This window comes from Mauremys reevesii, linkage group 8, assembly GCF_016161935.1.
Source record: "Mauremys reevesii isolate NIE-2019 linkage group 8, ASM1616193v1, whole genome shotgun sequence".
In the NCBI taxonomy this organism is placed as follows: domain Eukaryota; kingdom Metazoa; phylum Chordata; order Testudines; family Geoemydidae; genus Mauremys; species Mauremys reevesii.
In genome coordinates, this window is record NC_052630.1 from 35,185,218 (window position 1) to 35,304,481 (window position 119,264).

The following is a 119,264-nucleotide window of genomic DNA, read 5'->3' on the forward strand; positions in this document are numbered from 1 at the left end:
GTCCTTTAGGGAACCTGTAAGCGAGTTCCCTTTACCACTGAGATCAAATCATTTTTCTTATAAGTCATCTGAGTGATTTGAGTTCATGGAACTATTTTCATTTAATTAGGACTTCAAAACAGCAGGGGGATCTTTAATTTAAAAGAAAGTTCAGCAAACTTTTTTCAAAGAGGGTGCCTCATGTCAGATGCTTAGACAGCTATCGTGGCCCCTAAGTTTGAAAATTGGCCTCTGCCAATACATTTCTTCCACAGAAGATGAATGGCCAGATAGTGCTCCAATTCCATTCAATAAAACTTTAACACAACTCTTCAGGAGACTGCTGCCTTCAGTGCAGAACATTAAAGGCCTAATTTCACTCATGTTCTTTCCAGACACAGGACTCAGTACTGCCAATACAGCAAATGCGGTTCTACGTTATTATGACAAATTAACCAGCAAGAAAAGAAATGTAAACAACTTTATGCATAGAAATCCAGCTCAGTTCAGTTGCATAAATAACCATTGCATGTGTCGCCATAAGCATTAATGATGGAAAGAATGATTGGAAAAGGCAGCCTAGGCAATTTGAGATATCATTACTCCAGTATAGTTACAAAGACTTATGAGTGTAATGCATATAAATATATGGATCCTAGCTTATTGTGGCAGAGCTCTGACCTTGCTCCCATGGGTCCTGCGCTTCTAGGCGGTTTATGCTAGCCTCAGTGGCTCACTGTGACCCTCCACGTAGCCCTTCTCTCTCTAGGGCCAGGGTTACAGTCTACTGAGACCTTTTCATCATAGGCCTGCAAGGAGGTTGGTGAGAGAACTCCCACAGTCTCTGTTCAGCCTCCTGTCCTGACAGGGGCCTGACTTCCCCTTCCAGGAGATGTTCCTGTAGTGGTGGGTTGGGGGGAACCCGGGCCCGCCCTCTACTCCGGGTTCCGGCCCAGGGACCCTAATGGTAGCAGTTGTCGGCAGACAACCTTTCACTGCCAGAGTTGCTACATTTCCCTAGGCCACTTCCCCACAGCTCTCCTGCTTCTCCCTTCTTCACTCTTACCTTAGGGCTCCTTTAACGATGGTTTGAGGGTGTCTTCAGTAACCAGCCCTTCAGCCGCACTTCCTCTCCTCTGGCTCCCTGGCTCTCTCCTGTCTGACTGGAGTGAGCCCTTTTTATAGTATCAGCAGGGCCTTAATTAGAGTCAGGTGGTCACATTAACTGAATGGCCTCACCTGACTCTTTGCAGGTTAATGAGAGTCAGGTGTTCTCATTAGCCGGGAGAAGCCCCTGCTCTGGTCAGTCAGGGAACAGAAAACTGTTAATCCAGTGGCCAGTATATCTGCCTTCTGCTATTCCACTGTACCCAACTGGCCTGGGTCTATCACATTATATATAAAGCAAACTCTTTCCATGCTATTTAATATCTTAGTACTGAACTCTTCTCTGTGGGCAGGCCACTCCAACACACAAGATCAAGTTCAATCAGATTCAGGTTCTGACCTTATCTGAAATCTCAGGGCTTGCCTACATGGCACAGTAGTGCACAGCAGTGGGATGCGAATTCTAATGCACATCAATGATTCGCCCACTAAGTGGCCTGGGTAGACCCTGCTGGTGCACACTAAAAGTGCATGCTAACAAGGTACTGTTTGGAATGGGAATGTGCACTAGGGAACTTTTAGTGTGTGCCAACAGTGTCTATGCAGGTCAGTTAGTGCGCGACAAGTTGGTGCACATTAGAATTCACACCCCACTGATGCACACTGTTGCACCATGTAGACAAATCCAAAGCTGAGTGTTGGCTGAGTCAGGTCCAGGACGTGTCTATGGGCCCGAGTGTTAGAGAGTCTCTTTCTAATCTCTTGAAAACTCTTTCCTGTTGCTGAGGGATGAAAATCTTTTGACTTTGACTATGATGGTCTCGTTTCCTCTCTGATGAAAAGCATCACCTCGCTTTGTTTCCCTCTTGGGCACTGGCCTTGACTGGTTGCAGGCTGCCTCCCCAGGAGACAGTGCCCGCCTTCCTTCTCTGCACTTGGGTTGCAGACACTTACATTCAGGGTGGCTTCCCCTACGTACAAAAGATAGTCACTGCCTGTTCGTTGTGTCACTCAGCCTTAGTGGTATGGATCTTGGGAGCCAACAGTGCAATTTCTGATTGCACTATCTCTTACCATTCACACGGGTTCGCTCTGCGGGGAGCTCAAAGGCTGTCAACAACAAAGGTAAAAGGTCTAGAAGGTAGACATGGATAGGCTAAAAGGAATGAATGAATAAAAGAATGGATAAAATAAGACAATATGGGGGAAACTGGCACTGCTTTGTAGACAGAGGGCTCCAGCACAACCAACGGGACCATCTGTCCTGAGAACTAAAATTCTCTCTCACCCCCACACAAGTGTGCTGACTTTCTGGGAGGGTGCAGTAAGGAGGCAAGGGCCCAGAGCTTCTCATTAGTCAGTACAAACAGAACACAGAGTAACAAATGGGTTTCAGCTGCAGGAGGGGAAATCTAAGTTAGCTATCATGGTAATTGTTCAAACAATTTAGCAAAGGAAGAGGCTGCCAAGGCAGGCTGTGGAATCTCCGTTACTGGTGGTGATTAGAGATATGAGATCAGGTGGATGGCCTCTCCAAGGTTCCTCCTATTTTGCAGGAAGGAAGGGATCACTCTGGTCAGGAACTCATTTCCGTGTGATGGAACTTGCCCTGCAGGGCAGAGTGAGAGGTGACACAAAGTAGTTTGACAAGAGTGAAATTCAGCAAAACTCACAAATCTGGTGATATTGTTGGTGTTTTTCTTAAAGCCTGAGCACCTGGAGTCAGGTGAGACTCTCGGCTTTGTTTAAAAATTAAAGTTTCGAGCCCTTGAGGAGACAAGCTTGAAAATGTGAGCCCTGACAGCTCAAAGCTAGAGGATCACTTAAAAGAGCCCAAGAGTTATTTATTAAATCTCATGACTTTGGAGTGGCCTTATGATATTTGAATGCTTGGGGTTGGCAATGCCAGGTTTGTCCTCGCTTGCTGTCCTTCACTGGCTCCCCTTCTCCAGCGCATCAGGCACATACTTCCTGTCCTCACCTTTCCGGCCTCACACCAGAGAGCCCTCCCGTAACTATCCAGTCTAACTGCATATCACAATGCCAGCCCCGCCTTCTGCCTCCCAACAATGCCAGCTTTGATCACCTGCTTGTCTGCTTCCCCTGTAAGCACTGTCACACTTCCTCCTGTGCTATGGAGAACTCCCCATTAGAGCCCAGAAAACTGTCACTGGGTGTGTGTTTGAATCCCTTCGTAAAACCTACATCTGCCAGGATGCTTAACGAATCACTGGCATTGGGTAGGCTGGCAGCTCATATCACTGATCACACACATCTGTCTCTGCTAGAACCTTGATCCCTTCCCACTCCCACCTGCCTGTCTAGTCACCGGTCACCTCTTGTCTGTATCTTATTACACTGTGAGCTCTCTGGGGCAGGGAGTGGCATTGAGACGTTGGTATGTGAAATGCCCAGTGCTTTGCAGCTCTGATCCCTGGCTGGGATCCTTAGGTGTTAGGGCAATTCTAGTGATAATAATGAAGCCCTACAAAGCATTGGTCATCCACCTATCTGCCAAGTAATGCTGTGCAGGGAATCAGTCCCACGCTCACGGAGAACGATAAAGGGTCAGTGAGTGAGTTAGAGGGTGGGGCCCCTCAGCATGTCACCGCACAGCGTCACCTCTTCGAATTTGCTATGCTGAAGAAGGCAGTGGCCATGCAATAGTAAAATCAGCTGTGGTGAAAAATGCAGCTTTGCAGTCTGAGCCCAGTAGAGCAATCAGCTGCAGCAGGATGTGCGTTCATCCCGCGTCCAGCTGAGATCTTCCAAGACACCTCAAACCTGCCTGATATTCTGAAATTGCTGAGCACCCACCCACCCTCTGGCACTGGTAAGGGGTCCCAAGCTGGGCACCTGCCACAACCCTGGGTTTCCTGCCCCCTAGACTCAGGTAACTGCTGCCATTGCGGAATTTCCCTCTTGCTCCAAGGACCCAGTGAGCAGAGGCTCACAGCTCAGCATGGCAGATGCTCTTCAAAGGCCACTACAGGAAACCCAGTCCCCACAGTCATGATGGGTCCCCCCACTTTTGCAGACCTTGTGGTGCCACTGCCCCAGCTCCCCTTATGCCTCTCAGCAGGCCTCTAGTGCCGTGTTCCAGCACTTCTCTTAGGACTCCACAGCTGTGTAGAATAGTACCGAAGCCTTGGCCAGGGTCTGCGCCTCAGACCTATTGCCCTGAATTGCAGATTGCATCAGCCACCCAAGCAGGGCCACCAGGGAGTGGCTTACTACTGCCAGGGGCCTTGTCTCAGGTATTTAAAGTGAAGTCATCAGCCCCTTCCCCCCAGCCTCCAGGGAGCCCCCTCTCCTCTTCCAGCATTAGTTGGGAGCCACATGGCCACTTTCAAACACACCCTTTCTAGCAGGAGCCCAGTGTTAGGTTTTGTCAGTAGAAACTGACTTCAGAGAGGGTGTCAGCACTGGAAATCATGTGGCTGTTGGGTCACAAAACTGCTGCTGAAAGGGCCACCCTCTCTTCCCTGCCCCCTGCTCAGGGCCGCCCAGAGGATTCAGGGGTCTGGGGTCTTCGGCAGCAGGGGGCCGCCGAATTGCCACTGAAGACCCGGCACTTCACCGGCGGGTCCCGGGGCAGAAGGACCCCCCGCCGTGGGTCTTCGGGGCACTTCGGCAGCAGGTCGCAGAATGGAAGGACCCCCCCGCAGCCGAATTGCCGCCGAAGACCCAGAGCGGAAGAAGCTCCGGGGGCCCAGGCCCGCAAGAGTTTTCCGGGGGCCCCGGAGTGAGTGAAGGACCCCGCTCCAGGGCCCCCAAAAACGCTCGTGGGGCCCCTGTGGGCCCTGGGGCTGGGGCAAATTGCCCCACTTACCCCCCCTAGGCAGCCCTGCCCCTGCTGCCCCAGGACCACGCTCTCCCTCCTCCTTTTGATCCTCCCCTGCTTAGGAAGATGAATCTGCTGACCTACCACCTCTCCCGTTGTAGCCTTGTTTTGACCCATGTTTTCCCTCAGAAGGAGCCTTGGTTTCCCTTTGAAGCACCACAGCAATGGGACACCACCACCTCCAGTCCCAGCCTGTGTGAAGGGTCCAAGGCAGCTGGGCAGCTTTGCCTGGAAGATTTAAACCAGGAAACTGATTGGGAGCTGGGTTAGGGCCCTGATTCGCTTTCTTCAGATGAAGCACTTAGGAGAGTGGGAGGGGAATGCATCCCATGGACGGAGGGAAAGAAGGGGTGGAGTGATGAGAGAACAGAGGAAAAAGAGGGGAAGTGAGAGGGACTGACAGAGAAGGCTAGGGTGAAACAACAGCCTTTGGCTTTCTTTACAGCCAAACCCTTTGATACTTAAAATCAGACATGCTGGTTTATGTTACGCAGGGTAAAATGGAAGTAATGGGGAAGGGAGTAAAAACATTTGCCCCTATTTCCTTGAAAAAATAAAAGAAAGATGACCTACAAAGGGTTTTCAAAACATTGGGTTTATGTCCTTATTTTTGCTGTTTTATAACGGAGAAAGAGGCCTGGGAGGAGTCTTTTTAAGAGTGTATGTGACCCTGTTCACTGTAGAAGTTGTGGGTATAGCACATCTGGTCATCCCTGGTTTTGCAGCAGGACATCTCAGAGGGCCTTAGGATATTTATTGTGGCCTCTCCCTCCTTCAAGGGAAAGGTGAAGGTGTTGGATCTTTAATGAAGACATCCATTCTGCACAAAATTAATTAGTCGTTCATGTTAAATCGTGGGCCAAACAACTCCAAGGGTGGGATGCTGTAGTGAGCTGCTCAGGGGTGCAGTCCAGAACTCACAATCTGGGGAGAGGGTGCAAAGGTGCCATTAAGTCAACTTCATGCATTGAAGGCTAAGGAAGCCAGGTCCCTCTGTCCCCACTGGGCTTGCTCAACCTGGAGACAGGGTATAAAGGGAAGCAGCCCAGTTTAGTTGGATCAGACCACCAAGGAGGCAGGATGCATATTGTGAGCTCCACGGAGCTGTGGGAGCCCCAATTCACAGAGGCCAGGCATGCCAAACCCCAGGCAGACACTGGACGGATAGCAGAGACCTGGGAGGGGACTGAATTGCCGCAGACCTCACCAGCAGACGACCCCGTGGACTGCTGTAGTAGGAGACTGGGTAGGAAGTGGCCTAGGGGAAATAGACACTAGTCTGGTCTTAGGACAGAGGAATCTGTTGGTGTGTTTCGGGTGGATCCCCACTGACCCAGTGGCAGAACACTCCGCCACTGTTAGGGCCCTGGGCTAGGTAGGCCTGGGTCCCCCTATCCCGTGCTGCCAGCCCTCACCGGGGTGGCAGCTTCCCCACCTTAGGCCTAGAGATTGCAGTTGTCTACCATTCATCAGAGTCAGAATGCTAAACTATTGAGCACACCAAACTGTGTGTTTGCTGCTCTGACCTGCTTGAGGGCCTGAGTCCCTGAGTGGTGGCCCAATCTGCCCTAACTGCTAGGCCATGCTGCCCTGAGAGCAAGGACAGCCCCAAAATACTCTTGACTACTGCCCTGGGAGCAAGGGTAACCCAAAGGACTCTGATCGCTAGGTCACACTCTCCCGTTTTGTGGGTTAGACTGTCAGAGAAAACAGTGGGGCATGAGCTCCCTGCTGACCTTGACGGGGTGCATATACCCTGTGATACCTCCCTTAATTTAAGACAATTATTTCTTGACCAATTCTCCATCTCTGATCAATGCCAATGCAAGGGAGAGGGTGTTTTCCCTCTATCTCTCTGAGCTCCCCATGCTGTGGACAGCTGAGCCCATCGACAATTGGGGATGCAATTCTATCAGACTTCCAAGCCACAGTCCTCTTCGCAGTGTCTTCTCTAACCAGCAGCATACCCTTGGCAGGGCGGTTCTCCAACATCCTGCTCCTGATCACAGCTGCAGATGCTGCCAGGCAATGCAAAAAATTAGCAGGCCCTTGCACTGCAGCAGCTTTGCACTGGACTGCTAGTGCAGCATGGCCCTAAATCTGGCATAGCCAGCAGTGGAGGGTCACCCTAATGGAGGGGGACCGTCCCATGGCATGAAACTGGCACCCTGGCTCCACAGCTTCCCCTCCCTGCAGCTGGTGCAGGGGATGTGGCTGGGGCATGTAAAATCCTTGGGGCAGCCGGTGTAGGAAGCAATCACTTGAGGCCAGAGAGCAGGCAGCTAACCAAAACCTCCATTTTATTTACAGATATACAGAGAGCTCCCTCAGCCGGTTGAAACCGGTTGAGCTAACCCATAATAATCTAACTCAGTTGCCATAGCAACAAAAATCATGACAACCAAATACACAACATATTCCTCCCCCCCTAATAAGAACATCCCCTAAATAAAACACACACTAGACTAGAGAAGGAGGGTAGACTGCCTCCATTCCCAGCTAAACCCTGGGGATTATTTTGCCCCATAACCGTGGGTTCGCCCTAGCTAAAGATCCAGCCGATGAGGAGGCCTTCTGTCTCTAGGTGGATTACGGCGAACTTCTGGTGTTATTGCACCCGAAAGCACTAGGGGCTCAGGGTCCGCAGCACGAACAGGTGAGGAGGTGGTATCAGCTCGTGCTGGGCAAAGGGGTAACTCATCCGCCGGCAGAAATGGAGGAGAACAGTCAGAAACAGGTGACTCGTGATTCGATCCCTCACCAGAAGAGGTGAAGTCAGACCCCTCAACTGCAGATGGGTCCTGAGGACTGGCATGACCTGGCAACAGCTGATCTACATGTCGCCGCCAGGTAAGATTCTCTGCAGTCCGGACTGTGTAGGAAACAGGTCCTGTTTGAGTGATGACTGTGGCCGGAACCCATTTAGCTCTGGAAGTATAATTCCGAGCCAAAACTGGCTGTCCCGGGCTAAAGGTTCGGTCTTTTGCTCTGGGTGCCCGTCTGATGACTTGATATTGCTGCTGATGTTGCACAATTTGTCGGGGTTCAGAAGGTTTCAGCAGATCAAAGCAAGTGCGCAGCTGTCGTCCCATCATTAGAAAGGCCGGAGATGCGTGGGTCGTAGCATGAGGTGTGTTTCTGTAGGAAAGTAAAAAGGTATCCAGACGCTTTTGAATGGAGTGTTGTCCCTTGCTGATTTCAAAGCGTTTTCATTGTCTGCACAAATCTTTCAGCTAATCCGTTGGTGGACGGATGATATGGTGCTGACGTGATGTGGTGTATCCCATTTGCCTTCATAAAATTTTGAAACTCCTGAGAAACGAACTGCGGTCCGTTGTCGCTCACAAGTTGTTCTGGCAGACCAAAACGACTAAAGAGTCCTCGTAGTTTTGGATAGTACTCTCTGCAGAAGTGGACTGCATTATAGAGACTTCTGGCCATTTAGAATGGGCATCTATTGCCACCAAGAACATGCTTCCTTCAAGGGGGCCAGCAAAGTCAACGTGAATACGTTGCCATGGGTTTTCAGGCCAGTCCCATGGGTGTAGGGGTGCCCACTGGGGTGCATTCCTCACACCCTGACATGACATACAAGCTTTTGCCTTCTCTTCAATAGCGCTGTCCAGTCCAGGCCACCAAAAATAGCTTTGTGCAATTTCCTTCATGCGCACTATTCCACAGTGACCGGAATGTAACTGTTCTAACATCTGTGATCTCAGTGGTGGTGGAATAATGACACGTCTCCCCCACAACAAACAACCAGATTGGACCGATAACTCCGTCCGCTTGGACATGTAGGGAACAAGGTCGGATGAGACCGGAGAGGTTTGTCGAGATTTTCCATGCATCACCAGGTCCATAAGGTGGGACAATACTGGGTCAACGCGAGTTGCCTTCTTTATCTGAGTAGCAGTGATGGGTGTATTCTCTACCTGTTCAAAGTAGAAGATTTCCTTTTGGGCACTATCTTGGTGTTTGACCGGCAAAGGCAACCTTGAGAGGCCATCTGCATTGCCGTGCAGAGTGGATTTCCGATATTTGATTTCATATGTGTGTGCTGAAAGTAACAATGCCCAACGTTGCATACGACTAGCAGCTAATGGGGGAATGCCTGTGTAGGGTCCAAAAATTGATGTCAGAGGTCGATGGTCAGTGAGAAGAGTAAATTTTCGCCCAAACAGGTACTGATGAAACTTCCGAATTCCAAAAACAATTCCTAATGCCTCACGTTCGATTTGGGCATAGTTAGTTTCTGCTTTGCTTAGAGTGCGTGAAGCAAAAGCAATAGGTCTCTCTTCTCCTGAAGGCATAATATGTGACACGACTGCTCCCACTCCATAAGGGGAGGCATCGCAGGCCAATTGCAGTGGTAAGGATGGATCAAAGTGCGTTAGAACTTCAGAATTTAGCAATGCATCCTTAGCTTTGTTAAACGCAACATCACAGGCTTCAGTCCACTTCCAGGCCTTGTTCTGCCCAAGGAGCTCATGAAGTGGTTTTAGCAGTGTGGCTAACTGTGAGATGAACTTTCCATAATAGTTCAGGAGTCCTAGAAACGAGCGCAGCTGGCTTACATTTCGAGGTGGGGGAGCCTCCACAATAGCTTTAACTTTTGCAGGGGCCTTATGAAGACCTGCAGAATCAATGATGTGTCCCAAATATTCAACAGAGGGCTTGAAGAATTCACACTTGTCTTTGCGAACTCGTAGGCCATACTCTTCCAGTCTTTGTAGGGTAGCCTCTAAATTCTTTAAGTGATCCTCTTCATTTCTTCCAGTGACCAGGATATCATCCAGATAGCACTGAACTCCTGACAAGCCACACAAGATCTGGTCCATAGCCCTCTGGAACAGGGCGGGAGCAGATGTTATTCCGAAGGGTAGGCGACAGTATCGATAAAGCCCCTTATGAGTCACAATAGTCAACAGCTCTTGGGACTTTTCATCAACGTGCATCTGTAAATATGCTTGACTCAGATCAATCTTACTGAACTTTTGTCCCCCAGCCAGGCCTGCGAAGAGGTCATCGATGCGGGGAAGCGGGTATTGCTCTGCACACAACACTGGGTTGACAGTGACTTTAAAATCACCGCAAATCCGGAGAGAGCCATCTTTCTTCACGATTGGAACGATAGGAGTGGCCCATGAGCTATGGGTAACTGGTATTAGGACTCCATTGGTGACCAGGCGCTCCAGGTCTGCTTCAACTTTTGGCCTGATGGCATATGGCACAGTTCGGGCTTTCAGATATTTTGGTGGACTGTCAGGTTTAATGTTCAATGTCACAGTGATTCCCTTCATACTTCCCAAATCATCTCCAAAAACAGCAGCATGTTTCCTTAGAATAGGGGTTAGACTGGTTTCTTCTTTAGTCATCCGGTGCACTTCTGCCCAGTTCAGTTGAATCTTCCCAAGCCAAGACCTACCCATTAAGGCTGGGTAGTCACCTCTCACCACAAACAGTGGCAATTTAGCTGCCTGTCCATTGAGCTCCACCTTAACATCAATAGTGCCCAACATGGGCACAGCTTCAGCTGTATACGTCTTCAGAACAGTGTTTGTTGCCTTAAGCGGAAGATGCTGTAGCTTTTCCTTATACACAGTCTCAGGAACCAGCGAGACAGCTGCACCGGTGTCTAGTTCCATGCGTATAGGTTTGCCCTCCAATAAAGGGGTTACCCAGTATTCATGTGAGCCCGCTGCCAAAGACAAAACATGCAGTGGCACTTCCTCTTGTGAGGAGGTGTCACCTTGATCATCCTGGGTCTGCTCTAGGGTATGCAAGGTTCCTCTTTTTGTCGGCCAGACCACAGGCCTCTTTTTCTTTTGTTTACAGGCATACTCAATGTGTCCCTTTTTGCCACAGTGTCGACACACCAGGTCCTTACACCAGCATTCTGATGCCTGGTGACCCAGCTTACCACAGCGGTAACATTCTTGACTCTGCACCGTTTTGTGGGTCAGTTCTTGTGACACTTTTGCACCCTAGGGGATGCACCGATGTATTGTGCCTCCCTTGTAGCCAGTTCCATGGAGACAGCAATATCAACAGCCTTCTGTAATGTAAGCTGAGCCTCTGTCAGTAGGCGCTTCCGTATAGCTTCACTGCAGAGGCCACACACTAACCTGTCACGCAGGGCATCATTTAACATCTCTTTAAATTCACAGTGTTCTGCTAGCTTTTTAAAATGGCTACAAATTGTACAACTGTTTCATCTTCCTTTTGGTCTCTTTGTGGAACCTATATCTTTCAGCAATTACCAGTGGTTTTGGGAGAAATGAGACCCCAGGATTTCCACAATGTCACTGTAAGATTTAGTCTCAGGCTTAACAGGGTGCAGTAAGCTGCGTAGCAGAGAGTAGGTTTTAGCCCCTACAACAGTTAAGAATATTGGCACCTTCTTCGCTTCTGTAATGTCATTTGCAATACCAAAAAGCTCAAAATGCTCAGTATACACATGCCACTGCTCTGTATTCTCATCAAAAGGCTCCAGGGGCCTGGTCAGAGTAGCCATGATTTTTAGTTTCACTTTCACAGTCAGTGCAAACAAGCAGCTTTTTTTGTTTGTTTGTTCTTTACCTTGACTTCTACTTCCTTCTGTTACTGGAGCAGCACCAGGATCCCACCCTCGTCGCCAGTGTAAAATCCTTGGGGCAGCCGGTGTAGGAAGCAATCACTTGAGGCCAGAGAGCAGGCAGCTAACCAAAACCTCCATTTTATTTACAGATATACAGAGAGCTCCCTCAGCCGGTTGAAACCGGTTGAGCTAACCCATAATAATCTAACTCAGTTGCCATAGCAACAAAAATCATGACAACCAAATACACAACAGGGCAAGGGGTAATGACCAGTGCTTCAGTGTGCCCTGGTGATCCAAGGCTGCCTAAAAGGCCCCTTGATGCCCTTGGTAGCCATTGGAGAAGGACAGAGGTGATTCAGGCCAGGCAGCAGCCACCTTTAAACAAGCTCAAGGAGTCCGACTGTCATAATGAACTAGGCCAGGGTCCATCTTTGGAAGCCACAAGCAGGGGAAGAAAAGGTTGGGAGGACCACAGCTCTGCAAGCTTTGGCCCAGCTGAAAGAGGCAACATAACTGTGGGCAGAATTCCCTCTGCAGCCAGAGCCAGTCTTACTGGTGTGGGGCATGAGCAGAGGAGAGCCTAGCAAGGGGGGCCAGGGCCAGCCGCTAGAAACAAACGCTTTCTCTGGAACTGTACCAAGCGTCCCTGCAACACGGTGAACATGGGCCCCACGCTGCCGTTCTCACTGAGGTGCATCTCGGCGTGCAATCACTCGAATGTGCTCTTGGCTGCTCCGGGTCTCTGGGCTCAAAGGCAGGGCAGGATCCAGGGACAGAAATGAAGAGCAGAGGCTGTACACCATCCCCACTCTGTTTGCCTCTCTGTCCAAAACACGGTGCTGTCTGTGGTGGGGCTGGAGGGCAGGTGTATGGCTGCTCCCCCTGGGATAGGGGGCAGTCGATGGGTATTACAGCATGAGCTCAATCCCTTCATCCTGATGGTCAGAGGTGCCAAGCTCCCACCACTCTAAGCAGTGCCCATGGGTGCACTGGGTGCTCAGCACCTCAGACCATCGAGCCCCTTGGCTTTGCCCTGGGAGGGAGCTCTTGAGCATAGCTCAGGGATCAGCCAGTCAGACCATGCTGTATCCCACTCCCTGTTCCCCTCAGAGTGCTCCCTGCCTGCCATTCCCAACCTTTCCCCTCAGGGCCCGCCCTGATTCTGCGGCAGTAGTGGGTATGAAAAGCCCCTTCCATGGAGCCAGAATGGAAGCAGCAGCCTTGGCAATGAGCTGAGACATGCCAGCCCAGCCCCCTCAATTTAATAGTGAAGGAATGAAATCAGGCACCAATTTAGGCCTTGATGACTTCTCAGCTTGGATTCACCCAGGCATTAAAGAGCCGTAAGGAAACCTTCAGACTCATGCAGATAAGAATGAATTCCTCTGGAGTGCCAGACAAACAGCCCAGCTTGTCCCCGCTGCACATGGCCCCTGGCCCCTTACAGCCTGCAACTTGCAGAGCTTTCTCCACTTCACTGGAGCAGGCAGCTCTCATACTACCAGGGGTGGCTCTAGACATTTTGCCACCCCAAGCAGGGCGGCATGCCGCGGGAGGCGCTCTGCCGGTCGCCGGTCCCGCGGCTCCGGTGGACCTCCCGCAGGCATGCCTGCGGAGGGTCTGCTGGTCCCGCGGCTCCACCGAAGCCGCGACCCTCCGCAGGCAAAATACCAGACCCTACTAGTTCCCCAGTGATCACTGTTTTGTATTCAAGATGAGTGGCCTGGATTCTGCTCTGAATTATACTCCTTAGACATCAGTGGGAGGCCAGCGAGGCTGAGCCTATGTGCTGGGGGAGGGGGGCTAAGGGCCTGATCCAACACCCACTGAAGTCGATAGGAGTCCTTCCACTGACTCCAGCAGGCATTGAGCCATGCCCTGAGAGGTGCCGAAAGAAGGAAAGAAGCCCTTATGTACTACATTGGCTCTAGCAGTCATACAAGAAGCTCTTACCTTTGATGGAGGTCTAGATTAGAGCCCTGCAAATCCGTGAATATCCACAGACCATTTTTGCGGATCACAGATTGGATGTGGATACAAATTTTGTATCTGCACAGCTCTCTGTGTTTGTGGGCCTCACCCACATGATATATATACTACCTGTGTGGCCCTGAGGATGTCACATGGGCCGCAGCTGTGTGCTGATTGGGCCGTGGGTTGAGAACCACTGCTCCAGAGATTCAGGATAGGCAAGGAGAACCATGCCATGGCCATGCAGTATCTGACCTAGCTATCAACCAGTCCAGTCCCCCAACGAATGAACTGAACACGTGTGCCCAAAACAGCATGAGCCCTGGCTGAGTCTGTGAGGGCATGGTCCTAGGTGACCTAAAAGGCCTTCTCCATCTCCAGTAGCTATGATACCAATACACCTTCCCATCTCATCTCTGCTGTCTGCAGGGGGCCCCTCTCCCTCTCCAGCTGAGGCTGGTCACCCCCCTCAACTCCTGCAGGTTGGCAGGGAGGCTGGGTGATTGCTTGACCATGCCCCGAGCAAACTCTTGGGGGTCTGCCTGGAGTAGCTGCTGCCTCCCTAGTCCTTACAAGATCTGCTTGGGGTCAGGCTGATCCCCAGACACCATCCTGGCAGTTGGGAAGTGCCCCCTCCCACTGCTTGCCAGGGCTCTCCAGACGGCAAGGATAGAGACACGTCATCACCCACACATGGTAGCTAGGCAGCCACAAGCTAGGGATTATGGGGCACCCAGCCAGCAAGCAGTTGCTAGGGAACTCCAGGATTCCTTAGCGATCGCCTCAGGGATTCTGAGGCACCTGTGCCCTGCACTCAGTAGGGGACTGGCTGGCCTGGGAATGGTCCCCCACGGTTGAAGCAGCCAGGGGTATGGATTCATCCACCTGCCCCAGAAGACACTGGGAGTTCAAGAAGCAGCAGTCATGCCAGCAGGAGGCAGAGAACCACCTGAGGCCCCAGGAAAGGTTGTAAAGGGCCTACATAACCCCCAGGTAGAGCAGGAGGTCGCTCAGGCCCCTGCCAAAGACTTCCAGCAGCAGGTGGGAGGCTGCTGCGGTCTGGGGGAGGAAAGCACTGGAAGGGGGATGCTACTTTGTATTGCTGGCTGCTTGGGCATTCTTGCACAAGCTGTCTGGGAACTTGGGCTGGTGTCTCCAAACGCAGACAAACCTGCCCTGGCCCTGAATTTGAATGGGGCCTGGGCTGTTTGCAAACATTTTGCATGGCCCTATGTATCCCTTTCCTGCAATGGGACATGGTGGCACCCACCCTTCACACCGGCTTTTCCTCTGCCACATCTTGCTGCAAACACAGCACTAACATGCTGTCAGTGCAGTCCAGGGCTCCCTGCTTCCTTAGTTCATGTATTTATAAAAGGCCATCTAGTGCCGTGGGAGCTTTATCCATGATCACTAACAGAGCTGGTCAGTAGGTCAGGAGACCACTCTGCCATCCCCATCCTGAGCTCCCAGCACACACACAATCCCCCTCCCAAGTCCCCTTCCTAACCTACCTTCCTTTCCCCCCAAAAGAAAAGCCTGGGGAAACAGGTGGGTTTGCAGGCTGGCCACAGGCTGTGGGACTACGAAGGAAGTGATCTCCCGCATCAGGAGTATTGGACTGATCACACTCTGCTGCCAGCCTCTTCCCATTTATACCTAGAGGGGGCTGTTCACTCAAGCATTGAGCTGACCTAGCCTGCCAGGGTGCCACACAGAGAGTGAGGCACCTTTCAAGTCACTGGGACTCAAATCATGCTGGGTACGAAAGGCCAAAACCAACCCTTTCCCCTTCCTCTAGAAATCCTGGGGTCAGCAGGCCTGATGTGCTCCTAGGGAGGTGCGTTGCTTCCTAGGTGGGTGTTGCATTCTGGGCTAGCCGGGTTTTCTGACCACTTTGATGGTGCGTCTGGGTGGGGAGCACATTACGACCATCCTGCCACTGTGACATAGGCCGGGAGGTCTACATCTGAAAGAAAGGCTGTAATCTCCATAGCAAGCATGGCTGATAAGATGCACATGAGACAATCACAGCCACGCTCCAGCAGGACTGCCAGGTAAAGGGCGATGGCACAATCGCTGCCATCTCCTTTTCCTTCCCATTCTACAAGCTTTATCCCAATCTAGTCTCCTTTGAGTCTCAGGGAGCTCATGCTCACCTGAGCCCCAGACTCAGTTCGACACCACCTGAAACCCTTCATCACATAAAAGCTTCAGGGCCGGTGCAACCACTAGGTGAACTAGGCGGCCGCCTAGTGGTTGAGGGCGCCTAAAAGCCCGGTCAGGCGAGGAGGTGGAGTGGAGGTGAGCTGGGGTGGGGGGGCGCAGGGAGGGCCACCCGCAGTAACGGGGGCGCGCACAGGGGAACCGCTCCCCGCCCCAGATCATCTCCACTCTGCCTCCTCCGCTGAGCACACAGCCACCGCTCTAATTCTCCTCCAATTGGCACCATAAGCCTAGGAGGGGAGGAGAATTAGAGCGGCGCTGGCATGCTCAGTGGAGGAGGCGGAGCGGAGGTGAGCTGGGGCGGGCTCCCTGGGCAGGGTTAGCTGCCACGGAGGGGGGTGGGAGGGCGATGTTAGCTGCTGTGGAGGGGGCGGTGTTAGCTTCCATGGGGGAGGGCTCCCCAGGCGGGGTTAGCTGCAAGGGGTGGGTAGCTGCTGCGGGCATGGTGCCCCGGGTGGGGAGGTGGTGCGCTGGGTTAGCTGCCACAGGGGGGCTCCTCTGGTGGGAGGGGTGGGTGGGCAAGGTTAGCTGCCACGGAGGGGCGGTGGGTGGGGTTAGCTAGGTGGGGGGGTGGCGCAAGGTGGAAGTTTCGCCTAGGGCGCTAAACTTCCTTGCACCAGCCCTGACCAGCTGGGTTAGAAGAGAAGAAGATATAAAGCTGAGAGCTGCCCCCTCATGTGTTCTCATTAACCCGTGTAAAGGCCCCATCAGGAGGGGTGACAAAGTGAATCATAGAATCATAGACTTTACGGTCAGAAGGGACCATTATGATCATCGAGTCTGACCTCCTGCACAACGCAGGCCACAGAATCTCACCCACCCACTCCTGTATCAAACCTGTGTCTGAGCCACTGAAGTCCTCAAATCATGGTTTAAAGACTTCAAAGTGCAGAGAACCTTCCAGCAAGTGACCCGTGCCCCACGCTGCAGAGAAAGGCAAAAAAACCCCCAGAGCTTCTGCCAATCTGCCCTGGAAGAAAATTCCTTTCCGACCCCAAATATGGTGATCAGCTAAACCCTGAGCATGTGGGCAAGACTCACCAGCCAGACACCCAGGAAAGAATTCTCTGTAGTAACTCAGATCCCACCCCATCTAACATACTATCACAGGCCATTGGGCATATTTACCGCTAGTAGTCAAAGACAAATTAATTGCCAAAATTAGGCTATCCCATTATACCATCCCCTCCATAAACTTACCAAGCTTAGTCTTGAAGCCAGATATGTCTTTTGCCCCCACTACTCCCCTTGGAAGGCTGTTCCAGAACTTCACTCCTCTGATGGTTAGAAACCTTCGTCTAATTTCAAGTCTAAACTTCCTGATAGCCAATTTATTTCCATTTGTTCTTGTGTCCACATTGGTACTGAGCTTAAATAATTCCTCTCCCTCCCTGGTATTTATTCCTCTGATATATTTATAGAGAGCAATCATATCTCCCCTCAGCCTTCTTTTGGTTAGGCTAAACAAGCCAAGCTCTTTGAGTCTCCTTTTATATGACAGGTTTTCCATTCCTTGGATCATCCTAATAGCCCTTCTCTGAACCTGTTCCAGTTTGAATTCATCCTTCTTAAACATGGGAGACCATAACTGCACACAGTATTCCAGATGAGGTCTCACCAGTGCCTTGTATAATGGTACTAACACCTCCTTATCTCTACTGGAAATACCTCGCCTGATGCATCCCAAGACCGTATTAGCTTTTTTCACGGCCATATCACATTGGCGGCTCATAGTCATCCTGTGATCAACCAATACTCCAAGGTCCTTCTCCTCCTCTGTTACTTCCAACTGATGCCTCCCCAGCTTATAACAATAGTTCTAGTTATTAATCCCTAAATGCATGACCTTGCACTTTTCACTATTAAATTTCATCCTATTACTATTACTCCTGTTTACAAGGTCATCCAGATCTTCCTGTATGATATCCCGATCCTTCTCTGTATTGGCAATACCTCCCAGCTTTGTGTCATCCGCAAACTTTATTAGCACATTCCCACTTTTTGTGCCAAGGTCAGTAATAAAAAAAGATTAAATAAGATTGATCCCTAAACTGATCCCTGAGGAACTCCACTAGTAACCTCCCTCCAGCCTGACAATTCACCTTTCAGTAAGACCCCTTGTAGTCTCCCCTTTAACCAGTTCCTTATCCACCTTTCAATTTTCATATTGATCCCCATCTTTTCCAATTTAGCTAATAATTCCCCATGTGGAATCCCTAGGCACCCCACAGGACAGTGCCCTTGGGGTCCAAGAACAAATGCCCAGGACCACCCTTTGGATGCTTTCAGAAAAAAGGGATAGAACCAGTCCAAAGAAGCCCCTGCTCACGCCCCCTGCTCAGCCAGGGTCCACAGACCAGTCAACCTTTGATAGCATCCCCCACATGGTCAACCTCTGCTAGGAGACGTATCAAAATCACCTTGTGGTCAATGGCATGAAAGGCAGGTGATAGTGATAGATCTAAAAGAATGAATGTGGACCTCCAAACTTCATCCATCTCCAGGGGTGGGACCATCCACACACCCACCAGCTCAGCCTCAGTGGCATACTAGGTCTGAAGAGCCCCAAAGAATCTCAGGATTGCTGGTTGTTCAGCCACCACGTTCTCCATAACGTCCCACAAAGATGGGAGATTCCAGATGAGGTGATAGCTGGAGAAATTGCTTATGGTTAAGGTTACATTTGTCACAGAGGTCACAGAAGTCATGGAATCTGAGACCTCCGTGACATTTTGTGCTTCAGTCCTAGGGGCCGAGGGACTGGAGCTGGCAGCCAGCAGGGCCTCGACAGGGTTCCTGCGACAGGGGACTCTGTTCCATTGACAGCCTTGCTGGGGGTGGAGGTGGGAGAGGCTCGGGCAAGTAGCTGGGGGTGTCCTGTTTTCATTTTGGGAAATATGGTCACCCTGCAGCTCTCAGCTGCCATGGGCAGAGGGGGGCACCCCTTGTAGCTTCCAGCTGCCGCAGGAAGAGGGAGAACCCCACAGCTCCCAGCCACCACAGTGGCAGTGGAAACTATGGAGCTGCAGCAGCAAAAGTCACAGACAGGTCACGGCTTCTGTGAATTATTTTTTTCGATCTGTCCGTTACTTTCACTAAAAATAACAATGACAAAATCTTAGCCTTACTCATGGCACGTGATGGCTTTTGAAGCAGGACTCTAACCATTGTTTCCTTTTGGGAAACCGACACTCTAGGTGACATAACTCTGCTGGCGTCATAGGGACATAGACCTAAAGCACTGGCAGCAAATGGCACATCCTACAGCACCACCAGAACTCCTGCAAACCTCTGGGGCTTCAACGCAAGCAGAGAGGACTCTGCGTGTGGCCCCCCAGGAGCCACTTCCACTGAGGCAGAACTCTCAGTCAAGCTTTTTTGTACAGTCCTTGGTTTGAAAGCCCCTCCCAATGAAAAGTTCTTGGTTTTGTCATTTGGTGCAAACAGCTCCAATTAACCAGATGACCCAGAACACGTCCCCTGTCAGGCCCGTCACAGAGGCAGAGGCAAAGAAGCCTTCACTGCTTCCTGCATGGCCGCAGCATAAGATTTCAAAACCGGATCATGCTTCAGTCAGTCAGATTTGGTGTTGGAATGGCGCTTTGTCCATAAACAGGCTTCAGGATGAAACACTTGATGAGGGTTGGATTTGAGTTCACAGTGTTTGTTCATGGGCAGTTGTATGACACATCGGGGCATAATCAGTCCCAGGTTGATAGTAGTGTGTTAGTGGCAAAACATCAGTCTCAGTGCCCTCGCAGCTTTCAAGCAGGGATGAGTGGTATGGCCTCGTAGTACGGACACCAGCTGCCTACCAGCATCGCAGCATTTCCTCGGATGCTGAAATGACTACAGTCCGTTTTAAGCGTGCATTGAAAAGTCGTCACCAGCATGACTACAAGGCTGGAAATCTGTGGATTCGTGGTAAGGGATGGATGATGAAGGTAAAAGTATCTATTTACTGAGTATGGGCTGTTCTCTGCAGCTAAATTAACACCACTAAACAATGGCACTGCATTAACAAGGCCCCAGTATTGAGAGCCAGCTGACAGTGCTGTTGGGAGCGTAATGGATTTGAACTTGACCAGTGCCGTGCTGACCTGGCATCCCTTTCCTTCCCCATTCAAAGGGCAATAAGGACTTTTACAGTACACGGGACTCCTGCTGTAATAGCCCTGTGCATGCATTCCTTTGAGACCCCATGGGCCCAGTCACCAAGTCCCTTTGTTCACATGGTCAGTCAGCGCAGAAAGGCTCTGGATCTCATGGAGAAACTCCTGCCCAATGCTGCCCTCTCCTGTTCGTCTTCAGCAGAACCAGGAACCAGCAGAGAAAAGCAGAGAGCTCTATTTGTGCTGTGAAAGGAGATCTCCTGCCAGAGGTGCTGGAACTAGGGGTACTAGGGAGGTGCTGCCGCAACCCCTGGCTTGAAGTGGTTTCCATCATACACAGGGTTTACAGTTTGGTTCAATGGCTCGCAGCACCCCCACTGTACAAATTGTTCCAGCCCCCCTGTCATCCCCATACCCTCTCTCCATGACACCGGTGGGTGTCCATGACACCGGTGGGTACGTATTGGGTATATATATTTTTTAAAAACCGTCTAAAATTGCTGTCCTTGGGCTTTATTTGCTCATTAGCTCAGTTGGCAATAGTATGATGCTGATGGGAAAATGTTAGCCCAGGTTCCTTATTATCCGGCTCCACCTGTAGCTCATTAACATGTTCCCTGCTGGGGAGCAGCACTCATTTATCACAGCTTATTTATTTAAGGCTCGACAACATACACTGGCGCTAAATCACCTTCTTCTTGAGAAGAAGGGAAATATTAACCCTGGAGCAAACAGTACAATTCTATGCAGGAAGGAGCAGAGTGCAGGGCTGGCTGGGCATGGTCAGAGAGATTGGCACAGTAGGGGTGTGGGCACAGAACCAACCCTGAGAAGTTTGAGGTTGGGGGCATTCAGATCTGAATCCCTACATTTCACCCTGACGTCTGAATTTGGGGCTGTGTTCTTGTGAGAGTCCGTCCCAGCCTTGTAGAATAACATCCTAGCGTTTTCCACTGTGGGCGGGGGTGTGTGTCTGTGCTATATAGGGTACGTCTATACTATGGGATTATTCCGAATTTACATAAACTGGTTTAGCAAAACAGATTTTATAAAATCGATTGCGCGCGGCCACACTAAGCACATTAAATCGGTCCGAGGCTAGCGTCGATTTCTGGAGCGTTGCACTGTGGGTAGCTATTCCGTAGCTATCCCATAGTTCCCGCAGCCTCCCCCGCCCCTTGGAATTTCCGGGTTGAGATCCCAGTGCCTGATGGGGCAAAAATCATTGTCGCAGGTGGTTCTGGGTAAATGTCGTCAGTCACTCCTTCCTCTGGGAAAGCAACGGCAGACAAGCATTTTGCGCCTTTTTTCCCTGGATTGCCCTGGCAGATGCCATAGCATGGCAATCATGGAGCCTGTTTTGCCTTTTGTGACTGTCACCGTATGTGTACTAGATGCCGCTGACAGAGGCGATTCAGCAGAGCTACACAGCAGCATGCTTTTGCTTTTGCATGACAGCAGAGATGGTTACCAGCCATACTGTACCATCTACCATGCCATAAATTGGTAATAAGATGATCATGGTTACCAGTCCTTTTGCACTGCACCATTTGCTGCTGTCATAAGTGCCCCTGGCTGAGATCAGCCAGGGGTGCAAAAGCCAAAATTGGGAATGACTCCCTGAGTCAATTCCTCCTTTTTGGTATCTAAAAATAGAATCAGTCCTGCCTAGAATATGGGCAAGTGTACTAGAGAACCACTGTATCATAGAACCAGAGAGCACAGCTGCTCTGTGTCAGATGTTGCAGAAATTATGAGCTGTATGCTATTCACAGGGGGTGCTCCTGCAACAACCCCACCTGTTGATTCCGTTCTTCCCCCAGCCTTCCTGGGCTACCGTAGCATTGTCCCCCCACTTGTGTGATGAAGTAATAAAGAATGCAGGAATAAGACACAGTGACTTGTTAGTGAGAAATGAGTGGAAGGCAGCCTCCAGCTGCTATGATAGTCCAGACAGGACATTAAGCAGTGTGGAGGAGAGGAGCCCAGCATCCCGCTGCTAGTCCAGGGGCAATTGAATCTTTTCTTTACACATGAAGGGTGGGGGCTGATGGAGCTCAGCCCCCTGTTGCTATGATGAAGACGGTTACCAGCCATATTGCACCATCTACCAGGAAAAATTAGGAGCAGACGCCCTTGATCGACCTCACTGATGCTAGTCAGCATGGTTACCAGTCCTTTTGCACTGCCCCATGTACCAATAGGCTGATGATGACGATGGATATCAGCCATATTGTACCATCAGCCACCCATGGTGGGGGGGGAGCAAGGATGTTGGTGTTGAGTGCTGCAGCATCGCGTCTATCTGCAGCATTCAGTAAAGATAGGGTGACATGTAAAAGAGTCAAGAGAGGATTGTTTTCCCTTTCACTTCTGGGGGTGGGTGGGGGGGGTGTGTAAATTGCCGAGCTATGCCCTGAACCACCGCGGACACTGTGTTTGACCCTAGAAGCATTTGGAGCTCAGCCAAGAATGCAAATGCTTTTCGGAGACTGCAGGCACTGTGGGATTGCTTGAGTCCTCCAGTCCCCGCTCCAGTCCCCCCTCCATGAGCGTCCATTTGATTCTTTGGCTTTCCGTTACGCTTGTCACGCAGCAGTGCGCTGAGTCCCTGCTATGGTGTCTGTCTGGAGATTTTTTAAAAATGATTTTGAATTTCATCTTCTGTAACGGAGCGCTGATAGAACAGATTTGCCTGCCCTTACAGCAATCACATCCGCATGGTCCATGCTGGAGCTCTTTCTTTATTTTGATTTTTAACTGCATCGCCACCCGTGCTGATCGGAGCTCCACGCTGGGCAAACAGGAAATATTCAAAAGTTCGCGGGGCTTTTCCTGTCTACCTGGCCACTGCATCCGAGTTCAGATTGCTTTCCAGAGCGGTCAGTGGTACACTGTGGGATACCACCCGGAGGCCAATACCGTCGATCTGCGGCCACACTAACCCTAATCCGATATGGTAATTCCGATACTAGCGCTACTCCTCTCGTTAGGGAGGAGAACAGAAATTGATTTAAAGAGCCCTTTATATCGATATAAAGGGCCTCTCAGTGTGGACGGGTGTGGCGTTAAATCGTTTTTACGCTCCTAAAACCGGTTTAAACGCTTAGTGTAGACCAGGCCATACATTCTGGTTTGCTTGCTCCTGTATGTGGGAATACCTTTCCCAAAGTCAGCAACCAAGTTATCCCACAAGGCTGCTGGGCCATCTTGCAATATTGGCTATTTCTGCACAAGAAGATGTTTATAGATGGTATACGTTCATTGTCCAAAACAGAGCTGGCAGTCAGGACTCCTGGAAAGTGCTGTGATCTCTCTTTCAGGTTTGGCTCATAATGAGTTTGCAAAATCTGTGTCAGAACCACATTCTCTTGGGTCTCACGCCCTGAGGTTTGAAAAGGGTATGGTTCAAACAAACCTGGTTTTCCCTGTAGTAGAAAACTCATTCCAAATCCCTAGCATCTCCTAGCAGGGGTTGACCATAGGGGGGATGCTATCAAATGTTGACTGGTCTGTGGACCCTGGCTGAGCAGGGGGCTTGAGCAGGGATTGTATCTTCCTAGATGTCTGCCTTGAGGTGTTACCAGAAATGTAATAACGATAGCTGGACTTGCACCCATTCATACAAGTTTTCTGGGTCACCAGAGTCAGCAGTATCTTTGGCTCTGAGGCATCCACAGTACTCCCATCTCAGGAAGGCATGTTCCCTCTAGAAAGCTGGGCTGCAATCATTAGGATGTGAGCCAGATCTGGTATGATAATGAGACAGCGCCGAGAAACACAGTAGGGAAAGAAAAAAATGCATCGATCACCCCCTGGCTTTTCCACCTGGATCACGGTGCTAAAAGGCAGCCCCGCTCCAGCACACGTAAGTGTGAATGGCTTTTGCTGGAAGATGAGCTGGGAATCTCATGAGATTCCCAGGGTATTTCAGACAGGCCGGCAATACTGCAGGAGCAATATTTCAGCACTTTTATTTCTGCTCACTCTGTGCAAAAACTGGCACTTTCCCCGCTCAGGGGCTTCCAACACAGCACTTTGCCCATTTGAGTTCCGCTGCACCTCTTGGGTTTTGTGTTGAGTTTTGTACTTGAATGAACCCAAAGATTCAAAGCCAAACTTAGTCAGAATTGCCAGGTTTCCCCGACACTATTAGTGTTTGCCATGATTTTGAGACAAAGGCATAAACTAGCCCAAGTTGGCTTGAAAATGAGACCATGATCACGTGAAGGCAGAGACAGGTCTGACCCACAGCGTTCTGATCTAGAGCTAGAGTTCGGTGCTCTTCAGAGCTGCGGTTTGAGGATTTTGGGTGTGCTGTTATCATGGAGACAGAGTCAGTAGGGAAGTTTAAATCTGAGCTTCACCAGAGTCCCGGGAGCCAGGGGTACAGGTTAGCTTCAGTCCATTATGGAGCTGGGACCAGTCAGAAATTCTGATGCAAATTTCCCTGGTTCGGATCTGTGGGTTTGGCTCGGCCCATTATAAAGATTGGGGTCAGCTGTGCAGCTGGACCTAGCATTCCCAAGTTCTGGATTGTGGAGCTCAGAGTACTGGCTCTGAGCCCATAACTGCTCAAAATCTCACTCTCTCAAAGAGTCATTCAGGCCAGAGAGTGAGCACAAGCATGAGAATGGCTCTATAGCCTGGTGGGTAGAGCACTCGCCTAGCAGGTGAGCGATCCAGGCCCCCTGCTCCAATGACTCTTCAGGTATTTGTCCACAGTGCAATGGCTTCAGCAGGAGAGACGGAGGCAGCCCCACCTCAGAATATCCTATAGCCCAGTGGTTAGTGTACTCACCACAGAAGTGGCAGATCCTTTTGCAGGGGGGGATTTGAACTTGGGATCTCCCACATCCCAGGTGAGTACCCTAACCCTGGGCTAAAAGCTAGGAGGGAGGTCCTTCTGCCTCCCTCTCCCCAACCCTTGCTCTTTTGTGTGAGCTTGCCTGAGGGGCCTGATCTGGTGCTGGCCTCTGAAGACACTTACCGGATAGGGCCCTGCATGCGCCTTAAGCAGCTGAGTGCCTGTCTTCCCCGGTTAGTGAATTGCTCTGGGGCTGAAGTGAAGGCAGGTGCCCAGGCACCTAGAGAGAGTCAGTAATGCATGTGCCCAGTGGCAGAAACACAGCCAGCAAGGGAATGTCTACTGCAAAAATGCAGGAACTGAGGGAGTTTAGGTACCTGCAGAGGGAGATTTGTGCATCACGGTGGTCCCAGAACAGGGACTTAGGCACCTCACTCCTTCTGTGCCCTCAAACCTGCCTGCAGTCACACAGGGGGTCTGGGACAGAGCAGGGAGCTGCACCTGGCTCCTAGGCTAGTCCTCACGCCACTGTGCCATCCTTCTTCTAGTCATGTACACCTTGAACCTGCAAGAGTAACATTTCTCACGTCTGCCCTTGTGTTCCAGGTTTGCAGCTGGAGAAGCCAAGCAAAGTTGCACGGAGGATGACAAGGAAGAGTTGCAATTGAAAGACATCAGGGATGGATTCAGCTCTACCTTTGAAAAAATTGTGGAGTCCGACCTTATGAAGGGCACGTACTACAGCAGCCTGGACTCCCTGGACGTGCTCTCCCTCACGGATGAGACAGACAGCTGTGTCAGTTTTGAGGCTCCGCTCACTCCGCTGATTCAGCAAAGGGTCAAGGAAAGTCCTGAACTGTTAGAACAGAAACTGGTTGCCCAGCAGAAAGGAGCCCTGCAACACATGGCGGCAGAGAAGCAAGAGCAGGCAGCCGCGAAGCCAGCAGAGGAGGATTTGGGGAGCCCTCTGAGGCACTCGATTACCAGCAGCAGGTCGGAGAATGTGCTCAGCCGGTTATCCTTGAAAAATATCCCTAATGGATTCCACATTGATGGAGCTGAGGAAGACGCCTTGAAGCTTATTAACTCCATCAGGTAAGGCAGACTGTGAATTCTGAGGCCGGGAGTGTCATTTTGTTCTGTGTTTGTACAGCACCTAGCACAGTGGGAGGCCCATAAACCTAACTGGAGCTCCTGGATACTACAGATTATTATTAGTAAGCCAGCATTCTCCTTTGTGCTTCCCTGAGTACATGCCACAATTAACAATCAGTATTTATCAGGAGGTGACACCTGTCATCATTACCTCTTTTATAGTAGGACCCCGGCCCAGGATAAGGCTAGGCATATACAGACTATTTTCCATATGACCACAGAGCTCTTGGTGAGCATGAAGGATGCTGCAATCTGAAGGGGAAAGTCACTTACAAGAGGAATAGCCGTAACACAAGGAAATGGGGTCAGTCTGAATTATAGATGCTGATGCTGTGTAATGTGGCCGACGTAGGAAACTAAGTCCTGCAAGTGTAGGGAGCTACATTATTCTTCCATTCACCAGAGGGCAGGGTGGAGGAATCACACCCAGTATAGGCTTACAGCTCCCATTGAAGTCAGTGTGACTGTGCACACGTACCATTGGGCAGGATTTGGCCCTTCAGCCAAATCACGATGTCTTCACTCTGTATTGAGTCAGTCCCTACTCAAGTAAACCTGTCACTGACTTCATGAGGTTTGCACATGTAATGACTGAGCATCCACTGCATAGGGACATGGTTTGCCCTTACGCTGGCATTCCCTGGTTGGCCAAGGAGCACACATCCATGGGAGACATAGCTCACCTCTGTGTTACCCAGATTCTGTGGCCTCTAAGTGCCAGTCTGATCCCTGGCATACATTATGGCTCCACAGGGTCATTAAGGCACCCACAGATTATTCAGATGCCCTGAAGCAACCAGGATGGGAGCATCATAGGAGCCTCTATGGTGACTCTGTGCCCCCCTGGATTCCCTTAGAAAGGGGAGCCTCAAGTGGCCAGATCTGCCAGCTTCAGGGCTGCTTTGCACTGCCAGCATGGTCAAAAGCAATTGTAGCACTCCTTGAAATCGGGGCCTTGGCCTTTAAAGCTTCTCAGACTTCCAGTCCAGCTTAGTTAGGCAAATGAATTCAGGTAACCCCCCTCATCCCCATCTGAGCTGCTGTGTTTCATCAGTGCCTTATGCTTGGGTTCACCTCTTCTTCCATTTGTGCTTCCTAAATGTGGCTGCTTTGGGAGCTCAGTCCTGCCAAGGGCTGAGCACAGCCTGGATCAGGACTTTCTGCACTTGCCTCCTCTTGTATGGACTCATTTACTAAGGGGCATTTGTTCGGCTTGTTTGACACCTGCTTTGCCAGCTCTCCTCTTTGTCTGCCAATTGTGTTCCTATTATGGATTTTGGGGGTGGTTTTATTATTGCAAAGGGCTATGGACCATGGGATCAGACATCTATCCACTCAACACCCATTTATTTGTGTGGCTTATACAACCTCTGTCTTCGACTGCAGGCACATACACAATTAGTACTTAGAACACATTGTAAGTTGGCACACATAATGCCAACTCAAAGGCTAAAACATTCTCCCACCCACTGAACGTAACTGCACCCTACTACCCCCCGCTACAGATAGCCTGACTCTGCAGCACACCCTAGTGGCCAGTGAGGCTGGACTTAGAGCGAGAATGGAATAATACTGACTCCTATTTGGGTCACGAGTGAAAATGAGTCTGAAGGTGTCCTCCCAGCCCCCATCTGTGTGCATTACAAACCTGTCAAATACTGGGCATGGTTCAGCCCCAAACAATCCTGCTGGGCATGATCACGGTGCATTGACCGACCTTTATGGGGCTGGGACTGGAGAGGGAGTCTAGAGACTGGCAGAGCTGGGAGAGGTGAGGGAAGCAGGACAAGAGTTTCAGATCAGTATTAAAATGCATGGGGGTGAGCAAGTCTCTCTAAAATGGTTTCAGGTGCCCATTACCCCCTTGATCGCCCTGGCCTTACCCTTAGTCCATTGTCTTCTGCTGACCTGGTGCCCTAGAGGGAGAGGTGGAGTCATTACAGTTTATAGCCCCTTCTCCCTTTCCATTGCTGGGGCCAGCTCAGCACTATCAGCCCCTCACTTCCCTGAGTCCCAACTTCAGATGCAGTTAAAAAAAAGTTGCTTCCAGAACAAGGGCTAATCTGTGCAAACAGATTCACCAGGACAGCAGAGCCATTGAATGGCATTTGAAAAGCAGCAGAGATTAGTGAGCTAGCTTCAGACTGACGCGGATCAAAGCAGATCACTCGGTGCCATTAAGAAAGTGAATGAAAAAGCATCAGTGATGAAAATATCCCCAGAAGAGCAAACACCCACCCTGCCATGTAAGCACTTCAGGTTAGAGCTGAACCCCCGCCTGAGCAGAGAGGCAGAAAATACAAGACAAGACTCTCTGGCAAAGCCCTTGACCGCCAGCAAGTGACGCACACGCTGCACAAAACTTCCTTCGCTACACAAGAAGGCAACACAGGGTAGTTGTTGTTGGCTGGCGAGGTGAACATCTCAAAGGGAAATCTGGAGCAGGTTTGGATGTGCCGTAAAATACGTTCAGTTAATTACAAGGCTCCCAGTGAAACAGGCTTTACCAATCCTGTGTAAACAGGCTGGCCCAGAGGGTGGATCGGGGAAAACTAAGACAAGGCCACAGAGTCCACATTTCCATGGGTCCAGTGACCCTGCCAGTGGGGGCAAGTGGTGTAGAATGATATGGTCCCTGCTGAGGGGTGTATTAGCCACTGACTAGGGAAGAGGATGGTGCTGAGATCTAATCCTGCACCTTGACCCTGGTTCGACAGGTGAAACTCATCTTCCCAACCTTCTCCCCACCCAACCCCTTCTGCCACACAAAGCTCAGGGCCTAGGGCTTTATGCAGATGAGTTGCATTTCACCCTTAGCAAAAAAAATTTGGACTTGAAGGTAATTTGGTTTTTGGAATGTTCAGGTTAAGAGAGTATTTGTACTGAGACTCGAATACAGGGCTAGACATACAGAGATGATTCCCCAGCAGACCACACTCACCAGCCTATTACAGCTGGATTACTTCTGGGGATAAACTGCATAGTCGGTTACTTGAACCTACTTTGGTTCATTATGAAATACATTCAAAAGCCAAATAACTAATGTCAGTCAGGTTTCTTGCTCTAAGACAATAACAATATAGTACAGGAGAAAGGTTCAATACGATACCAGTCTCTGGGAAGCCATCTTGTGCTGTGATGTTACATTCACCTTAAGCAGAAGGGAGTATTTATAGGATGAGTTTACAAATTACACATCTATTTATGTGTCACTGAAATCCAACCCACCCTTAACTTCTTTTCTGTTCCTGCCTTATCTTTGTTTCGGATAGCAGCACTGTTGGTATTGGTCTGTGAAGGTTCTTACCTAGCTTGTGCTAAGACATAGAATGAATGTATCTTGATTTTGACAAGGTTTGTATCTGCGTATGCCAAAACTTACTTCAGTGAATGCAAGGAATTATGGGATTTTTAGCATAAGGAGCAGGGTTATATAAAAAGCATAGGCCAATTTAGGCTATGCAGCTACTATGTACGTTTAATGCTATTTGTGCTTAATTCATACTAATATATGTATGGTGCAGATAATACATATTAGTAATGTGAGATAGATAGATAGATATGCTAGCCCAGCATATATTAATCACCTCCTTCCCAGCTCTTACAGAGGTAAGGGTCTTATGAGTACATAGATAAAGGAAGAGAGCAGGGGCAGCTCAGGACCATCAGCATGGGACTATTGATTAAAGCACCTCCCGCGGTGAGGCTTATCATAGATGGTGCACAGTCAGTGGGGATTCATGAATGCAAGCGGCATGAACAATTGCAGTTGTCACAGTCTACAATAGGGAAGAGATTTCTGATAGTAGATGGCTCTAATCTAGCAGAAAAATGCATAATGAGATCCAGTGATTAGAAAGAGAAGACACACAAATTCAGACCAGAAATAAGGGTTAAATTTTTCATGTAATTAACCATTGGAACAACTTACCTAGTGATGGGTTCAGTGGTGAGCTAGAGCTGGTTCACAAGAACCGTTTGTTAAATATAGAAGCTGGTGTAGAACTGGTTATTAAAGGGGCTGGCGGGTGGGCAAACTCCGGTCCGTGGGCCACATCCGGCCTGCGGGACCATCCTGTCTGGCCCGCCTGAGCTCCCAACTGGGGAGGCTCCCCTGACCCTTCCCTCGCTCCTCCCCCCCCCCCCCCAGAGCCCCAGCGCACCGAGCCGCCAGCGCCAGCGCTCTGGGCAGCTCTGCAGCTCCTGCTGCTTTGAGTGGCATGGTAAGGGGGTGGGGCTGCGAGCTCCAGCGGGCCACGCGGCACCCATACATGCTGCCCTGAGCAACATGGTAAGGAGGCCAGGCCAGGGCTGGGAGGCGGGGTTGGATAAGAGGCAGGGAGTGGTTGGTCGGGGCAGAGGTTCTGGGGGGGCGGTCAGGGGATGGGAAACAGGGGGGTTGAGTAGGCATGGGAGTTCTGGGGGTCTTTCGGGGTGGTGGTGGATGGGGTCAGGGCAGTCAGGGGACAGGGAGTGGGGCGAGTTGGGTAGGGGGTGGGGTCCTTGGGGGCAGTTAGAGTGGGGGGTATTGGGAGGGGGTGATCAGGGGACAAGGAGCGGGGGGGGTTGATGGGTTGTTGGTTATGAGGGGGGCAGGACGTGGGTTGGGCTCGGATGTGGGGGGGAAACACAGGCACATGGGGCTTGTACTCACCGCGTGGTTCCCTACCGGGTCTTTGGCAGTGGGGGGGGGGGGGTCTTCACCTGCTGCCGAAATACCACTGAAAACCTGGAGCAAGTGAAAACACACACACACACACACACCCTGCCGCCTAAGTGCCGCCGAGGGTACGGTAGGGAACCAGTTATTAGGATTTTGGGAGCTCATCACTGGGTGGGTTGGATTCTCCGTCACTTGACGTCTTTAAATCAATATTGGATATCTTTCTAAAAGGATCCACTATAGCTCAAAGAGATGTCATGGGCATGGTGGAGAAATTATTGGGTGAATTTTTTTTGGCCTAGTGTTATGCAGGTAGTCAGATTAGATGTTCATAATGTCCAGATGTTCTCAGCTTAAAATCTATGTATCTATGAATCATTTCAAAGTGGAGAGTGATGGATGGGTTTGGAGAATGAGGCATGCAGACTTCATCTCTAGCCTACTGACTTAAATGCAGTCCAAGCCATTAGTGAATTGTTACTCTGACTGCTGTTATGTGTCTTAGTAGAGCTGACTGGGAATTTTTTGACTAACTATATTTAATCAAAACATGCCAATTCATCAAGGCCAACATTTCCCATGGGAACTTGGGTGAATATTTTGTTTAGAAAAAAATTGAAAATAAATGTTTGGAAAAATCTCAAAATGTTCCATGTTGACATTTTCAAAAGAAAACATTTCATTTTTTTCAGTTTGAAATTATTTTCATTTAGAAATTTGTTATTCTATATTTAAAAATAAAGGTCAACATCAAAACAAAATGTTTTGAATTTATGTTTTTGATTGCCCTAAAATTAATTTTTTTTCTCTTTTTTTTGGATTTTCAGTTCACAAAAAAAAATTCAGTTTTTTTGTTTTGTTTTGTTTGGGTTTTTTTTTTGTCCCAATACCAGACAAGAAAAAATTTCAAAATCTCAAAAAATTTCAAGGGGTGGGAAATCTGTTTTCCAAAAAACTCTGTGCCTTAATGTGAAATGAGCTGATGGGTCTCAGTCCAGTTCCCGGTGGACAGATGTTCACATCTCGCAACCCACTGCCTCAGTTAGCAGGAATTGGCCCCTTACTGGCCATCTCAGCAGCGAGGCCAAGAGGGGTAGAGGCTGAACTCCCCTCTCACATGCTGACGCACACTGGTGGGCAGTGTTGGGTACACTTGCACTGACGATCGCTCATGCTGGACTTGTTCTCTGGACAGGAGACTTCAGTCCCCAGGGCTGTCAATCCAGCACCTTTCACCTAGTACTGAATTCACTTTGGAGAGATGCCCGAAGTATTTCTCCAAACAGGAGCTGAATGAAGGTGAAGGGAATGGTGGCTGGGTGGTTGCATATGATATCTTAACCAATTCACCCAACCCAAGGCTAAACACTGATTAAGCTGCTTAGAAAAAATACCTGACGTGCCGAAGTACGGCACCTAGCCTGCAGCTTGAATGACATGGAATAGACCAATGGAGCTATGGGGTTGATTGGCTGGTTGGTCCCCAGATGGCGAGCTCAGAGGTTGTCCAACTTTCCAAATGCTGAGACTGATAAAGGAAACATCATACCCAGGTCTGATCAAACAGCCTTTGGATTTCTGACAAACAGCTTGCAGCCCGTTGAGATGAGGTGCTCATGTTTCTCTAAAAACACGTTAATGATAGAGTGGTTTGGGATTTGGTATAAGGCTTGTATTGTCCAAAGCTCTGGGGTTTCCAGAAAATACCACGTTTGTTTCTTTAATTGTTTTCTGTTCACCATGCAGTGATGCCAGCTTAAAAGACACTCTTTCCGACTCGGACTCTGACATGGGCAGCACTGAACAGCTTGACCATGGCAGCACAGACACATTAGCAAATGGCTGCAAGGCAGATAGTGATGCTGCCAAGAGACTGGCCAAGCGCCTCTATCACCTTGAAGGATTCAAGCGCTGTGATGTGGCACGCCAGCTTGGGAAAAAGTAAGTGGCTCTTTACATCATGGCTAGGTCACAAGGCAAGTGTTAGAGGATGTGGATCTGGATCTGGGGAGAAGTCTACTGCTATAGATCTGATTTGCAATGCTGAGCTCAAAGCTGGCATGAAAATGGCCCTACCATATGGGACAAAAGTGAACACTGGCTTCACTGGGGAGAATGGAACAGGACAAAAGCAGAAGTGACTTTTCAAGTGAAAGATCTGCTGTTCCAGGTAACTCTTGGGCTTGCTTCAGAGTCAGGTTCAACTAAGAGCATTGGGATCTTTCTGGATAATAAGTGCTGCGTGAAATTGACATGGGCCCAACCCACACACCTAGATCCAAACACTCCTGAACTTGGGGGATGTTCAGAGAGTGGACCAGGATCATGATCTGAATTTCACAGATGATCACAGATGAACAAGTTCTTGCTCTGACTTTATAATAGGTCCAAACAAGACCCCTGAAACTAACACCCCCAGGAGTCTAAGGGGTTTGAGATCCAAATCTAGACTTTTTGATTAGGACCCATTTCTGACATAACATATACTGAAATCTGATGTAAGCCACCACTCCAGGAACTTTGCTTAGAAGAGGTGGTTGTTGGGGAGAACCCCAATAAAACTCTTATCACTGTTTTTTATTGAATGCCTCCACTGGGCTCAGTCATGTACAAAGCAGGGACTCAGTTGTCTCTTCAAGAAAGTGAACAGCAGGTGTCACTGCTAATGCTACAAAGGGATAACTTCTCCTATCACTGCACAGTTCAACACCATGTTAGTTTCGATCTCCCTGGGTGATTCCAGTAAGGGTTAGTTCACAGGCTGTTTTCTCTTGTTGTTCTTTCGAGCCTGGATGATGTTCCCTTTCCTTGTTCTGTATATTTGTGAGGTTTGTGCTTGTTACCAGTAAGCCTGGATTGTCCAATGGGGGTTGCATACAGATGGAAGAGGAGCAGAGGTGAAAGTAAGCCGGTACCCCCCGGTACGGTGTACGGTGCTGGACTGGCTCCCTCAGGTGGCAATTTAAAAGGCTTGGGGCTCCCAGCAGCGGCTGGAGCCCCGGGCCCTTTAAATTGCCGCCAGAGCCCCACTGCCGGAGCCCCCGGGTAACAGAGGTGGCCGGGACCCCCTGGGCTCCGGCAATGATTTAAAGGGCCTGGGGCTCCACTGCGGTGGTGGCAGCTGGGAGCCCCAAGCCCTTTAAATCACCCTGGATCCCTGCCACCGCTACCCCAGGGCTCTGGCAGCAGGGCTCAGGCAGTGATTTAAAGGGCCCTGGGGCTCCACTGAAGTTAGCGGTGGCCGGAGCCCCGAGCCCTCTAAATGGTCCCTGAGACCCGGGGCTCCCAGCCGCCTCTGCAGCTGGTTGTGGGCTCCCAGCCACCACTACCACAGCCGGAGCCTGGGGCTCTAAAGGCCCCGCCCCTTCTGGTTGAGGCCCCGCCCCTGCTCAGGACTCCAGCGTACCGGTAAGTCCTTTAAGTTACTTTCACCCCTGAAGAGGAGGATCCTGGCCCTGCGAGTAAGCCCCACATTGTCCTTTCCATCTGATATCTGACCCCAGTTTATGGGCAGCTTACATTAAAAGTGCCACAGTCACTCACAGGCTCCACTACAATTAGAATATTAGGCCTGCAGCCCTAATGTGTACAACTCCTGCTGAAATGAACAGGAGCACTGGACAGAGAAGAATCAGACCAGCTCGTATCATCTAATACCTGCAGCCCCTCTTCTGCCAGTCACCTGCTGCATGAAAGGGCAAGAACAAACACCAATGAAGCATAGGCTGCCTCATCGCAGGTGACAATCAGGGGACCTATAGGATGGCATTTCGGACAGTGATTCAGAATGCTGCTTGCATTATCTGCCATGAAATAAGAATACTGAGGCCCCAGAAGAGAGCATATTCACAAAGCCACTCAGGCAATAATGAGAATACACAGAGATGACAACTACTCTACTGCACCGTGAGCCATCAGCTGCCCTGTAGTGGGCTGGAGAGCCCCCATGGCCACACCCTTCAAACCTGGACTGGATGTGGCAATGTGACCTTCTCCCCTGGCATGTAAGTAGTTTTACTGCACTTCGTTACTTACTCTTAAGAGGGAATGTCTTTGAATTCACAGTAGAGGGGCAAAGTTGAGCTTGGAGAATAACCCAATTCGTTATGTAGAATATTGTGGCTCGAGAAATGATCTTAAAACAGTGCAGTATGTATCCACTTCTAACCCTTTGCCGATATTCAGGGGAGAAATATTTGAAAAGGTCAGAACTCCTGGGTTCTGCTCCTGGCTCTGGAATAAGAGTATTGGTAACTACAACGATCTAAGAATCTGTATTAGTCGCTACTCCTTTACAAGAAGAGTGATCTTTGGAGGAGGGAGAAAACACCAGGCAGAGGTTAGATATTGGCCCTATGGGATTTTCTGCTTGGCCTGGCCCACTAGCCCAGGGAATTCTCTAACCCCTGATTGGGAGTCTTATTGCTTTCCAGACAATGGTTTCCCTATACTGTGTAAATTATACTATGAACTCATATAGGGCCAGGCCTGGAGTCTCTCTACCCTGGTTGGTATTGATTTAGGACCTGATCCAGGCTCTATTCTCTCTGATCCAGTGCCCATGGAAAGCAATGGAAAGATTCCCATTGATTCCCAATGGGTCTGGAATCTGGTCCTTAATCTTCCCTGAGGGAGTCATGGCTGCCAGTGTAACCTGTTTGCTAATTAACATGTTTTTTGTTTCCTTGCAGGGCTGGGGGCCTTCGACTGCCCCTTTTATGCATGGGTGGAGATCCATTGCAATAGATCCTCCTACTCCAGCCAGGCGCAGAGGTGGCAAGCGATGCAAATGAACACAAGGGAGGAATGGGGACGTTTAACTTGTGCGATGCCGTGGAAGCTGGGATCTTCCAAGGCACTGGAGCGAATAGTCTCTGGGTTTAATGAAGAGGGGCTGATGTGAGGCTTTCCCAGTGAGGGGTGTCCTGGGCTCTTGAATGTGTTTCCTGCCTTGATTCGTCCAAAGCCGGATCTGATGACCCAAAGGGCACGCTGCATGACCTGCATCCTCTCCCAGCGAAGGGAAAGGGAATGGGACATGGAGGCCACGTTTCTGGCAGGAATGACTCTGCAAGAGTTGTGTTTTTCATTAGAAATCTTCCTGATCTATTTTGATGAGCTGTTTCTAATGCATGTAATGTGTGTATTGTGCCTGCAGCACGGGATCCGCGACACTGTACGTTCAAAATACATACAAATGCCAATAAAATCAAGCACCACTTGCTTTATGGTGGGACTCTGTCAGATCTCGTAAGCTAGGCAAGATCAAGCTACAGCAACATGTGGATGGGAGCTGTGCTTAATTTGTAATGAAAGAGGTGCTGGGGGCTCAAGCAATTTTTTACATTCATAACTGATGCAGCAAGCCCAGAGGTGCCGGGGCTCTGAACTGCCAAGGCCAGAGGTGCTACAGCTCAGCCCTAGCAAGCCTTGGCACACATTAAGCACTGGATGGAAGACCTCAGCGGAAATCTCAGGCACTGTAGGTAGTGGAGCTGGAGATGTAACTGGGCGGCTCTATTCCCTCTAACTTAACACTGAGCCAGTTCCCCAGGGTGAGGCTCAGAAATGATGCTTCACTGACACGGCCTCCCTTTGGCTGACATGGAAAGCCAAGGTCCTAACCAGCGGTGGCTGCTAATGTCTCCACAGCTCTCGTTACAAAAAATAAAAGTGCAAGTCCAATTCTGATTCCAAAGCCACCCAAACAAACAAAAACACAGCAGAGCCAGCAAGTTGCCCACATAGATAAACCAACAATTCCATGACCCTGAGCTCAGATGCTGCAAAGGAACCATTAGCACAGCCCTGCTCACCTTCAGTTATTAAGTCCATGAGATTCCATGCAGGAGTAAAGCTTTGCATTTGGATCCACTTGCAGGATTGGGGCCTTAAGTATACCGTCTTTTGTCTGTAGTTATCTCTGAGGTTTATGTCTAAATTTGTAAGGGCTTTGGGGCAGTGATGTCCTCTGTTGTGTGAAATTCCTCACACACTTTGGACTTATAAAAATAATACCGTCATTCATTATTTGTATTAGGTAGCGCTACAAGGCTCCTTTCTGCTAATGCAGATGTTAGCCCAACGTCCTGGACAAATTCCAACGTAGATCATTACATTCTGCCTCCCTAAATTAACCCTGCAATTTTCACTGCAAGTATTCTTCTCTTCCTGACCTCAGCCGTTGTGTTATGTTGTTGAACACTGTCTCACTCCAGACGCAGCACCATTACAATGATGGATGAATGATCCCTGTGTGGCTGGCATATCAGTTGGTAAAATGCTTTGGGATCCTTTGAGAAGAAAGGCGCTATATCAATGTAGAATAATTAGCATTAAGCATTACATTTTTCATGAGCCTGAACAGGGCCATCATTATATGAATTACTGGTGCTCCAAAGGGCATATGCTGTTAAGCTGAGATAATTACCCATTTCTCGCAAACATCCATCAATTATTCGTTCATTAATTTTTGGTATTAATATAAAATATTAATGGAGGCATCACTAGCCTACAGTGCCACAGGCAAAGAGCAAACAAGCCACATAGAGAGTTCTGCACAAGGGCTGGGTATCTCTGCAGCCACAGGAAATGCACTGACTTTTATACAAAACTCCTTTGCCAGGATTTTCAAAACTGGAGGCATGAAGTTGGGCCCTTGAGCCCATAGTTAGGTGCCTAAATAAGTGGCCTGCATTTTCAGAAGTCAACCAGCAGTTACCTTTGAGCTCAGGATCAGGGCCGAAGATCATGGCAACTGACCAGCACTTTTGAAAGATCAGGTCACTTATTTCGGTCCCTGAGTACAGGGTGAGATTCTCTGCTGCCCCGAGGTGTGTGGGCAAAGATGGCTTTCAGCTTATGACACCTTCCTACCTCCTGATTCAAGGCTGCTCCTTCTTCTTAGCGTATGCGCAACATGCCTCAGGTGGCACGTGACCAGGATTCAGCACCAAATTTGGACTGCTGGTTGGATTGTTAGCTTCCCCGGCCCGGGCTGGGTACTGACGGGGAGTGTGATGTGAATGCTGATCCATGCCCCCCTTTGAAGCTGCAGAGAGTCAGAATGGATTCAGTGGTGTGTGCTATGCCCCTCCCCCTCATATCTGCAACACCTGTCAGCTCTGCTCCAGAACACCACATACACTGTGGGCTACCTACAGCAGCCTAATACATTGCCTAAATGGTGGAAATCTCCCCTGGCCCTTATCAGCTGTTTATGGCCCCCATACGCCACTCACACAGGGAGGAAGGGTCTGTCTACACTGCAGCACAGTTTGAAATAGCCGAGCTAGCTTTGATCTAGCTAGATTCAATGAGAATAGCAAAGGTAATAATTGGAGATATACCCATCTCCTAGAACAGGAAGGGACCTTAAAAGGTCATCGAGTCCAGCCCCCTGCCTTCACTAGCAGGACCAATTTTTGCCTCAGATCCCTAAGTGGCCCCCTCAAGGATTGAACTCACAACCCTAGGTTTAGGAGGCCAATGCTCAAACCACTGAACTATCCCTCCCCCAAGTGGAGCCATGGCAATGCGGGATGTCCAAGCCCACCTGGGATCCTGGATATGTTCTTGAATGGCTAACCCACGCTGCCACCACTTCATTGCTATTGTTATTGGAGCTAGGCTAGATCAAAGTTAGCTGGGGCGTGTCTACCAGGGGCAGCTCTAGACATTTTGCCACCCCAAGCAGGGCGGCATGCCGCGGGGGGCGCTCTGCTGGTCACCGGGAGGGCGGCAGGCGGCTCCGGTGGACCTCCCGCAGGCGTGCCTGTGGAGGGTCCGTTGGTCCCGCGGCTTTGGTGGACCTCCTGCAGGCGTGCCTGCGGAGGGTCCACTGGTCCCGCGGCTCCACCGAAGCCGCAGGACCAGCGGACCCTCCGCAGGCATGCCTGCAGGAGGTTCACCGGAGCCACCTGCCGCCCTCCCGGCGACCGGCAGAGCACCCCCTGCGGCATGCCGCCCCAAGCACGCGCTTGGCGTGCTGGGGCCTGGAGCCGCCCCTGGTGTCTACACATGCGGCAGTCAGACCTCTGAGTGCAGTGTAGATGGAGCGTTAGGAGCCTGATTCTAGACAGCCCAGGTATAAAATCAGACCCCAATGGTCTGCTGAGAATTCCGTAGCCTGCGGCTTGACATGGCTGTTTAGGAAATAGATTGTGGTCCACACGTGCTGGCTACATTGTACATAATGGCTCTGCAGATCATTTTAAAATTCATATGAAATGCAATGACATTAGCAAACAGCGGATGAGTTAATGAGACATAAAAGGCATTTTCAAAATATGCCCTTCGCAACTTGTCCTTGTCCTCCTCCGTCCCCGACTGAAATGTCTTTCATGGGCAAGCCCTGGAGATGGAACACTATATTCAGCTGCAATTGCCACTTTGACAGGCAACATCTTCTAGATGCTTTATAGTGCCAAGAGGCACATGCTTTAGAGTCAGAAGAAAATGGAACCTGTAAAAGAGACCCAACAGGATCCTCTGGTTATTCTCACTCAGTGTCTCCCTTGTCAATTTGGCTTGGTCGTCAAGTTAAAATACCTGGTTTCTGTCTGCCAGGGCTGCACACTGAACCTGGAATTCAAGCCATGTCCTTCCCAGTCGCACAGCATTAAGCCATGAAGAGAGTGCAGTAGCTGTGTCAGGGCATATCGGTGCCAGGAGTTTCAGGCACCTGAAAAGTGCATTAATATCTTATGAACACAGTGTCTCACTGCAGTCAGAGTGTAGATGTCACAGCACATCTTGGCCAATACGAATCTTTAACAACAGCTTTGTGGGGGCCGTTTGCACTGTCTCCTTCCACTCTGAAGTGTAGTTCCTATAAAAGGATGAGAGATGATAAAGAGCAGGTGACAGATGCTTTTCCTTTGTCATTTGGAGCAGAGAGGATTTGTGGCTTGATATCTATTTCAACCTGCTGTTTTTGATGGCTCCCAGGGTTTCATTTGGGTTCCTTCCCCCCAAACCCAACTTCAGAAGCTCTTTGGTCTGTCAGGAGCAATGTGTAGCCCAGCACTAGCAGCCAGAACTAACAAAAGGAGCTCTACCTGTTCAGCTCACCAAAAAGAAGATCAAGTGGTGACTTGATGACAGCGTATAAGAACCTTTACTGGAAGAAAACGCTGGGTACTAAAAGACTCCTTAATCTAGTGGAGAAAGGTACAAGGAAAACCAATGGCTGGAAGTTAAAGCCAGACAAATTAAACTGAGAAAGGTACCTAATTTTAATAGTGGGGGTGATTAACCCCTGGAACACATGAGCAACTGAAGTGGTGGATTCTCCATCTCTTGACACCTTCAGATCCAGACTGGATGCTATTCTGGAAGAGATGCATTGCCCTCATGCAGACCAACACTGTCTCATTGTTTCCTGGTATGCCTCCATTGGCCCATCTGCATCCATCTGTTGTTTCCTGTCTTATACTTAGGTTGGACACTCTTTGGAGTAAGGACTGTCTGTTTGCGCCAGCACACTGGGGTTCTTGTCTGTGATGACTAGTGTTCCTAGGCGTTATGGTCATACAGATAGTAAATAATACAAATAATGATAGGCTAACACAAGAGATTAGGTTCAGTACAGGAGTAACTAGGTGAAAATCTCTGGCCTGTCTTTTACAGGAGGTCAGCTTTATGGTCCCTTCTGGCCTTCAGATCTATAAATCTATGAACTTACCTTCTTCCATAAAGATTAAAACATGGCATAGAGAATCGTTGCTGGTGAAAATTCCTGTGATCGCCAAGTGGTGTTATAGATGGCCAGGTCCAGAAATGCAGCTGAGAGGACCATTCCAAAACCCATGTTTTCCTTCAGCCCCTCCTCACTTTTCCCCTCCCCTAGCCTCTTTTCTCACACACTCCATCCCCACAAGGGGGCCTGGTTGTCTTTCGCTGCTCCCTGCCCACTGTTTTCTTCCATCCCTGTCACATAACAGGTGTAAGACCTTGTGTGTGTGTTTCAGTGAGCTGGTCCCCGCCGTGTACTGGTGAGAGTTACTCCATCACTCTGACATCATCGAAAGAGCTCAACAAGCCTAATCCACTGGCTTTGTCTAAGTCATTGTCTATGTCTCCTCTAGTGACTGGACCCAGCAAAGACCCTGCTTCTTACTGTACTTACCTGTAGCTCAGGGGTGGGCAAACTATGTCCCACGGGCCGGATCCGGCCCCTCAGGGCTTTGGATCCGGCTCGTGGGATTGTCCCCCGTGGCCGCCACGGGCCCCGCGCCGCTTTCAGCAGCGGCTGGCCCAACGTTCCTGCCACCCCCAGACCCTTCCCTCCAGGCACTGCCCCCTGGAAAGTGGAACGGGGAACCGCGGCCAATGGGAGCTTCGGGGGAGGTACCTGGAGGCGCGGCAAGGGCAGTGCACACGGAGCTCTCCACCCCCCCACCCGCAGGGGCCACAGTGCTTCCTGGAGTGGCACAGGGCCGGGGCCAGGGCAGGCATGCAGGGAGCCTGCCCTGGCCCCAGTGCGTGCTGCTGCCACCCCAGAGTCTGACCCCTCCTGCACTCTACCCCTCAACTCCCTGCCCTAAGGCTCCTGCCTGCACCGCGCACCCCTCCTTCACCCCAACTCCCTTCTCTGAGCCTCCTCGTACACCCTGCACCCTCCTGCACCCCAACCCCATTCCCTGAGCCCCCTGCTGACGCTTCACCCTGTGCAACCTGCACCCCTCCTGCACTCCTGCCCTGAGCCCTCTCCTGCACACCTCACCCCTCCTGCACCCCAACTCCCTTCCTTGAGCCCCCTCTTACATCCCACACCCCTCCTCTGCCCCAATCCCTTGCCCTGAGCCCCTTCCTGCACACCGCACCTCCTCCTGCACCTCGCACTCCCTCCCACACCCAAATCCTCTGCCCCAGCTCTGCATACAATTTCCCCAACCAAATGTGGCCCTCGGCCCAAAAAGTTTGCCCACCCCTGCTGTAGCTGAACGACTCCTTCTGCTCAAATGGCAGGGACTTGTGCTGGGGGGCCTAGATTCAATGCTCACCATTGACTCTTTTGTCTCTGTGTAGGCAGCCAGGATTCACTACACAGACAATAAAGGGGCGATTTTCAAAGGTAACTGATGGAGTTAGGCCTCCAACTCCGTTTTCACAGGTGCAAAGGGCTGTTAGGTGCTCAACGCTCATTAAACATCCTCGAGGGTCACCGAACTGCCCTTTATGCCTGTGAAAATCTCCCCCAAGGATTCAAGGTGGGGGATTTTAGAATCTCTGCAAGTATCTGCTGGAAGTTGGGTTGCCCAGGAGAGGAGACTCTGAGATTCCTGTTATAAAAAGGGTGTTTTTCGCCTATGGGTTAGCTGATCGCTCCCTCTTTAATTACAGCAATGAATTTAGCAAGTTGGTAGCAGAAGAATATCTCAGTTTCTTTGACTTCACTGGGCTCACCCTGGACAAAGCACTCAGGTGAGCCGCACTGTTTTCATTAAAAACCTACCCCATGATGAACTGATCTAGAAGCCCAGTGTTTCCAATTTGCCATGTAGTACAGCCCCCCTCATGCAGTTAAGGTCTGACCACTGATTGTGTGTATAATGACAGCTGGGGGCTGACAGATGTGTTGGGGTAACGGGAATCCCAGCTGTGTTTAAATATTTACCGTGATATAATGATCGGCACAATATGCTCCCATTGGAAACAGGGTCGGAGCTGCACGAGCCTCACTTGGCCTGAGCTCGAAGGGGGTTGGGTCTGGGGTTCTCTCTGTGGAAAACACCAAATTAAAGTAACACCCAGTTGACCATGAGGCAAAGCCAGCCCCAGCTGTACAACCCCAGCTGGCACCATTCTCCTGTGTGAGGGACAGGGCTGGATTCAGGGAACTGAGCTGGCACAGAGCCCAGCATGCGGGATATTAATGGGAACAGGCCATCGGGGGCAGGGCAGGGTGAGAAGATGCCGCTCTCTGAGTGGGGTCACACAGAAGCACACAGGCCCCAGAGCAGCTCCACAGCTGCTCCATAGCCTTGCAGAAAGGCTGTTGCCCCTTTGCTCCCTGCACAGCTCAGGTGGGGCCCTAGGCTGTGGATTTCCGTCTAGACCCGTAAGCTGAAATGTCCTTTTTTATTTGCAGAACGTTCTTGAAAGCATTCCCTCTGATGGGAGAGACGCAGGAACGGGAGCGTGTGCTGATCCATTTCTCCCGGAGGTACTGCCAGTGCAACCCAGAAGAGAGCACGTCGGAAGGTACCTCCCGCCTCCTGTCAGACACCTCACCCTCCCTGACAGTGCTGACAGCTGGTCTGCTGTACAGCCAAGAGCAGAGATCTCAAAGCGTAGCCTGGGGTCTGCTGGTGGCCTGGAGGCTGCTTGCTGGTAATCTGCAAAGTGCTGGCTAGTGCTGACTCAGACAGCGTGAGCAATTCCTTCCTGAAGGACAAAGCAGGGTTGCACTTCAGGGAGGGGGACATTTATAAATAGTGCATAGCTAATAATTGATGAATGGATGTGACATGCAGGGGTAATCTGTGATGTAGGTGGTTATAAACACAGCAGAACAAGGTGGTTCAAAACCATGCTTCTAAGCAACCTGTGGGCTCCCATAGCAGTCTCTGGTTATTAAAACCTCCGTTAAATATCTATTAGCCTTTTATAAACGATTTAGAAATGGAACCTTAATATAAAGTGTGACCCAACAGGCTTATCTCACTAAGGGCCACTAAAATCCACAGATACATTATCCTGAGACTTCCCCATGGCAGACATTGTGGCAGATGCTACAAATCAGTGGCATGATCATGTAGGGGACAGGAGGTGATCCACGTGGTTGCAGATGGAAAGGGAGGGGCCCATAGGAGAATCTCTGCATTAGAATGTCATCCACACTAGGAAAAAGTTTGAGAACCCCAGTCTAGATTACTGGCGATGGTACTGCAGGTGATTTCCTTACCATGATACAACTTCATGTGCAGTGGTCTTGCCAGTATATTTGTTGTCCCATTTTGTAGAGAAAACAGCTAAGCTTTTAATTTGAGCAACCTCCTATGACTATATTGCTGCTCCCATGATCTGTATTAATTGTTCCAACAAACCCTATAAAAACACAGTTGGGGGAGGGGGAGATTTTTTTTATTTGAAATATTTATTCAAGCAATTCCCAGTACAAAGATGTGAGAAAACAGAAGGTGTGTGGGTGAGGCCTACAAGATCAAAGGGATTGCACAATGAAATGCCCTGGGCATACTATGCAAGCAGAAGTCTGGACAGCCCATTATAGTGCAGTCCTGCAAACATGAGTTTGACAGCTTTGTCATTTGTGCTGAGCATTATTGTCTTCTGCTGAGAAGAGCACAGGGGTCAGGAAAAGAGATCTCCTCAAGTGAAGTTACAGGTCGATGGTGGGAATAGAGGTGGGGCAGGCTTTGGGTGGTGGGCGGGGCTGGCTCCAGGCACCAGCTTATCAAGCAGGTGCTTGGGGTGGCAACTCGGGAGTGAGGCGGCACTTTCAGGGATTCGGCGGCAATTCAGCGGAGGGTCCCTCACTCCCGCTTGGAGCGAAGGACCCCCCGCTGAATTGCCACAGATCGCGATTGCGGCTTTTTTTTTTTTGACTGCTTGGGGCGGCAAAACCCCTAGAGCCGGCCCTGGTGGTGGGAGAATAGCCAGTATTTCACCTCGTAGGACTCTTGGTTGCAATCCCTGCGAGGGAATGTTTAAATCCAAACTAACTGGCTCTTTCTAGTGGTTTCGCTTGTTTGATTGCACAGAAATATTTCTGTTGATAAAAGATTTTGCAAAGCTGTATTTTTATAAAATCTGCAGGCCAAATCCTTTCAACTTCACATAGTGCTTTCAAATCTGTTTGTGTGAGTAAGTGCTACTCAATGTGAGTAAGACTGGCAGACTCTAAAGGCTGGGCCTAAATTGACCGTAGTGTCCGTTTAACAATACTATAATAACATTATTAGAAACAGTTCATGTGCACCTGCAATTCCTGACTAGCTTTGGCAATCCAAAGAGAGAACATTCTTACATTACATTGTACATTTGCTAACTAAAATGCTAGCAAATCCAGTCTCCAATTCGGGATAGCTCTTTGCCAAATTTAGCTTGCAAAAGATGAGTGGTTTTCAGACATTTGTGAGATGGCTGAAAGTCAAACATGGGTTGAACTGTACAGTTGGTGGAATATAACATACTGTTTGCAGTCAGCTGCCTAAAAGGGCAAACACCAGCTCAAGACAAGATTACAGTTACATGATGACAAAGCTATGCTGTGCAGTGAGTTATAATCAATTTGTGTAAGGTCACGGTCCTGGCTGAGTCTGCCCCTTGTGGATGGTCACCAGTCTGTGGTAGTGAACCAACCTTTGGATCCCACCTGCTGGGTTTGTATAAAGGCCAGGCACTGTCTCTGCTTCCTCCTCTTGGCACATTCCCAGGGTGCAGACTGCATGTCTGAACTCCTTCCTTGGGTTGGGAGACTCCACAGGCCAACTGCTCTAGACCCCAAGATCAGTGCTGAACCTCCCAAGGATCTCCAGTTGCTTATGCATCTCCCATGCAGCGCTTCCCTCCTGCCTCTGCCCCATGGAATGTCTGGTTTATAATCTGATTCTTCAGGAACATGTGGCTGCACACTTTACTCTTAGGGTTTATCTACAAAGGGACAGTCAGGAAAATTAATCCGAATTCAGATTAAGCTAAACCAAATTAAGGCCACTTTAATTCTGCATGAGAGTGTTTACACAGGGGTTTAATGCAGTTTAACTAATCCACTTTAAATTTACATCTTTAGTTAATTCGGATTAATTTCCCAAGTGTCCCAGTGTAAACAAGCCCTTAGAGAGCACAGGACATTTACCAATCTAGGCAAATCAGCAAACATCTTTAACACAACCCCACTCTTGAATCCTCACTGCTACTGAGTCCTTGGGATTTGGACCGTGTCCTTGGGTGAAGGCAAAGCCCCACTTCCCTGGGGAGGGGGTGTCTGTTTGAGTGGTGGAATGGCTCCATTTCCTTACAGAGCATGTCATTTTTCAAAGCAGCCTGTGTCACTTTTGTTTGTTTGTTTCTATACTTCTGCTGGGGATTTTCCATGCTCCAACCCCCTAGGAATTACTAGGGCAGAGTCATCAAAAGTCAATGATTCTGTTGGTAGCAGCCTCATTGTTCTACCAGGGCAGAGGAATTGAATGTTAATGGACCTTGATAGCTCTGTCACACAGTCTCCAGATATAGCTGCCAGCTTCCTGCTACAAGATGGATGATCACCTTCACAACGACTGTTACAAGTACCAGTATTGTTCCTAAAACTGCATGGAATTCATAACTGGACCCCAAACTATCCCATAAGGTATGACTGTACAATTAATACCAATGGCTGTTGCAAAGACTTTGGGGTTTAATGTCCCTTCCGTGAATGATCATGAGACACGTTATTGTACATATTTCAAAACAGCAAATAAGTTGGTGCTGGACCGGAGGTAACCTGGCCCCTGAGAGTTGTGTTCTTGAAGATAAAACAGATTTTGACAGCAAGACTTTCTCTGACAAGTGTCATGTAGACAAGAAATTTGGGTTCTTGGAGGCTCCACTGAATGAAGAGTGGTAGGAACTATGGCCCCGGGAACAACAGTCAATCCAGTCTGGTAAGTTCCTTTTGTCATATTCTTTATGTGCTTCACTTACACATTTGTGATGAGACTATGTGTTTGACAGGTTGTTTTCCTCAAGTCACCCACCTATTTCCAGCTCTTCTATCATCATCAATATACCTAGCCCCTGAAATGCTGGCATTGCATCTGTGCAGTGCACGTTCCCGCATTGCAGCAGAGTATCTACCGTCTGGAGGATACTGTCTCCCTCCGTCTTCCACGCACATTCCACATCGCTCACGTTCACTTGATTCCATTCATGGCATTCATTTTCCCAGTGGCTTGGAGCTCAGACCAGTGTTGTGTGCTCTTTGGCCCAGATACTCAAAGGTTTTTTGGTGTCCAACTCCCAGAGGGAGTTAAGCACCTAAATATCAGATTGTGGTGTCTCAGGAGATCATGTCCCCTATAGCCCAGAAGCCCGGATAGGGAAATATTCCATTCCCTCTGGATAAATACAAGTTGCATCAGAGTATTTCATCAGAGTATGAATTTCTGCTCTTTATATCTTCAGCCATGTAAAATGATGGAGTGTTGTCTATTGGTTACAGAAGTGGGGGAGGGAATCAGGAATCCCAAATTAGGTTCTCTGCTCTTCCCCTAACTCATTGTGTGACCTTGAACAAGTCACTTAGCTTTCCTGTGCCTCAGCTGAATTCTCTGTAATATAGGGGCAAACACTTATGTCCCTCCCAGGGCCCTTGTGTGGGTTAACTATAGACGGGCTGCAGTGAGAAGGTTTATCATCATCATCCTCACAGCTACATCAGTTCCAGCCTTCCCTCCTGAACCTGCAATCAATCACCACCCTGCTATGCTGGGATGCTCTGGCCCCATGAAGAGCAGTAGAGATGAGGGCTCAGCCAACTCTCCCCTTGGCGTGGCCCTTTAAGGTTTTGGGAGTTCACAAGGGCAGAGGAAGTGGCACAGGCAGATACTGGCAGAGAGGAAGCAGTTCCGGGGAATAATGAGTGTTTGAGTGGAAAAACCCATTACTGTTCCTTTAAGGGGTTTGGACCAGGAGCCTTTTAGTGCAGGGGCTCTAGCCATTTCTCCGCCCCAAGCACGGCGGCACGCTGCGGGGGGCACTCTGCCGGTCGCCGGTCCCGCGGCTCCGGTGGACCTCCCGCAGATGTGCCTGAGGAGGGTCCACTGGTCCCGCGGCTCCGGTGCCTGAGGAGGGTCCACCAAAGCCGCGGGACCAGCGGACCCTCCGCAGGCACGCCTGCGGGAGGTCCACCGGAGCCGCCTGCCGCCCTCCCGGCGACCAGCAGAGCGCCCCCCCGCGGCATGCCGCCCCAAGCACGCGCTTGGCGTGCTGGGGCCTGGAGCCGCCCCTGGCAGGGTGGGCAGCCTTCCACTCTCTACAGCCAGCCAGTCTGAGCCCAGGGGAGCAGGGCAGAATAGGTTGTCTCCTCCCACGTAACAGAGAGAAGCTTGCACAAGGCAGCTGTCTGCCTGCTGACCCCTCCCAGGCTAGGGGAGAAAGAGCTGCCTGGGAAAAAGGGGCAGCTGGGGAGAAGCTGGCTGAGGCCTGCCGCTGGCTTGAATTACACCCCAGCTCCCAGAGGATGGCTGAGGCCCTGCTCCAGGGAGCGTGGGAATTATAACCCAGCTCCAGGAGACAGGGCTGGAGAGTCTGGAACTGGGGAGAGGGAGCCTACCTGAACCATATCCGGACCCCAGCAGGGCATGGACCTGAGGGGCTAAAGATGAGGGTTTTGTACTTTGTAGTTGAGTTAATAAATCAGAGCCCGCACAAAGGGGGTGTCTGCCTGTAGTACTGGTGGCTGAGTAAATGACTGAAAGAAGTAAGAGGGAGTTGAAGGCAGTGCTCCTGTGGGCCACAAGGGGCTGCACTTGAGGGTTGTGCTCTGACACCTGCCCCGACAGGGACCCCCCAGGAGCAGGAGGTAAGATCAATCTCCACAGTTCGTTGAGCTCTTGAAACTGCAGGCAAAGGCTTCTGGCATTGAACAGGGAACAGAGGTGGGCCATAGCTCATTCTCAGTGCATTGAGCCACTCGTTCCCCTGCCCCTCTTGCCTGGTGTGGGACATGCCATGCTGCTGAGCCCTTAGGTGATTCGCTGGTCGATACGTGCACATGGAATAAGGCAAATGAAGTGTGAGGTTTTGTTCTGCTCTCTTTTGCAGAGCCTGCCCCTGTAGTGACCGAGGCCACGGACAGGAAAGAGAAGACAGTGTTGGGGCCGACGCTGCGACTTCTAACTGTGAAAGGAGCATTTTTTTCATCAGTGTTGTGTATGAAATGCAGCTGATACTGTTTTTAAAAGCCTCCTTCTGAGAACAATAAAAAGTTCCAAGCAGCAGCTGGTGACGAGACTCATTTGGAAACTGCTCCCCTGTCCTTGCTTACTGGGCATTGGGCTGAGCTATGAAATCAGGTGCCACTGAGGGGACTGGTCCCTGGGTAAGGCCCTGATCCAGCCAAGCACTTAAACACACGTGTTGCTTTAAGCACGAGTTGGCCCATTGACGGAGCTCATGCGTTGCTGGACTGGGGGGGCTGCCTGGTGCATCTGCTCCTGAACCATTCAGTCAGGGAGAGACTTTCCACTCACCTGAATGGCAGCAAGATCAAGCATTATGTGCGCAGGTAGGGGCGAAAGGTGCATGTAGCATTCAGCTGTGTCCGGGCCAGGCACAGCTGTGGTCCTTTGCTCAACTAGGCACAGTGATTGTTCCTCATAGCAACTCCTAGGATGCTAGCTGTGTCCCAGTCCCCCATCCTGCAATGGACATGCTTCCTCTGCATGTCAGGAAGCACTGGGGGTACCTAGATTTTTACCATATGGGTTAATAATTGAAGCTATCTGGTAGCGAAGCTGAGATGCACTTCCTACATTCCTTCTTCTCCTATGTGCTAATTGCCTTCCTCTGCAGCATGGGGCATGGGACACTTGCAGCTTTAAACCAGTGTATATGGTGGATTCTCTGTTACTTCAAGTCTTTAAACCATGGTGTGAGGACTTCAGTAACTCAGCCAGAGGTTAGGGGTCTATCACAGGAGGAGTGGGTGGCTGAGGTTCTGTGGCCTGCGATGTGCAGGAAGTCAGACTAGATGATCACGATGGTCCCTTCTGGCCTTAAAGTCCATGAGTCAGTAAAGGTGACCTGGGATTCACTGTGTGTGTGTGCGTGTGTGTGTGTGTGCGTGCGCCCATTGTTATAGGTCTATGACATGAGGGCCATTTACATGGTAGCCATTAGGCCATTGTAAGCACAGGATGACAACCTCACTGTACAGGGTCAAGCAGAAGAACAGGCAGAGCACGGATGGGGAAAATCTCTTTTTTAAATACTCAGATCTTCAACAGCAGCAAAGGGCATTCAGGAAACTGCTTGCCAGCAACTGTTGTTCATATGTGAATGGTTTATTTATTCAGAGTCACTCTAGGGTGGGAGGCTGCCACTGTAAAGGCTGCCATTGTAAAGCTGCCTTATTAAGGGGAACAGGCAGGATTCACCCCCAGCTTGCTCACGGAGATGTAAATTACATCTCCCACCACCCACCTGGGCCCTGTGCAGAAGGAGCATTGACCCAGCAATGAACCTGGGCCTATACACATATAAAAAACAGAGTCCTTCCCCATGTTACTGATGATGCCTGAAGAGCGACATCCACTTACAACCTAGTTTCCTTCTCTCCCCTTAAAATATTTGATTCCTTTTTGCATTTTTCTCTATATGGGCAGTGAAAATAGGTTGGTCAGTTTCACTTTTCTTTTAGGTTTCAGAGTAGCAGCCGTGTTAGTCTGTATCTGCAAAAAGAACAGGAGTACTTGTGGCACCTTAAAGACTAACAAATTTATTTTAGCATGAGCTTTCGTGAGCTGCAGCTCACTTCTTCGGATGCATAGAATGGAACACACAGACAGGAGATATTTATACATACAGAGAACATGAAAAGGTGGAAGTATGCATACCAACAGGAAGAGTCTAATCAATTGAGATGAGCTATCATCAGCAGGAGGAAAAAAAACTTTTTGAAGTGATAATTAAGATGGCCCATAGAAGGTGTGAGGAGAACTTAACATAGGGAAATAGATTCAATTAGTGTAATGACCCAACCATTCCCAGTCTCTGTTTAGGCCACAGTTAATTGTATTTAGTTTGCATATTAATTCAAGTTCAGCAGTTTCTCTTTGGAGTCTGTTTTTGAAGTTTTTTTGTTGCAAAATCTTGGGAGACAGGCCAGTCCTCGCTTATAGACAGCCTCCCAACCTGAAGCAAATACTCACCAGCAACTGCACACCATACAACATAAACACTAACCCAGGAACCTATCCTTGCAACAAAGCCCAATGCCAGCTCTGTCCACATATCCATTCAAGTGACACCATCATAGGACCTAATCACATCAGACACGCCATCAGGGGCTCGTACACCTGCACATCTACCAATGTGATATATGCCATCATGTGCCAGCAATGCCCTTCTGCCATGTACATTGGCCAAACCGGGCAGTCTGTATGAAAAAGAATAAATGGACACAAATCTGACATCAGGAATCATATCATTAAAAAACCAGTGGGAGAACACTTCAACCTCTCTAACCACTCAGTGACAGACTTGAAGGTGGCAATTTTGCAACAAAAAAACTTCAAAAACAGACTCCAAAGAGAAACTGCTGAACTCGAATTAATATGCAAACTAGATACAATTAACTGTGGCCTAAACAGAGACTGGGAATGGTTGGGTCATTACACTAATTGAATCTATTTCCCTATGTTAAGTTCTCCTCACACCTTCTATGGGCCATCTTAATTATCACTTCAAAAAGTTTTTTTTCCTCCTGCTAATGATAGCTCATCTCAATTGATTAGACTCTTCCTGTTGGTATGCATACTTCCACCTTTTCATGTTCTCTGTATGTATAAATATCTCCTGTCTGTGTGTTCCATTCTATGCATTCGAAGAAGTGAGCTGCAGCTCATGAAAGCTCATGCTAAAATAAATTTGTTAGTCTTTAAGGTGCCACAAGTACTCCTGTTCTTTTTACTTTTCTTTTAGACAGTTTTGTTTTCCGGATCCCATGTGCTGTAATGTTTGGCTCAAAGGAGAATATTTTATCTTAAGTTGAGCAAATAATTAATTTTTTTTCAGTTCAGTGGCTGAACTGAAATTTTTTGAAAATGTCAAAATGAATTATTTTCATTTTCCAAAAAAATATTCCCTTTTTATTCAGCCAAAACTATTTGCCAATTCAACCCAAATATGTGACTAGTTTTGTTTGCCTGAAAAAAATGCACAAATAAATAAATAAAGTTGCCCAGATCTAGTTTTAAGAGAGCTAAAGAGCATTTTAATAATGAAACCATTTCTCTGGGGGTTTTACTGTAACAAACTCTGCTAGTGTCCATTTAAGCAATTGACAGCATAAGGGCAGGTTGGAAATATTTTCCAAATTGGTAGTGTTGCCTAGCGCACACATGCATGCCTGCACATCTGAATGTAACAAGCATATGCCCACCGACCCCCACACAGCTATACACACATGCACCTACGCACCTTCCAGCGACACACTTGCATGCAGCACATACATACACACCTCTGATAGGTGCGCTGTCATAAATATAAAGGGAAGGGTAACCACCTTTCTGTATACAGTACTATAAAATCCCTCCTGGCCAGAGGCACAATATCCTCTTACCTGTAAAGGGTTAAGAAGCTCAAGTAACCTGGCTGGGACCTGACCAAAAGGACCAATAAGGGCACAAGATACTTTCAAATCTGGGGTGGCGGGGGAAGGCTTTGTTCTGTCTGTTCCGTGTGGCTTTTGCCGGAGACAGATCAAGGAAGCAAGCAATCCAACTCCTATAGAGTTAGTAAGTATTTAGCAAGGAAATGTGTTAGATTATCTTTTGTTTTGGCCTGTGAATTTTTCTGTGCTGGGAGGAAATGTATATTCCTGTTTTTTTCTCATGCCAGGGTTCCCTCCCCACTCTGAACTTTAGGGTACAGATGAGGGGACCCACATGAAAGACCCCCTAAGCTTATTTCTACCAGTTTAGGTTAAAACTTCCCCAAGGCACAAATTCTCCCTTTTACCTTGGATTAGGTAAACGCTGCCACCACCAAGTGATTCAAACAAAGAATCAGGGAAAGGACTACTTGGAGTCCTATTTCACCAAAATATCCCCTCAAGCCCCTACACCCCCTTTCCTGGGGAGGCTTGAGAATAAACAAGATGAGCACAGACCAGCCTTGGTTTTTAGGGTTTTTTTTAGGATACTAAATAAAACCCCAATCAGATTCTTAAAAAAAACCAGAACTTTGTTAGAAAGAAAAAGGGTAAAAGGAGTACCTCTGTAATGTGACAGACTCAGACCAGTGAGGTACAGGAGTCTGGTCGAGGGCAAATATACTGGTCACTGGATGAGTAGTTTTCTGTTCCCTGAGTGACCAGAGCAGGGGCTGCACTAGAGTAATCAGGAACCTACTAGAACCAATTAAGGCAGACAGGCTGATTAGGACACCTGCAGCCAATCAAGGCAGGCTAATCAGGGCACCTGGGTTTAAAAAGGAGCTCACTTCAGTTTGTGGTGTGTGTGTGTGAGGAGTTGGGAGCAAGAAGTGTAAGGAGCTGAGAGTGTATGCTACTGGAGGACTAAGGAGTACAAGTGTTATCAGACACCAGGAGGAAGGTCCTGTGGTGAGGATAAAGGTGTTTGGAGGAGGCCATGGGGAAGTAGCCCAGGGAGTTGTAGCTGTCATGCAGCTGTTACAGGAGGCACTATAGACAGCTGCAATCTACAGGGCCCTGGGCTGGAACCCGGAGTAGAGGGCAGGCCCGGGTTCCCCCCAAACCTCCCAACTCCTGATCAGACACAGGAGGAGTTGACCCAGACTGTGGGTTGCACCAGAGGGGAAGATCACTGAGGTGAGCAAATCTGCCAATAAGCGCAGGACCCACGAACATAGAGGAGGAACTTTGACACAGTAAGATTAGAATGGAAGATAACCTCACAGGCAATCAGATTCAAAACAAAGAGGATTTCCCTCTAGGCAAAACCTTAAAGTTACAAAAAGAAAAAAACAGGAATACACATGTCCCTCCGCCCCCAGCACAGAGAAATTCACAAGCCAAAACAAAAGGTAATCTAACATATTTCCTTGCTAAATACTTACCAACACTATAGGAGTTGGAGTGCTTGATCTGTCTCTGGCAAAAGCCACACGGAACAGACAGAACAAAGCCTTCCCCTCCCCCTCCAGATTTGAAAGTATCTTGTGCCCTTTGGTCAGGTTCCAGCCAGGTTACTTGCGCTTCTTAACCCTTTACAGGTAAGAGGATTTTGTGCCTCTGGCCAGGAGGGATTTTATAGTACTGTATACAGAAAGGCAGTTACCCTTCCCTTTATATTTATGACACACGTATAGCCACCCAGACACAGGTTGGTGCACACATATCTGCATATGTGTGCAAATACACCCGCCCATTGAAAGACCCCTGCGTCACACACAAGAATGCACGCGCACACGCCCACACCCCGCTATACACACACACACAGGCTGCCAGGGTTAGAAATGAGGCCACTTGGTTGCTGTCAGCAGGCAGCTCAGAAGTGCCAATTGCTCTTTTTCCCCTTTGGTTTTGAATTTGTCAGTTGCAGCTGAAAAGTTAATTTTCAAATCTGCCTTCAGCTTCCAGAAGAGCAGAAGTGCTTAACACCACGTGGGCTTCCCCCGTTGCTTTGCTGAGCAGAATGTGCACAAGCTATTGTGAAGTCACAGCAAACTCATTGCTTTGATTGGTGCTGTTCCAATTTGGGTAGTTTTATATTCCATTTCCCTGGATTTGGGGGTGGGGGTGTTGATTTCTTCCTCTGGGCTTGGCAGAGGTTTCCCTTGTTTGCACTTGGGAATGTTCCTGGAGCTCTCAAATCCAGGCCAGATCCAGAAGGCTCCACTCAGGTTTTCCCCAGCTCAGACACAGTCATGTTGCATTCAACAGGAGTCTGCCTGCATCTGGAGTAAAGAGCTCAGGATTTGGCTCCAGGATCCCAGCATTATGGAGACAGCAAATCCCTTCTCACTAATGGGGCAGTAAGGAGCTTGGCTGTGCACTGTAATTTCATCACAAGCAAATAAATGATCGAAGGAGGAAGATCTCCCTCACCAGTGCCCTCTTCACAGGGAGGTTTATTCCAGCTCCTGGAGGCTGGTGATGCTGTTTAACCACAAAGAACTGGACTGCAGCGGCCCAAGCAATCCCACCATACCCCCACTCCATGCAAGGGCTGGGCATAATGACACTCCCTTCACTTCCATGGCAGTGGGAGCCACTCCCTTCTCGTGCCCATGGGGCACGCTGAGCATCCTAAGAGATGCACCTCATCCCTCTGTTCAGCAGGGGATTCTGGCAGGCACCATACCTCCTCGAGCTCCCCATGAGGCCAGGCAGGTCTGGGCACCACCTCCCAGCATGGAGCTGTTTGCAAACTCAGCCTGGCCTTAACAGGGCTGCCTGGGGGTTGGGGGGCAAGTGGGGCAATTTGCCCCAGGGCCCCCCATGAGAATATAGTATTCTATAGTATTGCAACTTTTTTTATGGAAGGGGCCCCCAAAATTGCTTTGCCCCAGGCCCCCTGAATCCTCTGGGCAGCCCTGGGCCTTAAGAGTCAATTCACAAAGCTGGACATGAGGGGTGAATATACAAGGGACGTGCCCTGTTTGGGCCACAAAGCACAGAGTTTGTTCAGGCAGACGGAGGAAGTGGTGGCCAAAGAAGCCAGAGAAGGCGGGGCTAAAAAAGAAATTCTGCCTCCCTTGCATAGGCCATGACTCCACCTCCTTGCCACACCTTTGTGGCACATGAAGAGAACTGGCCATGTGGTCAGGGATGCACTTAAACCCTGACACTGGGTAGTGCACTGTTGGGGGAGTTGCACTGGCCCCTGTGCAGGTGGCACTCTGCCTCTTAAATAGCAACTGGCCCCCGGGGCCAGATGGTACCAATCTAGGCATTCAGAAGGCTCTGGAGAAGACGCTGCTGACCGAAGTACACAATCTCGTTTGAAGCAGCCTCTCCAAAGGGAGCTGGAGGGACAGCACCTATCTGTAAAAAGAATACGCAGGGCCAGCAAGGGAATCCGAGAGCAGGTACAAACAGTAACGATAGAGTTACAAACACCGAGAGGGTCATGGTGTGATGGGCCAAGCCAGCTTGGCTTCTGCAAAAGAACATTGTGACTGGCTCATACTCTGCTCAAACTCTTTGTTTGTTCTGACAAAATAGGGAGTAAGGAACAATAGGTGGATATCATTTATTTCAGCTTTCAAAAAGCCTGTGACAAAGTCCCTCTGAAGAGATCACTAATGAATCAAAGTCGCGGGGTTAATGGTGATGTTCGGAAACAGTCCAACGGACAGAAAACAGAGAGTGGGAATAAATAGTCCATTTTCATACCGGAAGGAGTTAGCACCGGGGTCCCACATGGCTCTATACCAGGATTTGTGTCCCATAATATACTTGTTAATGATCTGGAAACAGGGGTGAGCAATGAGGCAGAAAAAATAGCAGCTGGCACCAAATGATTGAGGTTAGTCAAACCTGAAGAGGGACTTCTGAGGGACCTACCCTAGCAAGGTGATGAGCAGCCATGTGGCCACGGAAATTCACAACTGACAAATGCAGAGTTATCCAGACTGGAAGAAAGATTCTGAATCATTCAGACCCCCGTCCGGGTACTAATTTAACACTCAGGAGAAACTCCTGGGCACCGCTGTGACCAGCTTAGCGATGACTTCTGCCCAATATGCAGTGAGGATCCGAAAAGCAATCAAACATTAGGGGGTATAAAAAATGAGAGAGAGAGAGTGATCCTGGGGGTATTACAGTGCTGTTATAGAAGGGTTACCTGACCCTAGAGCCAGATAACATTAGCAAGCTGGACTTTATGCTAAGGCCACTGAAATCATTAACGTTAGAGATAAAGTTTCTTGACACCTTAAATGACTGCTTCTTGGAGCAGCTGGTCCTGGAACCTACAAGGGGAGAGGCAATTCTTGATTTAGTCCTAAGTGGAGCACAGGATCTAGTCCAAGAGGTGAATATAGCTGATAATAATAGTGCCCATAATATAATTAAATTTAACATCCCAGTGGCAGGGAAAACACCACAGCAGCCCAACACTGTAGCATTTTATTTCAGAAAGGGGAACTACACACACAGAAATGAGGAAGTTAGTTAAACAGAAATTAAAAGGTACAGTGCCAAAAGTGAAATTCCCAGAAGATGCATGGAAACTTTTTAAAGACATCATAATAGAGACTCAACTTAAATGTATAACCAAATTAAAAAACACAGTAAGAGAACCAAAAAAGTGTCACCGTGGCTAAACAACAAAGTAAAAGAAGCAGTGGGAGACAAAAAGGCATCCTTTAAAAAGTGGAAGTTAAATCCTAATGAGGAAAATAGAAAGGAGCATAAACTTTGGCAAGTGAAGTATAAAAATATAATTAAGAAGGCCCCAAAAGAATTTGAAGAACAGCTAGCCAAAAACTCAAACAGTAATAGCAGAAAAATGTACATCAGAAGCAGGAAGCCTGCTACATAACCAGTGGGGCCACTGGATGATCGAGATGCTAAAGGAGCACTCAAGGACGATAAGGCCATTGTGGAGCAACTAAATGAATGCTTTGCCTCAGTCTTCATGGACGAGGATGTGAGGGAGATTCCCAAGCCTGAGCCATTCTTTTTAGGTGACAAATCTGAGGAACTGTCCAAGATTGAGGTGTCATTAGAGGATGTTTTGGAACAAATTGATAAATTAAACAGTAATAAGTCACCAGGACCAGATGGCATTCACCCAAGAATTCTGAAGGAACTCAGATGTGAAATTGCAGAACTACTAACTGTGGTATGTAACCTATCATTTAAATCATCTTCTGTACCAAATGACTGGAGGATAGCTAATGTGATGCCAATTTTTAAAAAGGGTTCCAGAGATGATCCTGACAATTACAGGCCAGTAAGCCTGACTTCAGTACCAGGCAAACTGGTTGAAACTATAGTAAAGAACAATTGTCAGATACATAGTTGAACATAATTTGTTGGGGAAGAGTCAACATGTTTTTTGTAAAGGGAAATCATGCCTCACCAATCTACTAGAATTCTTTCAGTGGGTCAACAAGCAAGTGGCCAAGGGGGATACAGTGGATATAGTGTACTTTGATTTTTAGAAAGCCTTTGACAAGGTCCCTCACCAAAGGCTCTTAAGCAAAGTAAACTGTCATGGTAAGCTGTCACCTCTCATGGATTGGTAACTGGTTAAAAGATAGGAAACAAAGGGTAGGAATAAATGGTCAGTTTTCAGAATGGAGAGAGGTAAATAGTGTCTGTACTAGCACCAATGCTGTTCAACATATTCATAAGTTATCTGAAAAAAGGGATAAACGGTGAGGTGGTAAAATTTGCAGAGGATACAAAACTACTCAAGATACTTAAGTCCTAGGCAGACTGCAAAGAGCTACAAAGGGATCGCACAAAACTGGGTGACTGGGCAACAAAATGGCAGATGAAATTCAATGTTGATAAATGCAAAGTAATGCACATTGGAAAACATGATCCCAACTATACATATATAATGATCTGGTCTAAATTAGCTGTTACCACTCGAGAGAGATCTTGGAATAATTGTGGATAGTTGTCTGAAAAAATCTACTTAATGTGCATCAGCAGTTTAAAAAGCAAACAGAATGTTGGGAATCATTAAGAAAGGGATAGATAATAAGACAAAAATATCACATTGTCTCTATATCAATCTATGGTACACACACATCTTGAATATTGCATGCAGATGTGGTCATGTGGCCATCTCAAAAAAGATATATTGGAATTGGAAAAGGTTCAGAAAATGGCAACAAAAATGATTAGGGGTATGAAACGGCCTCCGTATGAGGAGAGATTAATGATTGGGACTTTTCAGTTTGGAAAAGGGACAACTAAGGGGGCTATGATACAGGTCTATAAAATCACGACTGATGTGGAGAAAGTAAATAGGAAAGTGTTATTTACTCCTTATAACACAAGCACTAGGGGTCACCAAATGAAATTAATAGTCAGTAGTTTTAAAACAAACAAAAGGAAGTATTTCTTCACATGTGGAGTCAACCTGTGGAACTCCTTGTCAGATGATTTTGTGAAGGCCAAAAGCATAACAGGGTTCAAAAAAACAACTAGATAAGTTCATGGAGGATAGGTTCATCAATGGCTATTAGTCAGGATGGGCAGGGATGGTGTCCCTAGCCTTGAGTTTTGTCAGAAGCTGGGAATGGGCGACAGGGGATGGATCACTTGATGATACCTGTTCTATTCATTCCCCCTGGGGCACCTGCACTGGCCACTGTTGCAAGACAGGATACTGGGCTAGATGGACCTTTGGTCTGATCCAGTACGGCCATTCTTATGTAACAAGCCCACTACATACCCTTTCATTGGACCCAGCAGCACTGCTGAGTGTATTGTTAAATCCAACAGCATGAAAACTTTCACAAAAAGCCACAGTTTGTGTCCCCTTTGCACTGGGGGAGTTGAGATGATAGAGGGGTCGAGGTGCTCTGAGGACAATGGTCTGGAGAGCGCTAATTAAGAGCCATTTGCATTTGTTGTGTGTTTCAGATGGGATTCATACACTGACCTGTGCCCTGATGCTGCTAAACACAGATCTTCATGGCCATGTAAGTAGAGCTTATCAAGGTCTCCTTCCTTCTTTCCTTCCTTCCCAAGTCTTTACTGTTCAGTGGGCAGTGCTGCCGGAGTACCTGAGAAGCAGGGTGGGTCGGAAGAGAGCACTCCGGCATTTCCAAGGTGGGACTCTAGAGACTAGGCCAGGTGAATGCCCAGCAGTGCCTGAAAGACAGCCCTGGAGACAGAGCCTCTGTTTGTGTCAAGCCCCACTTAAGCCAATGGCAAACCTCCCATTGGCTTCAGTGGGGCCCTTTTGGTATAGTACAGGTCCAGCCCAGATAGTGGCAGTGCACCTTTGTTCCCAGTCTTCCCTGCCAGGGAAGGACCCTCTGGAGCCGGGGGCAGAGGGACATTGTCTCCCCTTGACCATTTGTTCCTGGGGTTGAGCTGAGATTGCCATTGATTGGGGGATGGTTGTTACGATGGAGGCACCTGAGGCTAAATTCATCCCAGCTGGTTCTCTATTGACCTCAGCAGAGTTCCCTCCATGCACGAGTCTGATCCCTGCTCGCCAGGACCTGGACTGAGACCCTCCCTCCTCTCAGCTCATGTCACACTGCACCATGCACTGAGCACTGTGAGATGCATTGGGTCACCTCCCACAGCAAAGCGTGCTGCAGCAGGACGGTGGGATACAGGGGACCCAGGCTGCTGATTGGAGGCAAGGCTGGTCTGACAACGGCGAGATGGTATTTAGGGCGATTTCACCAGGTGCCAAAGGATTCCTAGCGCTGCATATGGTCAGAAATGAGCATCTTCACAGCCAGGCCATGCATGAGAGGGGAAACCTAACTGACTGTAGGGGAGTAGCATTTGAAAACAGGGAGTCCAGGAAATGCACAGAAAAATGACTGGCATCCCAATCCTACCCCATGAAGGGAACGGTCCTGCTACCTTTGACTCCAGCAGGTCCTGGGACATAGGGTGTTGTCAGCATTGTTAGTCTACCCCCTAGCTGCTCTCCCCATGGCATTGCTGATCTGACCCCAAGCCTCTATGTTGCACAGGGGCACAGCGTGAGGAAATGCCTGTGGGCAGTGAGTCTCAAATCAGTCCTCATTCAGCTCTCCTAGGAGAAGAGAGCCGTAGGCTCTGGATTCCCCTTGACACGCATGGATCTCCGGGCATCCTGTAGGGGCTGTTCACATGCAGGTCTGTGCTCTGCACAGCTGTTACAGTTGGAACCACATTGCCAATTGCTCGCCTGGCTGCCACTGGCCCTGGCCCCTCCCACCATGGGTCAAGATTCCCCGCCTTCCTCCATCCATAGGTAGGGGGACGGATAGCAAGTCTGAGAAATCGGCACACGGGGTGCAGGGCAATAGGCGCCAATATAAGACAAAGCCCTGAATATTGGGACTATCCCTATAAAATCAAGACGTTTGGTCACCCTACTCATGTGTTTTAATCCCAGGGTAGGGTGGGGGGCAGATTGCCCTCATCCCTAGAGTAAGCCCAGAGAGCCTGCACATCCCACATGCATAGACTGGCAGAGGCCAAGCACAGCTTCACCCCTGTGCAGCCCCATGGATGGCAGTCATGCCAAGGGGCCAGGCAGGGGGCTGGAGAGGTGTGGCCATGAACCAGCTCCTCCCACACACACTAGCCCCCAGCAATAGCAAGGCTTGCCAGGAAAGGGATGGTGCCTCCGAAGGCACCCCCGAAGGGAGGCATCTCCTTAGTGCCCCAAACACACAGTCTGGCCCTTAGATCTTTAGCTTTCTGCATGCAAGTCCCCATGTCCTGCTCCCGTGTGAACCCCTCCTCAGTGGGGCGAATCCAGCCGGGAGCTGAGCTGCCCCCCCTTGCAGAGCTTGTGGGTGCAGTGCCGTGTGTCTCAGCAGGCCATGCAGGTGCTGGGGGTGAGGGGTGTGACCAAGGCGTTACCAGGAGCAGGCCGGGCTCACCTGGAGTTCAGTCATCAGCCTGGTGCTCTGGCCTTCCAGATGGGTGGTGAGTTCTCGCACCCATGTTCTCAGCGTGAGGTGGTGGGGACCAGGCGTTTGCACCAGCACCGCCCCTAGAATGAGCCATCTGGCTGCAAATGCTCATTGACGGCAGGATCACAGCCGCCCTCTGCCACTGAGCCTGGGGGAAGAGGAGTGAGCGCTACCCCCAGTGGCATCCATAGGGCCTTACAGGCCACAGCCCTAGCAGCCCACTCTGACGGGTGCTGTTCTGCTGCGCCCGCCGCTCCCTCCTTCACACATATGCTGCTCGGTTTGAATTTATGCGTTTTTAGGGCCAGATCAGATTTGGCTGCAATTCTGACAGAGGCACCCTTGCGGCCAGCCCCACCCATGTGCTGAGAGGAGGATTCTTCCTGCCCCTCAAGCTGGGAGGACAAGGAAATAATGTCCTTCAGATGGAGTGAGGCTGGAGAAGTTTAGACTAAGCTAGCAGCCCAATGGATTTTCAGCTTCAATCGCAGACCAGCATAAGTTTGAGAGAGAGGTTTAAGGCTGTCGGGCTCTGGGGTGTCATGAGGGGGGGCATGGATTAAATTTAAGTGGTGCTAAGACCACATTTTCCTGGGTAGGACACCCCACCTTTGCAGCCCTTCTGGCACCCAGGGGCCTCAGGCATCCCCAGCCTCCGTGGAGAAGCAGAGATGGGGGCTCCAGACACTCCCAGTCTGCAGGAGGGTGGGAGGACTGGATCATTTTGGTGATTCCTGGGGAAGCGGAGATGCGGATGGGGGCTGGGGCTCCCAGAACTGCCTGGCCCCTGGTGGGGATGGTGCTCTTCGGCGTGACCGCATGGCTATGGAAGAGCTTGTGGCTGGGTGTGGGGCAGGGAGAGCTCAGAGCTGGGTGAAGGATAACATGGGGGGAAGAGTGCAGGGCTGGGTGTTGAGCAGCTGGAATGAGGGGTGTGCGGAGCTGGAGGGAAGGGGAGAGGATGCGGCTGAGGGCAGTGGGGAGTGTGGGGGAGAGAGCACAGGGCAGGGCAGGGAAGGAAGAGCTCTAGGAAAATTCTGGTTGCAGCCCTTTCTGAGATGGAGGTGCATCCTGCAGCAGAGGGCAGGTGAAGGGCCTGAGGAGCAACTGACATACCACAGGGCTTCAGCCTGCCATGAAACAGATAAGCCAGGCAGGAGGATATTTAAACAGGGGCACAGGACACAGGTCAAAAATAATGGGCAAGATCCTGCTCAGCCCTGGGCCCTCAGCAGCACAAGGGCAGCTGGCATGTTGCATGGCCGCCCTCAACCTCCCATCCGCCGGGGCAATTGCAGGTGCCATTTTCTCTGCTCCATGCTCAGCTGTATTCCATGGGGGGCTGCTGTGCCCAACTTTATGGTACCCCACTCTCATGAGGACATTGAAATGCGTGAGCAACCTGAACAATTTTCTCGGAATCCAATCCAAGCCATCGGCTAGCTCCCCGCTTGGCTTAGCAATGACACTGCCAAGCTTCTGGCAGCACAATGACTAGATGCTAGAGAAAGAGAGAGGCTTTGAAGCCCTGATGTCAAAGCTACATCTAAAATAAGCTACGGAGAAAAAAGAAATTGCAGTGCAACAGAGACACAAGCTGCACAAACAGCAAACGTCTCATTGCCCTCCGTTAGCAAGAGTCCCTAATAGAATGTGTGTAGCATCCTGCATTACAAGGCTACCATAAATAACATTCTGGGATCTCCCAAGGCTGGCAGGACTGACCTACTGGCAAATAAATCACAGGTTCCCAAGAGTAGTGTATGTGCTGTACAGTATGGATAGCATTACATTAGTCACCGGCTAGATTTCCAGATGCCCGTCAGAAAAATAAATATGCACTGAGCATGGTGTTTCATGCTCTTTAATCTGGGTTTGGAACAGGATTGTGCAAGAACAGCACATCTCACAAATCTTTCGTCTGAACTGAGTACAACTGGTCAACTTTCTTTTTCATCAAAGCATTCTTTCCCTCCAACCAAAACTGGCTTTCCAGCCAAAACACAAAATTCCCTTTCAGTCAAAATATTCCTGTTTTTTGATGAAAAACCAGTCCTTCCAAAATTTTACGGGAAATGGGAAGTTTTTCAAAGAGCCAAAACACTTGCATTTGTGGTTTTTCACAGGGAAAATGTTCATCATAAATTTCAAAAGCAACATTTTTTTCTAACTGCCCAGGGACAACAATTGATATTTTGTGATCGGCTGTAGAAATGAGGATCAATGTGAGTTTCCTGGGCTAAGGAGGTTTCCCTTCACTATGGAAGTTCTTTTCTATATTTTTTTGCATGTGTGACATTAATTTCTTCTTCTCCTTCTTCTCCTCCTTTTTTCCTCCTCCTGCTCCTGGATCCTCTCTTTCTGCTCTTTAACCCTTTGCCAGGTGGTAAGTGCAGTGATTGTAGTGCTTTGCTTAAAGTATTGGCATTTGATTTGGTTTTTTCCTGTGTAAGAAGTCCTTTTGTGTGTGTGGATACCTACGTGATTGTGCGTTACAACAATGTAGTTTAAAAAGTATCTGAATTACATGTATTTCTGGAGGGGGTGTGTGATTCCCTGCTACATTCCAGAGGCCCAGTCCTTCTTCTATTGAATGAAATCAGTGGCAGAACTCCCATAGACTTCAACAGCAACAAGATTCCTCAAACTAAAATGCTATTGATCACGCATCAGCATCTGGGTTCCTCTCACTGATATTCACAGCACCCACTCTGACACCCCATCACAGCAGACCCTAAAAACACGTTGAATGTTTCCCACAGTCTACATTCCATCCAGTGGGTTTCAATGAGTCAAAAATCTTCTTTTGACCAAGAATCACTCAGTACAACAGTCTTCTAGGGGCAGGGACCTTTCTAAATACATCATTAATAACAAACCAAAGATTCATAGACATTTCTCATTTTAAAATAAATGCTAAGGGAGGCAGAATATGTGATTTGATCTGCCTCCTTCTTTCTAACTGTTTGGTTACAGGTGCTGTAACAACACCACCTATTACATTATTTATTGACATAATGGAGACGTGTTGCAACATATTACTGCACATTGCTGAGAGGTGGGAGAGATTGTGAAATCCCACTTGCTTGGAAAGGGTTAACCCTAGCTGGTTGCAGGAGCAGGTGCAGTGCGGTGAGCCTGGAATTGACAAGTGCTGGGCACACTTGGGTCATGTTTTCAAGCTTTTCTCTGTAACCAAAACATATTTTTGTAATAACACCTGAGTTTTTCAAACAATCACATGACTTCTGTAGCTGGGGCTTTAAGAGAAACACCAAATAATGGGAGCATTATGATAAAATGAGAGTTGGCAACACCACAATGTGACTTTGCTGTTGGCTACTTCAGTTCCTGAGATCTTCTGGAAAGGAGCTAGCTAAGGATGCAGGAGACCTCTTGGGTTCTGTCTGCAATGGCCTCACAACCTTCTCATGCATGACTGCTGGTTATTATTACACCCGGGTCAAAGCTTTTGGCCAAAACATAACAATGATGATTATATGAACACAGTATCACAGTGTTGCCGCATCTTGCAGTTTTATTACAACCCTCATAATATTTAATGTGTTTTTTTTCTTAAAGCCCCAGCTCCTTGAGTCATGTAATGACAGGATAATCTCAGCTTTCATGGAAAAAAGTGGTTGCAGAGCAAAGCTTGAAAACGTGACCCCTAAAAGCTCAAAAATTATCCCCTCCCCCACATTAGTGTTCTTTTAAAATCTTAATTGTTAAACCAATCTCATGATTTGGGGTGCCTGATTCATGACTTTTGAATGTCTGGGGTTGGCAGTTCTGCAGTGTTAAAACAATAGGAAATCTGCACCCCTTTGAGATTGGACCTTGCACCCCTGCATCATCCAGGGTCTGACTTTAGGCTTGATGAAGCCAGAGCCTGATCTTGCAAGCTTTATGCAGGCCAAGCCCCTAATGAAAGCAATGAAAGTTTTGCCTGCATGAAGCCTGCAGGATTGGACCCTCTGTCCAAATGGTTTGGTTTCTCCAGTCTAGTTTGTGAGCAGTTTGGGGCAGGAACTTTACCTTCTTCAGGTTGGTTTTGTGTGGCATTGTGGCACACCAATGGCACTCAGCAACTAATGAATCATAAAATAATGGGGCTGTTTTTTTCAAAATGTTAGGCATGCAAATGCATGTGCAAAATACACAGCTACTTTGCACCGGCAGCCGCCACTGTTGTGCATGCAAACTGGGTGATTGAATGTGCCTAATTCACCTAATCAGTCATTTGCATGCACAATGATGTGATTTGGATATGAGTCATCATTCAGTATCTGGATGTCATTTAGTTTTTCCATAGATAGATGTAAATCTAGAGTAACTCCATCACCTCAGTGGAGTCACACTGATGTCATACTGGTGTAAACAAAGTAGGAGGCGATTCAGGCACTTTGTTTATTGCAGTCCTTGTGAGTGAACGCTGACTAGTCCTTGGGCCAAATCCTGACTCCTGCACAAAGCCCATGTAAATGGACCATGCACAGAAGTTCTCCAAGGAGTGGAACCCTATGCATCCAGGCCACACAACAGCAGACCCACTTTGTCAGGACTACCACAGCCTTCGGGCTGAAATAACATCCATGGTCCCTGCATTCCCCATTAGCAAGGGGGTTTGGACAGTGGATCCATATAGCTCTAGATCCGCTAGGCACACACCCATCCATCCTTCCCTCCCAACCTTTCAGCCTCTCATGAGGTGGCACAGGGAGTGCTGCTGCTGAGAACCCCTCTGTGGCTGGAGCCTCAGTCTCATGGACTTTGATGCCATCTGTGGGTCTGTATTTCCCAGGCTGCTCCTGAACTCTTCCTTAGAGATGCTAATCTTGGTGAAGACCTCACTAATTTCCCCATCATTCCCTTACAATACAGGCAGATGCAGTTACCGTAATTACACATCCGAGCCTCACTGCCCTCTTCCATCTTTCTCTCCTTCCCTGTGTGCAGTAGAACACTGCACACAACACAGGTTTTTTGCTGCTAGTGCTTTTGCTGAGGAGGCAGCAGGGTTCAGTGAAGAGATCTGAATCCTAGTCCCAACTTGCCCATCACCTTTCCATGGGACCTCCAGCAAGTCACTTCCCAGTTCTATGCCTCAGTTTCCTCACTTATAAATGGAGATGAAGACCCTGACCTGCTGTAGTGTCATGCTTTCAGAGCTCCTGCTGAAAAGAGCTATAGAAGCCAGATCCTCGGCTGGAGTAAATCAGCATAACTCCACTGCTTTCCATGAGCATTTTGGGAAACGCCAAGACAGCCATTTAAACCCATCCCTTCTAACTCAACATCAGCATTGAACCAAATCCGCCATGTGCAGCTGCTCTAAGAGAGTTGCTGTGAAGAAGAAATGGCACGTTACAGATGCCAGCTAGAACAGAGGGCCACTGGGTACCAACCACAGGGCAGACTGTTCAAACCCAGGGCACAAACCCTAAGTTGGCTGTGAGTTCTAAACTTAGATTTCTCCAAGCAGCACTTTAAAAGTCTTACCATGGAGTCACAGACAGCCATCCCCTTGGGTTCGCCACCCTGGTGAGCTTATCTCTGTGATCAATGGCCCCTTACACCAAGAGTCACAGCAATATTCACGTTACTCCTGATCCCAAAGGGCCAGTCACTTACCCCAGGTCAATTGTGCTTTAGGTCTCATACCAAAGACAAAGCATGTAGCCAATCTTACAGTAAACTAAATGAAGATTTATTAACTAGGAAAGGGAGATTAGTTATCTGCAAGGTTAAAGCCAGCAAACAGACACACAAATGAGTTACAGTCTAAAGTTTCAAAAGGTAATAGCGACTTCTATCATCAGCAAGCTCCACTTAACCTTTAGGGCTAACCCAGGCTAGGCAGCTGGGGATCTCTTGCTCATGCCTAGAAACACTTTGCCCCTTCCCCCCCACACACACACACCCTGAGTCCAAGCAGCAGAGAGATCCTTAATTCCTTTGGTTTGGGGTTTTTTATCCCCCTCCTGCCATGGACTCTGAGCTGCAATCTCATCTGATGGGAGAAATCCACTTGCAGGACTCATCTTCATGGGAAGGAGAGCAGAAAACAATCAGAGTCTCTAGTCCTTTTGTTGATGGTTTCTCAGTCCAGATGTGGGGAGTTTCCAGTTGTAAGATCCAACCCGAGCCCATCTGGTATTGAGGGGTCTCCTCTTTCATGGGGAGGGAGCTAATAATTTCTGTAGAAAAGCAACTCTTCACACTAATTAAATTCCCTCTCCCATCTGGCGATTCAGACAGTCAGAGAGGCTCACAATACAGCCACTCAAACATTACATTACCCTATGGATCGCAGACATTACAAGTGAGATTAATGCAGGCAGCAGCTCACGAGCATTCAATAGAATCCAAACACTTGCTTATGATTCTGATACCTATTCTACCCACAGTTGAGCCAGACAGATTCCAGCTGTGCATCTCTTAGTGTCCAGTGGAGACATGGTGACCTTGGTATGAGCTGGCAACTGGTCTGCCAGCGTCACAACCACATAGTGCCACTTGGTGATTATGATTGGTCTGCAAGGGGTTGTGGTGTCACTTCCATAGTGACATCCTACTTTACAAACTTTCCTGACAGCCATCTCATGCTAGGTTTCATGAACATACCACTCTCATCCAATAGTTACTGCCCCAGAGTTCCCTGGCCCCAGGCAGCATGTGTGAGCACTGAGAAATCAGGCTGTGTAAACTAAGCCACATCCCGCTGTGAAGCCATAGAGAGAAGAGTTTTCAGAGGCCAGGAATGTAATAGGATGCTGCGCTTTCTGGATGATGTGTTCACCAATGCCAGGCATCACTTTAAAGCTCATCAAATGCGCTCAGACTTTCCAGAGACAAGCGAGGAGGGCAGTGCTCTTAGAGAGCTGCAGTGTCTTCAGCTCCCTGCTGTGTCGCAGTGCCTCATTTTCCTTCTGAGTCAGGAGCCTTTTGAATCTGGAGGCTGCACTGCACCTTTGCTTTCCCCTCCTCACCTAAACCTCTGGGCTAACCCTCCTGCTCAGAGCTCTGTCACCTGCTGAACCACCTAATGAGGACACCTAGCCAGCCTTTCATCAAGGGATATTACCAGGTCTGCGGGAGAAGCAGGTAGGAGTCACTGATGCTTGACTGCATCAGATGCTGGAGACACGCATCTTCGATGGATCGGCTTTTAATTACCCAAGCTGTGCAAGTTGAGCAGGCTAGGCCTCATTCTACTCTCACAACCATGTGGCTAAAGCTCCAGTGGAGGTACACCAGAGTAATACTACGTGAGAGCAGAATCAGTATCTATCTATCTATCTATCTATCTATCTATCTATCTCAAACACATCAGGGAGGTAACTCTAATGAATGAGCTCTAAATGAATACTCTATATGAGTGAGCTACACAGAGACCTGATTTTTCACTTCTCATCCTGTGTCCAGGATCATGTAGTGTTGGGTAAAAGTTCATTCTCCTAGGGGAACATAGCAGTAATCACTGCCCAGATTCCTTCTTCTGCCATTGGCCAATGCCTGAGGCTTCATAGAAAGGCAAGTTGACTTTGTGGATGTGGCTAGTCAGTTGCTCAGGGAAATATCTCTTTCCAAGGTCTGCAGGCGACCCTTTATGCAATGAGAACCCAATTCAGCAAGGTACATAAGAAAGTGTTTAACTGTAAGCGTGTGAGAGTTCACATTAAATGGAACTACTTCCATGCATCACGTTAAGCGGTGTGCATAAGTACCTTGCTGAACCGGGTCTCGTGGCACAAGAATGTCTCCTTTGGTCTCATTTTGAATGATGTTTTTTTCTAGTGTAGCTGCAGCCGATTGGTGCATCCGTGTTCACTATCTGACCCTTTTGGAGTGGTTTCCATGAGAGCATTCAGCCTCTGAAGATGCTGCTGGCAACAACATGTATTTACTCCTGTGAATGTGGAACAACTTCTGTGAAGTAGTGATAGGTTCCAGCTGCAAAACTCTTCCATAGTTGAGGGTCTTTGGGGTCTGGGTGGTTTTTTACAGCCCATTCTAAACACAGGGGATGTGTGTGACAATTAAACCTGGGTTTGGATGTCAGGCACCTCTGGAGCTTTGGGATTCGGATTCAGGATTCTGGTTGTGACTTATCTCTAAAGGAAACAAACCACAAGTGGTGTCAGCATCCATCTGACCTCAGCTCAGGGACCCTAAAGAGGCAGGGATCTCACACTGCTATGAGCAAGCACTGCTCAGTTGCAGGAGAACCCACTGACACCAGGGATAATGCTGGCCCATTATGCTAGAGAGATTTAATGAGCCGGTCCGTACTAGTTAATGTTGATGGGAGCCTGGCCTAGGGGACATAGCAGTAGTATGTGTTCATCCCTTTGCCTAGCTCGGAGAATGGCTGCTTTCCTCAGCGCAGCTCCCTGCTGGAGCCGGGCTATGGGGCATTTGTGCATACAAGCAGGGGCGGCTCTAGCCATTTCACTGCCCCAAGAACACGGCAGCCTGTGGATGCTCAACCGAAGCCGCGGGACCAGCGGACCCTCCGCAGGCACGCCTGCAGGAGGTCCACTGGAGCCGTCTGCCGCCCTCCCAGTGACCAGCAGAATGCCCCCCGTGGCATGCCGCCCCAAGCACGCGCTTGGCGTGCTGGGGCCTGGAGCCGCCCCTGCGTACAAGCAGGAACAGATGGAAACTCCACTAGCTGATTCAAGGATACTTGGTACCTGCACCAGTGAGCGAAGACTTTCGTCCTCTCCCTGGGTGAGGGTATTCCACACCTCAGGGTCACCAGCCAGGGGCGACTCTAGGAATTGCGCCACCCCAAGCAGGGTGGCACGCCACGGGGGGCGCTCTGGTGGTTGCCGGTCCCGCAGCTCCGGTGGACCTACTGCAGACATGCCTGCGGAAGCTCCACCGGAGCCGCCTGCCGCCCTCCCGCGGCACACCGCCCCAAGTGCATGCTTGGCGCGCTGGGGTCTGGAGCCAGCCCTGTCACCAGCACCAGGTCCCTCTCTTGGGGGTCCGTTGTTGGTCTGTTATGCTTCTCCCCTAAGCTTCATCCACACCATTCTGTTAAGGTGGCAGCTTGTAGCGCTACCACACCCTGGCTAGCAAGTGGGCATGAGTCCCACTGCCCTCTACTGGAGAGAAACAGCGCTGCTTCACTTTGCATTCTAGCTCCTAGGCTGCCCAGAGTTAACTCATTAGCAGGAACGTGGCCAAGACTTTATAATATGTGTGTCTACAGTGAGGCTTCTAAATAAGATCCCTGATTTTCAGTATTAGCTCAGACTTCAACAGGGGCTGCTGGGTGGTTGGCTGTTTGGACAAATCAGGCCCTATTAAGTTCCATGAATATGTACTGAGGAGGCCTGAATGTAGGCCCCCGCCTTTGCAAAGGTTGGCATGTCCTTTTGGAAGAGTGAGTTGTGTTTCTGTGGCTGCCGGGGAGTTCTGCATAGCCACCGTGTTGACTGCAAAGCCCTAGGAGGCTTCAGATTTGTTACAGCGCTTTATTGCTCTCCTCCTTGACCTCCCCTGGGTGTTGACTAATCCAAACCCTGCTAGTGATAGTATGCATAATTGGGAATATCAGACAGTCATTCAGATGTGGCACCAGCAACCAGAGCCGCTCAGAGAGAAACGTGTCCTCAATTCAACCGCAGCTAATGGGGCAGCAGGGGGCAAAGCTAGCCGTGTTAATCTCAAAGCCTGCCCACATGGTGTTAGCTAGTGATATGGGACAAAGCGGCATCAGAGCTGCAAGCAACCAGTGCTGTGGAGCAGTGAAGGCTGTGCACAGCGATGAACACTGCCAGGGAGTCAGCACATTCCCAGCTGGCCTCCTCTCTTGCTATTTGATGGGCTTTCATGCCAATCGAGGGCTCATTTCTAGTGCATGGGAAACATTTGTTGGGTTGGGCGGGGAGGTGCTTGTTTTATTTGTTTTTAGAGTTTCTTTTCCATCCTGTCGACCTCCAGAACCCACCTCACTTTGCACTGATTCACCCTGGTCACTGTAAGCAGGGTCCCACAGATCACACACAACAAGCCACCATTGCTGTCCTTCTGGATGACAGTCCCTGTGCTCTCCTCTTGCACCGTGGTGAAAAAGGAGTTCCTCACCCCCGAGCCACCCCTCTCACTCCATCCCAGGATGGGTGCTGGCTTTAACTACTTTGATAGTATAGCAAAGTCCTATTAAGGGTTGTGGTTTTAGGTGTTAACTGAAAAACACCCCCAGTACAAAGCAAATGAAAGCAGTGTTTATTCAAGAAATACTGGAGAAACACTAGAACTGGGTACTTGTGTCTAAGAGGTTGTTTACACGGAACAGTAATGTGGACTAGGGGAGTAAGATTTCGCACAAATGTGTTGCTCATTAATTGGTCTGTGTTGACCCTGCTGGTGTGCACTAAAGGTTCCCTAGTGCACTTTAACGTAGGATTGTTTGAAACCGTCTGACGTGAAAGCACCCTTGGGAACGTTACAAACAGATCACTCTTTACAGGACATACTATATATACATTGCAGTACTCACTACAGAGTATACCAAGAGAACCCCCATGATTTTTGGACATCTACATAAAAATTGCTAAAAATAACCCACCCAACTAAAAATAACCCACCCAACCCCCCAGTCAGACACTTCACAGCACTTCACAGCCACTCTGTGCTACTTTGGCTCCAGGGAATCAAGCCCAGCGTTATTTACTACAGTAGGAGTATATCTGGGCTTGGGTTTTGTGACTCGGCTGTTGTGTCGGACTCTCAATTTGGATTCAGTAATATGTGATTGCCAGAGGTAAGCCCATGTTAGAAGGCTGGCTCCAGATTTGGATTGGGAACACTGCCCAATTGGTGTGGGGAGGGGGTTAGATTTGAAAAATGTGGAGCCAGGTTCAGATTGCAAACATCAGGTACCACAGTGATGAGCCTGACAGAAGAACCTCTATGGAAGAGAGGAGCTACAACATTCACAGGTGTTCAGCGTTAGGCTCTTGGATCAGGTCCACACTCAGTTGCTCAAAGCAGTTTGATTAAACTGGGAGCTATCCAGGGGTTTAAGGCTCTGTTCCTTTGCATTGCAGAATATTGGAAAGAAGATGTCATGCCAACAATTTATAGCAAACCTGGATGGCTTAAATGATGGGAAGGACTTTGCAAAGGATCTGCTGAAGGTAATGTGATATCAATGTTAGTGTTATTAGGGTGGCACTTAAAGGCACCATCTCCAAGGCAGGCCCACTGTGCTAGGCGCTGTACATACACTTAGTGAGAGACAGTCGCTGCCCCGAAGAGCTGATAATTTGAATAGCCCATAGGTAGGAGGGGACCCAAACAGAAAGGCAAAGAGTCTCATACAAAGCAAAGCCAGGAATAGAACGTGGCTAGCTTGATTCGTTCACCTCAGGCCCTGCCGCTGAGTTATTTCTGGTGAGAGTCCAAATGTACCTTCTGTTTTCCTTCCAGGGTAATGTCGAAGCTTTGCAGCAGTCCAACCCTGTATTCGGAGCTCCTAGTAGGTTCTGCCCAGGGAAGAGAGCCAGGAATTCCTTAGGTCTCACCCAGCTGCTGGCACAGCTCTGTCTTAACACTACTTTTGCCTTTACAAGTGCTAGCTAGTCCTGTCACCCAGCACCCCAGCGAGGCTGTTACACATCACTGCCCATTTCCCAGATGGGGAGCATGACTTACAGAGAGACTTACCAGGAGGAGAATGCAGGTCGCCTGTGTTTAAGGCACTAGCCTAGTGACTACCCCTGCAGTAGGGAATTACAGACAAACCTCCCACCCATGGCTAAGCTAGTAGTGATAGCAATGGGAATGCTGGTCTAAAATTCCCTACTGCAGACACCGACTTCCTCTCTGAAGTCTCATCTATGGTAGGATCTTTCAAACCTCTAAGTCCCAATAGGTGCCAGGGCTGCCCAGAGAGGGGGACAAGTGGGGCAATTTGCCCCAGGCCCCATAGGGGCCCCCACAAGAGTTTTTTGGGGCCCCTGGAGCAGGGTCCTTCACTCGCTCCGGGGGCCCCAGAAAACTCTCGCGGGGCCCAGGCCCCCGGGGCTTCTTCCACTCCTGGTCTTTGGCAGCAATTCGGCGGCAGGGGCCCCCCGCCGCAGGTCTTCAGGGCACTTCGGTGGCGGGTCCTGGAGCGGAAGGACCCCCTGCCGCTGAATTACCGCCAAAGCAGGGGCACCCAGCCGCCGAAGACCCCAGGCCCCCTGAATCCTCTGGGCGGCCCTGTTAGGTGCAGCTCTGCCAGTGGGAATTGTGGTGTAACCACGGCTCAGACAGGCTCTGTCATCTCACCCCTGAAGTGGGGATTCCCCTCTTGGACGTGGGTCATTCCAAACCCCCACCCCTCGCCTTGGGCGGGGAGCCTTCCAACAGCTTCTGAGAAGGCAGGAGTTCACGCAGGAATCGCTCCAGTTCGGAGATGTAGCCCAGTGCTTTAGGGACAAAGGTCACAGCTTGGGACGCAGGACCCTAAGGCGGCGCTGGCCTTCCCGGCTCTGCTGCTGACATGTGCAGCAGGGAATTCACAATCACCAGGAGTCTGTCCCTGCCCAGAGAACCCTTCACACCTCCCTTCCAAATGCCAGCGCCCCGGTCGTGCTCTCGCCCTTTGGGGGAGGCAGGGAGGTATTAAACTCCTTCAGCCCTTATGGGGACAATAACACTCCATAACATGCCCCATAATAAGCCTGAAGTCCAATGAAAGCTGCTCCCCTCTGAGCAGAACTGCAGTTACCCCTTACCGACACCAGCGTCACCACATGCCTGCAAGAGAGGCACCGTTGCAATGGTCATAGGTGCTGACTCCGTGGGTGCTCCGGCACTCAAGTACTCATGGAAAAAAAATACTGAGTGCTCAGCAGCCGTGGACCAGCTGTTTGGCGGCTGGCAGGAGGCATTTGGCGGAGGGTGGAGAGCAGTGAGCAGTAGGTGGGTGGGGTGCCTTGCAGGAGGCGGTGGGGCGGGAAGAGGCAGAGTGAGGGTAGGACCTCAGGGTGGGGGAGGGGCAGAGCAGGGATGGGAAGAGGTGGGGTGAGGGCGGGGCCTCTCGGGAAAGGGCAGGGTCTCGGGATGGAGTGGGGGTGGAGCACCCACCAGGAAAAATAAAAGTCAGTGCCTGTGAAAATGGTGACTGCCCCTCTGTTCCAAACAGCTCTCCTGTAACAGGGCAGTAACCAAGCATCTCTCTGAGAGCACTTTTCAGCACAGGTCGTATAAAGGGCATTCACCTGGGAGGCGTCCGCAAATGGGACCCATTGCCTGGAGTTAATATTGTGCTCTCGTTTCAGACACTGTATAACTCAATCAAAAATGAGAAGCTGGAGTGGGCCATGTAAGTATCATTTTTCAGTGCCCTCTAACCCGAAAGGTCTCTTTCAAAGCAGCTGACGGCTCTTGGATCATTAGCTCAAGAAGCTTCAGGGAAGTGCAGTATTAACATACGCAGAGACTGGTAATGCTCCAGAAAGGACGTATGCCTCTGAACAGGTGAAATTCAACCCCATTTAGGGCCAGCGCAAGGCATAGGCACCAGGTAAGGCACAGCATTGGCCCTCTGCATGGGGGGGATTTTACCCCTTTAGAGGTACACCTCCTTGCTGGAGTATCTGACGTATCTGCATGTGGAGGGGTGACTGTCACGCCAAGGAAACAAGATGTGAGCTCCCCGGTACGATAAACATCCACTGCTCAGTTCAGAAGCTGGGCTTTGATCAGTCTGCCTATCCCTGTTGGTGGGTGGGTTTATTAATGTATCACACGTGCAGAAGGCACCCATGAGCATTCCATGTGGGCCAGTGACATGTCTCAGAGCAATTAATACCATAATTAACCTGGTCAGCAATGTCACCCATATCATCTCCAATAATAATAATAATGAATAATAACAATAATAATTTTGCAAAACCTTAACTCCAGCCCCAGTCCCTTTACCTGTTTTAAACTCCATCTGTTTACAACATTAGGCCCACTTCCTGCAATGAGTTGCGGGTGGCTGGATCCCCAAGGCCCATTGACCTCAGGGAGGCTCCATAGAGGTGCATGGTTCTGCTCATGGAAGGCCCATTACAAATCTCGTCTCTTTTTCCAGACTTCCTGTCTCATCCTCTGCTAAGCACCAGCTCATCCCCATCCCATTGCTCTTGGCCTTCTGACCCCTCCCATTCTTGATGCCTCTTGTATTGATGCAGTTGTAGCCTGATTTTTCAGAAGTCCTTAGCTTGTGCAGCTCCAGTGGGCTTTGATGGACATTGAGAGCCCGTGGCACCACTGCAAATCAGGCCATTAATGCCGGGTAGTGGCGGGTGGTGTGTGCAGTGCTCACTCCCAGTGCAGTTGTCCCCAGGGATTAACTAGCAGAAACAAGCTCAGGATGACGTTCCATCAAGAGCCACCATGGGGCCAGGTGGAAAACATGTGCACAGCTGCTGAAACCAGAACTTATCTACCTCCCTTCCACCAGGATTAATTACTGCTGCAACCCCCTGAGCACAATGTCATCCAGTCCATTACATTGCACACAGTCGGTTGATTATGGAAATGTACTGTAGAAGCTACTCAAACAATGTAATTGAAAAAAGGAAGAGAACCATATATTGCTCAGTAAGCCAAGCCTTGGTTGATTTCCCATTAGAAACTCGCACGCCAGAAGGGGATGTGGATATCAGGTAAAAAACCACCAAGCTAGAAACAGGGAAGATCCTTTGCATATAAATATTAGCTGTCCAAGCTGGAGGTGGGGTGGAATAGCTGTGCTAGAAATACACTCTTCAGGCCGCACTGGCCTCACCTTGAAACCTCATGTGTCGGTTGATGGGCCTGAATCAAGTGAGCCGTGAAGTGGGTCTTGCCCTGACTTCACTCTGGTTGAACATCCTTTTAAAAAAAAATAAATGTGTGTTTAGGGCTCTTCTTACCCTACCAGCAACCCCTTTATTTACCCACAGACAGGGGCGGCTCCAGGCCCCAGCACGCCAAGCGCATGCTTGGGGCGGCATGCTGGGGGGGGCGCTCTGCCGGTCGCCGGGAGGGCAGCAGGCAGCTCCAGTGGACCTCCCGCAGGCGTGCCTGCGGGAGGTCCACCAAAGCCGCGGGACCAGCGGACCCTCAGCAGGCACACCTGCGGGAGGTCCACCGGAGCTGCCTGCCGCCCTCCCGGTGACCGGCAGAGCGCCCCCTGCAGCATGCCGCCCTGCTTGAGGCGGCAAAATGTCTAGAGCCGCCCCTGCCCACAGATCTGCTACATTCTGGGCAGCCCCCCCTGCTTTGTCCTTCGGGAGAGACCTTTTTTCATCCTGGCCCATTCAGTCCCTGGTCTCTCTATGGGACCAGTTTATTACCAACTGTTGTAGTCAGTGGCGGATTAGCCACTGGGCCGACGGGGCCCATGCTCAGGGGCTCTCGCCAGTTGAGGACCCCCTGGAAAAAGGGCAGCACCATGCTCCAACCCGCTCCGCCCACCCCAGTGATCCTGCTGGGGAGCAGAGTCTGGGCACAGAATGCCGGGTGGGAGAGAGGGTGGGGCAACCCCATTTCCCTAGCAGGAGCACCAGGAGGAGCGGGGAGGGCTACAGGTGGCAGGGGTGGGGACGGGCCCCCACTTGTGCTGGCCCAGGGGCCTCACAAACCCCTAATTCGCCTTTGGTGGTGGTGGTGTTTATGATGCACCCATCTATGTATCAGGAACTGGACTGAGACCCACTAAGTCATTTCACAAAGGGGCCATCAGATGGTCACTACAAGGTGGAGCCAGATGCGTACAAGTGACTTGTGGCTGAGAGGTTCCATTTCCCAGCGCCAGTTGCAGGTGCCTTGCAGTCGCCTGGCTACACTGGAGAATGTTTCGTCTGGTTTTATATTTTCCTGAAAAGCAATGGGGTGATGAGTAGAGCTGGGTGAATAATGGATTTTTCAGTTCATTAGCAATTTCAAAAATTTGGATGTGGGGAAATCATTTTGCCTCAGACGGAAAATATTTATTTTTTTTAAAAATGGTGCATTGAAAAGTCATGGGGGAAAATTGAGTGAAACAAGACATTTTGTTTGGATTTTGACCATTTTTTAATATTTCTGAATTTTTCAAAAATAAAATTCAAGGAAATGTTGACACAAAAGTCATTTCAAACCAGAAAAAAAAGTTTTTCCTAAATGAACAATTTGTAGAAACCAAGATGAATTCACAAAATGTTGTAATTCTGTCGAATCTTAGTCTTTTTCCCCAAAAAAAGTTTAATGAGAAAAATTTTGCCCTGCTCTGCTGATGAGACTGTTCAAAGTGCATAAGGAAATACTTCTCCACACAACGCACAGTCAACCTGTGGAACTCATTGCCAGGGGATGTTGGGATGCCCAAAAGTATATCTGGAATTTAAAATTAATTAGATAAATTCATGGCTATTAGCCAAGATGGTCAGGGAGGCAATCCCATGCTTGGGTCTTCCTAAACCTCTGTCTGCCAGGCCTAAACCTGGAACCGAATGGCAGGGGATGTATCACTTCATAATTGCCCTATTCTATTCACTCCTCTGAAGCATCCGGCATGGGCCACTGTTGGAAGACAGGACACTGGGCTAGATGGACCTTTGGTCTGACCCAGTATGCTGTTCTTATGTAGCTGGGCCTATCCCAGAAAGTATTCAATGATTATCCCAATGGTAATTATGCTCTGAACTCCATTAGGTGCTTTTGAAAATCCCTTCCTAAATAAACGAGAGAGAGAGAAATCCCACCAGGCCAAAGCAACCTGATCAATGTCATTGCAGGCAATGGTCAGCAAAGAAGCCAGAGTATTGTTGTAAATCAGCCACTAGAGGGAGCCCTCTAGCTCCACTAAGGCTGCTCTAATGCACTGGCATCTGGCAGAAAATTTATATAAGAGAGTTCAGAGAAAGTGCAGCTAGTTCAGCTGAAAACAGGGAAGCGATTATCGTGTTATTGCAGAACGCTGGATTACCATGCGCACAGCCTTTCCTGCACGCTGTGAGTAGGGAGAACAGAGCCCCCAGGCAGCAGCCTTCCAAAGGCTGGGGCAGTTCAGTTCCCACCTGATTTAGTTGGTACTTCATAGATCTCTTCCTCCCATGCCTTCACCCCCCAGTTCCATGAACGCTTTTCCTTCGTCTCTCTGTATCAGCCTGAGACCCTGGAGGAAGGGGAGGCAGATGCTGCCTGACTGCAGGGCTTCTTGCTTTATTGCAGACAAGCTGATTGCAACATGAGAGACCTCTAGCTTCGTTAGCACTAACACAAGTCCTGCCTGGAGCAGGGATCGCCAGGTACCATCACACAGCCACAGTGCTGAGCACAGACACTCACATGGGCGACGTAGACCCCCTGCACCAGGATACCTGCTGCGTCCTCAGAGATACCGACAAGTCAGATACCACACCAGATCACTCCCCACCACTCCGGGCACCTGACCTCCTCTGCCCAGGCCCTTAGCTAGCCCCCTCTCCAAGAGTATTAGTGCAATACACACCATCACATCCAAGTAGATCCACCCAGCCCCTAGAAGGGGAGACATGAGGTCCATGTGAGAAATGTAGTGGGCACAAATGCCATGCCCCCACCCTGACCCCAAGCCCCAGTGCCCCCATGACACCCCTTGGTGCAATGACAATGAGGCATTGGCCATTCGCTAGAGGAGCCCAGACTTCTGGCCCTTAGCAGGCCAGCCAGTGGAGGAGGCAGATACTTCACTCGATGATCACCTGTTCTGTTCATGCCCTCTGAAACACCTGGCACTGGCTACTGTTGGAAGGTAGGACACTGGGCTAGATGGACCTTTGCTCTGACCCAGTGCGGTCATTCTTAGGTTCTGATGTTCTTATACATTGATGCCCTGGTGACATCACTGCTAGCTGAAGTCTCTTTTTGCCCATTTTTGCATAGCTTACATCTGAACTCTGATATGGCCCCAAGCTAATTTGTAGTGGTCCCAGTGGTGCCATTTAGGCACTGGCTGTTCTGGGGTGGTCCCAGAGCCTGGGCTCCAGCCCAAGCCCAAACAGCTACACCACAATTTTATAGCTCCATAGCACAAGCCCCGAGTCAGCTGACCCAGTCCAGCTGTAGGTCTTTAATTGCAGTGTAGACCCTGCAATCACTTCCCTGGTTAGTCAAGATTTTTCCCATGCCTCCCTGCGTGGAGAGCTTTTCCCAGTCCCTGCTTCCATCAAGGTCTGTCCCAGGGCCTCCTGCCTGGAGAGCTTTCCTTCCTCTGAGTGTCCTGTTCGGCTCCCGCAGCCCTTTCCCCTGCTGGGCTCCATCACCATGTGAGCTTGGCTTTCATTCCTCTTGCTCCAGTCGCCTTCTGCTCTCCGGTGGGCCCCATTCCATAATCAGGTGGGCCTAGCCCCATGTTCTCCAGCCCACTCTACACCAGCCTGGACCTCTGTCTAGTCTAGTACCCAGATGCTTCCACAGAAGGTGTAAGAACCCCACAGTAGCTGATTTGGGGTAATTTGCCTCCCATATTAGATCTCACCCAGGTCTCTAATAGCAGGCCTAAGCCCTGAAGCATAAGGCTGAATCTCCCTTCCACATATGCTTTGTTAGCATTAAGCATGATGTCTCTGGGGATGTTTGATACCCACATGAATGGCCAGTTTCCTGTTTGACTAAGGGTATGTCTACACTACCCGCCGGATCGGCGGGTAGTGATCAATCTATCAGGGATCAATGTATCGCGTCTCATCTAGACGCGATACATTGATTCCCGAACGCACTCCCCGTCGACTCCGGAACTCCACCAGGCGAGAGGCGGAAGCGGAGTCGACGGGGGAGCAGAGGCTGTCAATCCCGCGCTGCAAGGACGTGAAATAAGTCAATCTAAGTCAATCTAAGATACATCGACTTCAGCTACGCTATTCTCGTAGCTGAATTTGCATATCTTAGATCGATCCCCCATCCCCCCCAATGTAGACCAGGCCTAAGTAATTTCACAAAGCTGCAATGAGAACAATCACGGGCTGTCAAATGATTCTCGCTGTTATGTCCTGTTCAATGCCGTTCAAGTCAACAGGGCTGCAGCAGTGCTCACGAGAGGAGAATTGGACCCCACATATTACAATAAGTGGCACACCATGATTTTCAATATATAACAACCTGGTTCACTATTCTACCGCTACTGTAATGAGTGACTTGCTTGAACCAAGGCCTGGTCCCTCCAGTGGGTAAAACATAGTGTCAAAGACTAATGTTCTTCGTTCAAGGTTTTCTCTGGGTTTCTTTCCAAGTGATGAGGATGAGCTGAGAAAATCGCTGTCGGAACTCGTGGACGACAAACTAGGAGCCAGTGCAAAGAAAGTGACGCGGATCGTAGACGGCAGCAATCCTTTCCTGGACATTCCCCAGGCCCTGAATGCAATTACCTATAAGCACGGCGTCCTCACCCGGAAAACCCATGCTGATACAGATGGGAAGAGAAGTATGTGTTAGAAAAGAAGCGCAGCACGTAGCATGACATGCCAGTAAGGGACACCTAGAGCAGAGAGGACAGTACCAGGACATGCAGTAAGAGTTGGGTCTAGAGTCAGGACCAGAGCTGGGTGAATGCCACAAACAAGTATGCGGAGAGATAAACCTAATTGGTTTGCATGGCTGGTAGCCGGGACCCCATATACTGACTTCTGGGTGTCCCAGGGCAGAGGGCCAAGTCAAGGCCAATGCACCACTTCAGTCCTATTTTGAGGATTTCAATGGCGCACAGGGCTGTGCTGTGGTATATTTCCCCTGGTGCAAGGGGGTGAACTCTGCCATCCAGCCCAGAACTTTCCCCACCTCATTTCAGTGCTTTTCACTCCCCTTTTCTGATTTTGCGTTTTCTTTGGCGTGGTAAAATGGCAAACAAAGGGAGATGTGATGGTTGTCCCTACATGGGCCAGGGGCTCTCCCCTGGCAGCCCCACATTCAGGGAAGGCCACAGTTACAGCCCCTGCACTCTCCTGTCTCCCTGGGATACTAACCAGCCTGGGGATGGGGCACGCAGACCTGGCTGGTCACAGAATGGTGCAAATGCTCTGCGTGCTCAGGGGTATAGCAATGAACACATGTCCCCACATCCTGGGGCTCGCAGCGGGGCTGTGTATCTCCATCCCACCCCACGCTTGGCCCCATGATTAGAGCCCCAACCACTCCTCTAAAAGATCACTGCCACCAGCTGCTCCCAGGCATCAGGAACGGCCCAGCTTTGCAACTGGCCTGATCCTTATACTGGGCTTAACCCAAACTCTGGATCCCAGCACCCTGAGCTATAGGGAAGGTCCAGACCCAGATCCGTTCTCGAGCATGAGCCCAGCCGAAACCCCAGACCCCACGAGCCCCTGAACCTGGAGAGAGTCTGGATGCAGGGTCTCAGCTGTGTGGTGTTGGCCCATCTGCATTCTGCCATCGCACTGTACATGCTTGAGCTCCATTAGCAACTAGATGCGAAGTAACACTGCAGTGAAATGGGAGCGCAGGAGAGATACGGGGAAATGTGTTTGGAATCTGTTGGTTAATTACTGGCAATTAGTAAAACCACTGAGGATTATTTCTGTTAATGGAGATGGATGGCCCAGTCGCTGAGACCCATTAAAACCCCAGGAATACCTAAGGTTATGGCCCAAGGTCTCCCCTCTCTGAGCAGCCCTGTACTAATCACCAGGGCACATTTGTCATCCTCACCCATCATCGCAGAGCCCCCCTCCCTTCTTAGCCTGCCCAGGCTGGACGGGCCCCTCTGTAGTGCCAGGCATTGCCATGGAGCTACTCTGTCCAGGCCCCCCACTCCGACCCTACGGAACATGTGGTGTGGCAGCTTCCCTTTGGTGTTACCAGTGAGGAAGAGGAAGCTGTAGTTAACAGGCACATGTAACAAGCTGCTTTTCTTCATTTTAGCCCCGAGAGGAAGAAGAGGATGGAAGAAATTTTATGCTGTGCTTAAAGGGACCATTCTTTATTTGCAGAAGGTAAAAATGGCCAACTCTGACCCATGCTGATATTTATTCTTTCAAGCTGTGCGAAATTCTTTCATGCTGTTTCTAGACTCCTAGAAAATGATACAAATATTGGAGAAGGAGGCAGCGATTCTGAGCCCGGGCTCATGATGCAGGTGCCAACTTCCAGAGTGTTTTGTGCATAGGAGCAGGAAGCGCCCGTAAGGAGATCTGGAGGGAATTAACAGTATGTAATCAAATGACCCGGGGTGGAGGACTTGATCGTCTTCCATATCCTCAGGGGAATGCTGGAGTGAAGGCTTCCCAGCCTTAGAAGATGTCAATACAAGGAGAAATGTTCTGAGGTTAAAGAAGGAGAAATGAGGCTAGGCCTTGGGGGGATGGTCCTCACAAGGGAGGTGGATGAAGTTCTTTCACTGCGGATATTCCCAGCTGGGTCAGAAAGGATATTAGTGGGGCCTGATGCAGCGAATAGCCCTTCATAGCTGAGGTCGGTGGAGGGTCAGGGTGGTCTTTTCCTGCCCTGTCCTTATCTATAGTCGGTCCCTGATTCAGTGAGGTATTCACACGGGCCTAACTGCACATACAAATAGTCCTGTTGACCTCAATGGGAAACTCACGTGCTTAAAGTGAGGCACAGGCTTCAGTGCTTCACTGAGTTGGGTCCTCAGTAGGGATCATTGCTGGAGTGTCTCTGCCTCTTTCCTGCCAGACTATACACGTGTATGTATTTCCTAAGGGGGCCAGCACACAACTCTGCTCGCTGTGTCTTCCCATGGATGAGGTAAAGCACCAAGCCCAGCTCAAGAGAACAGCTGCAGAATCCCACTCCTGATGCCCTTTGGTATTGTCACCGGTGGCATCCTCCTGTCTGCCTCTAGGGTACTTCCTGTTGGTAGGCGACCACGTGTGTCGCATTAACATCTCCAACACAACAGAAGTATAACAAATAGTGAATTATATAAGAGGGGCACGAGGGCCCCTCGGGGCAGTACCAAGTTGTGACTCAGCCCCATGCTCACACCCTGACGATCTCTGTGTGGTGCTGGTGGTGATCCTGGAGTGTGTGTGCCGGGGCTGTCAGAGATCTGGCAGGGGCTGATGGTAATTGATTGGTGCCTGTTGCTCTCAGCCATTTTGGATTTTTACATCCATGCTGCCATCAGCTTAGCAGAGTCCAGCTAGGGCAGTGCTTGGGGACGGAGATTGTGGCATCTGCAAGAAGAGGTGATGTTAGCTACTTCCTTCTGAGTGAGTACTGAGCCAGTCCCCAACGTGGGATTAAGGGAAAGGTCACCATGCTGGGGAAGATGCTCTCTTTTGGTAAGGATGGAAAAGCTGAGGTCAGGGCCACTTGTAGTCATCCATGATCCCATGGCAGTTCATAGGCGATATTAACCCCAAAGTCCTGGGCAGACACCAAGAGGGATAAATGGAATCTGCCTATATACGATTCTCTGCTGCAGTTTCGGTTTGCTCTGGCATTCTTATTCACATTCAGTCTAAATGGTTGCAGATTGTTGCTGTGTGCTGTTAAGTAGCTGCCACATTTCACCCCAGAGGTAGCTGCATTTCACAGAGTGCAAAGTGATCTCCATGGATAGTTTATAAATCAGTTATATTTGTAAAGAGCATTTGGTGGTTTTTTGAGATGCAACATATTATTAAGAGCAGCAGCCCCACAGTTACCTGACCCTGCACCACCGTGCTGCTGTACTTGAACAATCTATGCTTATTAATACCATGAAGGTATTGCCTAGTGGTTAAAGCAACGGAACTGGGAGTCAGGAGATTCTCAGTTCTTCTACAGATGCCCAGTATGACCTTGAGGCAAGTCACTGAACTGTCACATTAGGTATTTCTAGAAGATTTGGGATCTCTTGATGCCCAGTTCTGTGCTTTACCCACTAGGCAATGTTGCCAAGGTATTAATAAGTATACATTGCAGCAAGATGGCTGTAGATAACAATGGGGTAGGATCTGTTTGGCTACAAAGCCCTGGGAAATGGCAGTGAAGAGGATGTTACCAGCCTCCAGACCATGATGACAGATTCTGCCCTCAGCAACACCAGACTAGCTGTCAGCAGAGGCAGTGGGGAGCTGTGTATGCACAGTCAGGGATACAATTGGACCTTTAGGGCCGCATCTAGCCAAGCTACACTCAGTGCAGGACCAAGCAATGGAGATGGCAACAGGTTTAGAGCATTCTCCACTCTCCCCTGATCTGGGGACGTAAGTTAGAACAGCCTCAGGGTAGCTCTAACTTAGACCAGCTGCAATGGAAACCAAAGGGCCTTTCCACTGGTCCTGGATCACTGGAGTGTCAGGTGCTCCTGCCATGCCCTATCATACCACCAGCACTGGAGGGGAGCCAAAAAGAGGTGGGACAAAGCCAATGTAGCTGACTCTACATCATCGGGGAATTTCCTTATACAGTGACAAGCCCCAGCTGCTCTCTCCACTCTTGCAGCACAAAGGGGCTGGGCCAGGGAGCAGGGATCTGGTCCTGCGTATGAGGTACTAAGAGCGGAGAGTCCCATTGGACCCTGGTGTGCAGTTAGTACAGTAATGAGAGAGAGAGAGAGAGAGAGAGAGAGAGAGAGACCGACCCTCCCTTGTTGTTTTCAGAGTTGCTGTCACCATGCTGATCACAGTTAGGAGAAAGCCAAGGTTGGGGGGGGGGGGTAATCTCTTTTATTGGACCAGCTTCTGTGGATAGAAGAGACATGCTTTCAAGCTACCCAGACCTGAAGAACTATGTGTTGCTCAAAAGCTTGCCTCTTTCACCACCACCAGAACTTGGTCCAACCGAAGAGATTACATCCCTCACCTTGTCATAGATAGATAGATAGATAGATAGATAGATAGATAGATAGAAGCAATACACCTAATGGTGCAGTGATGGCACATGTTGTTGACTCCCTCTTGTTAGCTGCTGGATTGGCACGTCTGAGCATAGTTTGGAGAAGCAATTTCTGGATCCCTTAGTGGGTCTTGAGGAACAAGCAGAGAGTTCCTGAGCTCTAATCCCTGCCGTGCTGCTGACTCACTGTATGGCCTTTGGCAAGTAATTTCACCACTGTAAAATGAGGATAATAAGCCATAATTACCTCACTCACAGTGGTGTTGAGAGGATTAATGGCTGTGTGTGAAGAGCTAAGTGTTATTATGTAGGACTGCTTTGAAGAGCTGCTTGTTTGGGGATCATCCAGAGGGCCTGATCCTGCAGCCCTTCCTCCTGAGAGTGGATCTGGTGATCTGGCCTAGGCAGGAGACGGGGCACTCCCTCGGTAACTGACCAATGCCTGTACAGGTGGGCAGTCAGGTTACAGAGGCGCTCCCTCGCGCTAATACGGTACTGAGCATGTTTAAAAGGGCAAGTTTTCAAACTCCTTGTAAAAGGGTGAGAGCAGGCTGGAGGGATCAGCAAGCTGGGCATTACTTCAGGAAACCTAGCCCAGGAGGCACAAATCCTGTTCCCAGCGTGGGAGAGCCAGGGCAGAGAGGAGCTGCTGGGTATGTCTACACAGCGAAAACAGATCCACGGCAGTGAGTCTCAGCTCCTTGGACAACTGACTCGGGCTTGTGTGGAGAGATGAGAGAGTCCAGGCTCTGAGACCCGGGCGAAGCGGGAGGCTCAGCCCAAGCCCAAATGTCTATAGTGCTATTTTTAGCCCCGCAGTGTGACCCCAAAGTTGACCTGGACTCTGAGACTCACTTTCGCGGGAGGGGGGTTGCTGTGTAGACGTACTCTCAGAGCCTTAGCCAGTGGGAAGCCTATCCACACCCCATAAGCAGATTGGATCATGAGAAGCCCTTGTCCCTTTTCTCTCTGAGCTACATCTCCATAATACCACCACCTGATTCTGGCCGCACACTGGAGTTATTCCTGACTTTCATCACTGTGTGAGAGAGCAAAATCAGGCTCAACAGGCCTGATTCTCTCCTCCTATCCAGCTCCTCAGAGGGAGCAAAGGGGCCAAAAAGCTGGCAGGATCTTCCAAATTAGGGATTCCCATGTGGGAGTCCCAGCAGATGTGGAGTTGCTGTAGGGAGTGTACCAGGACAAAGGGGAATGGCTGGCTGACTCCCTGATGGTCCCAGACTCCCAGCACCATCCTCAGCTATGCCCAGCAGAAACTGGTACAGCGGAGAATGTGAGCCAATGAGTTGTTGTAGCTGTGTTGTTCCCAGGATATTAGAGGGACAGAGTGAGATAATAGCTTTTACTGGATCAACTTCTGTTGGTGAGAGAGAGACAAGTTTTTGAGCTTACGCAGACCTGAAGAAGAATTCTGGGTAAGCCTGAATCTTTCACCAAGAGAATTTGGTCCAATTACAGGTATTACCTCACACACCATGTCTTTCTAAAGCATTTTAATAGATTCTGAATAGAATAGGGAAAGGGAAAGTGGATGAGATAAACTACAAGATACCCTGAAGTTCATTCCCACAAAAGAAAGGCCCATAAAATATTTAGGATAAAATGAAATAAACTCCTCATCATTCAAGCATTTGGGGACATTTCAAACTTGAAAGTGACCCCATTCTAACAGAAAAGGTTGCTGAAGTTCAGAGATATTCTCACCAACACTTGGCCTGTTTTTCATTGAGGAAAAAGCCAGTTTCCAAATAAAAATTAGATCATTTCGGAAGTGAAAAATACGGGTATTTCAGCTTGTTTTCAGTGTAAGATTTGCTGTATGGCTGGAAATTGTAACTAAAGCACAACTGCAAAAAGGGAGGTAAGAAATTGCAAGAAAAAGGTGCTACCACAGCTACAACAACGCTGATGATGATGCACCAACCAATACGAATGTTTGCGTGAAACTCCTACAAATGCTGCAAAGAATAGTTCGATCTGAATATCAATCAGTTTTCACTGCAATTTAAATAAAAACACTGATTGAAAACATTTTGATTGCTACTAAGTTTTTGTACTTACAGGCCTTGGTTCAGCAAAGCAATTAAGCACGTGCTTAACCTTAAATCCAAGTTCAAAATGTGATTAAGGGCCTGACTTCATTGACGTCAATGAGAGTCTTTCCATTGATTTCAGTGGGCTTTGGATCAGTGCTTACGTGCTTTGTTGAACTGGGATGGGATTGCATTTGTGTTTAAGGTCAAACAGAAGTGTAAGGGTTTGGTGAATCAGAATTATTGTGTGGTCCAACTCTAGACAGTGTCTGTGTGAATGTGGCATCTTACAAACCTTGTCCAATTTATGCTGAGTCAGATTTGCTCTCCATAAATAAACCTGTATTGCACATTACTCCTCTTCATTGTATAGAGCCAGCAGAGCTATGGGAGACAGAGCTGCATTCTAGTCTCCCTTAGCCAGTCCTACAAAGACATGTGTATATTTAGGGTTACATGGAGACCCTATGACTTCAGTGGGACTCCATTATTATCAATGTTTATGATTGTTGTGATAGTATCTATAGACTCCAGTCAGGGATCAGGGCCCTGTTGTGCTAGCTGCTTTACACATGTGTAACAAAGAATGGCCCCAGAGAGCTAATACATGCAAGTAACTTGGGAGGATCTGGCCCTAACTTTCAAATGCAGAACCTACCATCAATGATGATGCACAAGCCAGAAATGACCTAACTTGACACTCAGACCTCAGGGCCTGCAGTCAGAAAAACTATCTTTTGACTAGTGAAGTAAGCACCTCTGATGCTGAAATCAGTGAGGGACAATAAATGTGGAAGCCAATGACATTCGTGCTACGGTCCCTTTTCAGAACAGAGTCGCACTTTCGTTTTAAGATTATCCCTTTGACGCTCCGTCCCCTCCTTCCCCCGCCCACACACACACACACACACACTATATTTCATTGTCACTTGTCTCTGCCGGGACTGGAAGCAGAGGTGTCAGTATACTACCAAAGAAGTTATTCTTGCCATATTTCCAGCCCTACTGGAAATCTCACTAGAGATCCTGCTCTTGTGAGATCCCCAGCCCAGTTTTACAGACCCAAAAGGTTTGAACACTTGGGTAGCTCCTGGGACCTTTTGAAGTTCATGGAAATGTATATATAATACATTGGCCTCGTGTGTGGTGATGTCTCACTCTGGTTGTCTGCCTGGCAGACTGAGCAGTTGGGTCCACTTTGCATTGTGAGAGGTGGAATCTTCCTGGCAGCCTTGCTCTTCAGAGACAATGGAGGCCCAAACGACAACTCCACTCAAGCAATGCACTAGAGAAATGCAGTTTAATTTTTGTAACTGATTTCTGTTCTATGCAGGTTCTTACACCATGCTTATCTCCAGAGTACCTGAAAGTTGTAGTATCTAATTTGAAAGGAAGCATTTCTGGTTAAATTAATTTAAAAATATTCCAATTCAGGTCAAACTGACCCTCAACAAAATATTTCATTTAGATTTTCCTGACACAAAATTGAAATTTTTCAGCAAAATTTCCCATGGAATTCCGCAAAATTTTCCACAAAAAACTTTCAATTTTGGAGACACCGCATTTTCCATTGGAAAATCATAGTGACAGAAAGTTCCTGATCCGCTGTACCCCTTCCTATAACAAAATACACTGCACTTCTGAGCAAACCTGTGCTTTTTTAGCTTAGACCATAGACAGTGGCCTTTTTGGTGCTGTGGGTCCTGGATTCAATTCCTGTTGTCAACCATAGCTTTGTATGTATGTGTCCATAGTTTGTTACATGAGATTTCAGCATCCCCAGGGTGGAAAAACTGCCATCATTTTAGACCAACCCCATGATGTGCTGTGATGTTAGAATTCCTTAGGAAAATCAAAATGCCACAAACTAAGTCACCACTGTAGGGAAAAGCCCCTCAGAACTGCATCCCATTCAGCAGTATGCAGCCAGGTGCCCCCCGCCTTCCGCCCCAAGGTGATGCAATACTGAGATTTTCTTTGCGGTTCACCTTTAAGGAGTCAGACACCTCAAGGTAGGAATTCGCTGCCAGACTTTTCTTGGCATGGTTCCTTTTAGCATCTTATCACACGAGGCCTGGTGGTGGTGTATGTGCTCATACACGTAGCAGCATTTCAAACCAGATATTTTTGCGCTGACTGCTTCAGAAAAGCAGCTTTCAGGCACTTTTACAGTCAGAAACACAGCTCTGTATTAATGGACCCTGCTTACTCAACATCTGGCATCTGCTCACTGTCTGGCTCTGCTGCTACTTCCCAGGCACAAAGATGCTGGTACTTCTGTTAGCCCTGCAAAGCCAGTGCAGGTATAGGAGAGCAGCTGGGTTCTGAACACAGAACGGCAATGATGTCAGCGGCAGAGAGAACACAAAATGATTTCAGCATCCTGTGTTAAATAGGTAGCACTGGGAGCTAGGGAAAAATATATTTTGGCCTCTAACGTGATGTGCTGTGAGAGTCACCTTGAGACACTAGAGATGGGGCCTCTGGATCACTTGCCAGGACCATATAGATTATATCTCACCTAATCAATTCCCTGCTATCGCAGGGAGTCTCACACATCGGTGCACCTTGGTCCCTCCTGTTCTCTGCCTGTGGTGCACAATAGTTTAGTCTCCTGAGGGCGGTGATACTGTGCCCTCAATCTGATTGTTAGCTCGTTCTGGGGGTGGTGTTTAGAGCCCTGTGACCTACAGGAGGTCAGACTAGCTGATCTGGGGGTCCCTTCTGGAACCCACCAGTGGAGCCTTGGCAGCCCCTTTTCCAGCTGAGGCCCTGAGCCTGGCCATGCATACATCTGCCCCCAACTCTCAGCACAGGAGCAGTGCCCCTGACATCAGGGGCACTTAATGGTAAGCACGTGTGGAAAGCGTTTTCAGGCTCAGTGCCCAAAGCCCAGTTTTTAATAATGCCTTTACTGAGCTATGTCCATTTACAGCAACTGTGTGATGGAAAAACCAGCAGGTGCTAGTGCTTTTACTCAAAGGCGTTGTTATGGGAGGAGGAGAGAGGCTATGCAGGCACCTAAAGTAGAGGGCATATGGCCCACCAAGCCAGCTGTATGCACACCATCCCCTCCTTCGGTAACTAACCTAAGTGCTTCACTAGACTTCCCGAGTGTATAGGCCTGGCTCCTCAAAGGCACATAGCTCTTGCTGAAATCAATGGGAGTGCTTCTTGTGTGGCATCTCCATTACTAGCAGGTCACAACCATGGCAGCCCATTCTGTGCAATCCTCTGCTCATTTCCTTGTGGATGAATGGTCCTCTTGATCCGCTCAGGATACCACATTGTTCATCCAGGATCTTCTTTTTCTGCCCCCTGTTCTTCTGCCACCAGTACCCCTTCAACACACACTGCCCACTGAACCCCTTAAAACGCACCCCGCGCACTGAACTTTTCTTTTCACAAGATCTCTGACAAGCATTTGCTGAGTTCCAGTCATCTCCAATACTTTTCCCTTGGTGACACGGTCTATCCACAGTCTATAACACCACAACTGGATGGATTGTAGTTTCATTATTATCAATTGTTTGAATGTCCATGTTTCACAGCCGTAGTTTAACACGGACCAAAAACAAGTTTTTAAGTGTCGGAAATTACCCGTCAGCTTTATGTCCCTACGCAGCAGATGTTTATTCTTCAGAAATCAATGGAAGACAGGCATCTAAATGCTTTTGAGGATCTGGGCCTTTGTTCCTTTACATTGCCTTTTGCCCGTCTGTTTCCTGTTCGCTCCTAGGGTAAGTCTACACTGTAATTAAAAACCCGCAGCTGGCCCATGCCAGCTGACTCAGGCTTGGGCTGTGGGACTGTTTAATTGCAGTTTAGATGTGGGTTCAGGCTGGAGCCTGGGCTCTAGGACCCTGCAAGATGGAAGTATCCCAAATTTGGGGCTGCAGCCCGAGCCTGAACATCTACACTGCAATTAAACAGCCCCTTAGCCCGAGACAGTGAGCCCAAGTCAGCTGGCACAGGCCAGCTGCGGGTGTCTAACTGCAGTGTAGACATCCCCTTAGCTTCCCTGTAACCACACCCGGTGTGTGATTCCATGAGCACTCACAAGCTAAGTGGATTTGATCTGTACTTAGATAGAAGACCTGTAAAGAGCACATCAGACTGTAGGTCAGTGAGCCCCAAACTGTGGGGCATGCCCCCCAGGGGGAACGAAGGAACGTTCCGGGGGAGGCACATGGCAGAGCCCAGGCCAGCCCTAGGGGGTAGGGAGGGAGCACCCCACCACCCACCCCCACTCTGCCACTCAGCCCTGCTCCAGCCCCAGCTGCAGCTCCACTCCGCCCTCAGCCCACCTCTGGCCCCAGCCACAGCGCCGCTCCACCACCATCCCATCTCTGGCCTCAACCGCTGCGCCGCTCCACCCCCTGCTCCACCTCCAGCCCAGCTCTGCTCTCCTTCCCTCTCCACCCCGAGTCCAGCTCCACCTCTAGCCCCAGTTCCTCCCCAGCTGTGCAGTAATGGGGGCGCATGGACAGATTCCATTGCTGGTAAGGGGGAGGGGTGACAGAGAAGTTTGGGCACCACTGCTGTGGGTGCTGCTGACTCATTAGATGGCTCCTTTTTTTCTTATTCAGTGTCCCAGCAAAGTGCTGGAGACTCGGTGCTGCTGGAGGTGTCATCTCTTGTCGAGTCATAAAACCGAGATCTCTTTTCTCTGTCATCCAAGATCTCCTGGCTGTTCTCATAAGAACAGTGGGGTTACCACACTCCGGCCGGGGTAACTGCATTCTTCCTCCTGAACACTCCCTGCAGTTTCGGTTGGATACCGTTTACTTCCTCACTTCCTGTCCTAAACAGCTGTGCAGTGTTGCCTTGGAGAGCTGTGGTCTAAAGGGGCTGCACTGTGAGTGGGACTTAATGCATCAAAGGGTGAAATTCATCCCTGTGCAGGGGGCAAGCAGCACCGCATAAGGTCCATATAAGCCTTATTTTGAGGACTGAAGGGGAATTTAAATGCACAGGGGTTAATCTCTCATCTTTGTAAGGCACTGTGTGATCTGAGGACAAAAGTGGCAACAGCAATGCGGATTTATTAATTATTTATTATGATTATTTTCATTAGTTTTGAAATCACCTGCATTTGGGAAAACTCTCTGAGCCCCACGTGAGTGCAATGACCTTCTTGCAATTTGCCAGGGCTCCTGTATAGGATTACACAGGAACATGCCAAGTAAAGTGGCAGGAACATCTCAGGGCTAATATTTAGAGAGACACAGAGGGTAGGGTAAGCAATTCAAACCTTACCTCCTGTCAGCTTTCTTGGGTTGTGTTTGAACTTAGTGCAGGGACTCTCAATGCACATCTGAATGGAGACATCCCTTTAGCTCCAAATGGTTATTACTGCGCTTCCTCCTACTGCGAGGGAAAGCATAAGCCATTGGGCCAGATCGTCTCTGTTGATGTAAATCAGTGGAGCTCCAGAAGCCCCTGGGCTGAAGCCAATTTACAGCAGCTGAAAATCAGTTCCGTTCACTTTCAAGGGGCTTTACGCATGTGAATAAAGATTTCAGGACGTAACTCCGTATTGTCCATTCTCTGGTAGGCTGTGGATATGTGGCACCTGACATTTTCCTGGTGAATGTAATGATGGAAGAAGGTGACAGAATGTCATTAATTATCACCCCAGCACTTACTGGGGAGCCTTTTCCTCGTCTTGGTACTCTGTCATTATGGCACAGGATAGAGAAAAGGGCAGGTTTGTTAAGGAAACCCACAGATGCCGGCATTGTCATCCTATGAATGCTCCTTTGTGACAGGATGAATATAAACCCGACAAAGATCTCTCTGAAGTGGATCTGAAAAACGCCATCCGAGTTCACCATGCCTTAGCCACCAAAGCCTCTGACTACAGCAAAAAATCCAACGTGCTCAAGCTGAAGACAGCCGACTGGAGAGTTTTTCTCTTCCAAGCTCCGTGAGTACCGTAGAGCGGCCCAGGTGACTCCCATTTGGCTGATTTTATTCCTCATGTGAACAATACCAAGCTGGGGCTCAAGGCTGGTTTCTGGGCACCAGCAGTTTTTGGAGGTGTAATAAGGGATCAAATTGGATAGTCGTGTTTTAAATCACCTTCCACAGGGGCAAATGACGGTGCAAAGTAGTGGACAATCCTTGATGTGTAGGAGTCAGGTCCTGAGCTCCTTACTCAGCTGTTCCTCAGCCCTGACTTAAGGACCATTCCACTGACTTCAGATGGAGTTTTGCCACCTAAGGACTGAGCAGAAGCAGAGTAAGGAGCTCAGGAAGGATCTAGACCTGCAGTTGTAGGACGTGAGTCCCCCACTCCAGTCATTGGGCTTGTGAGTTCCCAGATCTGGTAAGGCCTGTGCTGAGCCCCCAGTCACATGCAGGGCTATTGACTAGGCCCCAACTTCTTGTCAGTCCATTATTCTGGTATTGTTTCCATTTGTGTAGGGGGGCCATTTTCTCCAGCCTCCACACTTGCTGATTCCTTTCAGGACTGAAAGGTAAAGTGCCACAATGCTGTATGCCTGATTCTGGGCTCACTTACCTGGTTCTACACTGGGATAACTCCACTGATTTCCATGGCATTATTCTGATTTACACTGCTACAAGGGGGATCAGAATCAAGGCCTGGAAGAATCAGGCAGTTTACAGTGTATTTCCAGTCAGAACAGAAGCCAGAGGTTCCGACCCATCGCACAGACTCAGGAGCCTGGTTCCAATCTCTGTTAAACTAGTGCCGATCATGCATAACTCCCATTGCAGTTACAGCAGCATAAAACCAGTACCAGTGAGATCAGAATCAGGCCTTGGGGAACTGCAGCATTGGGATAAGGGTCTGGGATGTGGCGCACTTCTCTGCCCCTCTTGTGCTTCACTCCCGGCTACCATGGACTGCACAGTCGCCAGGATGCATGCCCACCTGGCAGGAGGCAGGGTCCACAGCAGAGCTCATTGTTAGGTATGCACTTTTGGATGGCTTGGTAGGACATTCCATGCTTAAGGCCCAATTTAGGTACAAATGTGTCTTGCTTCCATGACCTCACTTGAAGAAAAATGGAATGTATTTCTCACTGGACTGGCCCAGCCGAGGGTGATCAGGTAAGCCAGAGCTCACACTCTCAGCTGTGCTTATTTGTTTCTAACTCTTCAGTAGATGCTCAACTCCTGTGGCGATTTTGACTCTCCTAGGCTCTATGTGACTAAAGCCTGTGGCAACTGCTAATAGGAAAATGGAGTCTGTCACCTCTAGGCCATCTGTCCTGATCTAGCCCAGGTTGGTAGCGATCACCAGGGCTGAGACCAACAGATCTTCTTGTCTGCTAGGTCTGAGTGAGTCCCTAGTGAACAGGACTCCACAGCATCAAAATCCCCACCACAAATCCACAATGATCCACGCCTTTGTTGGCTGTCTCATCAGAAAAGCCAGGAACTGAATGGACCATAGACTCAATTCCCCTCTCAGCCCAGGAGACAGGCTGTGCAGAACCAAGGCAGAGCCCATAGATGGGAAGCTGGCATTGCTGCATGGCCTGGGGATAAAACCAAATGGTGTAGGTCAATTTGTGTGGACAAAGTGGAGGCAGAGAGCTGGAGTCTTAGTGGCTTTCACTGGGACAATTTACAGGGGGAAAAGGAAATGTAACTGACAATCCTGTAGATAATAAGCAGGGGCGGCTCCAGGCACCAGCACGCCAAGCGCGTGCTTGGGGCAGCAAGCCATGGGGGGGGCGCTCTGCCAGTAGCCGCAAAGGCGGCAGGCAGGCTGCCTTCAGCGGCTTGCCTGCGGAGGGTCTGCTGGGCCCGCGGCTTCAGCGGACCTCCTGCAGGCAAGCCACTGAAGGCATCCTGCCTGCCGTGCTTGGGGCGGCAAAATGCCTAGAGCCATCCCTGATAATAAGGAACCAGTTCCAATTCCCTGGTAACTTGCTCGGTTCCAATCCTGACAAATCCAAGGTGCGCAGAAAGCCAGGGCTTCAAAGCAAGGCTGCATGAGAATGGGCTGCCTTAGAACCAACCCTAATGCATGCAGGGCTGAGCGCAGTGACAGAAACAAACTCTCTCTCCCCATCACAGAAGCAAAGAAGAAATGCTCTCCTGGATACTGAGAATAAACCTAGTGGCTGCCATTTTCTCTGCCCCTGCCTTCCCGGCTGCCATATGCTCCATGAAGAAATTCTGCCGTCCCCTCTTGCCATCCTCAATGACTAAGCTGTGCCAGGTAATACATGTGCGAGGGGGAGGGGCTGGAAAGCAGGTCAGTGCTGAGCATGAGATTTTGGGAGCTGCCGGGTATTCTTTTCAATGTGGCCAGGATAGATCTGCTGCTTGTTTCAGGTTCATTCCCAGCCTTCATGCGATTAACAGATAAACGCTATCCTGTGAGTCACACCCACCTATCTGCAAGGCTGAGATTGACGGCCAGTCACTCACCATGGCAAATCACAGGGTCTGATCCTGGCTCCTAATGTGTGCACCTGTATGCCACTGCTGGATCAACCTGCATACACTGAAAGGTGTCTGCCTAAGTCTATAGAGGCTGGAAGGGCAGTGGACATGGTTAGAGTGGGCACAGTCTCGTGAAAACCTGGGTATGCCTATGTGCTCAGCCAGTCATGCATTGCACACTTCATTCCACCCCAGAGCAGGAATAAGATACCCAGAGGGCATGTGTTCTGGTAGCAGAGTATCCTGTTGTTACTAAATGGTCACCCATTAACCCACTGGCGCACATGGCCACATTCAAGGAGAACACTCAGCCTGCCAGCTGGTTCTTCTGGCCCCCAAATCCTTCCTTCTTCTCAGAGAGTGTGTCTCCCATTGCTCGGTGCGTTTCCCAATTTCTCACCACTTCCAGGGGCAAAGGGCACAACCCTATTCCTATTGACCTCCATGGCAAAACTCCCGTGGATTTCAGTGGAGCCAGATAGGGCCCTCCATGCCTAGTAATTGGTTACTTTTTTTGTAAAGTGCAGTCAGGAGTGGTTATCTGGTTACTTTTCAGGCAGCATTCTTGGCTGTCCTGTGATTGGCAATCCGTGCAGCAAGCAGAAGTCATCTCTGCCTCTTGTGGGAATGGCATCTGGAAGAAAGACCCATTTAATCTTCAAGTCAGTAGCTTATAGAGCCAACGTCAGAATACATTATTATTACCAGCACTTAAAGGTGCCTGCTGAGAACTAGTTTAGTAATCAGATGCCATATTTTGTTCTCAGGTGGAGCCAGTCATCACTGATACAGCAGGGCTTTCCCATCTGTGATGTCTAGGATCCATTTCGGAGTCATTCTTGTTGCCCTTATTCAGGGCGCTCACCTGCAATAGAAGAGACCCAGCTTCAAGTCCCTCAGCTGTCTGATCTGGAGCAGGGACCTGAAGCACGTCCCAGCTGGCTCCCTTACCATTGGGCTACGGTGCTAGTCTCTGCTGTCCTAATGAATATTTATTAGCTATTCAAAGTGGAACAGGTCCCAGAGGAGAGACAGCAAGAGATGGGGCTGACTCTAGCCAGTGGCTAGAACATAGGAGATGCAGGTTCAGGTCCCTGCTTGGGATCAGACAGAATAGGCCCTTCAAAGTGGGTTGCCCAGCTCCCTGAGGAGTGTCAGAACCAGCTGACCATTCTGGGGCCTCTTTCATGTCTTTACATGAAAAATTCCAAAAGGCCTCAGTTTGGTTCTCGTGCAGAACAAAACCAAAATGCCAAAGTTCTCCATTCCTTTGTGAACCTGAACTGGTGTCCCAGCCAGCCCTAGCCGAGAGTGACACAGACGCTTTTAGCAGCCTGGTCCTGTCTGCAGCCACCACTCCCCCTCCATTGCCATCATCCGCCTTTCTGCTCTGTGAAACCATCCCTGGGGTTCCTGGGCCTTTGCTCCTGGCACGGTGCCAATCAGAGTAACTAAACTCTCGCAGATTTTACCAGTGATCTTCCTCCCTGAACTGAATCCAGCACATTACTGCTGCCTGCATCCTGTTCAGCGCTGCAAGCGCTGGCCCACAAAGGAGCTGGGGCGGCTCCGAGCTCCCATCTCATCGGGGATTAGAGCCCCAGGGAGAAAGTGGAGCAGTTGATCTGGGTAAACTGGTGCAGTGGTCTGGCAATGCCAGGAGGCAGCGCTGCTGGAAAATGCTCAGCTACTCCCGGGGCAGGTATCTGCTCTCTGAAATGGGCTTTTATAAGAGGCAGATATCATGTAGCTGGCGCTGCTCTACAGAGAATACCAAGCACACTGTAGCATTGTACAGGGCTCTCCAGTGAGCAGCGAATACAACGCAAACACACCTCAGCAGCAAGGAGAGAGAGCAATAACTTGGCTCTCTACAGGAGTGAGCTCCGTGGAGGGGGATACCACCTTTAGCCAATGGGATACCATGTCACAAGGGCAGATATCCTGCAGGTCAGAGGGGGATGCCTAGATCTGCTGACAGAGCAAGACACTGAGGCAGCTCCTTGATGGATGCTGGGAGCCTAAATCCCATTGAGGAGCTGGAGCTCAGTTCAGGAAATGCAGTCAGTTAAATGACATGGCCCAGTTCATGTTTGCATTACAGAGGTACCGTAATGATTGATGGGTTTTGATCCTCCTCAGGGGCCCATATTTTGGCTGCTACTTCTCAGGTGAGTTTGGGAATTGAATGGATTCATTTGGCTCCAGCACAGAGCACAAGCCCAGCTCCAGCTGGATGTTGCACGTCCTTGAAAAGAAGAATCCCACATTTGCAATCTGGCATTGCCCTTGTTTTTGCACATTAGTACATCTGAACAGTTGACTGGCTTCTCTCCACAGGAGGAACAGCTGAGGTCCCATGAAAATAAGATGAGGCAGATTGCAGACGAATTAACAGAGCATAAATTACATCCTGTAGAGAAAAGCCTCAAATCAAAAGAGGCTGAAGAATATAGGCTGAAAGAGCATTACCTAATATTCGAGGTGAGGGAGCTTTCATCTTTCTTGTGATAAATGAGTCCTTGGACAAATCTGATGGGAGTTGATAAGCCTGGAATAGCTACTGTGTGTGCGTGTGTGTGTGTCTGTGTGCATGTGCATGTCTGTGTGGTATGGGTGTGCATGTGTGTCTGTGTGGGGGGGGTCTGTGGGTGTGTGTCTGTGCATGAGTGTGTTTGTGTCTGTGTGTGTCTGTGCACACGTGTATCTGTGTGCACGAGTGTCTCTGTGTGTGGGTCTGTGTGCGTGTGTGTCTATGCATGTGTGTGTGTCTGTATGTGCGCGTGTCCGTGTCTGTGTGTGCATGTGTGTGTGTGTGTATGTGTATGCACGCACAGTGAGGCCTGTGGAGGTGGGCAGGGCAGTATGTACTGATGGCAATGTTCTTTTTTGTGCACTGAAATTTAAATAAAATGATTTTCTGTATTAATTTCCAAAACCGACAACAAAGAGAGAAATCAAATCCCAGCCTACTGTCCTGGCACCTGAACTGTCCCTCTGTCCTGCAGAAAGGAGATGGTCAGACCCTCTGTCTGGACCAGAGTGGCGGCTAAGGTTGGCTTTAAGAGACCTGTACACTCCCCCAGTCCTGGGTCTAACTGGTCTCACTTACAGTAACTGCCAGCAGTTCCAGGGGACCAGTCAACAATTGGGTATTGGAAAACCATGGTCAGACCCCACTCCCCCAGCCAGACACCCTGCATCTGACAGGAGTGGCATAAGACCTGCTACCAGGATTCCAGGCTACCTACAAATTCTGCAACCTTGGAAGAGCCCACAGAGGGCCAGAGCTTCCAGCTTTGCTTGGTGTGACCCAAGGTTACCCAGGAAGCCAGTGTCAGAACCAGGACGAGAACCCAGATCCCTGAGCCCTGTGTACAATCTACTAGACCCACACTCACAAAGAGAATGTCGGTTGGCTGAATGGAAAAGGACACACTTCCTTGTTGGCAAAAAATGGCTTAAACCAGTGGCTCTCAGCCTCAAAAGCAGACTTAAAAATACAAAAGTGTCACAGCTCACTATTACTGAAACATTGCTGGCTTTCTCATTTTACCATGTAATTATAAAATAAATCCATTGAAATATAAATATCGTACTTACATTTCAGCGTATAGTATATAGAGCAGTATAAACAAGTCAGTGTCTGCATCTGAAGAAGTGGGGGTTTTTACCCACGAAAGCTTACAAAATCTGTTAGTCTTTAAGGTGCCACCAGACTCCTCATTGTTTTTGTGGATACAGACTAGCACAGCTACCCCTCTGATAATTGTCTGTATGAAATTTTAGTTTGTACTGACTTCACTAGTGCTTTTTTATGTAGCTTGTTGTAAAATGAGACAAATACACCTCTACCTCGATATAACACAACCCGATATAACATGAATTCAGCTATAACGCGGTAAAGCAATGCTCGGGGGGGTAGGGCTGCGCACTCTGGTGGATCAAAGCAAGTTCGATATAACGCGGTTTCACCTATAACGCGGTAGGATTTTTTGGCTCCCGAGGGCAGTGTTATATCGAGGAGGTGTATCTAGATGAGTTGATGTACCCCCTAGAAGACCTATTCATATCCCATGGCTGTGAACCACTGACTTACACCTCTCACCTATGCTGATGCATTCTGAAATGCAGGGTTCTCTAAGAAAAAAGTACCTGGGCACATGTCCAGTAGGAAAACCCTGATGGATGGAGCCACGTGGGGCAGTAGCTAAAGATGCCCAAAGGGGGCTTGGAGTAGAAAATACTGAGCACTTGAGAGTGACATTAGGGTGAAGAATGGTCCATCTTCAGCTGAACTTCACCCCTATGCAGAGAGCCAGTGCTATGTATCAGTTAATTCATCAAACAAGGGAATGTCACCCTGGGAGCATGGTGCTCCACTCTGGGCAACTCGCAGAGGTTATGAGGGTCAGCAAAGGCAGTGAAGATGGTCCAAGGTGCAGCAGGACTTACACGTTAGGAGGGGCCGCAAAAACTGACCTAATCTAGCCTTGAAATTAAATATGAAGCGCAAAAGGAAAATGGAGCAGTCCCTTCTTTTTATACTAATATGAGAGTAAGCCACTATTTAAGGGTAATCATGAACCAGTTAATGGCACACGGCTAAATCTAAAATCATATTAGAACTAATAATTCCTCCTACAGATTGTAGTTACTGTCACAAGAAGTCAGAGAGTCAAACACTGTTATGGTTACTGGATAATTTTTCACCAGTATTGGTGTATTTACCAATGGGTAGGTGAAGGCTTATCGCACATTGGGCATAGAATAAACATATTGCTATTAGCAACGATCCCACTCTTTGCTTTGATTCCCGCTATGCTTATTTACCACAAGGTTGAGTCAGTCCATGTCTGACTGAACCCTGCCTGAAAGCAGAAGGGTTCGCCCGGTGCATTGTTGTATACAGGTGATAGATGATTGCCCCAACTCGTTCTTGGATACCTTCAGCGTTCTCAGCACATCTTTGCCCCACTCCTTCCCTGTTACCCAGCTGTTTGTCCTGTTCTGTTTCCCTCTGCAGAAGAACCGCTATGAGACATACATTAACCTGCTGTGCGTGAAGATAAAAGTCGGGACGGATGATCTGGAGAAAATTGAAGCCAGCCTTTTCATGGTGGAAGCCGATGATATCTCCTTGCGGAAGACACATTCAAGCCCTTCCCTGAGCCAAGGACACTTGTCTGTACACAGCAAGGTGGAAAAGGACGTTACAGAGCAGAACACTTAACAGGTAACGCTAGTGCGGGCGAAACCAATCAGTGAGGCTTAGTACTTCATGACTAGATCGATGAGCACAATTATAACTAGGAAACCATATGAACAAAACCGGTAGACGTACAAGACGTGGATTCTGATCCAGCGAAAGAAATCAAAGAAGCTTTACACTTTCCTAATTTTTCCCCAGTGCCCTGACATTTCAGTGTCATTGACTCTCTACTTTCTCTTCACATCTGGACCCTCTTCAGTACTTCATTTACTACTGCTCCCTGTGTGCATACAATAAAGGGACACATTCTTTGTACAAGGGCTGGGCTGCTCATTCTCCAGCAGCTCTCCTCTGCGTTTCCAGACTCCTGCAGTTTCTGGCAATATGGAGACATGACCAGTTCTTGGAGTCCTAGAATCTGTTCCTTTTTAACAACCAGCAGCAGGTCTGCAGCACCAGCAGCACTTACAACGAAACAGCAGGAAGCAACACAACATCGAGGAGCAAAATTCTCCATATTGCAATAATACAGGTTTGGCGGGATATTTACTGAGAATCAAAAAGTGTTATTACCATGTGCGTGCAAAAAGTGATCTGTGCATGGCAATAGTGGTATCCCGGGCACTATTGCTTGGTTTTTATACATATAAATATATATAAATAAATATATATAAGGAAACTTTTAAATGGTTTTGAAACTGGATGTCAAGATCCAACACTGCGAAGGCAAGATGGCTGGGAAGCATCGTCAGGAAGGTGATTAGAAAATACAGGGGGCTTCATAGCGTAGCAGAATGTTTTTTAAAAGGCAGTCGCCTCTGTTTCTTTTTTGTTTTGCAATGAAGTTCCATATGGTTTTGCTGTGACACATTGCTCTACTGTTGCCGCTTATTAAACTAAATAGCTGAACCACTGCTTCTTTTGTGTCCATAACTTCGGCCGCTTTGGATGGAGGCCCCATCTGAGCAGCAGTCCTGCAGATACAAGCTTCGCTACGTGACTGGGGCAGGTGGGAAACCCAACTCCTGTCCATCTGTATTGTACTTAACTCCATTTTGCTGAGCATACTATACGCTTTCAACGGGATATTGTGTTTTTGTTTCATTCTGTTGTCTGTAGTCCAATTATTTGCTGTTGTAATAGAAATGATTCCACTGCATTTCAAAGGCCCATGGCACTTTATTTATTTATTTTCATTTCGTTTTCTAGGCATGTTCACAGTAACCAAGTTCTGGTTTTAAAGGATCTTGTAGCTGCTAATTACAGTAATTTACAGTTTATATTTTTGCAGCTTTTTTTAAGGAAAAAAAGAGATTTGTTTGGACTCTGGTCAACTTTTGAGAGTTTATAGACTATTGGGTTTCCATAATGTTTCTTACCACTTTAAAAGCCTCTGCCCAATTTTACCTTTTCTTTTACCTCACCTCTTCTTTTGATCTGTTTGTTCCTTTGTACAGCTTGATAGTTTTTTTGAAAGGATGCACTAAGAATCATGTCAAATAAAGAAATAACAATAAAGCTGAATCTGTTGAGAAAGAGAATTGGTCTGAAGTAACGTTCTCACTGAGGCTCATTCTGTGTAATGATTTCCAGTGCGTTCCCTGGTACCTTGAATTTAGACATAATTACATGGTCACACGCAGATTTTCTGCCTAGGTGTTTCCTCCTGGGTGAACAATGGGATCTCTAGCCTATCTCCTGAACAAGATGTTTCAGCAGTGCTAGGCGTGTGGGGAGGAAGGGTGTCCATTTAATATGATCAAACTATGCTTTAGTCACTTAGCAAGTCCCAGTTCCCTCTGCATACATGTAGCTATGTCTAGGGGTCAGAGAGACATGAACAGCTGCATTTTCAGTGGATTCAGAACTGGCCGCATGTTTGATGGGAGCTCTGTGGCTCCAGCCCATGCCGCTCCCTGTGGGAATCAAGTGGCTGCATTATTATTAATTATTGGTGCCTAGAGACCCTAACCAAGATCAGGGCCATGAGTGGCCCGAGCTATTTAGCCAGCGAGGGTGGAAAATGTTGTGGGGGAGGAGGGATAGCTCAGTGGTTTGCACATTTGCCTGCTAAACCCAGGATTGTGAGTTCTAATCCTGGAGGAGGCCACTTAGGGATCTGGGGCAAAAATTGGTCCTGCTAGTGAAGGCAGGGGGCTGGACTCAATGACCTTTCAACATCCCTTCCAGTTCTAGGAGATTGGTATATCTCCTATTATTATTATGTTTTCAGCACCCTCCAAAAGCCAAACCAATCAGTGAAGCAAAACCAGAGTGGAGGGGGAAAACCCCCAAACGCTGGAAGAAGGCACCCAAGGTGCCTGCCCTGCTCACCCTGCCCTAGAACTGGCTGTTTTAGGGTTGCTGTGTGCTAGCTACCATACAATCACATAGAGAGAGACAGCCCTTGCACTGAAAAGCCTGTGTCTAAAAAGACAGGACAGTTTCAGGATGTGTCCTCATCCTCATTTTACAGATAGAGGCACAGAGAGATTGCCTGACCTGTTCAGTGTCACAGGAAATCTGTGGGGATCCAGGAACTGAAGCCAGATCTTCTGAGTCCCAGTGAAATGCCTCTCAAGAGGCATCTCCCAGCAGGAGGCATTTGGCTGCATCCCATGAGTGGCCTAGTAAGTGTCACACATGGTAACTAAATTGCATGCATTTCCAGGGAGTCGTGTGCCATAGCTAAATTCCGTGCATTGGCCAGTCAGAGGCTTGTGCAAAAGCCCTTGCAACAGTGAAGATACAGGGGGTGATGGGTCCATACAATCTGCTCAGCTGCCCTTACCTTTTTGTGGGGGAAGCAATGGGTGAAGTTTTGCTGATGAAACCAAAAGCCATGACAGAATAAAACAGCCCTGCAGGCTGCCTGCAGTGGCCTGGAATCTCACCGCTTTTAAAGTGCTCTCAGCACCGGTCAGGAGCCCAGAGGTGCTCTAGCTGGTGATGGACAAACATACTCCACCTCATTTCAGCTCCATCCTTGTCCCAGTGACCTATAAGGAAGGAGCCGTCACAAGGCAAATGTTGCTGTCTAACTAGCTGAGGGCCCCCACATCTGGCTCAGGTGTCCGCTCATCCTACAAGATGTAGCAAAGTTTATAAGAACTGGGAAGGGAGCTCAGCTGGGTAGGAAGAAGCTGATGGCTTAATGCATCCTCAGCCTGGGAGTGATGACAGGTGTGAACAGGTTTCTCGGGGAGGGGGGGGTGATAATCACCCTGTCTTACCCTTCCATTGGAACAAAGTGTTTCTAGCCCCTATGCTTGTGGCGATAACCCTGAAAGCATGAACTAAGCAGAGACTCATGCAGCACTGCCTGCCTGGCTGCAGACAGCCTGAAACAACAGCTCAGGAGTCCTCATCATGCGGGCTGTGGTTCCCAGTGGGGTGACAAGCAGGTGTCAGGGAGTCATGACTGCCCCACTGCAATTATGTCTCCCTCTAGTGACTGGCCCCAGGGAGGAATAAAATCTGCTTGTTTCTGATACCCACCAGAGTTAATCCTTTAGTTGGAGCACTTGAGGCTGGTGCTGCAGGTCCTGGGTTCATGCCCCACTGGAGATTTTATATATACTCACACACATATGCACACAGCCATGGTTTAGTTTCTAGCTCGCCTGGAGGTGGCCCCAGGTGATACTTGGAGATGTTACTGCCTGCCTCAGAATGTCCGTATCTCGTAAATGCTGTTGTTTCGGCATGACCCTTGTCATCCTCCCCTATTCCTGTATACTATCGCTTGGAGGCATTAACCCCTCCCCCACCACACCCTGTATCTTGGTTGCCTGTCTCCTATCTGCCCTGGCTGTGCCCTTTCTGTCCTGGGCATATTCCTCCAAGATGCTCGTCAGTTGCAGTGTTTTTCCTGGGCTGTTGCTTTGACTGTGCACACCTTCCCAGGGCCTCTGGAGCTGAAGCTGCTGTTTTGCTCTCTCTCTCTCTCTCCTCATCCCTCTTGTTGATTTTTTTCTTTTTCTTGGCCTTGCTCAGGCTTCCCAGATAATGCAGCCCCTGTTCTCTGATCTGGTTCCCAGCAAGCATTCCCAGGCACCCACTTTGCCAGGCTCTGAACTACTTCCTTCTCCAACTCCTTTCTTCTGCTTCTCCCCCCACCCCCGGATAAACGGGCGCACACTCTGCCTCAGCTGCAGGGCCCTGGAATGCAGGCTGCCTTTCCGAGGGCTGCTGTTCCCAGACTCGCTGGCACCAAGGAACCTCCATCTCCCTACACACCCATGTTCTCACACATACCAGCCCTGGCTTTCCAAGGCAGCCTGGCCAAGTGAGCAAGCCAATTCTCTTTGCAATGCACACCAGGCCATGCCTTTCAGTAACTCAGTATGACCAGTCACGGTGCCGCGCTACTGGAATGCCAGCACTTCTAAGTGCAGCTCTCTGCCTTGCTCATGTGCTGAATCACATGTGACCTGCCGCCTCACTTCAGTGCTCCCACAGGCCCCTGCTGCACCTTGACTGCGCCTCCTGTGCAGAGCTGTCCCTAGCACAGCAGTATGGGCAGCAAGTTATATACCCCCGTGGTGCCCGGGAACCAGCAATATTCAGAGCCCAGGGGCCCAGCTCCACCAGTGTTTGGGGACAGGTGGCCCCACCTGCTGCCACCCTGTGCCTCCCCCAAGTGTCCCCCAGCTCCTCCTTGTTGGCCCTGTGCATGTCCCCAGGCCCCGAAGGGAGCAGAGTGTCCCTGCCTCTTCTGTGCAGCTTGCCTCCCTGCAGCAACTGCTGCTGTATGGGTCATAGAATCATACAATATCAGGGTTGGAAGGGACCTCAGGAGGTCATCTAGTCCAACCCCCTGCTCAAAGCAGGACCAATCCCCAAATGGCCCCCTTAAGGATTGAACTTACAACCCTGGGTTTAGCAAGCCAGTGCTCAAACCACTGAGCTATCCCAGTCAACAGTGTGCCCTTGTTGCCAAGAAGGCTAATGGCATTTTGAGCAGTATAAGTAGGGGTATTGCCAGCAGATCGAGTGATGTGATCATTCCCCTCTATTTGACATTGGTGAGGCCTCATCTGGAGTACTGTGTCCAGTTTTGGGTCACACACTACAAGAAGGATGTGGAAAAATTGGAAAGAGTCCAGCGGAGGGCAATAAAAATGATTAAATTAGGGGGCTGGAGCACATGACTTATGAGGAGAGGCTGAGGGAACCAGGACTGTTTAGTCTGCAGAAGAGAAGAATGAGCGGGGATTTGATAGCTGCTTTCAACTATCTGAAAGGGGGTTCCAAAGAGGATGGATCTAGACTGTTCTCAGTGGTAGAAGATGACAGAACAAGGAGTAATGGTCTCAAGTTGCAGAGTGGGAGGTTTAGGTTGGATATTAGGAAAAACTTTTTCACTAAGAGGTGGTGAAGCACTGGAATGGGTTACCCGTGGGGCGGGGGGGGTGGAATCTCCTTCCTTAGAGGTTTTTAAGGTCAGGCTTGACAAAGCCCTGGCTGGGATGATTTAGTTGGTGATTGGTCCTGCTTTGAGCAGGGGGTTGGACTAGATGACCCCCTGAGGTCCCTTCCAACCCTGAGATTCTGTGATTCTGCAAGGTGATCAGCTCCATCGGCACCCGCTGACTGGGGTGAGAACTGAGGGCGCTCAGCAGCTCCTTCCAGGCCCAGGCCCCATGAGTGAGACATGGTACAATTTGAACGGTGTATTTGCTGAATGAAATGATGCCCTTTCACTAACCCAGTTGTCCCCAACCTGTGGAACACCCCCCCCAGGGGGGCATGGAGGAACATTCGGGGGGCACATTGGGGCCTGAGCCAGCACCCCCCCTGGGGGCAGGGAGGGAGTGCCACCCAGCCCCGCTCTGGCCTCAGCTCTGCTCCAGCCCCATCCCCAGGCATGGACCCAGCTCCTGGCCCCACTCTCAGCCTCGGCCCCCCAATCGTGGCCTAGCCATGGCTCCGCTTCCAGCCTCAGCCCCTAGCTGCAGCTTGGTTCCCAGACCCAGACCCACCCCCAGCTGCAGCCTCAGCCTTGGCCCCCTTCCCTTGGCCACGTCCCCCTCTACCCCAGGAGCCGCTCCCCTGCTCCCAGCTCCAGCTCCTGGGGGTGGGGGGCGTGACCCTGAAAAGTTTGGGGATCAGTGCACTAACAAAATGGCCAGCCGGCCTGAACATTCACCCAGAGAACACACTCCCGAGGCCCCATCAAGGTGAGGCTATGGAACTGAGCCATGTAAACATACAAAGCAAATTGAGTGCAGGGAGAACCAGGGTGATGACTGGGCCTCTGGTCATGTTGGCTTTGGGGCTGGAGGTTAGGGCAGGGGAAGACATTTATATTTTGTTTTAAATAATAACAAACTTCAAGCAAGATTGGACGTCTCTCATCCAATTCTGTCTCCCATACCAGGTTAGCAAGGAAGAGACCGTTGTGGAGGACATTCAGACTGAAGTCCCACACATCTCCAGAGCAAAGCTCGGGAAAGCTGAAGGCTCACACCAGTCTGAGAAAAATGGTTTCAGATATTTATGGATAAATTATAGCAATACACATGGCTGGAGAGGAGGGATCTAAAAATAAATCGGACTTGGGAGAGTGCCTTCGTTTGGAGAGTGGGAGGCAGTTGGAGAATTGACTGGTATAATTAGCTCCAGATATAGAATGCAATTATTTTATATGAGCTAGCTGTAGGTTACACAGCTGAGAAATTACAGAGATGTACATCTGCAAAATTCCTTCTGTGGGCAACAGGTGCAAAACTGCGGTGGGAAAGCACCCCAGTGCATCTCATGTGAAAGAGTAAGAAAATCAGGAGGTGTTAAATGTATCCAGTGTTCTGGACCAAACACAGGGTCATTGTGGAAAACGTGTCCATCAGGTCTTACAAAAGACTCATCCACCAATCTAGTGCAATAACCAGGAGTGACCAGATAGGGAAGAAAGATTATTGACAGCGAAGAAACCAGAAATCAGCTGCAGAATCCTGAGGAATACTCCAGAGTCAAAGTTAAAGATGATTAGACAAACTCGTGGTACTCTGGTTCCCTGTGAGTGGGAAGGAATGAGAGCATACACAGACCTGCTGGGTGAATATGGACCAGAGGGCACAAAAGCAGACTGTGCTCATTTAAGTCCACACATGAAATGCTACAGTGGTACTGCATCTACCATTAGCGTAGGTAACCCACCTCCCCAAGAGGCAGTAGATAGATCTACCGAGAGGTGGTAGCTAGGTCGACAGGAGAATTCTTCCATTGACCTGGCAGTGTCTACACCGGGGTTAGGTTGGTATAGCTACATCTCTCAGGGGTGTGGATTTTTCACACTGACTCTCATTTACAAAGCCCTAACTTGGGTGTCCATTAAGGCCACTTTACACTGCCATCAGGGTTGACAACCCTCCAGGATTGTCCTGGAGTCTCAGGAATTAAAGATTATGTTGTGATAAAACCTCCAGGAATACGTCCAATCAAAATTGGCAACCCTAACTGCCAGAGTGATGTAAAGAGGCGTTAATGCAAATGACAATGAGGTCCATTGCATTGTTTTCCATCTACAAACCAAGGCAGGGAAGGGTTCACTGGAAGGGGCTTGGCCACCCAGTGGGGTGATACACAGGACAGGCTCCAACCCTGTGATTTCTTAAGTGCACTCATGTGATGTGCATTAATAGGTCTGTATGGACCCTGCTGGTGCACGCTAAAGGTTCCCTAGGCTGTGTTAATCCAGTGCAGTAGTACTACATTAAAGCACACTAGGGAGACTAGTTTTCACTAGCAAAGCCTACTTGGACCAATTAATGCACCACAGGGTGAGCTTTAGAAATCACCCTGCCTCCTCCCAGAAGTGCACATCATTGCTCTGTGTAGACATCCCCTGGAAAAGCTAAAAGGAAAAGGCCTACAAGTCCAAGCTTCCAACACCACCTATAAATGTGGCCTCGCCGTAGACTGGCCTACAGCAGTTATTATTTCTCTAGAGAAACAATATCGTGCAACTGAAAAGTATTGTACATGCTCATGGAGCAATCCGGGATGTTTTACCACAGTAAACACCCAACCTAACAAGCTAAGGTTGATTTCATCGCTGATTTCATCAAAGCGAAGGCACTTTCACAGAGGCCGCAGTTATGATCAGCCGCTCATGACAAGGAGCCAGCGCACAACGAGCACGTGGGAGGTCAAGCGCAGCTTCTGGTTTTCTCTAAGGGCCTGGTCTTCTTCACCTGAGCATCGTTCCATTCAGTGGGACAGTGCGTGGAGACAGGTGGTCCGTGAGAGGGGATCCAGAGACGGGGTTGGAGCCTACATTAAGAGAAGAGCAGGAGGAGATGATGACATAGGGATGCGGAAGGGGCTGGGGATGAAGACAGTAAAACACTCAGCCAAGAGACTGCACTAATGCGTAACTTGAGTCACCCGCACACCCGTGACTGCAGTTAAGAAAGTCCTCCTTGAGGAAATGGAGAAGATCACCATCTCTTGTCATGGCAGCCACCACATTGTAGCAACTTGCAGCTTCTTCTAATCTAGACGCAAGTAAAACAAGCGGTCAGTGGTGAAAGGCTATATTTTCCTAGTCTAGAAGTGAAACTGCTGACAAGCCATATTAACATCATTGAGAAAGGATGGCCTACAGGTTAGGGTTCTTACTAGGAATTCAGGGAACTGGGTTGAACTTTCTGAGTGCTGCATACTCTCTTTATGACCTTGACAATTCAGTTAGTTTCCCACTGTCCTGATTCCCTACCTGTAAAATGGAGATAACAACAGGACCCTACCTCACCAGGGTGTTGGGAAGATAACTACATCAAAGACTGTGAAGTGCTCCAATAGAACAGTAATGGGGGCTGGTAAATACCCTGTATATAGGGACGCAGCTATCTTGCAATTAACAAAGGCAAGTTTACAGTATTGCAAACCAGATGGCCCAAAAACCTTGGCAACATCTGGATCACAGCTGCCACTGAGATGATTTTTTTAGCATTGAGACTTCACCACTGCATAGCTCTCAGTGAGTACATTCCAGCCCTAGTACATTCACGTTTGAAAAGGCGCTGGATTTGTGAGAAGTTAGAATCATTATAGGCTCAACTACTGTTGTACTGTACGTGGAACTTTATAAATAAGTGACTGTCCTGAAAGGCTAGGAGAACAATGCCACCTTTATGTTAGAAAATACCATGTATTTCTAAAAGGCTTTACACTTATGCTAAAGTTGTGTAGATCATGAACCACATTCCCAGCATCCTTTGTGCTTATGCTAAAAGAAATTGTCTTAGTAGGTGAACTGTGTATGAACTCTGTTCTTGGGTATGCGTAGGTGTCGCAGGGTACACTAGGAGGCCTCATGCTGGATGCTCTGGGAATTAGCTCTCTTCAGATCCAACACACCTCCTGCTGCTCATCCACATGCCCTGCTTCCTCTCTCTCTGCAACTCTAGGTCCTCTCTTGTCATTACTTGCTTTTTCTTTGTGACTTGGCCCTCTGGCCAGGTCACTATCGTCTGCCCCTTCTGGGAACCAGAGTCCCACTGTTCAATCTGTGCCACTGCCCCAGTGATGGGTAGGGGAACCCGGGGGACCCTGTATTCCAGGTTCCAGCCCAGGGACCCCACAACCAGCAGCCAAGGTCTGCACAGTCCCAAACCTTGCTACCATTTCCTGGGTGGCTCCTACTTCACCTCCAGCAGGCTCCTTCTCCAGCCTCCTCTGGGTTTGTCCTTCCCTCAGGGCCAGGGCCAGGACTCCAGGGCTTCTAATCTCCCCCTGGTTTCCTCCTTTCCTTCTGTAAGACTAGACAGTGACCACAGGCAGGAGCGGTGGAAGCTGCCTAAAAGTGGGGGGGCCACCGGTGCCTAAACCGTGGCCCTGCCCCCCATGCCGCCCCTTCCCCCTGAGACCCCCCTTCACTCCCCGATTCCCCTGAGGTTCTGCTCCAGCATGGCCTCTTCCCCCCAAACCCCGCCTCCACTCACTCCTTTCTGCCCCCTCCCCCGCATCGCTCTCCCTTACTGCCTGTAAAAAGTGATGGGACCACGTCCCCTTGGCCCTCCCTGGTCCAGTGCCCCTGACCACAGGCCTCCACATTGTAGCCTCCTTTAGCTGCCAGCTTCTTGGCTTTATCATAACCAGAGGTGCCGACTTCCCCAGTTCCCAGGGGGTCCTTGACCACTGCTTTGCCCCAGGCCCCGCACCCACTCCCCCAACCCTCCACCCCTGCCCCAGCTTTTCCCACCCCCCACTCAGCCCCTGCCCTGCCCCCCCTCCACCCTTACCCCCAAGTCCTCCCCCTCCCCCCCTCGTCCGCAGGCAGCCCTGCCGAGCAACTCCTTCCACTCCCACCCAGTGCCTCCTGAACGCCGCTGAACAGCTGGTTGCAGTGGGCGGGAGGCGCTGGGAGGGAGTGGAAGGAACTGCTCCGTGGGGCCGCCTGCAGATGGAGGGGCTGGGGGGTGAGGAACTGATCTGCTGGTGGGTGCTGAGCACATGCTATTTTTTAACGGTTGGTGCTCTCTCCTAGTTAGCTAGCCTAATTCCCCTCAGGTGAGGCCCTTCTCAGTCTCATTAACCCATTCAAGGCTGGTGTGGCGTGAACACCCTATCACAGTAGGAACTGCCTAGGATAAGATGTGAGTCTTGTTAGGGCCCGTCAAATTGCACCAGGTGCTGGTCCAGAGCTCTAAGGATGGTTGGTCTGATGTCTTTGTGCCTTGAAAAATATGTTCCAAAGATAAGAAACTGGTAAGAAGTGGTGTGCAAGTCTTGGGTAATGCGTGAATACTTCTGTATGTTGTAAACAACTTCGGTGTTGTTATAGGCATGTTGGTCCCAGGATTTTAGAGAGACAAGGTGGAGGAGGTGACTGGACCGACTTCTGCTAGTGAAAGAGACACGCTTTCAGAAGACGAGGAGCACTGTGGAGCTCGAAAGCGTGTCTCTTTCACCAACAGAAGTTGGTCCAATAAAAGATATCACCTCCCTCACCTTGTCCCCATAATGGCTTAGAGACCCTGCTTCCCAGATCAGATTGGTAAAGAATTAATCCTTTCCCTTCCATGTTGTGCTGCTTTGTCTTTGACTAATCAAACTGATTGAGTCTTGTTTATTAGATGTCTCATCAATACATTAACTCCCAGACCTCCTCCCGTGTATGCACAGGGGCTTGCACCAACTAGGGGTGAACACACCTATGCATATGCACAATTTGGCACATGCACACATTCAGGGTGTGCCCATTTACCCCCTAAGAGAGCACTGTATAGTTTGGTAAGAATTAGGTATCTTGGGCCCAATTCACTCACACAGCTGAGCTGTGCAGGGTGGCCAGCTTTAAACTACCTTTACATTCCCCTGATCCTGGACACAGCTCAGCACTTGGCCTGTGCCAAAGCAGCCCAAATGCTACTCTAATTTACACACCGCTGCCAGTAATCTCAAGGGACTGTTCTGGGGAAAGTAAAAGGTGGTCCCAGCCTTTTCTCTTTCTCCCCAAAACACACCATCTGCTGGGAACTGAGATGGGACTGGCACAGGGCTGGATCGGGCAGCTTTCCAGCTGCTGTTGCATGGCCAGCGTGGCTCAGAATAGCTGGGATTCTGATTGCTCACCATTGTATTTTGTAGAAACGTAGCACAAATTTCCAAAATGAAGATAAAACCATCTCTGCAGAGGCAGAATTAAAATGGCTGCTCTGTCTCTGAATTGCCACCGCGTGCCAAGCAGGTCCTGTTGCTAACTAATTGCCCTGTAATAGCTCTGTCACAGAGCCAGGAAGGCTTCCCCCCCACAAGTTACACAGCCTGATTCGCCTCTCACTTTCATAGGAATAAAGCAGGAGGGACGCCAATGAAGGCAGAGCAGTTGCACTAGGGTCAAACCAGCAGGTGATCCTGGGGCGGGGTCACACACCGATCTACACCTGCCGAAGGTCTGGCAATGCGAAAATCAGTAGAAATAAGCCCAAACTAGCCAGGATGGCTGAAATGAATGATTAAAACATTACAGGTTGTAATGTAACATTAGTTCTAGGCACTAGATCTCATTCAGGCTCAATGTCTAAAAGGTGTTGGAAGTTTATAGCCTTTCCTATTTCTGAGTTAGGAGCAGACATAAACAGGTTAGAAAGATGGTGTTTTCTTTCACTCGTTGAAAGCAGTCCTGTGTGCTGCCACTTTAAAAGCTCAAATTATCGGCTAAAAGATTTTCTCAGGCCGATGCCAAGCCAAAAAGAGAGCGACGTGCAAAACTGTGGCCTTACAGGGCAAACGTACCAGGCCCTTGAACTGTGAGGTCACTAGCCAAGACTGGTGTCATAGTTAGCACAAGATCCTTGTGAATTGTGGATTCAATGCCCTGCCATGTCCCAGACTTCCTGTGTGACCTCACCCACACCCTCCTGTGTGTCACTTAGAGGCAGATTCTCAAAGGTATGTGGGTGCCTAACCCTCATTGATTTAAACACTTGTGGGTTTGGGGAAACTACACATTTTTATCAAATGGCTTTTCAAAGAAAGCTGGGCATGGGAAAGTACAGATTTTCCCCCCTGAAATTTCCTGTAAATAAAAAACCGAAACACTTGGTATCAAGGCCATATCTCTGCTCACCCCTGAAAGAAGGGTCAGGTTGCATTTGCCTTTGAAAATGATGGCTTGGGCCCATCTAATTCTTTAAGCCCTACTTTTCAAGTCTCTACCGATTTGTAGTGCCACAGCTGCTGGGTGTCCACCTTGAGCCTGACTTGCAGAGGTGCTGAGCATCCCAGCTCCTAGTGAAGGCAAAGGGAGTGTCAAGTGCTCAGTGACTTTTAAAAACAGGTCCTAGGTGTTTCAAGCTGGGCACCCAAAATAGGTGGCCCCCTTGTGGAATGCCAGCCTTCCGGTTTTGTGTCCCCTCCAGCTGTCACATAGTTCTTTTGTTAGCATTATTTCACTGGGGTTTGTTTCTGTAGCTGTCTTTCAGCAGCGCCATTAGTCATTCCTGGATGGGCCAGCAATGTCAAAGGGCACAAGTGATTATGGGATAAGAGTTTGTTCCCAACCACAGTATGCTTTTTAGTCTTGATACAAGCCCTGGCTATAAATCCACATAAGTCTGTAAGACATGGTCATGTTGAACCCTTATGTTTACACTTGGCAGCACAGTCAATTCTGAGCCCTTTGGCTTATGCATTTAACTTTACTTTAAATACGGAGATAGAGCCATCCCAGGGAATATTAGCCAAGCAAATGGGAGGCTGATGACATCAGATTCTTTTTTACCTTCCAGCTCTTGCTTTGCTCCCTGTGCTGCCAAAAATCCCCAGGAGACCCAGGCAGAGCGTCTGGAGGAGGGTTGCGGGGGGAGGGAAGAGGGTCATCAATTCTACGGCTAGGGTGACCAGATGTCCAGATTTTATAGGGACAGTCCTGATATTTGAGGCTTTGTCTTATATAGGCGCCTATTACCCCCCACCCCATGTCCCAATTTTTCACACTTGTTATCTGGTCACCATATCTATGGCACCTCCTGCAACAGCAGGAAATGGCTTGTGATGGGACCCACGCCTGCTCCATGCATGGAGCCAAGCTAAGGGACTGGATCTGGGCAGCAAGGCCTGGCTCATTATTCATCATTCCTATGGTGATGAAGAACAGACTGCACCTGGGGCTACTCCCACGGTGAGAATACAGGTTCATATCAAAACTGCTGTGCCCATTGGTGGCCATCTAGGGTACTTTGCTGGCCTCCGTTACCCTCATGTCTGAGAACCTCACAATCTTTAGCACAGTTACCCTCACGAGATCCCCAAGATGCGGGGCTGGGCTATTCTCTCTATTTTACAGCTGAACAAATGAAGGTCACGCAGGGTGCAGATAGCAGAGCAGACTTGAGCCCATGTCTCCAGCTTGCACCCCATGCCCTGGCGAATCCTCCCTCGCTGAGTATGCCACATTCCCAGTACTAGCCAGAGGTGGACCTGGATGTCCAGTTGCTCTCCTCACTTGCCCTGGCATAAATCAAGAGACCTCCAGTCAGTCCTTTCATCCAGCCAGAAACTGGTGCAGCTGAAACAAGAATTAAGTCCATAGTGCAGGAAACAGTAAATAAAAAATATCCTTTAAATGGCAGAAAAAGCTATTTTCTGTGCACTGTATTTGACTTGTCCGAGCCATTGCATGAATCGGGTGAGCCGAACTTGGGTCGCTCGCTGGCAAGCCGTGCTGCATCCTGCAGGGCCAACGCTGTCACACGCCACGGGAATAAGCTGCTCACGGCTGGAAAAATGTGCATCCGGAGTCGCTAACACTTTGCTGGAGTGAAGATTTCAGGGTGCATAATTCAATTGTCCACGTCAAAGCAAAGCGTTTAGCCAGTGCAGTTCCCTGAGGGAGTCAGGGGGTGGGGACTAGTGTGCTAACTGCAGTTAAAAAGCACTCACTTTGTTACACTGCCTGCACACCTGAAATCACACCCACTTTTAGTTATCCTGGAGGGCTCAGCCATATGCTCGGGTGGATGCTTTGACTTCCCACCAGGACCAGAATAATCTCAGGCTCATTCACTTTGATTGATTTAGCTCTTGCTGAAGGTGCCCTCCTGCCTGCAGTGGGGCCTAAGGGGACTTTGCTCCCTACCCATGTTGCAACAACTGGGGCGTGAATCCATCCTCGTCTGCTGCTCCCGCCAAGAGGAAAAGAAACTCCCACCCCGCTATGGGGACAGAGCGAGTGGCTGCATCTGCCACAGCATGTCGGTGACACGGATTAGCACGTAGTTCTGCGGAGGTAGTACCTGCAGGCACAGATCAGGAGAGCTTAGCACTGACAGGCTCTCCAGCATGAAATGGGAGCACCCCCCACCGCTAGCTCTACGCTAGTTAGGAAAAGTACCGTACTGTTTTCTGACAGGCTAGAGCAGGGGTCGGCAACCTATGGCACGCGAGCCGAAGGTGGCACGTGAGCTGATTTTCAGTGGCACTCACACAGCTTGGGTCCTGGCCACTGTCCTGGGGGGCTCTGCATTTTAATTTAATTTTAAATGAAGCTTCTTAAACATTTTAAAAACCTTATTTACTTTGCATATAACAATAGTTTAGGTATATATTATAGACTTATAGAAAGAGACCTTCTAAAAACGTTAAAATGTATTACTGGCAAGCGAAACCTTAAATCAGAGTGAATAAATGAAGACGCAGCACAGCACTTCTGAAAGGTTGCCGACCCCTGGGCTAGAGGAACAAATTCACACCCAATTTATGCACCAGCATTGCCCATGCAAATGGAATCATGGAACCACAGCAATGCAGGGCAGGAAGGCACGGCGAGAAGTCATCAAGTCCATCCCCTTGCAGTTAGGGTGACCAGATGTTCCGTTTTTAAAGGGACAGTCCTGTTTTTTGGGATTTTTTCTTATATAGATGCCTATTACCCCCCACTCCCTGTCCCGTTTTTTCACAGTTACTATCTGGTCACCCTATGCGCTGTGGCAGAACCAAGAAAACCTAGACCAGCCCTGACATGTGTTTGCCCAACCTGTCCTTAAAAGCTTCCAATGATGGGGCTTCCATGATCTCCCTTGGAAGCCGGTTACAGAGCTTAACTACCATTAGCATTGGAAAGTTTTACCTAATATCTAACCTGAATTGCTCTTGCTGCAGATTAAGCCCATTTCTGCATGTCCTACCTTCAGTGGACATGGAGAACCATTGATCACCATCCTCTTTAGACAGCCCTTAGTATATGTGAAGACTATCAGGTCCCCCGCCAGTCTTCTTTTCTCAAGATGAAACATAGCTAGGGTTTTTTTTGTTTGTTTGTTTGTTTTTTTAACCTTTCCTCACAGGTCAGGTTTTTCAAAACCTTTTATCATTTTTGGCTGCTCTTCTCTGGCCTCTCTCCAATTTGTCCACATCATGTCTAAATTGTGGTGCTCAGAACTGGACACAGGACTCCAGCTGGGGCATGTAGCAGGGTGAATCCCTGCTCCTTCCCTGAAGGGGTTAAAAACAGCCCTGGGACGGGGCTGTGGCAGGAGAAAACAGCCTTTAGGCTGGGCTGATTGGGGGAAGTGGCTGCAGCTGGGGCCACGCCCCAAACTGAACCGGGCCTTATAAGAAGGCCAGGGAAACCAGAAGCCCAGACAGTCTCTCTGTGCCTTCAGAGAGAGAAGGGCCTGGTTGCAGGGAGCTAGAGACGGGATACCTGAGAGAAGCAGGGCTGGGGAAAGGCTGAGGAGCTGGGGAGCTCCAGTCTGGAAAGCCCCAGGCTGCGGCCTAGCAGAGGGCTAACAGGTACTGGGATTGCAGAGGGCAGCCCAGGGGTAGGCCAAAGCAGGAGGTCCAAACCCTCCTTGCCAGTGATGAATAGGCTGATACTGCAGTCTGCCCCAGGGCGTGGGGCTAGACAATGACTGGCAGTAGCCATATACTGAGGCAAGGTGGGGATAGAGGGTGGGGGTTCCCTGAGGAGGGGAAACCCTGAGAGAAAGGGGTCATTGCCAGGGGGCAGCACCCCCATGTAAAAGGGCACCGGGTCCAGGGAGGGACATGGGGGCCAGAAGACAGGTGGATCACTGGCCTGCAGAGGGCACTCCAGCACTGGACAGAGCTAATTCCCGGAGTCACCAGCAGGAGGCGCTGCAGGAGTGAGTCCGGCCTGTCTACAGGGCACAACCAGTGCCAAGCAGAAAGTTTGTTGCTGTGCATTTGATTGTTTTCCTCCTTAAGTGAAGTACTTTGCACTTGTCTTTATTGAATTTCTTCGTGTTGAATTCAGATCAATTTGCCAAGGTCATTTTTGAATTTTAAACCTGGCCTCCAAGGTGCTTGCAGCCCCTCCCAGCTTTGTGTCAGCTGCCACTATACGCTCCACTCCATTAGCCAAGTCATTAATGAAAATATTGGCCATGGGGTGTGTGTGTGTGTGTGTTGCCGAGCTTTGGGTACGTGGCTACTGTGGCTGTGCACCTAAAATGTCCGAAAAATCCATCCCTTTCGGTACGGATTGTGCTCATGGATACACACTAACATGCCTTTGTTATGACCTGCTGGTCCCTGGTCCTGCAGCCCCGGCCTCTTCCACAGACTGCTTCTTTCCAGCCTGCCTGAGACTTCATTTCATGTGTGGGGTGACAGATGGGTTTCCCATTCCTTTGCATCTGGGTTCCAGCATTTAGGGCTGGCTCCAAGCTCACTGAAGTCAATGGAATGGTGCCCATTTGGCTTTGGATTGGTCCCTTACTAAGTGTCTTGCTGGGCCATCCTCAGAAGCTGCTCTACATCTGAAACTGAGGTGAAGAAGCACAAGTCACCTTCACTGCACCATGTGCTGACAAAGGGGCCAGCTTGCAACTGCTGGGCCACGACCCATGCTAGGGGTGGCATGGAGAGCTAGAGCTGGCTGCTAGGGCCAGTCCATCCCAGGGTTCCCTACTGCACAAGGGAGCATGATCATTGTTCTTCCTCTTAAAAAGATGCAGCATGTAGCCCCCCCCCACCCCTCTGTCTGGGCAGGTGGAAGGGGGGGTGGGCCTATGGCCCTAACACTGGCCTTTGGGGTGGTTATGCACAGGGAGCCTGACAGGCAGCAGCCTGCTCATTCAGCACAGGGCTAGCAATCGTGGCTGGCCCACATGAGGGTCCTATGTCCTTCCCCTTGCATGCCCCTCGGGCCTTTACTGTGTCTGCCAAGAGGCTTGTTGAACTGTAGCAGCTGCTGCCCTATGTGACAATACAATGGGCTGTAAGGAATGTGGGACCCCAGAGCCGCTGCCCCATGAGAACCCCTCCCCCACCACCCCAGAAGAACCTGTCTGTGCCATTAACAGCTGTGCCCAGTGCAAGGGCTTAAAATCATAGCATCATAGAATCTCAGGGTTGGAAGAGACCTCAGGAGGTCATCTAGTCCAACCCCCTGCTCAAAGCACGACCAACACCAACTAAATCATCCCAGCCAGGGCTTTGTCAAGCCGGGCCTTAAAAACTCTAAAGAAGGACATTCCACCGCCTCCCTAGGTAACCCATTCCAGTGCTTCACCACCCTCTTAGTGAAATAGTATTTTCTAATACCCAACCTAGACCTTCCCCACTGCAACTTGCTTCTTGGTCTCTCATCTGCCACCACTGAGAACAGCCTCATTCCATCCTCTTTGGAACCCCCCTTCAGGTAGTTGATGGCTGCTATCAAATCCCCCCTCACTCTTCTCGTCTGCAGACTAAACAAGCCCAGTTCCCTCAGCCTCTCCTCATAAGTCATGTGACCCAGCCGCCTAATCATTTTCACTAATCATGAAGGTTGATGACTATGTCTCTGATTGTCAGTCACTTTTCTGAGGCAAAACTGCCACTGGGAGGGACAGATACCAGGGACCCCCCCCCTCAAAGGCTGGGCGCTTTGAGCCTAGCATCCAGCATGTCAGTAGCAGTACCAAGAACTGCTTTGCCCTGCTACAGCTGCTTCCACAGGAGAGTTTCAGAGCACACTGCAGCCATGGCTGCTGAAACTGCCCACAGTCCTCTTCGACCTCATACGAAATCACAGTGCAGAAACATTAACTGATTTGTCTCCCTAAGTCACACAGCAAATCTGTGGCAGAGCCAGGCCTAGACCCAGAAACGCTCAGTCCCCAGCCCTATGTAGCTAATACTCTACATGCTCTTTAACAAACCTGTAGGAGGCAGTGACTGTCCCTATTCTGCTCAGGATACATCTACACAGCCAATCTTTTCAGCTCAGGCGGATGTTCTTGCTCTACCTTCGCTTGCTAGCAAGGTAGCCTCAGCGGTGTAGGTGATGAGCAGCTACGCCCCAAGTTTGTATTGAGTGTCTCGGATGGGCTCGTACTTAGCTGTCTGCTCCCCTCCCCCTCAACTCCGCCTGCCCCCGAGGCTACACTGCTAGGTTTAGCGTGCTCACTCGAGCAAAGCTAGAGCCTGTACATACAGGGCAAATGTAGACACACTCCCTGGTTACACCCCAGGCAGGCCCTTGAGTTCAAGGAATAGGGGCCTTGGCGAGGTTTACGGGGGCAGGGGGGGCAGAATCTGGTCCAAAGGCTTGTGGAGGCTGATGTTGAAATGGACTGCTGGGGAGGGGGCAATCC

At 49.4% G+C, this 119,264-nt stretch overlaps 1 protein-coding gene across 2 annotated transcripts; it reads left to right on the forward strand.

Moving 5' to 3' along the window:
- Positions 1-14,271: 14,271 nt before the first annotated feature.
- On the forward strand, positions 14,272-101,708 carry PSD2 (pleckstrin and Sec7 domain containing 2). 2 transcript variants are annotated; one of them, XM_039485215.1, is made up of 14 exons: positions 14,272-14,447; positions 25,233-25,721; positions 32,191-32,385; positions 41,791-41,871; positions 42,539-42,651; positions 58,712-58,770; positions 71,787-71,876; positions 74,007-74,050; positions 79,929-80,143; positions 81,595-81,665; positions 92,342-92,499; positions 94,626-94,770; positions 97,338-97,481; positions 100,024-101,708. In XM_039485215.1, the coding sequence occupies exons 1-14, from the start codon at positions 14,353-14,355 to the stop codon at positions 100,228-100,230; spliced, it is 2,106 nt and encodes a 701-aa protein (XP_039341149.1). In that variant the 5' UTR covers positions 14,272-14,352; the 3' UTR covers positions 100,231-101,708. The 2 variants fall into 2 exon arrangements, with proteins under 2 accessions (XP_039341149.1, XP_039341150.1); XM_039485216.1 differs by having other exon boundaries at positions 79,953-80,143; positions 100,024-101,707.
- The last annotated feature ends 17,556 nt before the right edge of the window (positions 101,709-119,264 follow it).

Excerpts from the sequence above, each read along its gene's own strand:
- PSD2 (XM_039485215.1), top strand. The coding sequence starts at position 14,353 with ATGGATTCATCCACCTGCCCCAGAAGACACTGGGAGTTCAAGAAGCAG. Across the intron at positions 58,771-71,786 it reads ACACAGATCTTCATGGCCAT|AATATTGGAAAGAAGATGTC; the intron begins GTAAGTAGAGCT and ends TTTGCATTGCAG. Across the intron at positions 97,482-100,023 it reads AGCATTACCTAATATTCGAG|AAGAACCGCTATGAGACATA; the intron begins GTGAGGGAGCTT and ends TTCCCTCTGCAG.